Below are 144,179 nucleotides of genomic sequence, written 5' to 3'. Positions count from 1 at the left end.
ATATGACCTAATCAAAGCAGACAATAGCAGGATTATTGTTGTTTCTCCATTCTAGAAAAGGAATGGTGATGTCAGGAGAGTGATGTCTTGACCTAAATTAGATTTGACTGAGGCAGAGCTGTGCAAATGTAGAGGGGTCCAGCCCTTCGAGTCTTCAACTCAGTGTTGGCTCCTTACTTGAGCAGCATACTGCAGATAAGATATTTGTCTTTGGCAACACTCACTGTGCTAGTCATCAGAATCTAGTAACCAGATGTAGGTCTGGACAACTGTCAATGGCCCCATTTACAGTGGGAGTCCTTGGCCTTTTTAAGTTACATCTTTTCCAGGTCTAATTTTGTCTGAGGCAACAACCATTCAGCACTTTTTTTTAATTTTATTTTAACTATTCAGAACTTAAAGGCTAGATGAAGGATAGAGGCAAAAGATGGCCAAGTTTGCCTTCAGAAAACAATCAGTTTGATAGAGGAAGAACTCAGATTTTCTGGGTATAACAGAAACAACTTTCCATTGATGAATTTCCAAAGGAAGAAAGGAATGATGGAGAATTCCAAAAAATCCAAAACAGTATAGCCTGTGGGTAATAGAAATATATATGAAATGCTTTACAAATCTTAAAGAGCAATATAAATGATAGCTGTTATTTTCATTATCATTATGTGGGTATATTATGTGGGTATATATGTGGGTATATAAAAAATACTCAAGGATAATTTGATTTTACTGATATAAAAGAAAAAAAGGGGGGTGTGGTAAAGGGAAGGAGGTCGGTTCAGAAAAAGGGGAAGGAGTGATAAAAAGAGGGAAACTACATCCCAGGAAGAGACATAGAAAATACACCATATCTGAGGGAACTTAGTGAGGGGGAGAATCATTGTGTGAATCTTACTCTCATCAGAAGAGGCTCAAAGAGTAAATAATTAACATATTTGTTTTTCAGAGAATTTTCTCTCACCTCATTAAAAGGGGGGAGAGGAAAAGGGGAAAGGAAAAGGAGAATAAGTGAAGGGACTTGGAGGGAGGGGGGAGGGATCCTAAAAAAAAAAAAAAAAAAAAAAAAGAGGGAGGGTTGCGCGTCACAAGGGGGGTCTGTAAATCAAATATCGGGGAGGGGGATCAGGGGGGTCAAGGGAAAAAAGTATAATCTGGGGATAATACGATGGCAGGAAATACAGAATTAGTAATTTTAACTGTAAATGTAAATGGGATGAACGATCCCATCAAACGGAGACGGATAGCAGATTGGATCAAAAAGCAGAACCCTACAATATGTTGTCTACAGGAAACACACTTAAAGCAGGGAGATACATACAGAGTAAAGGTAAAAGGTTGGAACAGAGCTTATTATGCTTCAGGTAAAGCCAAAAAAGCAGGGGTAGCTATCCTTATCTCAGATCAAGCAAAAGCAGAAGTAGATCTCGTTAAAAAAGATAAGGAAGGAAACTATATCCTGCTGAAAGGTAGCATAAATAATGAAGCCATATCAATACTAAACATATATGCACCAAGTGGTATAGCATCTAACTTTCTAAAGGAAAAGTTAAGAGAACTGCAAGAAGAAATAGACAGTAAAACTATAATAGTGGGAGATCTCAACCTAGCACTCTCAGATTTAGACAAATCAAACCACAAAACAAACAAGAAAGAAATTAAAAAAGTAAATAGAACATTAGAAAAACTAGGTATGATAGACCTTTGGAGAAAACTGAATGGCAATAGGAAGGAATATACTTTCTTCTCAGCAGTTCATGGATCCTATACAAAAATTGACCATATATTAGGACATAAAGATCTCAAAATTAAATGTAGGAAGGCAGAAATAATAAATGCCTTCTTCTCAGATCACAATGCAATAAAAGCTACATTCAGTAAAAAGTTAGGGGTAAATAGACCAAAAAGTAATTGGAAACTGAATAATCTCATCTTAAAGAATGACTGGGTGAAAGAGCAAATTATAGAAACAATTAACAATTTCACCCAAGATAATGATAATGATGAGACATCATATCAAAATCTTTGGGATGCAGCTAAAGCAGTAATAAGGGGAAATTTTATATCTTTAGAGGCTTATTTGAAGAAAATTGAGAAAGAGAAGATTAACGAATTGGGCTTACAACTTAAAAGGCTAGAAAAAGACCAAATTATAAACCCCCAACCAAAAATTAAACTCGAAATACAAAAATTAAAAGGAGAAATCAATAAAATTGAAAGTAAAAAAACTATTGAATTAATAAATAAAACCAAGAGTTGGTTTTATGAAAAAGCCAATAAAATAGATAAACCTTTGGTAAATTTGATCAAAAAAAAGAAAGAGGAAAATCAAATTGATAGTCTTACAAATGAAAAGGGGGATCTTTCCACCAATGAAGAGGAAATTAGAGAAATAATAAGGAGTTACTTTGCCCAACTTTATGCCAATAAATTTGATAACTTAAGTGAAATGGATAACTTTCTCCAAAAATATAGGCTCCCTAGATTAACAGAGGAGGAGATAAATTGCTTAAATAGTCCCATTTCAGAAAAAGAAATAGAACAAGCTATTAATCAACTCCCCAGGAAAAAATCCCCAGGGCCAGATGGATTCACATGTGAATTCTACCAAACATTTAAAGAACAATTAGCCCCAATGTTATATAAATTATTTGAAAAAATAGGGGATGAAGGAGTCCTACCAAACTCCTTTTATGACACAGACATGGTACTGATACCTAAACCTGGTAGATCGAAAACTGAGAAAGAAAATTATAGACCAATCTCCTTAATGAATATTGATGCTAAAATCTTAAATAAGATATTAGCAAAAAGACTTCAGAAAATCATCTCCAAGATAATACACTATGATCAAGTAGGATTTATTCCAGGAATGCAGGGCTGGTTTAATATTAGGAAAACTATTAATATAATTGACCATATTAATAATCAAATTAATAAGAACCATATGATCATCTCAATAGATGCAGAAAAAGCATTTGACAAAATCCAACATCCATTCCTACTAAAAACTCTTGAGAGTATAGGAATAAATGGATTATTCCTTAGAATAATCAGGAGTATATATTTAAGACCGTCAGTAAGCATAATATGCAATAGAAATAAACTGCAACCTTTCCCAGTAAGATCAGGAGTGAAACAAGGTTGCCCACTATCACCATTACTATTCAATATAGTACTAGAAACGCTAGCCTCGGCAATAAGAGCCGAGAAAGAGATTCAAGGAATTAGAGTAGGAAATGAGGAAATCAAACTATCACTTTTTGCAGATGACATGATGGTATACTTAGAGAACCCCAAAGACTCTACTAAAAAACTACTAGAAATAATTCAAAATTTCAGCAAAGTGGCAGGATACAAAATAAATCCACATAAATCCTCGGCATTTTTATATATCACTAACAAAATGCAACAGCAAGAGATACAAAGAGAAATTCCATTCCAAACAAATGTTGAGAGTATAAAATATTTGGGAATCCATCTACCAAAGAAAAGTCAGGAATTATATGAGAAAAATTACAAAACACTTGCCACAAAAATAAAGTCAGATTTAAATAATTGGAAAGACATTCAGTGCTCTTGGATAGGCCGAGCGAATATAATAAAGATGACAATACTCCCCAAACTAATCTATTTATTTAGTGCTATACCAATCAGACTCCCAAGAAACTATTTTAATGACCTAGAAAAAATAACAACAAAATTCATATGGAAGAATAAAAGGTCAAGAATTGCAAGGGAACTAATGAAAAAAAACTCAGAGGAAGGTGGTCTAAGTGTACCTGATCTAAAGCTATATTATATAGCAGCAGTCACCAAAACCATTTGGTATTGGCTACGAAATAGACCGGTAGATCAGTGGAACAGATTAGATACAAAGGACAAAAAAGGGTACATCTATAGCAATCTAATCTTTGACAAACCCAAAGATTCCAACATTAGGGATAAAAATTCATTATTCGGAAAAAACTGTTGGGAAAACTGGAAATTAGTATGGCAGAAATTAGATATGGATCCACACTTAACACCATATACCAAGATAAGATCAAAATGGGTCCATGATTTAGGCATAAAGAGGGAGATAATAAATAGATTAGAGGAACAGAGGATAATCTACCTCTCAGACTTGTGGAGGAGGAAGGAATTTATGACCAGAGGAGAACTAGAGATCATTATTGATCACAAAATAGAAGATTTTGATTACATCAAACTAAAAAGTTTCTGTACAAATAATACTAATGCAAACAAGATTAGAAGGGAAGTAACAAATTGGGAAAATATTTTTAAAAACAAAGGTTCTGACAAAGGTCTCATTTCCAAAATATATAGAGAACTGACCCAAATTTATAAGAAACCGAACCATTCTCCAATTGATAAATGGTCAAAGGATATGAACAGACAATTCTCAGAGGAAGAAATTGAAACTATATCCACTCACATGAAAGAGTGTTCCAAATCACTACTGATCAGAGAAATGCAAATTAAGACCACTCTGAGATACCACTACACACCTGTCAGATTGGCTAAGATGACAGGAACAAATAATGACAAATGTTGGAGGGGATGTGGGGAAACTGGGACACTAATACATTGCTGGTGGAGTTGTGAAAGAATCCAGCCATTCTGGAGAGCAATCTGGAATTATGCCCAAAAAGTTATCAAACTGTGCATACCCTTTGACCCAGCAGCGCTACTACTGGGATTATATCCCAAAGAAATACTAAAGAGCAGAAAGAGACATATATGTGCCAAAATGTTTGTGGCAGCTCTTTTTGTTGTAGCTAGAAACTGGAGGATGAATGGATGTCCATCAGTTGGAGAATGGTTGGGTAAATTGTGGTATATGAAGGTTATGGAATATTATTGCTCGGTAAGAAATGACCAGCAGGAGGAATATAGAGAGGCCTGGAGAGACTTAAATCAACTGATGCTGAGTGAAATGAGCAGAACCAGAAGATCACTGTACACTTCAACAACAATGCTGTATGAGGATGTATTCTGATGGAAGTGGAAATCTTCAACATAAAGAAGATCCAACTCACTTCCAGTTGATCAATGATGGACAGAGGTAGATACACCCAGAGAAGAAACACTGGGAGGGGAATGTAAATTGTTAGCACTAATATCTGTCTGCCCAGGTTGCATGTACCTTCGGATTCTAATGTTTATTGTGCAACAAGAAAGTGATATTCGCACACATGTATTGTACCTAGACTATATTGTAACACATGTAAAATGTATGGTATTGCCTGTCGTCGGGGGGAGGGAATAGAGGGAGGGGGGGTAAATTGGAAAAATGAATACAAGGGATAATATTATAAAATATATATATATATATATATATATATAATAATAAAATAAAAAAAATGTGAAAAAAAAAAAAAAAAAAAAAACAAATGAAAAACTCTTATCTCTTTTTAAAAAAAAAAAAAAAAAAAAAAAAAAAAAAAAAAGAATAAGTCCCCATCTGCGGTTTATCCACACATTTCCAGATGTTGGAACCATAGGCTCTCAAAAATCTTTTCTTTTCTTTTCTTTTCTTTTCTTTTCTTTTCTTTTCTTTTCTTTTCTTTTTACTTTTCTTTTCTTTTCTTTTCTTTTCTTTTCTTTTCTTTTCTTTTCTTTTCTTTTCTTTTCTTTTCTTTTCTTTTCTTTTCTTTTCTTTTCTTTTCTTTTTTTCCCCCACAGATTCCAGTTACAGTTCACTTGTAAGAATCCTTTGATTTCTCTGAGTTTTCTTACTTAGTCTACAATCCTTAGCACTTTCACAACTTAACATGCCAATTTTTGCTGGTCTCTGTCAGTACATGGAAGAAATAACTGGGTGCACTCTCTAATTCCCCATTTCTAGTTTTCTTCTCTATAGTCAAAAGCAGAAGCAAGAAAAAAAAATACAGCTAGCTAGGAATTCCCTGACCTGAGACTCTCCACACTTCCTTTCCAATTCTTTAAGATTTATATCAACCTGAACATCTTTCCAAGGAAGACACAATGATGACAAATAAATCAGAAGTATACCAGTACTTAAAGCTGTTCATGACATTTGGTACCTATAGAATAACTAGAATAGGAAGACTGGATTTTGTAGATGAGGAAGATTGACAATATTGAGTACAGATCAACCAAGTCAGAGGGAAGAGTTTGTGTAACCAAGTTTTGGATTAAATAGATAAAGCATGAAATTATATTTTCTCACTCAATAGTAGATTATTTTTCCAAATACATGTAAAAATAGTTTTTAAGATTTTTTTCTTTCAAATGTTTCTCTTTCCTTCCTTTATCTTTCCTCTCCCCAAGACAGCAAACAATGTGTTATAGGTTAAATATGTACAATCTTTTTATTATTATTATTATAGCTTTTTATTTACAAGATATATGCATGGGTAATTTTACAGCACTGACAATTGCCAAGTCTTTTGTTCCAATTTTTCCCCTCCCTCTCCCCACCCCCCTTCCCCAGATGGCAGGTTGACCAATACATGTTGCATATGTTAAATTATAAATTAAATACAATATATGCATACATGTCCAAATAGTTATTTTGCTTGTACAATCTTTTAAAACATATTTCCGTGTTTGTCATATTGTGCAAGAAAATTCAAATTAAATGGGGGGAAAACCATGAGAAAAAAAAACAGACAAATGAAAAATGGTGAAAATGTTATAGTTTTATCCACATTCAGTTTCCATATCTCTCTGGATACAGATGGCATTTTTCCATCTCAATTCTATTGGAGTTGTCTTGAATCATTGCATTGCTGAGAAAAGCCAAGTCCATCACAACTGATCATCACATAATCTTGTTTTAACTGTGTACAATGCTTTCCTGGCTCTACTCACTTAACTCACAATCAATTTATGTAAGGGTTTCCAGATTTTTCTAAAATCAGCCTGCTCATCATTTCTTACAGAACAATAACATTCTATTACTTTATATATCATTACTTGTTCAACCATTCCCCGATTGATAGGCATTCACTCAATTTCCAATTCCTATAGCACGAAATTCCTAATCAAACACTAAGGCTGGAGTAAACAGAAGATAGCAAATAATATGAAGAAATATTATGCTTCATTATGCATAAAGGCAAGTGCAGAATATATATGCACCAAATGACCTTGTATCTAACTGACCAATCAGTATTTTTATTAAGTGTGCAATATTTGCCAGGTATTAGATTAAGGAACTAAGTATAAAGTTAATTGAAATATAAGGAGAAATGCAAAGCCAAAGTATAGTAGTTACGGATGTGAATGTATCCTTTTCATATCTAGCAAATCTAACAAAATCTAACAAAAATAAATAGTAATAATAGTAAGTTCCTAAATAAAATTTTAGAAAGGTCAGGCATTATAGATATCAACTGATTATAATGTGAATATCAAAGAGTACATATATTATTTTCAGTTGACATCTTTATAAAATTGACAGTATATTTGCTAGGATCTTTAAAAATATCACAAATGGGGGCAGCTAGGTAGTGCAGTGGATAGAGCACCAGCCCTGAAGTCAGGAAGACCTGAGGTCAAATCTGGTCTCAGACACTTAACACTTCCTAGCTGTGCGATTCTGGACAAGTCACTTAATCCCAATTGCTTCAGCAAAAATAAATAAACAAAATATTATAAATGAATGAAGGAAAGCAGAAAAACACATTTTACTTCTGGACAATAAAAATAATATATAGAAAACCATTAAAAAGAAATCAAACTTAAATGAAGGCTAAATAAAAGGGCATAACAAAGAACATATCAAAGAAATGGAGATGGTTTCATCAAAGAAAAAGCAATGAAATACCATATAAAAATCTTGTTATTTTTATGTCACATCAAATTCTTGATGATCCCACTTGAGATTCTCTTGGCAAAGATACTAGCATGCTTTGCTGTTTCATTCAACTCATTTTATAGATGAAGAACTAAGGCAAATAAGGTTAAATGACTTACCCTCATAGCATGAGTCACATAGAATGTAAGTCTCTGAAGCCTGATTTGAACACTACAACATGATTCTTCCTCATTTCAACCCCAGTGCTCTATCCACTGTGCTACCTAGCTGAATTTTGGATTTCAGCCAAAACAATCTTTAAGGAAAGCTCAATACTCACATCAGCATCAACAATCACAAAAAGAACAAATCAGTGAAGTGGTCATATAACAACAACTTCCTCCCTCAAAAATAGAAGATTGCCAAACAAAAAATCAAATACAAAATAAGATCAAAGAGGAGGATAACAAAATTAAATGTTAAAGACTAAATTGAGGAGGAACAGAAAAGCTGTTTCAGTGTCTTTTCATAGAATGTTAAGGTAAGGAAGTATTTTGAAAAGGCTTCTGGTTCAAGTACCTGCTCTACAGCAGAAGTTCTACCTCACTGATATAGATTATTCATTCTGGTGTTGGATTAAAATAACTTCCTTCTACAATAAACTTTTAAAGATTATCATCAAACCATCCCCCAAGCTTCTTTACTCTATATTTACACTGCTAACTCCTTTACTTTGAACTATATTTTCATTTTCCATTTTTGAAAGATATGTTGCTAATTAAAAGGGGTAAAAAGTTCGTTACTTTTTTAAACGTCAGACCCATAACTTTAGTAGTTTAAGGAATTCTTGGAGAGAAGGAAACTCCCTTTATCAATTACTCTACCAGCACAATGTGTGAGATTTATAATTTAGATAATTTCCTAGAACAATGAGGGATTAAGTAGAAGTTGAATATGTCTTATAGCCAAATTCCCCCATTCTTTCTATAAGACTCTAGGTAAAGCCCTTTTTGTAATGAATGACAAGGCAACAGAAATTGAATTGATACCCAACAGTTGAAAAATGGTTAAATTATAAGATGTGAATGTAAAGGAATATTACTGTTCTATAAGAAATGATGAGCAGGCTGATTTCAGAAAAGCCTAGAAATACTTACATGAAATGATGCTCAGTGAACAGAGCCAAGAGAACATTGTATACAGTAACAAGATTATATGATGATCAGCTATGATCTTTTTAGTTATGAGGTGATTCAAGACAATTCCAATAGACTTGTAATGGAAAATACTATTTGCATCCAAAGGGATAACTATGGAGACTGAATATGGATCAAAACATAGTATTTTTACTTTTTTGTTGTTTTGTTGTTTGTTTGCCTGTTTTTTTTTTTTCTTTCTCCTGGTTTTTTTTTTTCCTTTCGATGTGATTGTTGTGCAACATGATGAATATGGATATGTTTAAAAGAACTGTACATGAGAGGGGAGAGAGAAAAATTTGGTTTTATAATAATGAACTTTGAACACTGTCTTTGTATTTTTTTTAAAAAATAAAATGGTATTTAAAATTTTATAAAGATGTTAGCTGAGATTATTTTTATTTGTTTTGGTTTTTATTAATCTGAAAATCATTTATGTGGATTATACAAAAGAGAAAAATGTCCACCTGGCCCACTTGCCTTAGTTTTCAGATCTCTTCATTAAAGCAATGAATCAAAAGGCATATTTTAAATTTTAGTAGGTATCAAGTACAATGCGAAAATAAAAGTAAAACAACCCCTGCCTTAAGGAAATGTGCCTAGGGAAAACAACATGTATTACTGAAAATAGTTGTAAGGAAATTGGAGAGGCATGATGAGAAAATAACATTTGGGGGAATCAGAAACAATCCTTAAGAAGAATTTTGAAAGAAAGTAAAAGGCAGAATTGAAGAACATGATGTAGGGGAGCAATATGTAGATAAGGCACAATACAAAATATTATCACATTTGTGAAATTATAAAAAAAGGATAGTTTGGTTGGACTGATATATTCATTGTCAGAAGAATGTATTACAAACCTAACTTTTGTAGCCACATTATCAGCTTATGTCAGAGGCAGGACTTAAACCCAATTTTTCTGGACTCCAAGACTGACTCTTTACTATATAACACTGTTTCTTCATGTTCTTCTCCAAACTAAATCTAAATCTTTAATGAAGTACTGATATACTTACATATTAAAGAGAGAAAAAAGAACTATAATAGGTTGAGGAGGGTAGAGTTAGATGAGAAAAGGCTTTATTTACATAGGAGGTGGCACCTCAAATGAGTAGTGAATGAGGATAAAGAGTCAAACTGGCAGAGAGATAATGACAATAGGCATTCTGAACAGAGAAGATAGTTTGTGGTCATGCACAGAATTTGGAATTATAAATTTACATAGATAGATGCAAGGATGCATATACACATATATGTATATATGTATACATATCTATCAATCTATATCTATATGTCTTAAGAACAAGAGAAGTAAAGGGGGGAACCCACTGGTGAATTTGCATATTTAATCATGTTAATTCTTCAACTTAATACAATAACAATATATTCAAAGAGATGATGCATCTATGCATATATGTATGAGCTTGCATTTGGGTTATTTATGAACTGCCATAAAAAAAAAACATGGCATATTGCTTATGCTCAAACATGCAAAGAGGGTCATTTCAAGTCCTTCTGAATAAAATATTATTTTCTAGTGGCATCATGGGTAGTTTCAAAAGAAGCAATCATTTTCAATGATGTTTCCGCCTTCAGCCTTAAGCAAATTCCATCTTCAATTTGCAAGCTTCAATCAGACTTAACTTATAATCTGTCCAGGAGGATGAATGGAGTGGTTTGGGGAGCATAAATATTTGCCTACATGGATTTTAGCTGGTGTGAGAACATCTTTCCAAAAGTAACCAGGTTGATGGTGGGATTAGGAAATGGTGGCAGGATATAGAGAGATAAAGCACTGAACCATAAACTGTATCACCGAGTTGCTTGATTTAGGGAAATTTCCTCTCCTATTAATGAAACCAATTGCTTTATCCACTATGCTACTCACATTGGCACTTCATGTCCCTCTCAACATAGAATCTAGAACTCTAAGAAAGAATTGATAAGTGAACAAAATAAGATTGGAGAAGACCCTAATAACTGAAATGAGAGAAGGCAAAAATATTTCAGAAACAACTTCACAGAGGAAGTACAGACTATAATTTATGGGAAAGGTGCCAATCTGCATTAGTACAAAGAGTTTCTTTACCTGGAAGTTTCCTAAACTAATGGAATATTAGATCCAGTCTCCTATTATCATAAATGAAGGTACTTGATTAAGTCAATGGTTCTAAATCAGGGAGAGGCGCAAAGTGTTTACGGTTTTTTTTTTAATATTTTAATAACAGTATTTTGATAAAATTATTTTCCTTTGTAATCTTATTTTATTTTCACATTTAAGAATCCTTCTGGGAAGAGATCCATAGGATTCATTACAGATTGAAGCCAAAGGGATCCATGACACAGAAAAGTTAATTAAAAGTTGTTCTTTCTCAGTTCTGGAATTCTATGTTGAGAGATTTATGATCCTATCATTCATTGTATATAAAACTAGTTGTCCCCAGAATGACAACATTCTACCCTACCAATCTTTCCCCTGTATTAATTAGCTTTATGTGAGGACAGGTAGCAAGATCATTCTCAGAGATAGAAATCTTAGAAGCAATCTGGTTGAAGTTCTTCATTTTACAGATGAGGAAACTGAGGTCCAGAGTGGTTAAGTCACTTGGCCAAGGTCATATAGGTGGTTAAATATGAAAGATGGAATTTTAATCCAGGTCCTTTAATTCAAGTCAGTATTTTTTTTCTCTCTCTCTACAATTTATTTTTTAAAAGAATCTTTCTTATCTATAAATAACATGATAGAAGAGTGTCTTCAAAAGAACCCTATCTAAATATATGTGGATAAAGTGGCTATTGAACCTCTAAACCTCTCAGTGTGAACCTATGACACTATGCCATTCAATCTTCACCCATGGGTAGACTCATTCAATAGAAATGGCCTTTCTTGGTTCTACATGAGTTTAAATGCACTACAGCAGGGATAACAAGCCAAAATGAGGCAAGAGACAACATACAGGGACTATTCAGCAGGCAAAATATTTTCCTGATGTTCCAGATCAATGACATTACCAGGCTCCTGCTAAGTACTTTTCTAAGTTTGACATCTTTGATCCTTCACTTTCATACAGAATATCTATTTGGTTCTTCTCTCTTTCCTTTTTTCCTCTGTCTCATCATTTTTGATAATTCTCAGGGATACTAGGATATCTTCCACTAGCCTTAATTTAATTAAGTTATTTAGTGTTTTAAGATTCTCTGTAGGTCTCACCTCCTCTCCTTCCTCTTTCTTTGAAAAAAATTATAAATGTCAGTTCTACAGCAATTTGTACAAGGGAAAAAACCCAAGTAAAACTGCTAGAAACCAGAAAAATAGCATTGTCTCTTGGTGTAGAGCCATATCCAGCTTATTATTTTATTTTTTTAATTAAAGCTTTTTATTTTCAAAATATATATGATTTTCAACATTCACCCTACAAAAACCCTATGTTCTAATTTTTCCCTCTCTTCCCCAGATCCCCTCCCCCAGTCAGCAAGTGATCCAATATATATTAAACATGTGCAATTCCTCTATATTTCCACAAATATCATGTTGCACAAGAAAACTCAAATCAAAAAGGAAAAAAAATGAGAAAGAAAACAAAATGTAAGCCAACAACAACAAAAAGAGTGAAAATGCTCTGTTGTGGTCCACATTCAATTCCCACTGTTCTCTCTCTGGGTGCAGATGTATTTTTCATCACAAGACCATTGGAACTGGTCTGAATCACCTCATTGTTGACAAGAGCCATATCCATTAGAATTGATCATTATATAATCTTACTGTTGCTGTATATAATGATCTCCTGGTTCTTCTGCTCATTTCACTCAATATCAATTCATGTAAGTCTCTCCAGGCCTCTCTGAAATCTTCCTCCTGATCATTTCTTATTGAACAATAATATTCCATAAAATTCATATACCATAACTTGTTCAGCCATTCTCCAACTGATGAGAATGCACTCAAGTTTCCAGTCTCTTGTCAATACTAAAAAGGACTGGCACATTTTCAGCTTAGTATCTTAAAGGTGACATTTGCTCATGTTAACAATTTGAGAGAAGTCACAAAGGAAGTTCTTCACCCTGAAAAATATTTGGTCACATTGAAAAGAAGTTATCATAACAATCTACCAATACCATCTAGAGGAATCATTAAAAATCATGTTTTAATGATGAAACATAAGTTCCATGTTACTTCTAGAAGAAGTAATGAATCTGATCTTTTCCACTTAATCCAACAAAAAAAATTTTAAAGACCTGGTGTGTGCAAGATAAAAAATAAGTAATGCCTGCCTTAAAATAGCATAGTTTTATCTGGGGATGAGATGGAAAGATATTATATGTACATAGATAAATAAATACAAAATAACTTAAGAAAGGAGAAAGTGTCTTCTCCCTTTGGGCTAACTCCTCTAAGCTGCAAGTCATCTACTTATAGTCTTGGATAAAAATCATTGTTGATAGAAATATTCTTTAATATCATAGAATCAACAGGATCAAAATAAGATAGAATATGATAGGATAGGATAGGTTACAATACAGCTTGCAGCTGGCAAGGGAAATGTCCTGTGTCTCCTCACCCTATTTTATTCTCCTCCCTTTGTTCAGGAATCAGAAATGGAAGGAAAAGGGGTTGAACCATAACTTCTCCATAAAGTAATGAAGGAACTCAAGTAGGAAGAAAAAAACATGGATTGGAATTAATTCTCATCAATTACTAACATCTGCTGGTTCCACCACTTTTTTTTACTGTTCTGGTCTGGTTATTGTTGATACTCTTCATCTTTCATAATATGATCAGCATCCCACATTTTCTCCAGTCTATCTTTGACTGTTTCCCAGTTTTGGCAACAAGAAGGCCAGCATTCATAGGCATTGCAGGAAAAGCATGGACCAAGCCATAATCACACTACCACTCTTCCTAAGTCTCCTTATGGCTTTCTCCTTTCTCCTAAAAAAACATTCTTTCAAAGTCAAAAAATCCTGGAACTTGAACGTACATGTACGTATTGCCACTTCCCTCAGTAGTCTATATGGCAACATCTGAGGAAGAACCAACTTCCTATAGAAATCTGGATTACTATACAATTAAAATCTGTAGAATTACAACTAATCCCCTTCCTTTGGCTCTATTCATTGTAAGGATTGTGTTTCTATTTTAGCTCCTTAGTACATCCTTTAGTTAAATAATGTTCTTTTTCTTTGGCTCTTTCTAAAGGGTGAAATTAAGCATGACAGTGACTAAATGTGAAGCTGGTTGGACTGGAGTAATTCTCAATCAAGCAGTTTTCCTAGATCTATTCAGAATACCAAAGTGTCAGAGAGAATTATTAATACATAAAAAACTAGATTATGATAAAAATATTTTTCATTTCCACAGAAAGTACTGGTGACATTTTAATTCAATTTGAAACATACTTATAAAAAAACCTTTCTCATTTTTGTCTTTTTTCCTATCTTTTCTTTTGCAATATGACTAATATGGAAATGTTTTGTATGGGTACACATGCATGATCTATATGAAAATGATGGTCTTTCCAAAAGGGGAGAAAAGAGAAAAAGAATTTGGAATTCAAAAAACTTTTAATTGAATATTAAAAAAATTTTTTTCATTATATGTTAATTGCAAAAAATAAATAAATAAATAAACAGATGCTGCCTGAGAGAAAATATAGCCCTAGGAAAGGCCATAGGGTTTAGAGCTGAATGGACTCTAGAAGTGCTCAGTGTTGTAGTGACACTGGCCTTCTAGTTGTTCTTTGAATATTATTCCATCTCCTGACTCCAAGTATTCTTACTGGTTGTACCTCATAGTTGGAATACTCTTCCACCTACTCTCTTCTTGGCTTCCCTGCCTTTCTTCAAAACTCAATTAAAATTACACTTTCTATATGAATTGTTTTCTATTCTTTCTAAATTCTATTGCTTTTCAACTGTTGATACTTTCCAACTTATTACATATATAGCTTGTTTGCACATAATTGTTTACATGTTGTCTCCCAATTAAATAATGAGCTTCTTGAGAGCAAGCTCTGTGTTTGCATTTCTTTGTATCTTCAGCACTTAGAGAAATGTTTAACAGATAGCAGATATTTAACATTGATTGAATGATTTAGTTTATTCTTATTTTATAAATTAGATAAAAGAATCCTAGAAAAGTAAAATTACTTTACAGAGAGAAATTTCAGTAAAAATCATTAGAGAAAAACCCTTATATTCTAGAAGGATTTGAGGAATAACAATAAGTTAAGTCAGACTAACCTTATTTTTTTTCTAATGGTGGTGAAATTGGGAGAAATTGAAAAATGTTTCAAATATAATTGATCTAGATTTCATCCAACCAATTAATAAAGTATGCCATGTTGTTTTTATGGGAAAAATGTAAAGATCTGCACTGTGACAATACAAATTGGTGAGTATGGAATTGATTGAGTGGCCAGACCTAAAGAGTAGTCATGAATGGTCCCATGTCAATTTGGATGTGGCATTCCAGAAATGGTGCTGAAGACATTCAACATTTGTGTCAATAAGTCGTGTAAAGGAATAGATAATATGTGAATCAAATTTGCAGATGACAGAAAACTAGTAGATATAATTAATTCAGTAAATGAAGATTAAGGATTCCAAAAGGTTAGAACCTTTGAGATTTTCATTTTGGGTTACATCACATGAAAATAAATTAGTAGACATAAGTTTAAAATGTTATGTTTGCATTAAAAATACACTTCGGAAGGACAAGATGGAGGCTGTTTTGCTAGACAATAGTAGTTCATTTGGAAAATTCTTGGGCAGTTTTAGTGGAATTAAAATACAATGCAAAATAACAATGCAATAGGGCAGTTAATAATGTGGATGCAATGAATGTCAGGTTGCATTGAGAAATGCATATGGATTGTGAATAAATGCAGATGGTGAAGATAATCTTTTCTTTCTAGAAGATTAGAGGAAAGAAAGAACTATGGGAAAATAGCTTGAAAGAAGAGAAGGAAGAATTGTTTTTTTAAGTTAGTGGATTTCCGATAATTTTTTTTTTTTTTATAAAAAATAGAAGATGTCAGCAGAGAAGGAGAGATCACAGATTAAAAAGAAAATGAGAATCATCAGGGAAGCAAAGTCCAGGACAAGAAAGAGGTTTAAATAAAAGGTACAAAAAATTAGGTAGTCTTGACAACGTTGGAACGAAAATAAAAAAAATATGGGTGAAAACACTTAACCATTAACCACTCCTACAAAATACAACTTTAGTTGAAACAATTTTCTATGAGGTATCGAAATATGAAGCAAAGCTCAGCACAGAAAAGTGAACTCTTGGGACTCATCTATGACTGGGGGCAATTTAACATGATAGCCAAGCAATATGGCCAGCAAGATGATATATAAAAGATCACATTGTTCTGTTTGTTTGTTTTTGTTTTTAATTTTAAGGCTTCACCACCACTTTGAATCTTACTGATTTAGAGATGGAAGAGACCTTCGACCTTATTTAGTACAACCATATTTTACAAATGGGGAAAATGACACACAGAAAAGAAGCAATTTCTATTTCTCTTTTCTGTTTATCAATCCTTCCATTACATTAAATCAGTTCTTCATCAACTTTTGCTTGGAATATTAACTATATTAGTAGTCTTTATTTATCAAACTTCTTCTCTCTCTAATCCATCTTTTATGGAGCTGCAAATGTAATTTTTAAATTCTCTCTTTATATATATAATTTTTTAAGAAATTTTTATTTTTAGTAAGAACATCTATGCTTCCAAAGTTGGTGACTACTACAAATCAGGGTTCTTGTTTATCTAAACCAAAAAAATTGTTAACAATGCAGATTAAACTTGAAAGTGAATGCATACATGCTTCCCCACTCTCCTTAAATATTTACCAGCATATTCCCATATTCCTGCTTTCCCTCAGCAGGAGGAAAGTAGAAGGCTCAGTATCAGACTGGAGTTATGATAGGCTAATAAGAACAACAACAGGTAAAAGTTTGCAAAGTGCTTTGCATATATTATTTAATTTAACTCTCATAATACCTCTGTCCTTTACAGTGTGGCCCAAAATTAATCTTTCAGTAATTTCATATTTCTCTCCTTCTTCTACTTTATATTCTATCCAAAGAGAATCAGTACCTTCTCCCCAAACAAGACATATCATTCCTGCCTCCAACTCTTTGTGCAATTGCAGACTGATCACCATTCTTGGTAAGTATGCCTTCCCCATCTTTACTTGTAAAACTCCTACTCTTTCTTTCCTAAGCTTTGTCTCTTAGTGGTCAACGCAATGCTTTGAGTACAAGGAGGAACTTAATATGGGTATGCACACATCCAAGGCAGCATAGTGACACAGACAGGCTTAGAACCCCAAATTCCTGCCTTCTGTTTCATAAATCTTTCATGACTCTGATCATTGCCCAGGGTCACACAGCTAGAAAGTGTTAAATGTCTGAAACTAGATTTGAACTCAGGTCTTCCTGACTTCAGGGCTGGTGCTCTACCCACTGTGTCACTTAGCTGCCCACATATAGTGTTTCTTGATGGACACAGTCTCACATTTTATACATTTGTGATTCACTCCAAGTAATAAAAAAAAAAATAAATCTCTCTCAAAAAATAAAAATAAAAAATCTTGAAATTTGAGAAGTGATTTACAGGATATCATAGGATAGATTCTATTTGGCTAGTAATATAATCCACATTCTCCTGAAATAAAATGAGCTAGGGAAAAGAAAGTAATAATTATTTTGCCTGAAGGAGCTCCTGCTTGCTCATAATAGAAATAAAGTGCCATAATTTTATATGGTTGTTGATGTTCTCCATAATCAAGGACATAATATGGTACTTTACCTATTAGCAGTAAACATTACTTTAATTTTAATGTCAAGATATTCATATACAAATAATATTGTTGGGCTGTTAAGAAACATCTGGACAAGAAAAAGCCAACTAAACTTGACTTTCCAGATGAGACAATATTCCTAGTAATCTGCAAATAGAACTACAATTCATTATATATTGGGAGGGGACTATAAGCTGGATATGCAAATTCTATCTTTTATGGACATGACCAAATGCCAATTCTAACAATGGATAAAAAGGATGTGCACAAAACAGCTTAAATCAGGAATGAGTGGGACAGGTGGTAAAGAGCAAAATTGCACATACATACATACACACACACGCCCCTTTTCCTTATGCTTCACTTAAAATCTAAAAAGCAGTAAGGTGTTAGCTAGCTTTATGAGTGGCAGTTACAAATTAGGAGAGAAGGCTTAAATTACACCAAAGAAGAAACTAAAGGAATCTGGATCCTTTCTCAAGATACAGAAAAGACAAATGTTACCCCTATCACTTATTACCTATATGACCTTTAGCAAATGTGTTCAGTTCTCTGGCCCTTACCTACTTATCCAGAAAATAAAAGGTATCCTAGATTAGCCCTAACTCAGGACAATACAATGATTCATCCTTGGGCTTAGAATAAAACGAAATCATAACATGCCATAAAATTTATATATACTGAAATTCTCATAACAGGGTTTTATTGAGAAAATTTTCCATGTGACATTTCATAGTCTGGACAAGGCTCTTCCAGGTAGTCTCCCAATTAGTAGGTCTCTTTAGCAAACATTCAGTCAAGATAAATTTCCAATTGTGCCTAATTGCAAATGTCAAAGGAATAACAAAGAAAAAGGGGCAAAACAGAATATTTCTCAATGTTCCTAGGACTAATAACTTTAGTGAACAATTTTGGAGCATTACTTAAATTTATATCTTCCTCATATTATAGAATTATTATATACCAAATATTATTCTTAAGTTACAAACATCCCTTAAACAAAGACAGGAGTGCTCCACAAAGCAGGATAAATGCAGTATATAGAGAAGCTCCTCTTCTCAGTTGATACCATTTTGGATTTATTATGAACTGGATAAGGCTGCACTTCTTTGGAATTTTTTCTGATATTGTTCTATTTTGCTTTAATTTGCAATTCTGTTCAAATTAAATAGTTTACCATTTCCCATCAATTTAAATGATTCTAAGAAATTCCTATGAAGTTAGTTTTGGTCAGATGAAATAAATGGCCATTCTTTTCTGAAGTAGCCTCATTGAACCTTTAATTCATTTAAACACAGAGTTGAGTGAAAAATGAATTACAAAGGCTTGAAATCAAAAGACCTTTATATCAAGCATATAAGGAACACAGTCTGGCATAAATAGACCACAACCCATCAGTTTCTTCTAGTCCAATATTGCATTGGAGTACAATATTCCCGCAGTTTCTGAAGGTAACTGTCCTTGAATTTTTCCAAGGTACAAGAGCTGTGTTAGTTCAAACTCTAAAGAATGCTAACCAATAACATGATATCCTAAGATCAAAGCCCAACCTCTTTGAAGATTTTAATTCACCTCTGTATCAAGAAGGTCCAGCAACACAGAGAAGCTAAAGGTCTTTTCTTTTCCAAGGTCATACAGTGGATAAAGAATCCATTACAAAGAGAGCATCCACAGCAAAATGACATTTAGGAATCCCTTTTCCAAAATCCCTAAATAAAGTCTAATGGGAATTACTGCAGAAAATAGTTTCAGCATCAAACCAGACACCTGTCAGAGAAGAAATTAGATTTCCCAGTCATCTTTACCAATGGCTTCTGAAGTATAAAAATCATTGATCTATCTGTGGATTCCATTTAAAAAGTGAAAATATGGCATAAGTATGAAAATCAATGCAGTTGAGGGAAAAGGGACTAAAAGAGACTGAGGAATTGCAGACATATCTCAAATAGGGAGAGAACAGTGAAGATTGATCTATGGAAAAATACAGGTAAGATGAGAAATAAAAAAATGTGCTGTCTCTGCGACAGAGGAGAAGAAATTTATTTAATTTGTATAGGGAAGGACTGGAGGGAAAAGCTTGTGTAATTTCTATTCTAATCCTGAACCAGAGTGCTATTCAGTTATAAGATGGAAAAAACCCTACTCTATAAATAAATAAAAAGTTCATGTATTTTAACTCATATTATAATAAACACATTTTCTCCTTCCTGAGTCTGACCTATTTTCATGCAAAACAATTCACTGTCTCCCCAAGAAGATCCTATTGAAAAAGGATAATTAATGTCCCTTTAAGCAATAGAAGAAAAATGATTGCCTTTTTCACATTGGATTCTTTAATACATTTGTATATGGTAGAACTTATAATCCATGTTTCCTAATGATTTAGAAGCAAAGGACTTAGTTCTACTTATGTCCATAGTTTCAAAAACTCAACAATATTGTGGCAACAACTAGAAACAGGCTACATAAATACAACAACATCCCATTACCTGGGAGATCATTCTTTTAGGAGCATTAATCATCAAAATACAGAAATAAATCTACAAGTAAATAAAATATTTCTGTGTAGGTTGGAAAGTCATTGTCATTAAGCACATATGCACTACCTTCAGGCTTTCACTGTGATAATTATGGATAAAAAGTTATGAGTTGGAAATTGGTCATAGTTTACAGGGTGTTAGGATACCCTGAATAGTGTTAGCTGATACTTGCTGTGGTCCTACCACTGGTGTGAGTGTAACCAAAAGGAGTAGTAACTAAAGAAATGACACCTATGAATAAGAATTGCCCTTGGACCACAGAACCTAGGAAATTCAATCTTAATTCACCAGCACTGAAAAAAATCCAAAACCTGATTCCACTGTTACTGAGTTTTCTATATTTTGACTTTTTAGTGTTAATTCCTAATCTTATTATTTGAAGATATTTTCTAAGAATTTCCCCACTTGTAATGTAGGTAAAATTTCAGCACAATCCATTGCTTTGGAGCTGTGAATCAATGAAAACATTTTAGAAAGCAATTTGAAATTTTGCCCAAAAGTGGCCAAAATATCCTTATTCAGAGTTCTCCTTGTCAGGCATATATGCCAAGGAGCTCATAGTTTTAAAAATAATGTTCTATATAAAGCAAAAGAAATATTTACAGAATAATTTTTATTATATGAAAAAAACAAAATAAAACTACAAACAACAAAATGAAACTAAGCATTGTACAAAGTTTATTAATAATCAGATCAGATGTAGTCTAATAAAAAAGATAAGAAGATAATAAAAAGGGGAAGGTGAGGAAAGAAGAAGGCTAGAGATGTGGAGCAATGCATAAGCTATCAGATTAAATTAATGTCTTAGTTGATTATACTAAAATTTTCTTTTTTCCCTCTTATTTTTTATTATTATAAGGGATGGCTCTCAGAATAGATAGAGGGATTTTGCATTTTGAAATAAAGTTAATGAAAAATAAGACCTATATATATATATATATAGATAGATAGATAGATAGATAGATAGATAGATAGATAGATATAGTGATAGTTTATATATATATATATGCATATTTTATCTATATATTTGCATGTATGCAAATATCTAAAGAAGACACACCTCTAAACCTCTAATATGACACTGATGCTTCCCTTCCAGATGTATCTATCAGGTTCTAATTATGGCTTCTACTACAACAGGGCCCTAAATGTGAAATAATGTCCCCTCTAAGATCTCTAAAATTCATTTCAAATCAATCATAGTTCTGCAGGTCTTCAACACCCAAACACAAGTCTGCAAATAAAAATTAAATAATTTGTGTATGTATGTGCTCTTTATTAAAGCAGATACAATGCTTAGATTATATGCCTGTAATGCCAGCTACATGGGCATCTAGGTAACCCAATACTTAGGGCATGGAGTCTGGAGGCAATAAAACTCATCTTCATTAGTGCAAATCTGGCCTCACATACTACTTGAATGATCCTGAGTAAGTCACTTTACCCTATTTGCCTCAGCTTCTTTATTTCTATAATCAGCTGGAGAAGATAATGACCATCCACTCCAGTATTTTTGTCAAAAAAATACCAGATCTCTTGAGTTCAAGAGTTCTGATCCATAATTGGCAAAACCTATCATGTGTCCACACTGGAATTCATTATCAATACAGAAAGACCCCAGTAGTGGGAGAAAGGATAGAGATGGAGGAACTATGTTATCTAACCTGGTACAAACTAACCCAGGTCAAAAATGGAACATTTCACTGAAGCAAAGTAAGACCAGACCTATGAGCAATCACTCAACTGCTAGCTTGAGCATTAATGAACATGAAGTCTTTAAGACAGTAAAAAAAAAATTCTGCACAACCTATAACTATAAGTTATGACAATATTTTGCCGAAAGGAAATCCATGGATCAAGACTGTGAAATGGAAGAAAGGAGACTAGAAAAAGTAATGTAATAGAAACAACAAAAGTTAGATTCAGAAAAACAGAGTTAAAATCCTGGCCCTTCTATTTCTTTTCTATGTGACCTTTAACAAATCACCTTTCCTCACTTATCACCTGGGATAAGTAACGTGGTGATTTTTAATGTCCTTTCCAAGTCCAAAGCCTCCGACTCTCTAGGAGGCAAAGCAACTAAGATTAGATAATAAAAGGAATTTAAAAGTTGTCTTTGTTCCTTCTGGGGATGAGAAAAAGGCATGTCAAAGCCTGAAATCAGCAGGTATTTCTTACACACACATTCCACTTATTTGCTTTCAGTGCTTCTTCTAATATTTTGCCTCTGTGACATTTGTAGATCCCATGTCACAACAGATTAAAGAGGCAGAGATCATGTTTTCAAATAAAATAGAAATCAGTGGCACCTATGAATAAGAACTGCTTCCTCTCTGGAGCCAATTAATATTAACAAAAACAGCCCTATATAGAATAATAGCAGTGATTCATGCTTATATCACTGACTGGGGATTCACCAGATAAACACTCAATTAGCTACCTGAATAAAACAGAGAACGAGGAGAACAGTGGATTGGTCATTGAAGTTAAAAAAAAAAAAGCTAGAAAAAGAAGAAATTAAAAACTCCCAATTAAATACCAAATTAGAAATTCTGAAATTCAAAGGAGAGATTAATAAAATTGAAACAAAGAAAACTATAAAACTAATAAACGAAACTAAGAGCTGGTTTTATGAAAACAACAACAACAACAACAACAACAACAACAACAAAATAGATAAACTTTTAGATAATTTGATTAGAAGAAAAGCCAAATTACCAGCATCAAAAATAAAAAGGGTGAACCTACCACCAATGAAAAAGAAATTAAAGCAATAATTAGGAGCTATTTTGCCCAACTTTATAGCAGTAAGTCTGATAATCTAATAAAAAATGGATGAATATTTACAAAAATATAAGCTGGCCAGATTAACAGAAGAGTAAATAGTCTCATTTTAGAAAAAGAAATTGAACAAGACATTAATGAACTGTCAAAAAAAATCTCCAGGTGAAACAAATTCTACCAAACATTTAAAGATCAAATTGGTGTAAAATATTTGGAAAAATAGGTAAAAAAGGAGTACTGCCAAATTCCTTCTATGACATAAATATGGCATTGACACCTAAATCAGCAAGAGCCAAAACAAAGAAAGAAAATTAAAGATTAAAATTACAGATTACAAATTTTAAATAAGATATTAACAAAGAGATTACAGTAACATCTAAGCATGATAATGTATGGGATTTATACCAGGAATGCTGGGCTGGTTCAATATCAGGAAAACTATTACCATAAGCAACCATATCAATAACAGAACCAACAGAAATCATATAATAATCTCAAGAGATGCAAAAAAAGCTTTTTAACAAAATACATCACCCATTCCTATTAAAATTAGAGAATAGAGGGGAAAAGGGAGCTTTCCTTAAAATAAAAAGCAGTTTTAACTATCTAAAACCAACAACAAGCACTATGTGTAAGGGAGAAAAGCTGGATGCAATCACCATAAGATCAGGGATGAAAAAAGGTGCCAATTATTATAATTATTATTTAACATCATAGCTTTCGCAATAAGAAAAGAAAAATAAATTATCCTACACAAATAATCACCTATTTATATATTACTGAAAAAGCCCATCAACAAGAAATAGAAAGATTCCATTTTAAATGACTGTTGATAAAATAAAATACTTAGGTGTCTATTGTTCATATAATATAATTACAAAATATTTGTCACACAAATCAGTCAGATCTAAACAATTAGAAACATATCAATTCTTCATAGCTAGGCCAAGCTAATATAATAAAAATGATAATTTTGCCTAAATTGCTCTACTTGTTCAGTGCCATACCAATCAAACTGCTAAAACATTATTTTATAGAACTAGAAAAAGTAATAACAAAATTCATCTGGAAGAACAAAAGATTAAAAATATCAAGGGAATTAATGAAAAAAAAATACAAAGTATGGTTGTTTAATAATACCAACCCTAAAACTATATTATAAAATAAAGTCATCAAAACCATTTGGTACTGGCTAAGAAACAGTAGTAGATCAGTGGAATAGATTAGATTCACATGACAAAATAAACAAAGTCTATCTAATCTACTATTTGATAAGCCCCCAAACTCCAATTTTTGGAATAAAAGCTCACTTTTTGACAAAAATTGCTGAGAAAATTGGAAAAAATATATCAGGAATTTGGCATAGACTTACATCTCATATTCCATACCAAAATATGGTCAAGAGTTCCAAGGGTAGAACCAAGATAACAGAGTAAAGTCAGAAAGATGTTTGAGTCTGTTTCCTTTGAAAATCACATGGAAGCAAGCCTCTGAACATTCTGATGGATTGAAATCACTCTCCATATAGACTGAAAAAAACTTCAAGAAAGGTCAGTCTGTCTCACTGGGGTGAAAAGAGTTTTCAGCCTAGGTCAGAGAGACACTGAGAAAGGCAGTGTGAGGGTCTTAATTAGAGCAAGTCAGCAAGTAAGACCCTCAGTGCTGGCTCAGTAGAGGAGCACGTCAGTGGGGCAGTTTCAAGTCCCAGTTCAGGCAATCTCTGGGAAACCAGGCTATTTCCTGTCAAAGCAAAGCAACTCCTGCATATACAAAGGGTCCCTGTGCTCAAAGCCAAGGCTCAGCTGCAAAGGAAGATTGGGGCAGCTCTATTTTTACCCCAGGAGCAGAGCTCCACCTTAGAAATAAAAAGATGAAACACCAAAAGAAAAGTAATGGAAATGAGTAAGAAACAGAAAAGAACCTTTACCAAAAAAATTATTATGGTGAGAGTACAGACCAACACAAACTCAGAAGAAGACAGAATATGCACAGAAAAAAAAAATCTCAAAGATTAAGATAAATTGGTCTCAAGCCCAAAGAGGCTTCATGGAAATGCTCATAAAAGACTTGAAAAGGCAAATAAAGAGGTTCAAGAAAAAATGAGAAAGGAAATGAGAAGTATGCAAGAGAGAGTCAACAACCTGGAAAAGAAAGGAAAAAATTATTTGAAGAAAACAAAATGAGATCAAAATGGATATATGATTTGGGCATAAAGGATTACACCATAAACAAATTAGGAGAAAAGAGGGTAATATACCTAATATATCTTTAGAGAAGAGAGAAATATATGACCTAAGAAGAACTAGAGAATATTATGAAAGGTAAAATGGACAACATTAATTCCATTAAACTAAAAATGTTTTTTTGCATAAACAAAACCAACAGAAACAAGATTAAAAGGGAAGAACAAAGCTGGGAAAAATCTTTATGGACAGTATTTCTGATAAAGGACTAATTTCTAAAATATATAACAAACTGTGTTAAATTTATAAGAATACAAATCATTCTAGAGAACAATTTGAAACTATAGCCAAAGGACTATGAAACTGTGCATACTCTTTGACCCAACAGTGCCATTGCTGGGTCTGTATCCTGAGAAAATTTTAAAGAAGGGGAAAGGATCCACATGTGCAAAAAATGTTTGTAGCAGCTTGTTTACTGGTAGCAAAGAATTGGAAACTAAGTAGGGGAATGGGTGAACAAGTTGTAATAGAGGGTAATGGAATATTATTGTTCTATAAAAATGATTAACAATCTGATTTTAGAAAGGCCTAGAAAGATTTATATGAAGTGATGCTGAGCAAAAGAAGTAGAACCAGGAATACATTGTATACAATAACAACAAGAATGTGTGATCAACTATGAAAGATTTGGTTCTTCTCAGTGGTTCAGTGATCCAAAGCAATCCCAATAGACTTTGAACAGAAAATGCCATCTGCATCCAGAAAAAAGTACTATGAAGACTGAATGTAAATCAATATATGCTATGTTCACGTCTTTTTTTCTGTTTTGTTTTTAATTTCTCCCATGCTTTTCCCTTTTGCTCTGATTTTTTTCTCTCAACATGATACACAAAGTAATGTTTATTAAAAATAAGTAAATTTACAAGGAAAGAGAAATAGTAAAAATTCATTAAGCACCCACTATAGGCCAGGCACTCTACAAAGAGCTGAGGATACAAAAAGATTCCAAAGACAGTATCTGTGGTAAATGAGCTTAGTACCTAATGGATGACACAGTTGCAATCAAAACAACAAAAAACCCAAACATACATATACACATATACACATACATACACGTGTGTGTGTGTGTGTGTGTGTGTGTGTGTGTGTGACAAATAGGAAGTAATTAATAGGGGGAATACCTTGGGATTAAGAGGATTTAATTATGTTTCAAAGACTTTGCTTAATAAGACTTTTGCTAAATAAGGGAAATTTATGTTTTAGACATAGTCCACCAAAAACTTAAATGTTTAAAAGACAGTAGCTAAATTATTAAGCTTCAGTTACCTGGAAAATAAAATGGAGTCCCAATCTTTCATCAGTCTCTGTCAGATGGCTTCATTTTTTTGTCTTCACACTCATTACAAATACAATTATTTTCTACTTTCACCATCAACCAATCAATCAATAAACATTCATTAAGTCTTCATTGGTTCCAAGGCATTATAAGTCTAAATCTATATTCAACTTGAACTTGCTTTGAATTGATTGATTCTTACCAAAGACAGGTGGAAGAGTAAAATTAAGTAGAAATAGGTTAGAAAATAATCTCCATCATCAAAGTATTTTCTTTGCTACTGTTACCCTATATGTTTTCTGCCTGCCTTGATAACAAGGCAACTGATGGAATCAGAAAAGTCTATGAAATAAAGTGACCCTGGTTTGTGAATAATTGAGTCACTATTTTCAACATTTGGAGTGTCATTTTAAAGACAGAAAAGCAGCAGCACATAGGCTAGAGTACTGGTTTTGAAGTCAGGGATCTCCGGATTCAAGTAATTCTTACATATAGGTATGTGACTATTAGCAAGTCTCAATCTCTCAGAGACTATGGCAAATCTCTAAGATTATGAATGATCTATATCTGTGGAAAGAGCTTATAAAATGTGAAATGAGAAGAGAATTATTCCCCTCAGTAAATATAACAAAGTTACTTCCTATTAATAGCCTTTGGGGAGATTTCAAATACTTGCAAGAGTAACTTAGTCAATAACTATCAGTTTATTTTTCTCATTAAAATAGTTTTTCATTTTTCAAAATACATGCAAAGATAGTTTTCAACATTCATCCTTGCAAAACCTTGTGTTTGAATTTTTTCTCCCTCTATTTCCACCTCCCTTCTCCCCTAGAAAACAAGTAATCCAATATTTTAGAAAATGTTTTTGACAGAAAGCACTAATTCCTATTAAAAATACTAGAGAATTAGAGAAAATGAAATATTCCTTCAAATGATCAGTAATATCTAGCTAAAATCATTAACAAGCATTATCTGAAATAGTGATAAGATAGAAGCTTTCCCAATAAGATCAAGGTTAAAAATGTATTCCCAATATCACCACTAACATTCAATGTATTATTAGAAATGCTAGCTTTAGCAATAATAGAAAAATAACAAATTGAAGGAATTAGAATAGGCAGCAAGAAAACAAAAGTCTTACTCTTTTTAGATGTTATTTGTGGTATTCTTAGGGATCCCAGAGAACCAACTAAAACTACTTGAAAAAATCAACAATTTCAGCAAAGTTGTAAGATATAAAATAAACTCACATTAATTATCAACATTTTTATATAATATCAAGAAGGCTAACCAGCAAGATTGTATACTACATAAAATATTTAGGAGTCTCCCTGCCAAGACAAAATCAAGACATGAACACAATTACAAAACTCTTCTCATTAAATCAGACCTGAAAAATTAAAAAAAAAATCAATTGCTCATAGACAGGCTAAGCTAATATAATAAAATGACAGTTCTGCCTAAATTAATTTACTAATTCCATTCCATTCCAATGAAACTACAAAAAATATATATTTTATAGAACTAGAAAAAATACCAAAATTCGCCTGGGAAAACATGTTCAAGAATATCAAGGGGATGAAGGATTAAAAAAAAAAAAGCAGTGTGAAGGAAGGTGACCAAGCTGTACCAGACCTAAAATTATATTATAAAACTGAAAGTATATTTGGTATTGGCTAAGAAATAGAACAGTAAATCTATGGAATAGGTTGGGTACATAAGACATAGTAATAAATGACTATAGTAATTGACTGATAAACCCAAAGACTCCAGCTTCTGGCATAAGAATGCTCTATCTGATAAATTTTTGGGGGGAAAACCGGAAAATAATATGATAGGAATTAGACACAGACCAACATCTTATACCATATAGTAGGATAAGACCAAAAGGAGTTTGTGGTTTAAACGCATAAAGAATGTATAAGCAAATTAGGAGATCAAGGAACAGTTTGCCTATGAGATCTATGGAAAAGGGAAGAATTTGTAACCAGACAAGAATATTATGAAATGCAAAATGGATAATTTAGATTACATTAAATTAAAAAGATTTAAAAGAAACAAACCAATGCAACCAAAATTAAGAGCAAAGTAGAAAGCTAGGAAACAAATTTTATATCCCACATTATTTCTAAGAAAAGCTCATTTCTAAAATATAGAGAGAATGGAAAACAATTTACAAAAAAAAATACAAGCCACTTTATAAATTGTGAAAGAACACAAATAATTAGTTTTCAGATGAAGAAATTGAAGCTAAGATTATATGAAATAATGCTCCAAATCACTATTGATTAGAGAAATGTAAATTAAAACAACTCTGAGGTATCAATTCAGACTAGCTAATATGATAGAAAAGGACAATGATAAATATAGGAGAAGATTGTGAAAATTGGAGCATTAATATATTGTTGGTGGAGTTGTGAACTGACTCAAATAGCACAAGGACCCTGGTTCAGCACTAGGTAAGCTTGCAGACCCTTATATCCTCCAGCAATGCAGTCAGCCCCATGCTACTCCCTCAGACAGAGGGTCCCAGTATTTTTTTTTTTAACTTTCAGGGTGTTTCTCTGGTTATAGTTTTTTTTTGTTTTTGGTTTTGTTTTGTTTTGTTTTGGTAAACAATATATTATAGGATTCTGGTTTTTTTGCTGGTGTCTACCATCTCCCCAACCTGTCCTACCTTTATTCAATGTCTCAATCCTCACCCCACTCCTGCCCTTTACTTAATTTCCTCCCCTCTCACTTTTTGGTCAGGAAATACAGATTTCTACATTCAATTTATTTTTTTATATTATCCTCCCTTTGAGCAAACACTGATAAGAATAAGGTTCAAAGAATATCCATTGCCCACCCTCTTATCTTCTCCTCCAATGAAATAGAAATTTCACACCTCTTCATGTGAAATTATTTACTCCATTATACTTCTCCCTTCCTTCTTTATCCAATATAATCATCTTTCTCATCCCTTAATTATTTTTATGTCATTAACTTAAATTCATCATATCCTCCCTATGTATGTATATTTCTTTTAGCTGTAGTATTAGTGAAATAAAACAGAATTTTCAAAGACCATATACAAATGGTATACAACTGAATTGCTTTTTAAATGCTATGTAATATCATAAAATAATAATATACATATCAAAGAAAATCTTATATTTTAAAAAGAGTGTTTAGAAAGGTGATTTGATTAGGTTGAATCAACTTGTTGAATAAACAATATTATTGCTGGGTATGGTGGTATGCATTTATAATCCCTGTTACAAGGGAGGCTAAAGTTAGTAGAATTCAGAATTTCTAAGGTATAAATAGAGCTAAAACTCACCCATTCCAAAGTTTGTATCAAGTCTGGTTTAATATAGTAAGCCCCTGGGAGCTAGGAATACCAGGATTTAAAATGAGGATTGAACTGGATCAGAGAGAAAAAAAAAAAAAAAACACAAAACAAAGCATGTTAAAACTCTCATGCTTATCAGCAATGGGGTCAGGCTCATGAGGAACTACTACACTTCCATCCTGGGCAAAATAAGATGATGCACCTACTCTAAGAAATAAAAAAGGAAAAGGAAAGAAAGAAGCAAGGGAGGGAGGGAAGAAGGAAGAAAGAAAGAAGGAAGGGAGGAAGGAAGGGAGGGAAGGAAGGAGGGAAGGAGAAAAAAAGAAATGAAGGAAGAAAGGGAAATAGGAAGAAAGGAAGGGAGGGAGGGAGGGAGGAGAAATAATATTTTAATGACTGATATGATTAATGGAAATTTTTAGAGTAAGAGATTTTTATTACAGATTAAGTATATTTTTATATAATGCCCATTTGAAGTAAAACATTCCATTTCTACTCTTACCACACAAGTTTTATTAAAAGTACACATTTGCATACACTGGGAAAACATTTTATATCCAAAAGTTCTGATAAAGGCCTCATTTCTAAAATATGTAGAGAATTGACTCAAATTTATAAGAAATCAAGCCATTCTCCAATTGATAAATGGTCAAAGGATATGAACAACTTTCAGATGAAGAAATTGAAACTATTTATAGTCATATGAAAGAGTGCTCCAAATAACTATTGATCAGAGAAATGCAAGTTAAGACAACTATGAGATACCATTACAAACTTCTCAGATTGGCTAAGATGGCAGGAAAAGACAAGGAGGAATGTTGGAGCAGATGTGGAAAAGCTGGGACACTGATACATTGTTGAGTGAACTGTGAACGGATCCAATCATTCTGAAAAGCAATTTGGAACTATACTCAAAAAGTTATCAAACTGTGCATACCATTTGATCCAGCAGTGTTTCTACTGGGCTTGTATCCCAAAGAAATCTTACAGGAGGGAAAGACCAGGATATCATAATACACAGCAACAACAAGACTATAAAACAATCAATTCTGATGGACTTGGTTCTCTTCAAGAATGAGATGATTCAAACCAGTTCTACTTGTTCTGTGATGAAGAATACCATCTACACCCAGAGAAAGAACCTTGGGAATAGAGTGTGGACTACAAGATAGCATTCTCACTCTCTCTGTTGTTATTTGCTTGCATTTTGTTTCTTTCTCAATGTTTCTTTTTCTTCCTTCTTGATATGATTTTCTTGTGCAGCAAGATAACTGTATAAATATGTATGCTTTATAAAAAATAATAAAATGTTTTGATACCCCCCAAAATAAAGTGCAATTATACATTTCTGAAATATAAATTAATGCTTCAATATGCTTAAACACAGTGTTGTTGGATTAAATAAGGACATATAAGACTAAAATAGATTAATTGTAATAAATAAGATTACGAATAAGATAAAGGGAAATATTAGAGTTATGAATCACATCCTATTAAGGGAATGAGACTAAAGTTCTGATGGTATGAAGGGACCTGTAGAGTTCATAGAATTATAGATATTAAGAAGTAGAATGAATTATGTGTATTTTTCTAACCCAATTTTCTTATTTCATAGGAAATTTTAGTCTCAAAAGGGAAAATAATTTCAGTTAGGTCACATTAGGAACTATCAGAAAAACCAGAATGATAGGGCAAGTCCTTTGCTCCCCAGTCCAGCTCTTTTCTTCAAGTAGAAACTAAATGAAAAATTGAAGAAAGTATCTACCATATATATATATATATATATATATATATATATATATATATATATATATATACATATATACATATATATATATATATATTTTAGAAAAATACAGTCATCTCTCAATTATCCACAGAAGAGGTTTAATTATGGCATAGATATTGAAAAAGTAGCAGATAATAAAAAAGCTATTGCTTCTTGCTTTGGCATTGATAAGAGAGAAACCAGACAGCTCAGTAATCACCAACAAAAACGTCATACAAATATAAACACTTACATCCTCTGGAGAAGAACTCCTTTGTTATACAAACTTAAATGGACTTACAATTCTCTGAAAATAGGAAGACCTTTTCAGATACAAATTTAAGTAGTCTTGCCTATTTTATTCTATTATTCTGTTTCTGTATAAAGTTTTCAGATTATGTTTCTTTGCAATATTACTTCTCTCTTGAAGCTAATATTTCTTGCAAAGATATCATGGCATCTTTTCCTAACCAATAAAGCCTTCCTTGTCCCAGATTTGAATAGGCGAATTTCTTTTGCTATGGACTAGCCCATAGAACTTTCCAGAGAGAGGACCTCAGATCCATCCCTGCCCTAGATCACACCTTCATCAGCATTGCATTCATATTTTTCTTAGAAGTTGGATATCTACAAATTATTGTGTGTTCATAACCATTTAAGCAAACTACTAAAGTCATATTATAATATTTTGGTGCAAACATATATAATTCTGGTTTTCATTGCTTTCTCCTTGGCTCAATGACATTTTTCTTAGCTTCACACCAAAGACATTTTTTTTTTCAGATTGGTCTGAAAAATTCTTTCTTTCAACAAAGGTGACCTTTTTGATTACTTGATAACCTTCTATATCATCCCCCCCCTGAGGCAGGGGTTAAGTGATTTGCCAAGGATCATACACCTAGGAAGTGTTAAGTGTCTGAGACAGGGTCCTCCTGAATTCAAGGCTGGTGCTCTATTCACTTAGCCACCTAGCTGCCCCCTTTTATTATCATTCTAATAAACACCTTGAACTACAGAGAAGTAATTAATGTTTTGATGTAAATGTTCTTTCTCATAACAAAAAGCCAATACCAAAATATATATCCAAAGATCTTGTAATAGCTACAGATGGTATGACATATGATTGCAATGGACAAGGAAAAATTATAAAGATAGTTTTGGAAGAAAGAACACTAACAACAGTTAAGGCAAGATAAGGAAATACCTCCTGGATCAAGTGATATCTGAGCTAGAATTTGAAGAAAAGATGAGATTCCAAGAGACAGAAGTAAGGGAGGAATGCATTCTCTGTATGGAATACCACTGCAAAAGTGTGGCTATGGATAACAGAATAATATTTGCATTTCAAGAAGCAAACCAATAGAGATTTAACATCAAATGTGTGGAGTGGAGTAACAGGTAAGATTACTGGAAAGATAGAGAAAGAGAACTTTTAAAGAACTTAAAAAATTCCAAACAAAGGAGTTTATATTTGATTCTAGAAGCAATAAGAGACTACTAGCATTCATTGAATAATAACTAGACATTAGTGATATCAGTTTGGCAGCTGTGTGGAGGGTAATTTGAGTGGTCTGCAGCAGGGAAACTATATCAGAGGCTATTAAAATAGTATACATGAAAGGACATAAGGGCATGAATTAAGGTAATAACTGGCTGAGAAGAGAAAAAGTAATGTGTGTGAGATACACAGAGATTAAAAAAACAGGATTTTTGATAACTGATTTAATATAGGGGATGAATGAAAGTGAAAAGTCAAAGTTGATGCTAAGATGGAAAACCTGTGTAACTGGAAGGATGGTGGTGCTCTAAGCAGTAAATTCACATCCATGTCATGGCATCACTTCCCTGATGTATGATCCTCTTCAAGAACAAAGGGCAAACATCTGTGAGTAGTTTTAGAAGCTGCCAACTGGAGACTGAAGTGGCCAGTTGGGCAAAATAGCTCTTTCTTCTTTTCTTTTCTCTTGTATTCTTTTCTTTTTATGTCCCTTCTCTTCCTTCTGTCATCAGTTTCCTGTAGGTGCTCTGTCCAAAGGAATACACATTTTGATCATAAAACCTTCCAAGATATCTTTCAGGTTACAGGGTAAATTTCTTTCTTAAGGACAACACCTTAAATCCAAACCACTTTAGCTTTTTTTGATTGACCAACAATAGATTACAGGACAATCCCCAATTGTCTTTGTGTGGGATATAGCTCAGAATGAATGTAAATAGCAATTGTTTCTTGCTATTGTTTTGGCCAATTGTTTTGGCCAAGGGTCTTCCTCTCCCAGACTGAATTTTTAACTAGGTAAAAGGAGTCATTATCTGCCTCATTTCTTACTTAGGTTTAATTATTAATTGGCTATTACCTCCTCACTCAAACTGAAAACTTAAAAATCTTAGCTTAAAAAGGCAGATTATCCCAGTGTATCTAAGGCCATATACAGTCATCATGATTTACATCTTTCCACTAGACCCAGATAGCTCCAAAAGCTAAAGTCTAGAGAGTTTTGCACAGCCCTCCTTCACTTAAATCCAAATCACTTACATGTCATGGTATCACTTCTTATGAACAGAGAGCAAAGAACAATAATAAATAAGAATTCCAAGTTTTTGGCAAAAGACAATGAATTCAATATTTTAGTACTAGTTAAATAAAAGCAAGGCTTTTATTTAATGAACTAATCTAGTAGCTAAATAAATAAGACACAAAATTATTCAAATTATCAAAATGATCAAGGACATAAACCTCAAGAATAAAGACTTCATATTTGAAAGGATTATGGGGTGGGAGAATTGGGAACAGTTTAGTAGAAATTATATTTTCCCTCACTCTTAGCAATTTGATGAACATTATAAAAGAGGAAAACAGTGACTATTGGAAGCAACCTGTGAAAACAAAGATGGTAATGTACTGTTGATAGAGCTGTAAAATGATCCAACTTTCTCGATGACATTTTTTTAAAATTAACAACTGTTCAAATTATTTGACCAAAAAAAATTACCATTGAAAAAAATATCTTCCAAGGATTAAAAAAAAAAAAGACTAATATGTAGCAAAATATACATAGTAGTCCATTCTGTTAGCAAAAGCTGGAAATAAATTAAGTATCCATTAACAGAGAAATATTTCACCAGTTTGGTATATGAATGCAATAAAATATTATTATGCCACAAAAGATAACAAATATCTAGGCTTCAGAGAAGCTCTGGAATATTTGAACTAATAAAGAAAAAACACCACCACCACCACCATCACCACCACCACCATCATCATCCTCCTCCTCCTCCTCCTCCTCCTCCTCCTCCTCCTCCTCAACCCATTTATATAGTACCTGAAGCATATAAATAAGCAAAGTACTTTATAAATATTCATTCAACTGATCCTCACAACAATACTGATACTATTATTATCTTCATTTTATAAATAAGGAAGATAAGGAAACTGAGGAAAATGAAAGTTAAGTGTTTTACATTGTCACACAGCTAATATGAATCCAAGAATAGATTTGATAACAGATCTAGCACTTCTTCCATTGCAGCTCATAAGTAAGAGAAAACATACAGAAAATGATATTGAAAATACAGCTGAATTTAGATCATTGTAATAATCACACTCAACTTCAGAGTGCTGATGATGAAAGGTATGTGCTTTAGAAGCAACTAGTTGTTACAGTGGATTAGCAGTAAATCTGAAATCATGAAGACCTAACTTCAAATCCAACCCTCAGACATTTGCTAGCTAGCTCTACTTGGAGAAATCACTTAATCTTTTTTTTTTTTTTTTTTTTTTTTTTTTGCCTTGCTTTCCTTAACTCTAAAATAAGAATAATATAGTATCTACTGTTGCTGTAAAGGGTTGCTGTAACATGCAAATAAAATAATATTTGAATATTTGTAAAGTGCTTTGTATATAAGAATAATTGAACTAACAGAAAGCCATGACCAAAAAAAAAAATCTTGATACAATAATAGAAGAAATATTTAAAGAAAATTGTCTTTAAGTGAAGGATGAAAATATAAATAGAAAAAAAATTCACCAATCTCTATCTGAAAGACATCCTACAAAGAAAACATACAGAAACATCATAGAAAATTCTGAAATCCCTGAACAAAGATAAAAATTATGTTCAGGAAGAAAAAATCATATATGCTCAAACCAAAATTAGAATTATACAAAATCTAGTAGTGGCTACATTAAAAGACAGCAAGTCTTGGAACACTACTGAAGAGCAAAAGAACTAGGTTGTGGCTGAAAATATCATATCCAACAAAGTTAAAGAAAGTCCTGAATATACTAAAATGAATATTTAATGAATTTTCAGACTTATAGGATTTTGTTACAAAACAATGCCTAAATTTAATAGATAGTTTGACACACAAGATTTAGGAGAAATATAATATTTTCCTTGGATTAGTAAAAATGCTGATAATTAAGATTCTGATGTAATTTAATCCATGTTTTGAATGTAGAAAATGAATTCTCCATCAAAACAATTGCAAATATCACTTCAGATGCCTGACCCTCATGTTGAAAATCATATGTTTATTTGCATTTTATTGTAATTTCTAAGACAGATATGTTCTTGCATCACTTTGTGGATTTAGTCAGGAAAGAGTCAGAATTTTTTTAATAAGGGTAAGAGGTTTAGTGATAAGATGCTGCATTTTCATTTGAATTTGATATTACTGATCTAGAACATATAAACTAGTATTTTAATAGCAAAAATAATTATTTTAATATATTGTAAGGTTGCCAAAGATCTATTGTTATTTATTCATGAAAGAACAGATGATCACCAATAAGTAGGTTGTAGACATTTACTTCACTGAAAGTAGTAAGCAGAATTTAATAAACTTTTTGAGATTTCTCCAAACTGGGATTTTTTTTAAGTTTTCAATAATTGGTAATAATTGAGAAATACAAAGAAAAATACTTCAGCAATATTCCCAGATTTACCTCATTATCTGGAAGAGAAATGTAGGTAGATATTTTTCTCTAATGGGCTACACAAATTATCACAGGACTAGAGTATATATGTAAGAGGTTAGTATTTTTTCTTCATAGCTAACTCTTAAATCTGTATGTCTGTCTCTATACTGTTTCCTAAGCTCTAGCCACATATCTCCAACTGTCTGGTGTATATTCAAAAGTAGATATTTCTAGGCATCTCAAACTTAACATGTCTAAAAGTGAATTCACTATCTCTCTGCCAAAACCCACTACTTTTCTGAAACTGTCCTATTTCTGCCAAAAATAATCATTAATCTAATCATCCACATTTATAACAAGAAGACAGATCAGCTTAGTGAAAAAGACTGTGAAATCATTAATACTTTGATATTAATTAAAACTAAACCAGTTGAATGAAAAAATAATAATCAAATGAAGGTGGCCTAGCTATACCAGATCTAAAACTATACTATAACTATACTATAAAGCAGAAGTCATCAAAACCATTTGGTATTTCTATACACAAGTTGATCAGTAGAATACAATAGGTTCACAGGACAGAATAGTCAACAACTATAGCAATCTAATGTTTGACAAACCCAAATACCTCAGCTTTCAAGATAAGAATTCACTATTTGGCAAAAACTACTGGGAAAATTGGAAACTAGGCATTGACCCACACTTAACACTGTATACCAAGATAAGGTCAACATGGGTTCATGATCTAGGCATAAAGAATGAGATTTTAATAAATTAGGAGAACATAGGATAGGTTACCTCTCAGACCTGTGGAGGAGGAAGGAATTTGTGATGAAAGAAGAACTAGATAGCATTGCTGATCACGAAATAGAAATTTTTGATTATATTAAGTTAAATAATGTTTGTACAAACAAAATTAATGCAGACAAGATTAGAAGGGAAGCAATAAACTGGGAAAAATTTTATATTCAAAGGTTCTGATAAAGGCCTAATCCCTAAAATATATAGATAATTGACTCAAATTTATAAGAAATCAAGTCATTCTCCAATTGATAAATGGTCAAAGGATATGAATTTTCAGATGAAGAAATTGAAACTATTTCTAGTCATATGAAAAAGTGCTCCAAATCATTATTAATCAAAGAAATGCAAATCAAGACAACTCTGAGATACGATTACATACCTCCCAGATTGCCTAAAATGACAGGAAAAGATAATGATGAATGTTGGAGGGAATGTGGGAAAACCAGGACACTGATAACATTGTTGGTGGAATTGTGAACAAATCCAAACATTCTGGAGAGCGATTTGGAACTATGCTCAAAAAGTTATCGAATTATGCATACCCTTTGATCCAGCAGTATTACTACTGGGATTATATCCCAAAGTGATCTTAAAGAAGGGAAGGCTCCCACCTATGCAAAAATGTTTGTGGCAGCTCTTCTTTGTAGTGTCTAGAAACTGGAAATTGAATGTATGTCCATCAATTGAAGAATGGCTGAATAAATTGTGGTATGTTATGGAATATTATTGTTCTGTAAGAAATGACCAGCAGGATGATTTCAGGAAAACCTATAGAGAATTACATGAATTGATGCTAAGTGAAATAAGCAGAACCAGGAGATCATTATATATGGCAAGAACAAGATTATATGAAGATCAACTCTGATAGATGTGGCTCTCTTCAACAAGGAGATAATTCAAACCAGTTCCAACTGTTCAGTAAAGAAGAGAATCAGCTACCCCCAGCAAGAGAATTATGGGAAATGAGTGTGGACCACAACATAACATTTCTATTCTTTCTGTTAATGTTTGCTTACATTTTTCTTTTCCTTCTCAGGTTTTTTTTTCTTCTAGATCCAATTTTCCATATGCAGCAAGATAACTATATAAATATGTATACATATTTGGATTTAACATATACCTTAACATATTTAACACATATTGGACTACCTTCTATCTGGGGGAGGGGGCAGGGGAAAGGAGGGGAAAAGTTGGAACAGAAGATTTTGCAAGGGTCAATGTTGAAAAATTACCCATGTATATGTTTTGTAAATAAAAAGCTACAATAATTCAAAGAAAAATAAACCAGTTGAACCTGACTCTGTCACGCATCACATCCCTGGCAAATCATATTGTTTCTATATCCATGATCTCTCTACTATCTCACCCCTATTCTCTATAAATATATCTATCATTCTATCCACCCTTACTCTCTTCTAAACTAATTCAATAGCTTATCAATTGGTCTCTTTCTTTCTTGTCCCTTTCCTTTCAGATATTTTCTCCTCACAGCTGTCAAATGAATTTCCTTTAGTATTGGTCAGACCATGTTATTGACCTATTTAATTAACTCATCTTCCTCCTTCCTTCCTCTGTGATCCACCCAAAGTTGTTGTAAGTCTTTTTTGTTTCTAACTATAGTTTTGTTTTTTTTTGTTTTTGTTTTAACTTTATGATCTCACCTACTCCCATGGGTTAAATTATCACTTTTGTATACTTGCTATTAAGTCTATATCTCTAATCCTTTTCTCTCACCTGAATTCATCATTGATTTCTATATACTTGCTAGAAAACTCTAACTAGGATTTTCATGTCTCCTCAAATTCAATAAGCTCCAAAATAAACTAATCACCTTTCTCCAAAAGTCTGACATCCCTCTTAATTTTATTATTTATGTCTTTAAGACCACCATTCAATAATTTACTTGGAATTGAAAACTTTTGCTTTTCTCCTTTTTTATTCCCTGCATCTAATCATTGCCTCATTCCTCTTTATTTTACTTAAAAAATAGTTCTCATAATTATCATTTCTCATAGCCATTATCTTATTTCAGATATACTTACCACTTTTCTTGTGTATTATAATATTCTGCAAATTTGACTCTAATATATCTTCCTTCTTGATCCAATCTTCACCACTGCTAAATCAATTTTTTGCTACAAACAGAAGGACATGACGATTGATCTTCAGTGACAGAAAGAAATAGGAGCTGTTTAGAGCTCTAATAAGGATATTGTGCTATCCATCTCTTTAAGTGAGACAACCTATAGAATTACATAAAAGTAGGAAAGCTAGGAGTTGTATTTTTGACTAATTCATTATGTTATAATTAGAAATGCCTCCTGTTAGAAGTAGAAAGAATGGGTGATAGAAGAGACTTCTTCCTATCAAAGTGATGTGGCTGAGGGAATATGGTATTCCTAACTGACTTACTATTTTTTTTTTGTTTACATTCACTTGCAGGATATGCATTCTTGGGGGGGGGGGGGAAGGCTTCTTTATAAAAAAGTGTTGTGAAGGTCCAGGCTAGCTCTTCTGAAGGGCTCAGAATAAGTCCTTGCCCCAAATTGGGCACCAAAATGTAAAGGTCCTGTCATCTCTCAGTTATAATCCTTCTGTGGGAGGAGATCTCTATTCTGTAAAATCTTTTCTTCTGTGAACAGGTTTCTTGGGAAGCTTCTGGAGCCTCCAGCCGGAGTGAAGGTAGAATATTGAATCCTCTTCTTCCTGAATCCTGGCTCTGAATCTTCTCGAGCTTCCCTGAAGTTCTCCCGGGAAGTCTTGTTCTTCTCCCAGTCTAGACTCTCCTTCCAGACTGCCGTCTAAACTCAATCTCCCAGTCTAGACTCACTCCTTGCCTGACTGCCCTCCTCTTTTATCCTAGCAGAGAATGGGCTAGTGAGAACTCCCAGGCGCTTGTGGGAACTGCTTCAACCAATGAACTTGCTCCTTTTAAAGGTTGTGTAAACTCCTTTTCTGAACTCCTTTTAAAGGTATAAATCCTTTAAATGTGTAAACTCTTTTTCAGAAGTCTAAAAATGTAAACTCCTAAAGATGTGAACTCTGAGCTAGAGAATTGTTTATACAACCTGATTTATTACCTTGTAATCCTAACAAAGTGCTAAAAACAAAAACAAAAACAAAAACCGTGGGACAGTTAAGTGGCACAGTGGATAGAGCACCATCCCTGAAGTCAGGACAATCTGAGTTTAAATGTGGTCTCAGACACTTAATACTTGCTAGTTGTGTGACACTGGGCAAGTCACTTAACCCCAAATGCATCAGAAAAAAAAGAAAGAAAGAAAGAAAGAAAGAAAGAAAGAAAGAAAGAAAGAAAGAAAGAAAGAAAGAAAGAAAGAAAGAAAGAAAGAAAGAAAGAAAGAAAGAAAGAAAGAAAAGAAAGAAAGAAAGAAAGAAAGAAAGAAAGGAAGGAAGGAAGGAAGGAAGGAAGGAAGGAAGGAAGGAAGGAAGGAAGGAAGGAAGGAAGGAAGGAAGGAAGGAAGGAAGGAAGGAAGGAAGGAAGAAAGAAAGAAAGAAAGAAAGAAAGAAAGAAAGAAAGAAAGAAAGAAAGAAAGAAAGAAAGAAAGAAAGAAAGAAAGAAAGAAAGAAAGAAAGAAAGAAAGAAAGAAAGATAGGGAGGGAGGGAGGGAGGAAGGAAGGGAGGAAGGAAGAAAGAAAGATAGGGAGAGAGAAAGGGAGGGAGGGAGGGAGGAAGGAAGGAAGGAAGGAAGGAAGGAAGAAAGAGAAAGAAAAAGAAAGAAAGAAAGAAAAAAGAAAACCTTAGAATTCATAAACATTGGAAACATTGAAGGATAGTGCAGGGCAACATGAGCTACTTCATTAAACTACCTTCTAAGATTTTCTTCCTATTCTCCTGGGTTTGTCTATGACAAAGACTACTAGATCTTATGAGGCAACAGTTTTACTGAATTCTTCCTAATCTATAAGTCCACATTGAAAAGATTGACAAATATATTGAAAAATAGAAATAAAATATAGTATGAAATTATGAAATATAGTGTAATAAAAAATTGCACTCATACACACATACACACACAGCCTGACAATACAAAATGTAAACTCTTTGTTCCATGCCCTCCACAATCTAACTGGAACCTACCTTTCCAATTTCATTCCATGATTTTAACTTTTGACTTTTCCCAATTTTTTTTCATCTTACCTCTCCACCTCTCTGAATACACAGATGTGATTTTTTGATGTACTTTTTATTAAAGCTTTTTTATTTTCAAAATATATCCATGGGTAATTTTTCAACACTGACCCTTGCAAAACCTTGTGTTCCAAATTCCCCCTCCCCTTTCTCCTACCCCTTCCCTAGGTGGCAAGTAATACAATATATGTTAAACATGGTAAATATATACATATATATATATATATATGTTAAATCCAATATATGAATACATATTTATACAATTATCTAGCTACACAAGAAGAATCATAAATCATAAAAGGATCATAAAAGGAAAAAAATGAGAAAAATAAAATACAAGCAAACAGCAAAAAAGAGTGAAAATGCTATGTTGTGATCCACATTCAGTTCCCACATTCTTCTCTCTGGGTATAGATGGCTTTATTCATCACAAGGTCATTGGGACTGGCCTGAATTATCTCATTGTTGAATAGAGCCACCTCCATCAGAATTGGTCATCATATAGTATTGTTGTTGAAGTGTATAATGATTACCTAGTTCTGCTCTTCTCACTTAATAATTAGTTCGTGTAAGTCTCTCCAGGCCTCTCTAAACTCATTCTGCTGATTGTTTCTTACAGAATAATAATATTCCTAAATATTCATATACCATAACTTATTCAGCCATTCTCCAACTTATGGGCATCCACTCAGTTTCTAGTTCCTTGCCACTACAAAAAGGGTTGCCACAAACACTTTTGCACATGTAGGTCCCTTTCCCTCATTAAATATATCTTTGACATATAGGCCCAGTAGAAACACTGCTGGATTAAAGGGTGTGCACAGTTTGATAGCCCTTTAGGTAAAGTTCCAAATTGCTCACCAGAATGACTGGATCACTTCACAACTCCATCAATAATGTATTAGTGTCACAGTTTTCCCCCATGCTTTCCAGCATTCGTCATTATCTTTTCCTGTCATCTTGGCCAATCTGAGAAATGTATCGTGGTATCTCAGAGTTCTCTTAATTTTCATTTCTCTGAACAATAGTGATTTGGAGCATCTTTTCATATGACTAGAAATAGCTTCAATTTCTTCAACTGATATCTGTTGATATCCTTTGACCACTTATCAATTGGAGAATGCCTTGAATTCTCATAAATTTGAATCAATTGTTTATATATTTATCAGAATCTTTGAATCTAAAAATGTTTTTCCAGTTTATTGCTTCCCTTCTAACCTTTTCTGCATTAGTTTTGTTTGTACAAAAACTTTTTAACTTAACATAATCAAAAATTTCTATTTTGTGGTCAATAATGAACTCCAATTCCTCTTAGGCTACAAATTTCTTCATTCAAAAACCTGAGAGAGAAACTATCCTTTGTTCTTCTAATTTTGTTATAATATCACTCTTTATGTCTAAATTATGAAGCTATTTCAACCTTATCTTAGTATACGGTGTTAGGTATAGGTTAATAGCAAGTTTCTGCCATACTAGTTTCCAATTTTCCCAGAAATTTTTGTCAAATAGTGAGTTCTTCAGATATAATTTTCCTAACCTAGATTGTTCTCCTGAACCATGTCATTTTATTGGTATCCTCTTTCAGACTTAACTTTCTCAAGAGATATTTGCTTATCATTGGGCCTTACCAATATAATTAAAATAATAATATTAATTACTTAAATAAGTTTTTCAGCTTGATGTCATAGCAATCAAACTTCTAAGTTTTTATTTTATAGATATATATAAAATAAAACAAGTTATCTGGAAGAATAAAAGTTCAAGAATTCTAAGAGAATTCATAAAAAAGTAACAATTAGTAGAGTCTGGCAGTATCAAATTTCAAACTTTAAATTAATACTCATCAAAACAATGTAGTACTGGATCTGAAAAAAAATGTGAATTGATGAATGTAAAAGATTAGATAAAATAACCAGAACCAACTATCAATAAATCCAAGACTCCTAGTATAAGAACCTGCTATTTGATTATATATTTCTGGGAAAACTGGAAGATACTTAGGTACAAATTGGGTTTAAATCAGTACTTGCCACCATATATTACAAGTTCCCTATTTTGTTCTGCTTATAAAAATCTATTTAACATTATAAAATCATGACACATGATTATATATATAAATACATACATATATATATATATATATATGTAAAATCATTTGCTAGCTAATAATTTTTCATCTAGTTTGAACATAGAGGATTGTATTTTATTGGATCAGATAAGTTTTCGTGCTTCCTTCTAAAATGGAAATCCTTTGAAAGTAATATTCTGGCCACAAATCCTCTATAGTTGCATACAGTTGGCATTTAATAAATATCTATTGAAATCATAACACATAATTTTTATCACCCATCAGCATGGAAAGAATATGGAGTAAAAAGTATCATTGCACTCATCTCCTTTATCTTAATTCTATTCACATCATTTTTCCTTTAAATGCTTCTCATTGCTCCTTGAGTAGGCAGTGGAATATATTAAGAACTTTGATTCAGTAGTTGAACATGTAATATCCTGTTAAATAATCTCTTGGTCAGTAACTTAATTGAAGAAGGAACTACCAGAGTATTGTTATTGCTAAAGTTGGTAACCCAATGATGTAGAAAGCAAAGTCATATTTACAGAGACATGGATTTGGGTAATTGTCTCTTACATGAATTAGAGATATAAAGGACTTCCTTTATCTTGTAGCTGTGTTATTCACCCTAAAGCAGCTTTTCCTTTTGTTCCCTATAACCATTGTCTTACCTTCTGCCCTTATTCTCATTCCTCCTTCCCCCACTGAAAAAAGTGGAAAAGAGAATACCCTTCTCTCAATCAGAAGATATTTTTAATGCTAAATCAGCAGCATGTCAGTATGGATTAATTAACCTCCATGTTGCTGTAGAAGAAACCATGAACCAAGACCTGATGCACTGTCACACACACACACACACACACACACACACACACACACACACACACACACACGCACACATGCCTTCATTAAGTTACAAACCATCAATTTCTTTTCCTCATTTTTCCAAATATCTCTTGTCTAAGAAAAGAAAGGAAATAAGAGATGCTATAATAAACATCTGTAATAAGCATTCTCCGATTGTTCATGGACAACACTCTGTAGGACAATTTAATTTCAATCTCTTTAATACCTACATTTAAAAAGAGATCATAAGATTATTGAGCTACATCAGAGGCACCCATCTTTTAAGCTGAAAAATGTTTCCAACATCAGTCCTTTCTCTAATTCCTAGGCTTAATCATTACTGTAGCTTCTGTAATTTTGTTTTCCTCAGAAGAAGAGTCCATTAAACAATCTCCATTTGTTGTTGGAATTTATTTTGATAGATTATTAACCTGAGCTCAAAACAAGTCCTTAGGGGAACGAAATAGAACATTCTGGTAAATTTCTAAAAATGGGAGGAAGAGCAATTATTAATGATACACTTTTGAGTTTAATCTGAATTATTAACATTGTTTCCATGACTTTCTAAAGTCAACAATCAACAAAACAATAAGTCAAGTCCTACAATTTTGGGGGTGTAAGAGCACATATTAAAATATTTAACAATCATTTCTCATTCTCCCAATCAAGCTGATTTCAGAATACCCTGTAGGTCAAGTAAACTATTATGAGTAGATGAGAATGACAGGGAGGAAAGAGTGGAAGGTCAAAATGATGATATGATGCATCTTAAGAAGTTGGAAATTTAGTTAAGAGCCTTGAGCAGACTGGGTGCATACTTGAGGGGGAAAAAGAAAGACACTAAAGATTCCTAAGAAACATCAGAAAATGATGGAGAGGGATTAAGGACAAACATTTCCTCCCTCATAATTTTTAACAGGGTTAACTAATGCAGATGGAATAATTATCAAGACACGATTATTCTATGAGCCCAATGATTTATTAGGCTCCATAGCCAGCACTGAATCAACCTGTCTCAGTAGCTCTAAGTCTGTATAAAGTTTTAATTATGAACATCATAAGGTGGTCAGAGCATATGGAGAAAAATGGATCATAAATTTATGGTGCAATGAATTTTTCTGCTGAGTTGCTCTTCCTGACCAAGGGCTGGTGACAATATGACAAAATTCATGTCCAAACCACTAGATGCTTGTCAAGTTCCAGATTCATTTTAAAAGTTAGACTGGGACCATGTGTTATGAGCAAGGAAGAGAGGTAATCTGAAACAATATCAAACCCCTTCCTCAGAGCCCAGAAAATCTGCTTCTTATTTTAAGCTAGCAGCAGTTAGGACACTTGTTACTACTGTCCCTACTATTAAAACTACAACCACCACTATTCTTATTCTTCCTCCTCCCTCTCCTCCTTCACTTCCTCTTCTTCTTTCCCTTCCTCTTCTTCCTCCCTCTTCTTCTTTTTCCTCTGCCTCCTACTAATACCACCATTACTATTACTACTACTATTATATATTGCTGCTGCTGTTACTGCTACTGCTAGTAGCACCAGCACCTACACTGCTTATACTAGGGGTTCTCAAACTATGACCCTCGGGCCAGATGTGGCCACTGAGGACATTTATGTAGCCTGCCTGGTTATGGCAAATGGGCTGAGGGGCAGAGACAGAGTGTGAGTTTTTGTTTTTACTATAGACTGGCCCTCCCACAGTCTGAGGGACAGTGAACTGGCCCCCTATTTAAAAAGTTTGAGGACCACTGGCTTATACTTATAATAATGATGATAATAGCAGTAATAAATAAGAATGATGATGGTGATCATAACTTATGTATATGTTCTATAAATTTTGCAAAGTTAATTATATCTTTTATTCTATTTATTTTATTTTATGAATTTTGGATCCCAACATAATATATCATCTTTTATGTTGTTAGTGTTGTTTGAGTGCTTTTTTTCTTTCTTATTTTTTCCATTTTGATCTGAGTTTTCTTGTACAGTATGACAGATGTGGAAATATATCTAGAATTATACATGTTTAACTTGGATTACTTGCTGTCTGAGGAAGGGGAAAGGAGAGGAAGGGAGAAAAATTTGAATTATGAGATTTTCTAAGGGTAAATGTTGAAAACTATGTTTGCATATATTTTCAAAACAAAACTATTATTTTAAAAAATGAATACAAAAAACTTTCAAATGGGACAGAATCCCTAAATTTTGGGATTAGCTTCCAAAGCCAAAACCAATTTGTTTATTGAACTTTAAAATTGATTTTAGTTAATTGCATGTTATGCAAAATTATACTTAAGGGCAAAAGTGAAAAAGGAAAGAAATGTATCTCATCCCATACTAATTGGTTTTGCTGATTTTTTTTCTTTTTTTTTTAATTGTAGGTTATAATAGATGTGTCTTTGTGGAATGGAGTTGAGAAAGCTAAATTTAAAAATGAGAGTGATACAAAAACAAAAGATATCTTTTTAAAAATAATTAAATAAACATTTTTAGATATCAGGAAGTATTCATAAGTGTGATCCTTATGTTCTGGAACTTAAATAGACAACATGTGAAAATAACTAAAATATAGGGTAACTCCATTAGAAGATTCTTTAAAATTTGATCAGCATAGGGTATTAGATCACCTTATAGGTAAAAACAGAGTGCTATGTGAAGTCTGAGAAGTAAAGGTTATTTTCATTGAAGAAAATTAGGAAAGGGCAGAAAAGGCTAGAAGCATAATTTGATTTAGACTTCAAATGATTTGGGGTTTGAGTGAAATTCCAAGCATAAGAAGAAAAATGTAAATAAAAACTTTCAAGCAAGAGTATACATGTGAATTACAGAAGAAAACATACAGTACAATTTGGTTAATACCTACAGTACATGGATGGAAACAAAATGAGATAAAGCTAGAAAAATAGATGAGCACAAATTGTAGAGAACTTTAATGCCAGTTAAGATATTTAAACTTTATACACAAGGAGACACTGACTACTTTTGAGTAAGAGTGGAATTATTATTTATTCAAATCTCTACATAAGGAAGACAAATCTAATAATAGTGTGTTTGGGATTAGCTAATTTATAGAAAAAAATTGATAAAATAGAATGGAAACCAGAATAAAAAAAAAAATCCTGTACAAGAGACACACTCTGGGCAAAAAGACACACACAGAGTTTAAATGAAGCATTATACTTTAGCTAAAAAGAAGAGGTCAGGGATAGAAATAGTGAACTAGGATGACACAAAAGCAAAATTAGGTCTAATTGAAAGAGATAATCATAAAAGCTCCATTTTGCTAAATGGTATCATAGTGTAGTAATGTTAAAAATTTTGCAATTAATTTCTCTGATAATGGCCCCATTTCTCAAATATGTAGAGAATTGAGTAAAATTTATAAGAATACAAAACAAGGGGGGGCGGAGCCAAGATGGCGGAGAAGAAACACACGACTCAGTGAACGTCCTCACTCCCTCACAACCAATTAGATAAATTAAGTCTCAAAATTAGCTCAGGACTGATAGATACCACAAGGACTGGAAGCACGACTTACCAGCTGAAGAGAATCTGGAGTTTCAACAGGAAAGGTCAGTTCTCAGGGGAGGAATAAGAAAGACCAGCACAGACGGTGGGGTAGGGGCACACTGCGCCCATTGCGCTGGGAAGGGCTCTGGGATCAGAGAAGCCACTGAGGTAAAGGAATCTGGCACAGGCTGTTAGCTCTTCTCTGCTAATTATTTAGCAGTTCAGAAGAGAAAGCCAAAATATTTTAAAACTCAGATTAGATTTTCCCCAGACCCTGGGGGTGACTCAGCAGACTCGGCACCAGGGGGTGTGGCCTCAGCTACCACCTGAGAATAGTTAAGAGACTGACAAGTGGGTGGATACGGCCCAAGGCAACACACACTGCCTAGCTTAGCTGGAGGGAGTGGAACTCAGCTCCAGGAAGTCCCAGAGAAGCGGAACCTTTGAACTAGGGACCGCGGTTTCTGGCAGACACTTCCAGTTTGAGCGCAGGGGCTTCTCACGTCACCTGCTGCAGACATCCACTCCCCACCCGGACACATAGACTGGGCTTCCTGCTGTCTTCACTATTCTACGCCCTCGAAGCACAGCAGTGCTAATCACCTCTGGGGCACTTCCAGGGAGGGGGTGTGGAACTCTCTCCCAGAGCTCTATCTTAGCTCGGGCGCAGGGGCCGCTGCATCCATCCCGTCTGGGAGGAAGCTGGTAAAGAAGTAAATAATTTCCTACCCCAGGGACAGACCCCAAAAGATTTTTTTAAGTATGAGCAAAAAAGCTAGAAAAACTATAGATTCCTTCTATACAGAGAAAGAGCGGGTATCCAACCCCGAGGAAGTTAACAGCAAAGATTCAGAAGATAACAACCTAAAGGGGAACGATTCCTGCCCCCCATCACATAACTCTCTCCTAGAAGAAGCTCTTAAAAAATTGAGGGAGATCGAAGAAAAATGGGGAAAGGAAAGAGAAGTTATGATAGAGAATAACAATGTCCTGAAATTGGAGTTGGAAAAAATAAAGAATTCACAGGAGATGCAGGGAAACAAAATTGGTGAATTAGAAAAGGTTAAAAAAACACAGGAAAGTAGGATTTCTGAATTGGAAAAGATAAAAAAGTCTCAAGAAAATAGAATTTCTGAATTGGAAAAAGAAAATAATTCTCAAAAAAAAAAAATTAGGGAAATGGAAAAAAATTCAATAGAGCAAAATAACTCATTTAAAAACGAAATTGGGCATTTACAAAAAGAACTAAAAATTGTGAAAGAAGAAAATAACTCCTTAAAAGTCAGGATGGAACAAATAGAAATGAATGATTCACAGAGAACCCAAGAATCAGTCAAACAAAACAAAAAAAATGAGAAGCTGGAGAACAACGTCAAATACTTACTGGGAAAATCTATAGACCTGGAAAATAGATCTAGGAGAGATAATCTGCGGATTATTGGACTTCCCGAAAACTATGACCAAAAAAAGAGCCTAGATTCTATTTTACAGGAAATTATCAAAGAGAACTGTCCAGAGCTAATAGAAACAGAAGGGAAAGTAGATGTGGAAAGAATTCATCGAACTCCTTCTGAAATAGACCCTAAAAAAAGAACACCACGGAATATTGTGGCTAAGCTGCAGAATTACCACACAAAGGAGAAAATCCTGCAAGCAGCTAGAAAAAAACAATTTAAATACCAAGGTGCCACAATAAGGGTCACCCAAGATCTGGCTGCCTCCACATTAAAAGATAGAAGGGCCTGGAACCTGATATTCCGAAAGGCAAAAGATCAAGGACTGCAACCAAGAATGAACTACCCAGCTAAGTTTAGCATCTTTTTCCATGGAAGAAGATGGTCATTCAATGAAACAGAGGAATTCTATATGTTTCTAAGAAAAAAACCAGACTTAAACAAAAAATTTGATCTACATCCACAAGACTGAAGAGAAACAGAAAAAGGTACACAGAACCCTTGAGAACTGTAACTCTGTTGTGGGTATATAAAAAATACTCAAGGATAATTTGATTTTACTGATATAAAAGAAAAAAAGGGGGGTGTAGTAAAGGGAAGGAGGTCGGTTCAGAAAAAGGGGAAGGAGTGATAAAAAGAGGGAAACTACATCCCAGGAAGAGACATAGAAAATACACCATATCTGAGGGAACTTAGTGAGGGGGAGAATCACTGTGTGAATCTTACTCTCATCAGAAGAGGCTCAAAGAGTAAATAATTAACATATTTGTTTTTCAGAGAATTTTCTCTCACCTCATTAAAAGGGGGGAGAGGAAAAGGGAAAAGGAAAAGGAGAATAAGTGAAGGGACTTGGAGGGAGGGGGGAGGGATCCAAAAAAAAAAGAGGGAGGGTTGTGCGGCACAAGGGGGGTCTGTAAATTCAATATCGGGGAGGGGGATCAGGGGGGTCAAGGGAAAAAAGCATAAGCTGGGGATAATACGATAGCAGGAAATACAGAATTAGTAATTTTAACTGTAAATGTAAATGGGATGAACGATCCCATCAAACGGAGACGGATAGTAGATTGGATCAAAAAGCAGAACCCTACAATATGTTGCCTACAGGAAACACACTTAAAGCAGGGAGATACATACAGAGTAAAGGTAAAAGGTTGGAACAGAGCCTATTATGCTTCAGGTAAAGCCAAAAAAGCAGGGGTAGCTATCCTTATCTCAGATCAAGCAAAAGCAGAAGTAGATCTTGTTAAAAAAGATAAGGAAGGAAACTATATCCTGCTGAAAGGTAGCATAAATAATGAAGCCATATCAATACTAAACATATATGCACCAAGTGGTATAGCATCTAACTTTCTAAAGGAAAAGTTAGGAGAACTGCAAGAAGAAATAGACAGTAAAACTATAATAGTGGGAGATCTCAACCTTGCACTCTCAGATTTAGACAAATCAAACCACAAAACAAACAAGAAAGAAATTAAAAAAGTAAATAGAACATTAGAAAAACTAGGTATGATAGACCTTTGGAGAAAACTGAATGGCAATAGGAAGGAATATACTTTCTTCTCAGCAGTTCATGGATCCTATACAAAAATTGACTATATACTAGGACATAAAGATCTCAAAATTAAATGTAGGAAGGCAGAAATAATAAATGCCTTCTTCTCAGATCACAATGCAATAAAAGCTACATTCAGTAAAAAGTTAGGGGTAAATAGACCAAAAAGTAATTGGAAACTGAATAATCTCATCTTAAAGAATGACTGGGTGAAAGAGCAAATTATAGAAACAATTAATAATTTCACCCAAGATAATGATAATGATGAGACATCATATCAAAATCTTTGGGATGCAGCTAAAGCAGTAATAAGGGGAAATTTTATATCTTTAGAGGCTTATTTGAAGAAAATTGAGAAAGAGAAGATTAACGAATTGGGCTTACAACTTAAAAGGCTAGAAAAAGACCAAATTGTAAACCCCCAACCAAAAATTAAACTCGAAATACAAAAATTAAAAGGAGAAATCAATAAAATTGAAAGTAAAAAAACTATTGAATTAATAAATAAAACCAAGAGTTGGTTTTATGAAAAAGCCAATAAAATAGATAAACCTTTGGTAAATTTGATCAAAAAAAAGAAAGAGGAAAATCAAATTGATAGTCTTACAAATGAAAAGGGGGATCTTTCCACCAATGAAGAGGAAATTAGAGAAATAATAAGGAGTTACTTTGCCCAACTTTATGCCAATAAATTTGATAACTTAAGTGAAATGGATGACTTCCTCCAAAAATATAGGCTCCCTAGATTAACAGAGGAGGAGATAAATTGCTTAAATAGTCCCATTTCAGAAAAAGAAATAGAACAAGCTATTAATCAACTCCCCAGGAAAAAATCCCCAGGGCCAGATGGATTCACATGTGAATTCTACCAAACATTTAAAGAACAATTAGCCCCAATGTTATATAAATTATTTGAAAAAATAGGGGATGAAGGAGTCCTACCAAATTCCTTTTATGACACAGACATGGTACTGATACCTAAACCTGGTAGATCGAAAACTGAGAAAGAAAATTATAGACCAATCTCCTTAATGAATATTGATGCTAAAATCTTAAATAAGATATTAGCAAAAAGACTTCAGAAAATTATCTCCAAGATAATACACTATGATCAAGTAGGATTTATTCCAGGAATGCAGGGCTGGTTTAATATTAGGAAAACTATTAATATAATTGACCATATTAATAATCAAATTAATAAGAACCATATGATCATCTCAATAGATGCAGAAAAAGCATTTGACAAAATCCAACATCCATTCCTACTAAAAACTCTTGAGAGTATAGGAATAAATGGATTATTCCTTAGAATAATCAGGAGTATATATTTAAGACCGTCAGTAAGCATAATATGCAATAGAAATAAACTGCAACCTTTCCCAGTAAGATCAGGAGTGAAACAAGGTTGCCCACTATCACCATTACTATTCAATATAGTACTAGAAACGCTAGCCTCGGCAATAAGAGCTGAGAAAGAGATTCAAGGAATTAGAGTAGGAAATGAGGAAATTAAACTATCACTTTTTGCAGATGACATGATGGTATACTTAGAGAACCCCAAAGACTCTGCTAAAAAGCTACTAGAAATAATTCAAAATTTCAGCAAAGAGGCAGGATACAAAATAAATCCACATAAATCCTCGGCATTTTTATATATCACTAACAAAATGCAACAGCAAGAGATACAAAGAGAAATTCCATTCCAAACAAATGTTGAGAGTATAAAATATTTGGGAATCCATCTACCAAAGAAAAGTCAGGAATTATATGAGAAAAATTACAAAACACTTGCCACAAAAATAAAATCAGATTTAAATAATTGGAAAGACATTCAGTGCTCTTGGATAGGCCGAGCGAATATAATAAAGATGACAATACTCCCCAAACTAATCTATTTATTTAGTGCTATACCAATCAGACTCCCAAGAAACTATTTTAATGACCTAGAAAAAATAACAACAAAATTCATATGGAAGAATAAAAGGTCAAGAATTGCAAGGGAACTAATGAAAAAAAACTCAGAGGAAGGTGGTCTAAGTGTACCTGATCTAAAGCTATATTATATAGCAGCAGTCACCAAAACCATTTGGTATTGGCTAAGAAATAGACCGGTCGATCAGTGGAACAGATTAGATACAAAGGACAAAAAAGGGTACATCTATAGCAATCTAATCTTTGACAAACCCAAAGATTCCAACATTAGGGATAAAAATTCATTATTCGGAAAAAACTGTTGGGAAAACTGGAAATTAGTATGGCAGAAATTAGATATGGATCCACACTTAACACCATATACCAAGATAAGATCAAAATGGGTCCATGATTTAGGCATAAAGAGGGAGATAATAAATAGATTAGAGGAACAGAGGATAATCTACCTCTCAGACTTGTGGAGGAGGAAGGAATTTATGACCAGAGGAGAACTAGAGATCATTATTGATCACAAAATAGAAGATTTTGATTACATCAAACTAAAAAGTTTCTGTACAAATAATACTAATGCAAACAAGATTAGAAGGGAAGTAACAAATTGGGAAAATATTTTTAAAAACAAAGGTTCTGACAAAGGTCTCATTTCCAAAATATATAGAGAACTGACCCTAATTTATAAGAAACCGAACCATTCTCCAATTGATAAATGGTCAAAGGATATGAACAGACAATATTCAGAGGAAGAAATTGAAACTATATCCACTCACATGAAAGAGTGTTCCAAATCACTACTGATCAGAGAAATGCAAATTAAGACCACTCTGAGATACCACTACACACCTGTCAGATTGGCTAAGATGACAGGAACAAATAATGATGAATGTTGGAGGGGATGTGGGGAAACTGGGACACTAATACATTGCTGGTGGAGTTGCGAAAGAATCCAGCCATTCTGGAGAGCAATCTGGAACTATGTCCAAAAAGTTATCAAACTGTGCATACCCTTTGACCCAGCAGCACTACTACTGGGCTTATATCCCAAAGAAATACTAAAGAACGGAAAGAGACATATATGTGCCAAAATGTTTGTGGCAGCTCTTTTTGTAGTAGCTAGAAACTGGAAGATGAATGGATGTCCATCAGTTGGAGAATGGTTGGGTAAATTATGGTATATGAAGGTTATGGAATATTATTGCTCTGTAAGAAATGACCAGCAGGAGGAATACAGAGAGGCCTGGAAAGACTTAAATCAACTGATGCTGAGTGAAATGAGCAGAACCAGAAGATCACTGTACACTTCAACAACAATACTGTATGAGGATGTATTCTGATGGAAGTGGAAATCTTCAACATAAAGAAGATCCAACTCACTTCCAGTTGATCAATGATGGACAGAAATAACTATACCCAGAGAAGGAACACTGGGAAGCGAATGTAAATTGTTAGCACTAATATCTGTCTGCCCAGGTTGCATGTACCTTCGGATTCTAATGTTTATTGTGCAACAAGAAAATGATATTCACACACATGTATTGTACCTAGACTATATTGTAACACATGTAAAATGTATGGTATTGCCTGTCGTCGGGGGGAGGGAATAGAGGGAGGGGGGCAATTTGGAAAAATGAATACAAGGGATAATATTATAAAATATATATATAATAATAAAAAAAAAAAAAGAATACAAAACAATTCCAAATTGATAAATGGTCAAAGGATATGAGCAGGCATTATTCAGATGAAGAAATAAAAACTACAATCATATGAAAATATTTATAAAATTGCTACTGATTAGAAAAAATTAAATTAAAACAACTGAGGTACCATCTCACAGCTATCAAAACTGACAAATGCTGGAGAGTGTTAGGGGAAAATATATACACTAATAATCTACTAATACAATAGTAAAGTAGTCCAAACATTCTAGAGAACAATTTTGAATTATTCCCAAAGGGCTATAAAACTATTCATACCTTGTACACTAGCAATACCACAACTAGTTATATATACCAAAGAGATGAAAGGAAATAACTTATATGTACAAAAACATTTATAGCAGCTCTTTTGTGGTGGCAAAGAACAGGAAATCAAGGAGATGATCATCAGTTGGGAAATGGCTGAACAACTTATGATATATGATTGTGATGGAGTGCTATTTTGCTATAAGAAATGATGAAGGGTGTGACTTCAGAAAAACATGGCAATGTAAAATGTATGTAAAGTGAGAAGAATTTAGAGATAGTTGTGCATAGTAACATCAATATTGAAATGATGGTCAACTGTGATGAATACACTAATCCAAGATAAGTCTAAAAGATAGAATTCTGACAAAATACGAATAAAAACAAGTATAATTTTTCAACTTATTTTTTTTTGCTTTTTTAATGATATGGCTAATATAGAAACATATTTTGCATGATTTCACATGTATAATTGATGTATTATTTGCTTCTTAATGAGTAACAGAATGGTAAGGAGAGAGGGACAGAACCTGGAATTCACCATTAGAGTAAAAAACAATACTTAAAAATAAATATTTAAAAGATAAAAGTGAAACTACTTAAAATATTTATACCTAAACTTTAAGCACCTGATTAAGACTTTTTATAACCAATTGTTAATTTTTTTTTAAATTTTAACATTTTGTCACCTTTTTGTCCAACTCATCAATCCATTTCATTCATTTATTTAGCACACTATTTGTCCCATTTATCTTTTCTTGCATGCCTTGGTGACTGCCAACCCCTTATCCTTTTTTAGTCTTCCTCTTTAGTTTCTACCACTCCCATTTTTATTTTTCTCCTTTAACTTAAATGTCGCTGTTTTTTTCTTTGCTTACAACTCAGAAGTAGAATATATACTAATACCTGGGCCTGAAGAGTGTTCTTTCCATTTTCTTCAGTGTTCCCAATTGTCAAGTTTTTTCTTTCCAGTTTCAGTCTCTAAATTATTTTATGATTCTAACCTCAATCATGTCATATACATGATGTTTTTTTTTTTTCCTTGTGGGGCTCAAGTCCTTTCTCTTCTCCTGTCTCTCACAACCTTTTCCAATGAAAGTCAGAAGTAGATCCTCACACAACATTTCATCCTTTGTCTTTGTGCTTTGTCTCTACATAAACTGCATCTATGTATTCTCTCTTTAAAATCATGTCTTAGAATTCTTAGTCCCCTTCACTTCATATGTCACTTCTACAAGAGACTTTTGCTTATTTCCCATATGAAATAACATTCTACCCATGGAAATGTTCATGAAAAAAAATGCAAACTTCCTGAGGGCAAGAACTATTTGATTTTGTTTTTACTTTTTATCCGTAACACATAATGTAACTTTGGGAACCTAATAAGTTATTTGATAGAAATTGGGTAGCTAAATATTTTGAGTGAAATAAGCTATGATATGTTGTGAACCTTGATAAATTACATGCATGAACATCAGGAAAAGAAATGATCAAAAAGATGCATAAATGGGTAAAGAATTATGTTAGTCTTGTACCAAAAATGAGTAATAGATATAAAAGAATGAGAGATCTGTATGTATCTCCAAATAATTTCAAGAGATCAAAAGAAGACCATATTGCATGAACTTCTTCTCTAGGATTTTTGGGAGAGAAGGAATGTATTTCTACTCTTGGAACTTAGCAAAGTATCTGACACTAAATAAAGGCTTAATAAATGCTTTTTGATTTGCTTTGCTTTGAACATATGGATAAGAATCTCACAACATGAAAAGGTATGAATGAATAACAATTTACACTGTCAGGATAAGAGTCCTCATAAGCAGGATCATGGAACCTTTGGAATGGTACACATTTTAGACAATACCTTGCCAAAGTTGATTGGAATGATTTCCAAATGACATGATAGGTCACTAAAAAATCAATGAAGAAACTAATTAAGATAATTGTTAATTTGAATACAGTCATGTTAAAAGAAATCTTGATTCAGGCCTTCTCCTGATCAATGAAGTAAACTCAGGAAAAGAAAAGGCAAAAATATTTTATTAGCACACCAGGGCATTTGGAGTTTGGGTGCAAAGTGGATTTCAAATCACAACTTTTACAGAAAAGAGTAAACAATTTCCTTATAAAGGCAAAAAGTATGATGATTTGTACATGTATTTTGAAAAGATGAATTTTGTGTCACCTCATCTTTTACTCTATGTCTCAGAACATAAGTGATGGTATTTCCAGAACAACATCTCTTACAGGATATTTGTGCACATACCCAAACTTTAAGCAAGGTTTAAATATGTTACAGCTAACTCTGTAGAAGTAGAAAACTTTGCACACCAGCAAGATTAAAAAAAAAAAAGCTTGCCCAAGTCAACAGAATTCTGTGCAATACTGAAATTCTAATGTAGAAGACAAAACAAGGTGGAACTTGCATAGTAGAATGATTTAGAAATGAACCAAAATGATATGGAGCACCCCTTATACCCTAGATTTCCAGGGGCAGGTTCTAGTCTCCATGGGGAAGAAGATAGATAGATTGTGGCCTGAAGAGGGATAAGAATTGATGTGAAGGCCTGGTTGTAGGCCATATATAAGTAAACGCGCATCTACCAGAGGCTAGTACCTTAAGGGCAAAGTCTAAAGTTCTGGTGGAAGAAAAAGAAGATGATGGGCATGAGGTATCCAGCCTGATAGGAAGATGGACAAGACAATGCCATGACATAATATAATAAAGAAAATTTTAAATATGTTAAATATAAAAATTTGAGTAATTCTTAACTATGTTGGAATTCTATATGTAAATAAGTGGTTTGCTTTAGAGAAATAATCTCAATAAATGATATATTTCTTTTTGGGGGGATATGAATATCTGAACTCAATTAGTATATTTTGATACATTTCTTTCTGGATACTCACTTATTACACACTTCAAATAAATTTGTCTTCTTAATGAAATAATAATCACAACAATAATTGACATTTTTCCAGTAACTGGAGTTCACAACATACTTGATCCTCATGAAAAATATTTATGATGCTACTTCCAACTGGTATTATGACCCTCATTTTAGTTATGAAGAAGTTTAAGCTAATAGAGGTAAGAGTTACCCATAATCCCACATAGAAGGAAAAAACCAAAGCATTAAAACTGGGACACTAAGTCCTAATTCTTTTGTTATATTTTAAGTATAAATTCTTCCAAGATAAATGTAATATCTTTTTATACTATTATAAGTATTATTTCATTTCATTTCATCAAAGCTAATGCAGACTTTAGGAGGAAGAGAACTAAAAAAAAGAATCAGGAGACATGGATTCAATCTTGGGCACTGTCAATTATCAGTTATAAAACTTCATGTAGGACATATCTCAAAGATTGTTGTTAGCTGTAAAATAGATGTAATAATAGCTGTCTTGCTAGTAAACAATCACTAATTGCCTATCCCAAAGAAGTTTGTCTTCCCCAAAATATAGTATTTTAAATAGTAATAATAACTTCATTATATTATGCAAGTTGTTCCAAGTTTTTTTTTTAAATCATTGAGTTCATCATTTCTTTTAGCACAGTAGCATTCCATCACAATCATATACCACAAATTGTTCAGCCATTCCTCAATTGATGGGCATACCTGATGTTGCCAGTCCTTTGCCATAAGAAGAGAACTACAATAAACATTTAGAACATACAGGTTATTTTCCTTTTTCCCCAATCATCTTTGAAAAAAGGCCAAGTAGTAGCATTGTTGAGTCAAAGGATATAAGTAGTTTAATAAACCATAATCCATAACACATAATTCTAGATTGCTCTCCAAAATGGTTGAATCATTTCATAACACTACTAACAGTGAATTAGTATTTCAGTTTTTCTATATTCTTTCCAACATTTGTCATTAGGTTTTCTTCCTCTACTATCACCAAAAATAAAACAAATAATGGAAGTTATATAGAAAGAATGACAAATATGCATTTATGAAAATGAATTTCATAATCACAGACTTGGCAAGAAAAATAAGACCATATATTTGAAAATAAATAAAAATATAAATGCTTTACATTCATATGGGACTTTGTAGTATACAGAAAATGTTATAATCCACCCTTCAATGGGGACCTCATAAGTGACACAGTAAATGGCATTCTGTCTGGTTTCAGGAAAACTTCATTTCAAATCTGGCCCCAAATATGTACTATTTATCTGACCCAGGCCATTTTAATCACTAAACTCTGTCTGCCTAAGTTTCCTCGACTGTTAAGTAAAGAGAAAAATATCATTTACATTTAAGGGTTGTTGTGAAGATCAAATGAGATATTTGTAAAGAGTTCAGTAGCTATGTAATAAATGCTTGCTCCCTTCTCTACTTCTTCTAAGAGGATCCAGATTAGACTGAACATATTTTTTCTTCAAAATGTGCAAAAAAAGTAAACATGCTTTTTAATTTTAAGCTGTATATTGACCTCAATCTAAATAATTTATAATTTATTCCTGTAAATATTTTAATTGACAAGGATCTAGGGGGAGAAATCCTCTCTCTAAATTAGCAAAATATTTTCTTTTTTATTAAAATAGCACCTGTTTAAGTTGACAAGACCTTATGTTCTAGACTGGTCTTAAGTCATCAATCCCTCCTTTGAAACTTCAGTTGTTGTTGTTGTTGTTGTTGTTGTTGTTGTTGTTGTTTTCTGTCTGCACCTCTAATTTTTCTGGCACTGTTGTTTCTATGCAGCTCCTGTTATAACAGTGGCTTTTATTGCCATTCAATTTGACTTTCAAAGTGTTTATGTCTTTGGGAAGTCTTCCTTTACCATTTGCTATTTTAGAAATTTGAAGTGAATAAGGCATTTTTTTTTTTGCTTCTTAAGAATCTTACCCCTACTTGATGAGAGAAAGCCTGAGGTATGGATAAATTGACTTTTATTAGGGAATATCTTCTCAGCTCCTTTCCTTGTGTTTCAATTGGTAATTGACATCCTCTGCTTCTTTAATTTGGTAGGATATACTATAAGACACTAGTTAATTCATAATTAGAGGAACACAGTTTTTGAGTCTCTCCTTCTGGAACTAGAATAGGCAGAATTCCATTTATCTTCTATTTATCAGTGCATTTTAATACATTGCTTTGGAAATAATCATTAGTTTAGAAAGATACCAGTTTGTTTCCTGTTTCTGATATATATTTTGTCAGACAGCTTCTCAGTGACCCAAAAAACCTTTGAGAATGTTAAGTTACAAAGTAATTATACAATTGCATTGAGAAAGGAGATTCTTTCTTCATCCCTACAATGATGAAATCACAACTCCAGTTTATAGACAGATAAAGAGGTATATGTACATGCATATGTGTATGACAATATATGCATGCATGTATATGGATATGTTCATAATGAAGATGCATGTGTATTACTTTTTTATAAATACATAATGATCTATGGAGATATATATGCATATATATATGTATAATTATTATCTTACATAAAAGTCCTATTTTGATTCTGTATAATAGCATGACAATGACCTTTGTTAGAAATATATAACAACTATAATTTAACTAACCTACTTAATAAAGCTACAGAGAAGATGGTAAACATTATGAATGTATAAAAGAAAATTTCCTGTACATATTTTAACTGACAAGGATCTAGGGGGAGAAATCCTCTCTCTAAATTAGTCATCTAAAGATGGCATAATAGATAAAGAGTTATGCCTGAAGTCTAGAAAACTTCTCTTCTTGAATTCAAATCCAGCCTCAGATATTTCCTATTTGTGTGGACCTAGAGTAATTCATTTCCCTCTATTTGCCTTGGTTTCCTCATCTGTAAAATAATCTGTAGAAGGAAATGACAAACTACTCCAGTAGCTTTGCCAAGAAATCCCCAAATGGGATCATGAAGAGTTGGATACCACTAAAAGGCTGAATAATAACAAAACAAGAAAAAATTATTCTAATTATCCCCTTCCCCACAGACATTTAATCAGACTAACTCAGAGACCACAATAGAAATCCCAGATGAGCACAGAAACCACTTCAGTCACCAAACTTGTTTTCTTTTATAGCTAAGAAATGAGAAAGCTTAGGGAAAATTTTAATTTTATTATATAAACTAATTTGAAAAGCATATCAAAGGATAGTAGTTAATGGTTATAAGTAATATCTCCTGACAAACAACTGAGAACAGAATGAAAAAAAATGACAGAAAGTTAAGCTTTAGATCTAAATAACCTAGATCAAATGAAAAAGCATTTATAAATAAAATTGGAAGAACAAATAGAAAAATAGAATGAATTGTCCTTTTATCACTGAAGATAGTAGAAACATTAATATTTTGACTCTATTATCTAACTACTTGATGAACCATACAAAGGAATGAAAAGTGAATTAAATAAAATGAAGTTAGGAAGATAAACAGAATCTGTTCAACTTCACAGAGAAAAAACAAAGCAAATTAATGTGTTGAAGGTATCCTAATTCTGGAAATAATGATGCATCAATTCTTTAGATATTTAAAAGGAGAAGAGATACCAAATGATTGAAGATAGATAGATAGAGATCGAGATAGAGATATAGAGATATACTATTTATCTTAAGTGATCAGAAAAATATTCCAAATTACCAGTATATTTGTCTGCTTTTGAGAGGGATGCAGATATAACAAAGGTATTAGGCAATATGATAACAATATTAAAACATTAAAGATGGAGTTATGGAAATAATTATTTACATAATTGACTAAAAAAGTATAAAGAATACAAGATCTTCATGAGCTTATTTTTCATTGATTACATGCATGATGTGTGTATAAGAGAGAAAGACAGACAGAGAGAGAGAATGAGAGAGACAGAGAGACATAGAGCCCCTTGATGGCTAAAAGATTCTATCATTTCTAAATATAACCATAGTGGGAACTTTTTAAGTAACCTTTTTATTATCTAAAACAAGTGATAGCATAAAATAAAACATGGGCTCACATATTTGCCACTGTCATGGAGGATACATTCTTCCAATTCTTGAGAGTAGAGGAATTTTCAAAGGATTCTAAAGTTCTCCAGGCAGTAGAACAGAGAAAACCAATGAATGAAGAATCAAGTAGGTTTGAAATACTAATGAGTTAGTGCTTTAATACATAAAGCTTAGGAAGCCACTGACCCCAAATTAAACAGGAAAAGATCAGGCTTGGAGTATATTTAAGAAATTATATAGAACTTTTAACATTATAAGATGGTCCATAAAACAAAATTTTGCCAAATAATATCAATATTCTTCAATTCAATATGGCTATGAGTAATGGAAAACTACAAGCTCCAAAGAATTAAATTGCAGATGACCCAGATGACAATGAGGATACAGATCCTGGTGAAGGAAAATACATAACACTGCCTATTGTCAACAATGATTAAGAGGATCAAGGCAGTAATCCAAGAAGGGTATGATTGGAAAATGAATTGGATTGGCCATTTAACAAAAGCAGATAGATAACAATATGTGATGCCAGTTAGCATGGAATGTTAAAAGATTTAGAAGAGAGTTTCCAGTGAGTCCAGCTGATTTGCCAAGGTGTAGAAGTGCAGAAGGACTGGGACAAGAATCACACAAAATTAGAAATTATTGATGGGTTTCATTCTGAAACAATCAAGTACTGTCCACATTGTTATAATTACAGATTCAATGGAATATTATGATATCTATTTTGCCACATATACCAATATATTTATATATTTGGAGAAGAAATATTTTCTTTTTTTCTGAGAGAGCAGGAATTAAAAATTATTTTTATGAAATGTGTTTAGTTTTATTATTATCTCTTTTAAGTATAAAATCCTTAAGAGAAGAAACTCCCAAGAAATTTATATAGAGACTTTAGCATGCTTTAGGCTTCATAATAAATGATCATTACAGCTAATAGTGTAAATTACATATTAGTAAAGAGGCTTAGCTATGCTGTATAAATTAAAATACCACGTTAGTTCTGTAATTTAATTTGAGAGAATGATTACAAGGCTTTCTGAAGTAATCGGGCTCATTTTGGTAAAATTCAGGGCAATTTACAACATTACTGAAGATGAGAAAAGTCCTTTTCTCCCTCTGAGCTCATGGAAAGCTAATTCATTTAAAGGTACAAGAATACATACGTATTTAATAGTAGTCATAAGTTATTCTCTTCTTCAATTAAAAGGGGGAAGGGAAAAAGAGAAGGGAAAATAATCCATACAGTATATACTAGGTAATGACAATGTACTAAGAGTTTGTTTCAAATATTATCTGGGGGGGGGGGGTAACCCAAGATGGCAGAGAATAGACAGGTCTTTGTCTTAGCTCTTCCTCCCTTCTCTCAAATTAGCACCAAATAAAACCTTTGAACTGGTTTTAGAGTGACAAAACCCACAAATATTTGGAGTGTAAAAAATTTCTAGCAGAATATATTTTGGAAGAACTTCAGGAAAGATCGGTCTCAATCAAGCATGGGGAGGGAGCAGTTTAGACAGCTCAATATAAACACAGTGAAGTGACAGAGTCGTCTGGGGAGTAACCCCAGCATAAATGTGGGACTTGGCAATGCCCAACCCAGCACTAAAAGAAATCCAGCTGTTGTCTCCTGTTGAGGAAGCTTGGGACAACCTCTCCTTTTCCCGAAAAGCAGATCTAAACCTTTAAAAAGAATTAAAAAAGGCAAAATGAGCTCTGACCATACATAGCATTTTTATGGAGACAAGGAAGAACAAATCTAAAACTCTGAGGACACTAAGACAAAACAGTTCCAGATGAAGCCTCAAAGGTGGTATAAGTTGGTTTCTCTCTCACAAGACTCTCTTGGAAGAATTCAAAAAGGAACATAAAATAAAGTTAGAAGAAAAATTGGGAATAGAAAATAAGATCTTTGCTGGAGAATTTGAATAGAAAATACAGCAGTTATCTGAAGAAAACTCCTTAAAAATATCTGTGAATTTGAAAAAATTGGCAAAATGGAAAAAGAAAACTTGAAAAACAGAATTTATTAAATAGAAAAAATCAAATGAATGAAACAATTAATTTAAAAGTTCAATTGGCCAAATGCAAAATGAGATAAAAAAAAAAATGCTAACTGAAGAAAATAATTCACTAAAAATTAGAATTGAGCAAATGGGAGTGACTCAATGAGACATTAAGTCAAATAAAAACAAAAAATGAAAAAATAGAAGAAAATATAAAATATGTCATCAGAAATACAACTGCCCTGAAAAATACATGCAAGAGAGGTAATCTAAGAATTATTGTACTACATGAAAACTATGATGAAAAAAGGAGATAGACAATATCTTTCCAGAAATCATAAAGGAAAATTGCCCTGATGTCCTAGAACCAAAGGATAACATAGTCATTGAAAAAAATCCACCAAAACCTCCTGAAAGAGACTGCAAAATAAGAACTCTAAGGAATATTATAGATAAATTACAGAATTACCAGATCAAGGAGAAAATACTGCAAACAACTAGAAAGAAAAATATTGAATAATGAAGAGCCACAATTAGGATCCCCCAGGAATTAGCAGCTTCTACTTTAAAGGATCAAAGGCTCTGGAATACGATATTCTGGAGTGCAAAGGAGCTTAAACTGCAGCCAATAATCAACTTTCCAGCAAAATTAAGCATTCTCTTTCAGGGAAAAAGATGGACATTCAATAAAAAGGGAAATTGTATTTATTTATTTTTGATGAAAAGACCAGAGCTGAAGAGAAAAGTTGATTTTTATGGAAAGAATTAAAGGAAAGGAAAAAGTATGTTTTGTAAAAGTTAAAAAGTTTACATCCTTATATGGGAAGATGATATGTTTAACTCTGAAGAACTATATCTTTATTAGAAGTGTACTTAGTGAGTATAGGTATAATATGATATAACTGTGATGATATAAAAAGAAACTATGGGTGGAAAGGGGAATTGTATTAGAAAAAGAGGAAAGGGGAGGTAAAATGGGGTAAATTTCATCATATTAAGAGTCAAAAGCCCTATTATAATTAAGGGAAAGAAGGGAGGAGGGTGAGCATTGCTTGAACCTTAATCTCATTGGATTTGACTCAGAGAGACTATCAGACAAGTTTTTTTTTGATAGAGAGACTTGTCTCACTCTATAGGGAAATAAGAAGAGAAAGAAAGGTAAGGGGATGCTAATAGAATGGAGAAGAGAAGTAGAAGAGGAAAGGAAAAATAAAGGGGGAAGGGCTGTAAAGGAGGAGCTATGATTGAGGGAGGTGGTGATCAGAAGCAAAACACTGGGGAGGAGGAAAAGGAGGAAAGGCAGGAGAATAGTAAAACTTGGGGAAAATGAAATGGTAGTCTTTTTAACTAAGAATGTGAATGGAATGAATAATCTTATAAAACGGAAGCAGATAGCAGACTGGATTAAAAGTCTGAATTCTACAATATGTTGTTTAGAAGAAACACATTTAAAGCAGAGCCACACATACAGAGTAAAAGTCTGGAGCAGAATCTCTTATGCTTCAAATAAAGTAAGAAAAATCAGGAGTAATGATTCTGATCTCATCAAGCAAAAGCAAAAATATATCTAATTAAATAAGGCAGGAAACTATATTTTGCTAAAGGGTACCATGCCAAGTACTAAGTATATGTAAACTAGAGATAATGAAGTTATATCAATACTAAATATATATGAACCAAGTAGTATAGCATCCAAATTCCTATAGTAGTTAAGAGAGCTGAAAAAAGAAGTAGAAAACCACTATACTAGTGGGTGATCTCAATCTTGCTCTAACAGAACTAGATAAATCAATCCACAAAATAAATAAGAAAAAAGTTAAGGAGGTAAATAGAATCTTATAAACGTTAGATATCATAGACCTTTGGAGAAAATTTAATGAGAACAGAAAAAAATATACTTTTTCTCAGTGGTACATGGAACCTACACAAAAATTGGCCACATATCAGATCATAAAAACCTCAAAATCAAATGCAGAAAAGCAGAAATAATAAATGGATTTTTTTTCAAATCATGATGCAATAAAAATTACATGTAATAAAGGGCCAGCAGAAAATAGACCAAAAAATTAATTGAAAAGTAAATAATAAAATCCTAAAGAATGATTGGGTGCAACAATAAATTATAGACAAAATTGTTAATTTCATTCAAGAGAATGACAATAATGAGCCAACATACCAAAATGTATGAAACTGAACCACAGCCATTCTTAGGGGACATTTTTTTTTTTATCTCTAGATGCTTACTTGCATAAAATTAAAAAAAAATAAGAAAAAAGCTAGAAAAAGAACAAATTGAAAACCCTCAATCACATAACAAATTTGAAATCATGAAAATAAAATGGGAGATTAATAAAGTTGAAAATAAGAAAAGTATTGGACTAATGAACAAAACTAAGTGTCTCTACTGGGCCTGTATCCCAAAGATATAATAAAAAACAGAAAAGGACCCCCTTGTGCAAAAATGTTTTTTACAGCTTTTTTGTGGTGGCAAGATACTAGAAACTGAGTGGATGCCCATCAGTTCAGTAATGATTGAATAAATTATGTTATATGAATGTAATGGAATATTATTGTTCTACAAGAAACAATAAACAGGATGATTTCAGAGCGGCCTAGAGAGAACACGAACTGATACTAAGTAAAGTGAGTAGAACCAAGAGAAAACTGTAAACAACCACAACAAGATTATGTGATGATCAATTAGATTGGACATAACTCTTTCCAAAAGTGAAGTGATTGAGGCCAATTCCAATGGATGTGTGATAGAGGAATGATATCTATCCAGAGAGAGAGATGTATCTCCAGAGAGAGAACTGGGGTACTGAGTATGGATCACACCATTGTATTTTCACTTTTTTGTTGTTTGCTTGCTTTTTATTTTCTTTTTCATTTTTTCCCTTTTAATCAGATTTTTTTTTTTTTATGCAGCATGACAATTGTGGAAATACATATAGAAGAAATGCACATGTTTAACACATATTGGATTATTTTCCCCTAAGAGAGGGAATGGTGGAAAAGAAGGGAGAAAAAAAAATTAGAACACAAGGTTTTGCAATATATTGCATATATTTTGAAAATTAAAGGCTTTAAAAATAAAAAATAAATATTATTGCATTTTATCCTCATAACAACCCCAAGAAATAGGAACTATTGTGATCCCAGTTTTTGCTTGTTCAGGTGTTTCAGTTATGTCCAACTCTTCGTTACCCATTTGGGATTTTTGTGGCACAGATATATGAGTGGTTTGCCATTTCCTTTTGCAGATAATTTTTACAGATGAGGGACATAGGTAAACAGGGTTAAGTGACGTCACCACAGTCACATAGCTAATAAATATTTGAGGCTAGATTTGAAGTCAGGAAAATAAGTCTTCCTGGTTCCAACTTCAATTCTCTATCACTGAGTTACCTATGTACCCAGTTTTACAACTGAGAAACCTGACTTCAACAGAAGTCAAGTGATTTACATTGTACATGTCTGACATTGCCTTTGAATTCAAGTCTTTTTGACTTCAGGCTGAGAACTGTACCAGCAGCTACTTCTACTATTCAAAGAATAGCATTAGGAAACATTCAGAATTGTGGTCAGTCACTCATCAATTGTGCAGAGAAAAAACCTGGATTCCCTAATAATTAACTTATAAAATTAGTGGGACCTAATTTTTAGAATTTTTGTCTAAAATTGTTTCCTTTTAAAGATTTTTTTTCCTCATAGTATCCATATACCAAAGTGATGAAACAGTTCAAGAGAGGCAGCATGTCATGTTGAATATAGAGCAGATCTTGGAGGCTATAAGACTAGTTCTTTTTTTTTTTTTTTTTTTTTTTTTTAAATTATACACATTAGTTGTGTGACCCTGGGGAAGTCAGTCAATTTCTCAGTACTCTAAGAAATATTCTGAGACTATAAGCAGAGAAAGGGCTGATTTGCCTTGGTAGAGAGTGAAGGAACAACTTGGAATCCCCAACACCACTTAAAAATAAGCTCCACTGCCTATCTCTTTATTATGTGGAAGATCTAAGAGGTTGCAGTCAAGAGAGCAAGGTGGGGATGGGGTGGAGCAGTTAGATTAGTGAATTCTTTTATGATATCAAGATAATCTCCAATTGGATCATGTCCCCAAAATGCAGTCATTAACCTTGTTCCATCACTAAGAGAACATTAGAGTTTTCCACTTCAAAAAGGAAAACTTTTCCTTTTTGAAGTGTGTTTTGCCTCAGGATCATGGTCTCTTTTCAATGGTACATAGTTTTTATCGGGTAATTAGCCAATTTTGGTTTACTCTTTGGCTTTGATCAACTGCTTCTCTGCATATTCCTTATGTTTAAACTGTTCCTTTAAAAAAAAAAAAAATTGAAGCAGCTAGTTGGTGCAATGGATAGAGAACCAGCCATGAAGTCAGGAGGACCTGAGTTCAAATCTAGCCTCAAACACTTAACATTTCCTAGTTGTGTGACCTTGGGCAAGTCACTTAACCCCAATTGACTCAGCAAGATAATAACAACAACAACAACAACAATAATAATAATAATAATAATAAAAATGAATTTTCCTTTGGATCTTGGCTGACAGCCTAATTTCCCTAATCTAGGGATTACACAGTGCAGCATTCTGTTTCCAGTTTCTGGAGGGATTCATATACAGTCTAGGATCAGGAACAGAATCACCTTTGGAAGGTAGGTGACACAGTGAATAAATCACTGGACCTGGAATCAGGAAGGTAGAGGTTATAGATATAGGTATGGATAGATAAATGTGTGTATGCATGTATAAATATATTTGTGTAGAAATGCATGTAAGTATATAAATAGATATATGAGCACATATATATTCATGCATATGTACTTGTATGTACCTATGTGTGTATTCATATGGCCTCACTGAGTGATCTTGGGCAAGTGATTTAACATCTGTCGACTTTTGTTTTCTTAATTGTATAATGAAGACAATAATATGTGTTTCAAAAGATCATTGTGAAGATAAAATAATGTAATATTTAAAAAGGAGTTAACATGTAGTGCTAGAACATAGTAGGTATTTAATCAATAGTGCTAGCACATAGTAGGGTATTTAGTAAATGCATGCTTCCTTTTTTGTTACACTTTCTGTAAAGTGGAAATGATATTACCAGAATGTTTTATGTATATGTCTATGTCATAGTGACATTTAGAATGGCAAAATTCTAGCTATGGAACTACATTTTGCTATTCTAGTCCCCCTGCTAAAATCACTTCTGATCTTTGCTTCTCTCAATTGTTGCCAAGATAGATTCAACAGGGCTCGTAGGAAGGGGAAGTATACTTCCAGGAAAACTTGCATCAATTCTGGGCCTCCTAATTTGCTTGGTTTTCTTCAGACATGTTTCTAACCTTCCCAATTCACTATTGGCATGGTCATAGAATTTTGCTTTGAAAATAATAATAAATATTAAGTTCTATAAAATATTCATACTCTTTCTCCCTCTTTATTCTCACTCCAAAAGAAAAGCTATTTTCCAATCTCTATGGGGAGATGAACAGCCTCTTGTAGAACTTTGGATGCAGGGAAAATGTTGATCTGGCAGATCAAGCTTACTAATTAATCTCATATTTCCCAAAGTGGCTTAAACACAGAACAGCTGTCTCCAAATAACCATGGCTTAGGGGAGTTCACAGAGGATCCAAGTGGGTGACCAGTGCAAACCAAGTTCAGTGTATGAAAATGAAACAATCAATAACCTGTTTCTATGGCCATGCCAACAGTGAATTAGGAAGATAAGAACCATGTCTGAGGAAAATCAAGATGATCAGCAGTATTTGAAATGAGTAGTCCAAGGACTCTGACCAAAATTAAACTTATCCATAAACAAAGGAATCTACCAACCACACAATGTAATGTGTTTAAGTCACTTTGGGGAAATGTCAGATTTTAATTAGTAAGCTATTAAAGGATAATGAGATAGCTTCCAGCTTATTATTAATTTAAAAAATATTATCTAATTCACAAAATGGGCCAGCAAATCTCCCCAACATTAGGAAAGCAAAGTTAGTAGGATAAACCATCCTTGTTAGAAACCCATCATTCAAGCTTTATGTTTTCATTTCAAAATGTATTTAGAGCTTCCCTTGATTTAAGTTTATGTAGTGCTTTCTTTCATTCTTTTTTTCTTTTTTTCTGAGGCAATTGGGGTTAAGTGACTTGCCCAGGATCACACAACCAGGAACTATTAAGTGTCTGAGACCAGATTTGAACTCAGGTCCTCTTGACTTCAGGGCTGGTTTCTATCCATTTCACCAACTAGCTATCCCATATGTAGTACTTTCTTTAAGGTGATGTGTTGTGGGTTTTTTTTTTTTTTTTTTGGCTTAATGTGACCTTACTTTTATAAATATATTTGTAGGAAAGAAATAGGATAAGGGAATAAGATGTAATTTGCCTTAAAGTCATATCTTCTAAAAGTACTCCTGAATATTTGAGTGTACTTTGCTCACACATAAGCAATATATCTTTTCACTTTATTCAACATCGAGTAAAAAATGCAAATGGATGCTTTCAAAATTGCTTTCTGATAATATTCCATCTCTATTACAATTTTTTGACCATTAATCTACAAATTGTATTATAAGACAATACATTTTACTAATATATACAAGGTTGATTATAAAAGGTACTTAGTACATAAACATTTTTTGTCATCATGCTTTTAGAGAAAGACTAGACAGACCAACATCCCTCAAAATTAGTCAGGTTGGGTGTTATGGCCACAAAAATGTTAATGCCATTTTGTTTAAGTAAGAGAGGCATCAGGTTACATGTACCTTCGGAATCTAATGCTTATTGTGCAACAAGAAAATGGTATTTACACACATGTATTGTATCTAGGTTATATTGTAACACATGTAAAATGTATGGGATTGCCTGTCATTGAGGGGAGGGAGTGGAGGGAGGGAGGGGATAATTTGGAAAAAATGAATACAAGGGATAATGTCAAAAAAAATATATATATATATATATAAAATAAAAAAAAAGTAAGAGAGGCATGGCATTTAGGAATAAGAATAGTTAGCTAAATAGAAAAATAATTTATTAAGTGCTTACAGTGTGTCAGGCACTCCACTAAATACTGATGATACAAATAGCAAAAAAAAAAAAAAAAAAAAATAGTCCCTGTCCTAGAGAAATTTACTTTCTAAAAGAGGTGGATAAGGTGATAAATAGCAAGTCATGGCATAAGAAGTGACAGATGGTCTGGGCATTGGCAAGGTAAGACAAAAGCTAATCTATTATAGTCAAAGGACCCAGAATGGAATTCTATGTTACAAGAAGGGAGATGGTATTGGCTTTTCAGTTGATTTATCAAGCATGTATGAAATGTCTACTGTGTAACATTCACTGCATCATATTCTAGAGATACAAAGAAAAGCAAAAATAGTCCTTCTTTGAAAGAGTTCGTGGTCTAATGAGAAGACAAAAGTAAAGTGCTAGAATAGGATCCCATCTGTTATGAGAGAGTCCTCGTGTGTGGCCAGAGCAATCCCCATCACTTCTTTTTTTTTTTCAAAGTCTAAGCTTTTTACAATTCTTTTTTATTTATTTATTTTTTATTTTATTTTATAATTATAACTTTTTTTTTGACAGTACATATGCATGGGTAATTTTTTACAACATTATCCCTTGCACTTACTTCTATTCAGATTTTTTCCCTTCCTCCCCCAACCCCCTCCCCCAGATGGCAGGCAGTCTTATACATGTTAAATATATTACAGTATATTCTAGGTACAATATATGTGTGTAGAACAAAATTTCTTGTTGCACAGGAAGAATTGGATTCAGAAGGTAAAAATAACAGTTTACACTCATTCCCCGTGTTCCTTTTCTGGATGTAGCTGATTCTGTCCATCATTAATCAAATGAAATTGGATTAGCTCTTCTCTATGTTGAAGATATCCACTTCCATCAGCATACATCCTCGAAAAGTATCATTGTTGAAGTGTATAGTGATCTTCTGGTTCTGCTCATTTCACTTAGCATCAGTTGATGTAAGTCTCTCCAAGCCTCTCTGTATTTCTCCTGTTGGTCATTTCTTACAGAACAATAATATTCCATAACATTCATATACCATAATTTACCCAACCATTCTCCAATTGAAGGACATCCATTCATCTTCCAGCTTCTAGCCACTATGAAAAGGGCTGCCACAAACATTTTGGCACATACAGGTCCCTTTTCCTTCTTTAGTATTTCCTTGGGATATAAGCCCAGTAGTAGTATGGCTGGGTCAAAAGGTATGCACATTTTGATAACTTTTTGGGCATAATTCCAGATTGCTAACCAGAATGGTTGGATTCTTTCACAACTCCACCAACAGTGTCCCAGTTTTCCCACAGCTCCTCCAACATTCATCATTATCTGTTCCTGTCATCTTAGCCAATCTGAAAGGTGTGTAATGATATCTCAGAGTTGTCTTAATTTGCATTTCTCTAATCAATAGTGATTTAGAACACTCTTTCATATGAGCGGAAATAGTTTTAATTTCATCATCTGAAAATTGTCTGTTCATATCCTTTGACCATTTATCAATTGGAGAATGGCTTGATTTCTTATAAATTAAAGTCAGTTCTCTGTATATTTTGGAGATGAGGTCTTTATCAGAACCTTTAACTGTAAAAATGTTTTCCCAATTTGTTACTTCCCTTCTACTCTTGTTTGCATTAGTTTTGTTTATGCAGAAATTTTTTAATTTGGTGTAATCAAAATTTTCTATTTTGTGATCAATAATGGTCTCTAGTTCTCCCTTGGAAACAAACTCCTTCATCCTCCACAAGTCTGAGAGGTAAACCATCCCATGTTCCTCCAATTTATTTATGATTTCGTTCTTTATGCCTAAATCTTGGACCCAATTTTGATCTAATCTTAGTATGTGGTGTTAAATGTGGGTTCATGCCTAGTTTCTGCCATACTAATTTCCAGTTTTCCCAGCAGTTTTTTGTCAAATAATGAATTCTTATCCCAAAATTTGGGATCTTTGGGTTTGTCAAAAACTAGATTGCTATTTTTATTCACTATGTTGCCCTGTGAATCTAACCTATGCCACTGATCAACTAGTCTATTTCTTAGGCAATACCAAATGGTTTTGGTGACTGTTGCTTTATCATACAGTTCTAGATCAGGTACAGCTAGACCACCTTCACTTAATTTTTTTTTCATTACTTCCCTTGAAATTCTCCATCTTTTGTTGTTCCATATGAATTCTGTTGTTATTTTTTCTAGGTCATTAAAATAGTTTCTTGGGAGTCTGATTGGTATAGCACTAAATAAATAGATTACTTTAGGGAGTATTGTCATCTTTATTATATTCGCTCGGCCTATCCAAGAGCACTGAATGTCTTTCCAATTATTTAAATCTGACTTTATTTTTGTGGCAAGTGTTTTGTAATTTTGCTCATATAATTCCTGACTCTCCTTTGGTAGATATATTCCCAAATATTTTATACTATCGACCGTTATTTTGAATGGAATTTCTCTTTGTATCTCTTGCTCTTGGATTGTGTTGGTAGTGTATAAAAATGCTGAGGATTCATGTGGATTTATTTTGTATCCTGTAACTTTGCTAAAATTCTGAATTATTTCTAATAGCTTTTTAGCAGAGTCTTTGGGGTTCTCTAAGTATACCATCATGTCATCTGCAAAAAGTGATAATTTGATTTCCTCACTTCCTACTCTAATTCCTTGAATCTCTTTCTCGGCTCTTATTGCCGAGGCTAGAGTTTCTAGTACTATATTGAAAAGTAATGGTGATAATGGGCAACCTTGTTTCACTCCTGATCTTACAGGGAAAGGTTCTAGTTTATCGCCATTACATATGATGTTTACTGAAGGTTTTAAATATATGCTCCTTATTATTTTAAGGAATAATCCATTTATTCCTATACACTCAAGCGTTTTTAGTAGGAATGGATGTTGGATTTTATCAAATGCTTTTTCTGCATCTATTGAGATGATCATATGGTTTTTATTAATTTGATTATTAATATGGTCAATTATACTAATAGTTTTCCTAATATTAAACCAGCCCTGCATTCCTGGTATAAATCCCACTTGGTCATAGTGTATTATCCTGGGGATGATTTTCTGAAGTCTATTTGCTAATATCTTATTTAAGATTTTAGCATCAATATTCATTAAGGAAATTGGTCTATAGTTTTCTTTCTCAGTTTTCAATCTATCTGGTTTAGGTATTAGTACCATGTCTGTGTCATAGAAGGAATTTGGTAGGACTCCTTCAATCCCTATTTTTTCAAATAGTTTACATAGCATTGGAGTTAGTTGTTCTTTAAATGTTAGAATTCACATGTAAATCCATCTGGTCCTGGGGACTTTTTCTTAGGAAGTTGGTTAATAGCCTGGTCTATTTCTTTTTCTGAGATGGGACTATTTAGACTACTTACTTCTTCCTCTGTTAATCTGGGCAAGCTATATTTTTGAAGGTATTCTTCCATTTCATTTAAGTTATCGAATTTATCGATATAAAGTTGAGCAAAATAGCTCCTAACTATTGTTCTAATTTCCTCTTCATTAGTGGTGAGTTCACCCTTTTCATTTTCAAGACTAACAATTTGCTTTTTCTCTTTCCTTTTTTAAATCAGGTTTACTAAGGGTTTGTCTATTTTGTTGTTTTTTTCATAGAACCAACTCTTAGTTTTATTAATTAATTTAATAGTTTTTTTACTTTCAATTTTATTAATCTCACCTTTTATTTTTTGAATTTCAAGTTTTGTGTTTGTCTGAGGTTTTTTAATTTGTTCCTTTTCTAGAAATTTTAGTTGTAAGCCCAATTTGTTGGCCCTCTCTTTCTCTATTTTATGCAAGTAGGCCTGTAGAGATATAAAACTTCCCCTTATTACTGCTCTGGCTGTATCCCACACATTTTGGTATGATGTCTCATTATTGTCATTTTCTTGGGTGAAGTTATTAATTATGTCTATGATTTGCTGTTTTACCCAATCATTCTTTAGTATAAGATTATTTAGTTTCCAATTATTTTTGGTCTATTTTCCCCTGGCTTTTTATTAAATATAATTTTCATTGCATTATGGTCTGAAAAGGATGCATTTACCATTTCTGCCTTACTGTATTTGATTTTGAGGTTTTTATGCCCTAGTGTATGATCAATTTTTGTATAGGTTCCATGAACTGCTAAGAAGAAAGTATATCCTTTCTGTCTCCATTTAGCTTTCGCCAAAGATCTATCATATCAAACTTTTCTAGTATTCTATTTAGCTCTTTGACTTCTTTCTTATTTATTTTGTGGTTTGATTTATCTAATTCTGAGAGTGCAAGGTTGAGATCTCCCACTATTATAGTTTTGCTATCTATTTCCTCTTGCAGCTCTCTTAATTTCTCTTTTAAGAATTTAGATGCTGCACTACTTGGTGCATATATGTTTAATATTGATACTGCTTCATTATTGATGCTGCCCTTTAGCAGGATATAATGCCCTTCCTTATCTCTTCTAATTAGATCAATCCCACCACTTCTAACATCAGAATATTTTGTGTGAATGAAAGGGAAGCAAAATAGGCTTCTCCAGCCTCTTACTTCACCTCTTCTGGGAAGACTTTATTCATATTAGGAGGGGAGGCTTCTCTGCTCTCCTCAGAAAGAGGGGATTAGAAAGCTATTCAAGAGGGAATTAGAAGGCTATCTATCAGTTCCCTTAATATTGTTAACCTGAGGAATATGATCAAGTTCCTTCTAGCTTTTCATTATTCTATTCTTAGTTTTGGATGCAAAGAAGTTTCTAAGCTCTACATCAAAGGTTTCACTTTTTCCCACAAAAACAAAAACAAAAACAAACAAACAAACAAAAAAAACCAAACAAACAAACAAACAAAACTAGTTCTATGATGAGAATACATAGTAAATAATAAATAAACTAATTTCCAAATCATAGTGAAATGGAAATCAGAGTATTATAAACAATAGAAAAAATAACAGAAAATATGGGATGGAGCTTTTCCATTGGATTTTTTGTCATTCAACTAAATAAGAGTACTGGATCTCATACAATAAAATCTCCCTAAATTCTCTAGTGTGACAAACTAGGACAAGAGACATGAAAACCATTGATCTCATATACCCTAAGTGTTTTACTTCAGCATACTAAAGGAGGGTTGACCTCTTCCATTCTCCCTCTCAAAATTAGAAGCAAGTATCCTAAGTGACTCAAAACTCAAAGAAGACTTCAAGTTGGAAGTTCCAAAGAAGATGGAAGAAGGCTGAATCTCTCCAGCTCTTGTCAACTTTGCACCCCATACCAATAAGCTATTGTACAAAAGTTACCTACACAACCATGCATAATCAAGATATCAAAATAACAGGTAATATCTGAAGGAAGCACTAACATTAAGGGTAAATAGTAAAAGGTTCCTGGAAAACATAGTTTTAGCTGAACCTTGAAAAAAAGCTAAGGAAGCCAGAGATGAGGAGGCAGAGTTGCAGGCATGAGGCACAGCCAGTGAAGATAAACCAAGTCAAAAGGTGAAGTGTCTTGTGTGATGAGAAGCAAGGAAATCAATATCACTAGATGTATGGAGTAGCTTAAATGGGCAAAAAGACTGGAAAAATGGAATGTGGCCAGGTTATGAAGGCTTGAATGTGCAAAGGTCCAGGATGTGATAATCCTGCTATAGTCTGTAAAGACCAGACAGCACTTAACATATTTTGTTCAGTTCTAATCACCACGTTATAGGAAGGATATTGATTAATTGGAAGGTTTCCAAAGAAGGAAAATCAGAATGTTATAAATTACTGGCAGATCACTCAGTCTCACCCATTGAGCAATTGCAGTGCTACCAGTGAATCACCCTCCAGTTATTCCTTCATACACTTGCCTAATTAATCTTCCCAATTTGATGCTTTTATTATATCACTCCTCTACCCAGAAATCTTCAGTGGTTTCCCACTACTTACCCAAGGAATATATAGATCTCTTCAATCTGATCCCCTTCATACCTAAGAAAGTATAAACTCCTGATTTTGTCATGCAAAGCAGATAACAATATGGCTTCCATTTAAGTTTCAGCCTAATGTCACATTATTTCCTTTCTTAAATTCCACATTAATATACTTCACATAATCTACATTTCAACCAATATATATATATATATATATGTATATATATATATATATATATATACATATATATATATATATATATACATCCTCTTTTTTATCTTGTCACATTCTAACTTATCTTTTTTTTTTTTTAATTGAAGCTTTTTATTTTCAAAACCTATGCAAGGATAATTTTTCCACACTGACTCTTGCAAAACCTTGTGTTCCAATTTTTTTTTCTTTCCCCCCAGTCCCCTCCTCTACATGGTAAGTAATCCAATATATGTTAAACAGGGTAGAATATATGTAAATTGAAAATAGGCATACACATTTATACAATTATCTTTATGCACAAGAAAATTGATCAAAAAGGAAGAAATATGAGAAAAAATAAAATCCAAGCAAACAACAACAAAAGAAGTGAAAATGCTATATGGGAACTACACTCAGTTCCCATAATCCTCTCTCTCTGGGTGTAGATGGCTTTCATCATCACAAGGTTATTGGAATTGTCCTGAACCATCACATTGTTGGGAAGAATCATGTCTATCAAAATTGATCATATATACAATCTTGCTGCTGCTATGAGTAATAATCTCCTGGTTCTGCTCATTTCACTTGAATCAGTTCCTGTAAATTTCTCCAGGCTTCTCCCAAGTCACCCTGCTGATTGTTTCTTATACAAAAATAATATTTCATAACATACATTTCCCATGATTTATCCAGCCATTCTCCAACTGATGGGCATCCACTCAGTTTCCAGTTTCTTGCTACTGAAAAAAGGGCTCCCACAAACATTTTTTGCACATGTAGGTCCTTTTCCCTTCTTTACGATCTCTTTGAGATACAAGCCCAATAGAAATACTGCTGGATCAAAGGGTATGTATAGTTTGATAGCCCTTTGAGAATAGTTCTAAATTGCTCTCCAGAATAGTTGGATTTGTTCACAACTCCACCAACAATGTGTTAGTGTCCCAGTTTTCTCACATCCACTCCAAAAATTTATCATTATCTTTTCCTATCATCTTAGCCAATCTGAGAGATGTTCAGTGGTACCTCAGAATTGTCTTAGTCTGCATTTCTCTGATCTGTGAAACTAAATATGTCAAATATTCTGTCTTTGAGCCAAGTCTTATGAGAGTAAGGTTCACACAATGTTCATTCCCCTCCCTTCTTTCCCTCAATGCTTCTTCATGAGATATCATTTCCCTCATTTTACCTCCATTTTTTTTTTCTTTTTCCGTACAATTTCCTTTCCACCTCTAGTTTCTTTTTTATATTATAATATTTTATATTATATATAATTACATACTTATATTTTATATTATTTATATTATATACTATATATATATATATAATATAATATTATATTATATTTTCATATTATCTAAAATCAAATTATTCTTGCACTAAGTATACACATAACAGAGATATAGTTCTCAAGAATTCTTTCCTTTTTATGCTTCTCTTGAGTTTTGTATTTGGAGATCAAATTTTTTATTCAGCAAACAGAAATAAATGAAATTCACCTGTATCATTGAATGTCCATTTTTTTCCCTAAAAGATAATGCTCGATTTAGCTGGATAGTTGATTCTGGGTTGCAATCCAAATTCCTTTGCCTTTCAAAATATCAGATTCCAGGTCCCTTGATCCCTTAAGGTGGAAGCTGCTAGATCTTGGGTAATACTGATTGAGGCTCCTCAATATTTGAATTGTTTCTTTTTTCCTATTTGTAATATTTTTCTTTGGTTTGATAATTCTGAAATTTAGCTATGATATTCCTTGGAGTTTTCATTTTGAGGGTCTCTTTCAGGAGGTGATTAGTGAATTCTTTAAATGGCTATTTTGCCTTCTGATTCTAGGACAGCAGGGCACTTTTCCTTGATAATTTCTTGAACGATAATGTCTAGACTCTTTTGTTCAGCATGGTTTTTAGGAAGCCCAATAATTCTTATATTGTCTCTCTTAGATCTCTTTTCCGAGTCAATTGTCCCAAGTCAATGAGATATTTTATATTTTTTCTTTTTTTTCATTTTCTTTTGTTTTGCTTGGTTGATTCTTGATTTTCATTGAGTCATTCATTTCCAATTGTTAAATTCTAATTTTCAGCAAATTATTTTCTTAGTTATCTTTTTTAGCTACTTTTATATTTGGTTAATGGAATATTTAAATGCGTTCTTTTGTTCCATGGATTTTTTTTCCAGTTCACAAATTCTGTTTTACAAGGAGTTGTTTTCTTTTCCCATTTCACAAATTCTGCTCTTAAAGGAGTTTTTCATTTTTCATTTTGTAAAATCTATTTTGTAAGGAGTTATATGGTTTTTCCATTTCACTAAATCTATTTAATAAGGAGTTTTCTTCATATAATCTCTGTGTTTCCTTTTACAAATCCTCTTGCAAAGTTCTCATTTACTTTCCCTATTTTTTCTTCTAATTCTCCTTTAATATCCTTTTAAAAATGTTTTTCCAAGAGAGCGTTGTGAGATAGAGACCCATTCATATTACCCTTTGGGGCTTCATCTGAAAATATACTGCTTTTGATATCTTTAGGATTTATCTTCTCTTTCTATTCTCTATTCTCGCTTTCTAATCCCAATTCTTCTCTTTCTCCATAAAAACTACCTGTGGTCAGAGTTCTTTTTGCTATTTTGCTCATTTTTTTTCAAAAGGTTGAGGTCTGGTTTTAGGGATAAGGGAACATTGTCCAAGCTCCCAGTACAAGCCATTGTGTTTGCACTGGGCCAGTGCTGACAAACTTCTGATGCTGAGTGGACATGGCCAGGTCAAAATCTTATGGGGTTTAGAGGCTCACTATTTATGTTTTATATTTATGTTGGATGTCTTACAGCTAATCTACTCATCTATTGACTTGCAACCAGGATAGAGTAGCCAACACTGCTATAGATTCTCCTCACAGTAGATTTCTTGGTGGTCAGAGCCCACCCCATCCTGGGTCTCTGCACTACCTGCAGATGGGGGATGAGGAGCAAACTGTACTTAGCTGCCTGTACTCTGCCTGCCTCCCTCCATGCCCAATTGAAACATACCATTTCTGAAGATCTTCTAAATTATCTTATGCTATAAATTTGTTACACTTCAAATATTTCAGGATTCTGTCACTCCAAAACAAGTTCAGAGGCTTAATTTTCAGTTAATTTGAGGGATGTGGGGGGAGCTCAGAAAAGGACATATCTCCTCCCTGCTATCTTGGCCCAATTCCCTATTTCTATCTTTACTAAGATAATCCCTCATGCCTAAAATGGACTCTCCCTACCCCCTCACCATCAGCAACTGGTGAAGTTCCTCCCTTTCTTCAATTTAGTTGCTACTTTCTCAATGATCCAATTAAAACAAATTCATTTTTCTTTTCTCCTGCTTTTAGAACATTTTTCTTAGATCATTCATTTGCAGTCATCTTACATTCCCTTTGAACATAATGACTGGTGTGCATACATCCATTAGCTATCCCTATTTCACTTCACTTTTCTTGCTTTATATCCCTACCACAAAGCACACAGTAGATGCTATTTGTTGAAATGGTTTACAGATAAATATTTGCTGAACCAAATAAAGTAGAATCTTTCCAAGTTACTAAAATAACAGTGGAGGATGGAGGATAGGAGATGTGTTTGCTTACATAAATTTGAGCAATTCTTATTAAGCAAGTAGAATGGATCATCAAAGAGTATGGGTGTCTCAGTTTTGTTAGTTCAAGAAAACATAATGGAATTTATTAAATGTGATTCATCAGAATTGGTAATTCTTTAAAGTCATCCTACTGAAAGTTTTTTTTTTATCTTATTAGTAGGAGAAGAAATGTTTTAAAGGAATAATAATATTTTATATATTAGTTAAAGGATGTATAATTTGTTTTTGTATTTCTAAGAGATTGGGTATATCATGACTCATTTTTAATACTCAGTTATCTTATAATTTAGCCCAAAAAAATCCTAAGAACCACCCACCAACTTTCTCCCCCATTTAGCTCCTTACCACTAAAGTATTTCTTATCATTAACTTTGATGAATGACCTTATACAGGGATGAAAATGACGCAACATAGAATGCCAAACTCCACAGATAAAAATCTAGCATTACAAAACAATTTTGAGGTCACCTAGTTCAATGCAAACATCTAAATACTTACATAATAAAGTAAAGCCCAGAGAAGTTGTGAGTTGGCCAAAGATACACAGGTGGTAAGTAGCAAAGCCCACATTTTGTAATTTTGAATCCAGTGATTTTGTTATGATACCATCATACTTTGAAAGTTACAATTTTTATAACCTCTCTCCCTACAGGATTAGAAAAATCTATTTTTAATAATATTATCCCTTGTATTCATTTTTCCAAATTATCCCCCCTCCCTCCACTCCCTCCCCTCGATGACAGGCAATCCCATACATTTTACATGTGTTGCAATATAACCTAGATACATTATATGTGTGTAAATACCACTTTCTTGTTGCATATTAAGTATTAGATTCCGAAGGTATAAGTAACCTGGGTAGATAGACAGTAGTGCTAACAGTTTACATTCACTTCCCAGTGTTCCTTCTCTGGGTGTAGTTATTTCTGTCCATCATTGATCAACTGGATGTGAGTTGGATCTTCTTTATGTTGAAGATATCCACTTCCATCAGAATACCTCTTCATACAGCATTGAAGTGTACAGCGATCTTCTGGTTCTATTCATTTCACTCAGCATCAGTTGATCAGTCTCTCCAAGACTCTCTGTATTCCTCCTGCTGGTCATTTCTTACAGAGCAATAATATTCCATAACCTTCATATACCATAATTTACCCAACTATTCTCCAATTGATGGGCATCCATTCAACTTCCAGTTTCTAGCTACAACAAAAAGAGCTGCCACAAACATTTTGGCACATACAGATCCCTTTCCGCTCTTTAGTATTTCTTTGGGATATAAGCCTAATAGCAGCAATGCTGGGTCAAAGGGTATGCACAGTTTGATAACTTTTTGGGCATAGTTTCAAATTGCTCTCCAGAATGGCTGGATTCTTTCACAACTCCACCAACAATGTATCAGTGTTCCAGTTTTCCCACATCCCCTCCAACATTCATCATTATTTGTTCCTGTCATCTTAGCCAAGGATTAGAAAAATCTAAAAGAGAAGTTTGTTTGGGTAGGTAGGGTAGGGTTTTTAAAATTGGAGTCCCTGACATTGTGGGCTTTAAAACTACATAATTTGCTAATTATATTTCCCCTTATTTAATTTTATTTTTAATTTATGGAATAAAACAAGCATTTCCATAATATAGTAAAATAAAAAGATGATTGTCTATGAAACTTCATATCCACTATGTAAAACTTGCTATTATTTTCAAATATACAACAAAATTATCATATTATTTTTCTTTTTTCCCTCCCCAATGCCCTAGAGATGGTTGCTATTAGAATAAAATGTGTATGTGTATATATAATGATTCTATGCATACTTCTATTTATTAATTCTTTATCTGGATGCAGATAGCATTTTTTCTTTGTCCTTAATAATTAATTCCTATATTTATAATAGATAAAATAGCTTTATTTCTCAAAATTCTTTTAACAAATTTCCATTTCTACATACAGTGTTCTCTTGATTGTGCTGATTTTGTTCTTCATTATTTCATGCAATGCTTTCCATGTTTTTCTAAAATCAACTTTACTTATCATTTTAATAGCCCAGTAATATTTCATCACAATCATGTACTATAACTTTTTCAGTCATTCTCCAAATAATGGGTATCTTTGCAATTTCCAGTTCTTTGCTATCACAAAGAAAGATGTTACAAGCATTCTCAAATATATTATTTTTTTTTTCCTTTTTCCTAATCAAGTTTGGAAATAGACCAAATAGTGGTGTTGCTAGATTGAAGCATACAGAAGGTTAATGAAATGTGGGCAAAATTCCAGGTTGTTGCCAAAATGTCTGGATTATTTCACATTTCCACCAACAATAAATAAGTGTCCCAATTTTTCAATATCCTCTCCAAGATATTGTCATTTTCCCCTTCTATTATTTTACTTAATTTTGAAATATGAAAAGCTGTTTAAGTATGCATTTCACTAACCAACGATGATTTAAAACGTTTCTATATGACTAAAATTTGTTTTAATTTCTTCATTGCAAAATTGGCCATTCATATCGTTTGACCATTTAATTGGAGAATGACTCATATTCCTATATATTTGAAATGAATGCATGGATGCATATATGTGTGTGTGTAAACTTCACTATCTGTGGTACCTTTATCAACATATAGTTATTGTTTTATTATATGTTTTAGCTATAATGGTGCCTAATCTATTCCTCTTTTTGTGCATAAATTCTACCCCAAACCTCCATTTCAACTCTCGTCATATCTCATTTTAAAATATTTTCTTGTAAATAATACATTATTGAATTCTATTTTTTAATCTATTCTACTATTCATTTCTCTTTTGTGATTAAGTTCATCCAATTCACATTCAGTTATAATCTCTGTTTGTGAATTTTCTTCCATCTTATTTCTACTATTATTTTTCTTAGCCTTTCTTTTTTACCATATTCTAATTACATTATCTTCTCTCCTTACCTTCTCATTCCTTATTTTGATCTCACTGTCCTAATTTTGATCAATATACTATTCTAAAAGTCCCTCTCATACTCTATCCCTCAGTTTTCTCCACTTGAGAAGTTGAGAAGATTTCTAAACCTCTTCTTCAGATATATTCATTGTTTACTCTTCCACCCAGATGAGAATAAGATCCAATCTTATCTGCTTTCCATTCTAACTTGTTCCTTTTGTGTTAGTTCTTCCTTTGATATCCTGTTTTCATCAAATTTCTCCTTACACAATTCTAGTTTTCAAGGAGCTATTTCCTTTCTTAAGATTTTAATTATATTTTTTAGTTGGTTAACTTTATGTATTTTCTTGGATTATTTTATTTCTTTTCCATTTTTTCCTCATTCTTTCTTATTTGATTTTTAAATTCCCTTTTTAAGTTCTTCCAAGATTTATTTTGGGATTTGTGATGATTTGATCTCACTCTTCAGTGTAGAAATGGCTTTGTTTAACCTAACTATCTTCCTCTGAATAAGAACCCAGATCTTCTTTTAAACCAAATTAGCTTTTAATGGTTGGGTTGTGTGTGTGTGTGTGTGTTTTTTCCTTTTGCTTACTCATTTTTACTTTTAATTTGTCTTATTTTATTTTTAACAATTTAATATTATTATCAAATTTTAATCCTAAATTTTAGTTGATGTTGCCCTAGGCCTTAAATCCTTCTTGGTATTGTTTTCTGAATTCTGTCAGGGACTCCTCTTTTTTCACCCTAAAACTTATAAAAGTTCTTTCTCTCTGCAGTACCACCCTCACTCCTGCCAAGGCTTAAGCTCACTTCATCTTGTTAGCACTTCAAAGCCTAACTTCCAGAAATAGCAGGAGGTCCATCAATTTTTCTGAGCTTTTCTCATACCCTCACTACTAATTATTAAATTTAGCCTCAAAAAAAGCACTTGACTGGTAAAATTAATGAAGATTGGAAGTGCAACAACTAACTAGCCAAAGATAATCTGGAAGATTGCCAGAAAAGATTTGTCCTGAGCTGCAGGAACAGACCAGCCCAAGCAGAGATAGAACCAGAAGCTAGCATATTGAGTAGAATGGGTGGGGTGGCCTCTGTGGTTAGAAAATTTACAGAGAGGACTCTACCATAGATTGACTGCTTTGCTTTGGTTGCAAAGCAGTAGACCAGCAGAGAAATGAAAACCAAAGGTAGAGGGTACTCTAAAAAACACCAGAACCTAACAGGATCTGGCTACATCCACACAGTACAAGAAGTGAGTGACTCAGCATAGACTACAGCACATTCTGCAATAAGGGGCTTTCCCTTGGGCCAGTCACACTTTTGCACAGCAGGGGTTGCAGCCCTGAGCAGCCTGTAATCTGCACAGTGAGGGGCTCGGCCTGGGGCAATAGAACTTCCACAGCAGCACAAAGGTGCTCCCCTGTGCAGAGACACAGTGGGCTTCTGCCTGGGATAGTGACACTTTCACTGCTCAGTCTCTAGCCCCAGGGCAGTTGCTAATCCATACAGCAGCGATTTTAGCAGAGTACTTCCACAGATTGGTCCATGATACCCAGGCCTAAGTCACTTCTGGTGTGGAGCTTTTCTGAGAGCACTCCTGCAGTTCAGCAGCCATTTGCAGCCCATTGGGAGGATAGCCCAGATACCTATCCCTGCTCTGCAGAAGAACTCTTATCCTCCTTGTCCTGAAGGCAGACCCTAAAAGCTTTTAAAAAATGATTTAAAAAGTGAAAAGGACAGTCAATAGATCTATACAAAAAGAGAGCAGGTTTTCAACCCCGAGAAGACTAATAGCAGACAGTATCCAGACAAAATCCCCTGCAAATGGGGATGTAAGCTCCTCCCCATCATACAAGGCTCTCCTAGAAGAAACTATAAAAAATCTTAAAAGAGAGCTAGAAGAAAAATGGGGAAAGGAAAGAGAAGCTCTTCAAGAGAGTATCAACTTCATGAAATATAAATTGGAAAAGGTAAAGAACTCCCAGGAAGTGTAGGGAAACAGAATTTATGAATTGGAAAAGGTAAATAACTCCCAAGAAAGTAGGATTTGTGAATTGGAAAATGTTAGGTTTTTACTAAGTGCTAAGTCGGTACTTAACAATTCTCTAGTTCACACCTTTGGTTCTGGACTTTAAGGGGAGTTTACCCCTTTGAACTTCTGAGGAGCAGTTTACATATGAAAAGGAGTTTACACAACCTTTAAAAGAAGCAGGTTCATTCGTTGAAGTAATTTTCCCACAAGTCCTTGAGTTCTCACACGCCCATTCTCTGGGAGGATAAACGAAGACAACATTAAGCAAGGAGTGAGTCTACTCTAGGACAGAGTTGGGATGGCTCTCTGGAGGAAGAAGATATTGGGATTGAGTTGAGACAGCAGATCTCCTCCCAGAGAGCAATTGGCAGTTTCTGGAGACAACAGAACATTACACTTAAAGATAAGAGAACCTGAACCTCAACCTTGCCCCCTCAGAATTAGATAAATCAAACCACAAAACAAATATGAAAGAAATTAAACAGGTAAATAGAATATTAGAAAAATTATGTATGATAGATCTTTGGAGAAAACTGAAGGGTCACAGAAAGGAGTATACTTTCTTTTCAGTAGTTCATGAAACCTATAAAAAATGACCATATATTAGGATATAAAGACCTCAAAATTAAATACAGAAAGGCAGAAATAGTAAAGCCTTTCTTTTCAGATCACGTTGCACTAAAAATTACATTCAACAAAAAGTTAGGGGTAAATGGATCAAGAAGTAATTGGAAACTAAATAATCTCATCTTAAAAGAATGATTGGGTGAAACAGTAAATTATAGACACAATTAATGATATTACTCAAGATAATGACAATGATAAGACATCATACCAAAATTTATGGGATGCAGCCAAAATAGTAATAAGGATAAGCATAGAGCAGAGGCTCTATGTTTAGAGGCTTACTTGAATAAAATAGAGAAAGAGAAGATCAATGAATTGGTCTTGCAATGTAAAAAGCTAGAAAAAGATCAAATTAAAATACTAATCAAATACTAAACTTGAAATTCTAAAATTAAAAAGAAATTAATAATATTGAAAGTAAAAATTATTGAATTAATAAATAAAACTAAGAGTTGGTTTTATGAAAAAAAAACAAAAAAAAATAGATAAACCTTTGGTAAATCTTATTAGAAAAAGGAAAGAGGAAAATAAAATTGTTAGTCTTAAAACTGAAAAGGGAGAACGTTCCACAAATGAAGAGAAATTACACCTTACTACTTTGCCCAACTTTATGCCAATAAATTTGATAACCTAAGTGAAATGGAGGCTTCCCAGATTAACAGAGGAGGAAGTAAATTGCTTAAATAGTCCTATTTCAGAAAAAAAGACATAGAACAAGCTATTAATCAATTACCTAAGGGGGAAAAAAAACCAGGACTAGATGGATTTACATGGGAATTCTACCAAACATTTAAAGAACAATTAGCCCCAATATAATATAAATTATTTGAAAAAATAGGGAATGAAGGAGTCTTACCCAATTCCTTTTAGGATACAGACAGACTGACACCCAAACTAGGTAGGTTGAAAATGGAGAAAGAAAACTATAGACCAGTCTCTCTAATGAATATTGATGCTAAAATCTTAACTAAGATATAAAAAGACTACAGAAAATCATCCTCAGGATAACACACCATGATCAAGTAAGATTAATAGCAGGAATGCAGGGCTGGTTCAATATTAGGAAAACTATTAGTATAATTGACCATGTCAATAGCCAAATTAACAAAAAAAAATATGATCATCTTAATAGATGCAGAAAAAGCATTTGATAAAATCCAACATCCATTCCTATTAAAAACACTTGGGAGTATAGGAATAAATGGACTTTTCCTTAAAATAATCAGTAGCATCTATTTAAAACCATCAGTAAGCATCATATATGATGAATGGGCATAAACTGGAACCATTCCCAATAAGATCAGGAGTAAAACAAGGTTACCCACTATCACCATTACTATTCAATATTGTATTAAAAATGCTAGCTTTGGCAATAAGAGTTGAGAAAGAGAGTAAAGGAAATAGAGTAAGTAATGAGGAAGCCAAATTATCACTCTTTGCTGATGATATGATGATATACTTAGACAACCCCAGAGATTCTAATAAAAAAGCCATTAGAAATAATCCACACCCTTAGCAAAGTTGCAGGATACAAAATAAACGCACATATCATATATATCAGTATACAATATCAGTATCAAATATCAGTATATTATATATTATATATCAGTATATATATATATATATATATATATATATATATATATATATATATATATATATATATATCAGTAACAAAATCCAACAGAGTTACAAAGAGAAATTCTATTTAAAGTAACTACTGATAGTATAAAACATTTAGAAATCTATCTGACAAGGGAAAATCAGAAATTATATGAGCAAAACTACAAAACAACACAAATGAAATCATATCTAACCAATTGGAAAAATATTAAATGCTTTTGGATAGGTCGAGCAAATATAATAAAGGTGACAATACTACCTAAATTAATCTATTTATTTAGTGCTATACCAATCAGACTCCCAAAAATTATTTTAATGACCTAGAAAAAATAAAAACAAAGTTCATATGGAAAAACAAAAGGTCAAGAATTTCAAGGGAACTGATGAAAAAAAATCAAATGAAAGTGTCCTAGGTGCACCGGATCTAAAATTATATTATAAAGCAGCAGTTACCAAAACCATTTGGTACTGACTAAGAAATAATCTAATTGATCAGTGGAATAGGTTAGGTTCAAAGGACAAAATAGTCAATAACTTTAATAATCTAATGTTTGACAAATCCAAACACCCCAGCTTTTGAGATAACAACTAACTGACGAAAACTGCTAGGAAAATTAGAAATTAGTATGGCAGAAACTCAGCATTGACCCACACTTAACACTATACACCAAGATAAGGTCAAAATAGGTTCATAAATTAAGTATAGAGAATGAGATTATAAATAAATTAGAAGAACATAAGATAGTTTTCCTCTCAGATCTGTGGAAGAGGAAGGAATTTATGATCATAGAGATCATTATTAATCACAACATAGAAAAATTTGATTATATCAAATTAAAAAGTTTTTGTACAAACAATAATAATGCTGACAAGATTAGAAGAGAAGCAATAAACTGGGAAAACATTTTCACAGTCAAAACTTGTGATAAAGGTTTTATTTCCAAAATATATCGAGAATTGACTCTAATTTATATGAAATCAAGCCATTCTCCAATTGATAAATGGTCAAAGGATATGAACAGACAATTCTCAGATGAAGAAATTGAAACTATTTCTAGCCATATGAAAAGATATTCCAAGTTATTATTAATCAGATAAATGTAAATTAAGACAATTCTGAAATACCACTACACACCTGTCAGATTGGTGAGAATGACAGGGAAAAACAATGTGGAATGTTGGAGGGGATGTGAGAAATCTGGGATACTGATACATTGTTGGTGCAATTGTGACTACATCCAACCATTCTGGAGAGGATTTGGAACTATGCTCAAAAAGTTATCAGACAGTGCATACTCTTTCATCGAGAGGTGTTAGTACTGGGTATCCCAAAGAGATCTTAAAGCAGGGAAAGGGACCTATATGTGCAAGAATGTTTGTGGTAACCCTCTTTGTAGTAGGCAGATATTGGAATCTTAGGGGATGCCCAACAATTGGAGAATTGCTGAATAAGCTATGGTATATGAATGTTATGGAATATTATTGTTCTGTAGGAAATAACCAGCAGGATGTTTTCAGAAATATAAACTGATGCTGAGTAAAATGAGCAGGACCAGGAGATCATTATATGCTTTAACAACAATACTATATGATGATCAATTCTGATGGACGTGGCTCTCTTCAAAAATGAGATGAACCAAATTAGTTCCAATAGACCAGTAATGAACTGAACCAGCTACACCCAGTGAAAGACCTCTGGGAGATGACTATGAACCACTATATAGAATTCCCAATCCCTCTATTTTTGTCTGTCTGTATTTTTTATTTCTTTCACAGGTTAATTGTACACTATTTCAAAGTTTTATTCTTTTTGTAGAACAAAATAATTGTGTGGACATGTATGCACATATTGTATTTATACTTTTACATATTTAACATGTATTGGTCAACCTGCCATCTGGAGGAGGGAGTGGGGGAAAGAAGGGGAAAAATTGGAACAAAAGGTTTTGCAATTGCCAATGCTGAAAAATTACCCATGCATATATCCTGTAAATAAAAAAGCTATAATAAAAAAAAATTTACCCTACTCAATCATCTGCAATTCTTTAGTTGAAAATTTCCCTTCTTCCTTCCTCTTTCCTTTTTCCTTTTCTCCCTTCCTTCCTTCTTCCTTTACTTCCTCCCTCCCATCATTCTTTCCTCCCTCCTTCCCTCTTTCCTTCCTTCCTTTCTTTTTTTCCTTCCTTCCTTCCTTCCTTTTTTCCTGCCTCTCTCCCTTTCTCCTTCCCTCGCTCCCTTCCTTCCTTCCTCCCTCCCTTCTTCTCTTCCTTCCTTCCTCCTGTCTCCTCTTCCTTATTCCTTCCCTGCTTCCTCCCTCCCTCTCTTCCTTCCTTCCTTCTTTCTTTCCTTCCTTCCTTCTTTTTTTTTTCTTTCCTCCTTCCCTCCTTCCTTCCATCCTTCTTTCATTCTTTCCTTACTACCTTCCTTCCTTCCTTCCTTCCTCCCTTCCTTCCTTCATTTTAATATTATTTAGAATACTTAATGTCACTTTCTTTTTGTTCTCTTCTTCCTCATTTTGATTTCTGGTGTTGGAACTCTAAGACAGCTTTAGGGATCAGGCATGGCCTAATTTGGAATCATTTGCTATCATCTACATGCAATTTGATCATTGCTGTCATCTATATACATCATCTTTTTCTATGTACAACTGAAATCTTTAGCCCTATATTGTCAATTGTGTAAAAATTTGTATCTTGATGCTATTCTCCCACCTTGCACCTCAAACTCAGCATATCCAACCTCTTCTATTTCCTACTTTCTCTACTACTCTTGACAGCATCATCTTTTATCCCATCACAGCCAAGGCAAACACTCTAGTGATTTTTTGACTCTTCCTTCTCTCTCACTCTACAAATCAAATCTGCTGGCAGGCCCTATCAATTCAATTATCAGGTTGTCTTCTTTTTAGTTCCACTGAAACTAGTTTAGTTCAAGCCCTCATTTATTTTAATCTATATTGTTAGCATTTTAACTGTTTTTTTGGCCTCTGTCTTCCTCAGCCTTGAATCCTTCTCATACAATAATTCATATAATGCACTTAATGTACAGTTATATTATTTAATTTTCAAATTTCAGTTGTTCTTCATTGACTATGAACTAAAAATAAATTTCTAATCCTTATAGTCACAAACCTTTATAATTTGACTCCAACCTAATTTGCAATCTTACTTCATACTACACTTTTGCCCATATCTTTCACATTCTGTAAAACCTATCTTAATTTTATCTTGCTGTCTCATGTTTTATGACAATTTTTTCATGTCATTGTATCCACCATCTTCTTTCCAGACATCTTACATTCATCATTAAGTCCAACTTATTTTCCACTTTGGAAAAATCATGGTTTTGGAATCATATGATCTGGATTCCAATCCTGATGTGCTGTTTATTAGTTGTATGACCCTCAGCAACACTTAACTTCTCTAGAATCCAATTCCATATGAGGTTCCTTTTAGCTCTAAAGATCTGATCCTTGAGACAGCTAGATGGTATAGTGAATCAAGTGTTGAGCCTTTAATTGGGAAGACAAGTTTAAATGTAGCCTCAAATACTTAGTAGCTGTGTAATTCTAAACAAGTCACTTAACATCTCTTGGCTTCAATTTCCACAACAATCTTTCAGGGTTTTTAATTTTTGTAAAGCAATTAAATATCTGGTACATAGTAGGTGTGATAGACGTGCTTATTTCCTTCTCTTTCCAATGCAACCCCTCCACCAGACAAAAGCTTTTTCTGTTGTCTTAAATTTTCCTAAGGGATTTTTATCTAGATATTATACTTATCACATTCCTAGTTATATGTGCTTTTTCTGCATTTTTTAAAATTTCAAGGTCCTTTAGCATAATACCCTTATTAATTCTACTCAGCATCTATCATAATGCCTTGAATCTTGTTTAAAAAAAAACCTATATTCACAGAATCTCAGTTATAAGGATTATTAAAAGCAACCAAATCCAATATGACCTTGTACAAATATCCACTCTATATCATACCCAAGTAGCAGTCATCCTGTCTTTTCTAGAAGATTTCTAATGAGGAAACCCCATTCCCTCAATCTCAATGAAGCCCATTTCACTTTTGGATAGATCATGTTAGAAGTAATTTTTAAGTTGAATTTTGAACCCAAGATAATACCCATTAATACCTATTCAATTCTATCTTGGAAAGCAATGTAGCATAATGGAAAGGGGAATCTGTTTTAGAAGCAAGAAGACCTATATTAAAAAAGCAAATGATCACAGTAACCTAAGATTTGATAAATCTAAAAATGCAGAGATTGCAAGGACTCAGTATCTTTTCAAAATTTTCTTTATTTTGTTCAATATTTCCTAGTAATGTGTAAAAACAAACTTTTAAACATCATTATCCTAAAAAATTGAGTTCTAAATTCTCAGCATCCTTCTAGAACTGTCTCCCCTGAAGAAAGCATGTACTTTAATTTCTTTTCCACATTTGAGGTCATATAAAAGATATCTCCATACATGATAACAGCAATATTGTAAAGATAATCTATCGTAAAAGACTTAAACCTTCTGATTAATGCAATAATCGAACAATATTCCAAAGGATTCATGATGTAAAATATGATCTACCTCAAAATACAGAAATGTTGGACTCACAGTGCAGATTAAAACATTTTTTCCCTTAATTTTGTTTTTGCTTTTTTTTTTCCCAGAATACAACCAATGCAGAAATATGTTTTGTATGACTTGATATGAATAATAGGTATTACATTTTCAGTGAGGAGAAGGAACAGCGAATAGATGGAAAGAATTTGGAATTGAAAACACTTTAAAAAAAAAAAAAGAAAAGGAAAATAAGATTTGGCTTCAAACCCCTCCTCTGATATATACTGTTTGTATAACTCTGCATGAGTTAATATATCTTTCAGTGTTACTAGGCAATTTCTAAAAGTTCAAGTTTCAGAGAAACTGTAGATGAACTTCCTGTACCAGTGAAATCACAAATAAGAGAGAGAGAGAGAGAGAGAGAGAGAGAGAGAGAGAGAGAGAGAGAGAGAGAGAATATCATAAAATATTCATATATGTGAATGTGTATATCTGTATACTTATGAGGTGGGTGCGTATATAATATAAGCATACATGTATATATCTTAATAAATTTGATCTCAGACTTCCAATAGCAGATCCAGATTCTTTCAGTTCAGATGTAAGCTATTCCTCAGAGTCTCATACTACCTGAAATAGCGATAAACATTCAATCTGTTCCTTAATTTGTTGAATCACAATCAGTTAACCCTCCCCAGAATTCATTTTAGAGAGTTCTGCCTGAGATAACTCACTACAAATTAAAGAAAATTTTAGCTTTTCCATTTGTGACTAACATTGGTATTCTGAATTATTTCTTATCATGCTGAGGTTATGTGGACCTTTCTACTTGGAATGATACCAAACAAGACAGGTTTCCTCTCTTGACTTAATCAACCAGAAAAAAAGAAAGGATGTAGCATTTCTGTCTTCATTCCAAGTACTTGTTTCATAATATAAAGCATCTCTTATTAATCACTTAGCAATATAATCCTTCTCATTCTTGGGTACTATAGAACTTAATGTCAATTCCATACATTTGGAGTACTTGTTTTTACTCTCTAAGTAAACAAAATAAAATTTAAAAAAAAATAGGTGACAGATACACATATGCACAGGATGACTTTAGTAATGAAAATGATAAAAATACTAAAATAAAGCTGATCATTCTGTAAATGTAAAGAACAGCTATTAGATAGTCAGTATATAGACATAGTTCTTTCCTTTTCCTTGGAAAGATAGGGAATCATGGACTATTTGACATAATTAATGTATTGGGTTTATTCATTTATTTTCTTTACCAAAGAACACCAAGTGGTAGCAGATGGGGAATGGGGAGAGTCAATGTATAAATAATTATGATGTAAAAAGAAAAACCTATAAATAAAGCTTTTATTTATATGTTTTATATGTATGTGAGGGGGTAGGGATGTGGGTATACTATTTTACTATAATCAATTAGTGTATAAATTTTACTTCTGCCTTGAATTTTTGTATTTCTACATTTCCATACCACCCTAAAATTTAAAATATGTACACATGCACATATATCTATATATGGAATTTGTACATTAAATATAATATGTAAATATATAGATATTTGCATGTACTATGCATATATGACATATGACTTAAATTTAGATTTTCATATATGAATGTATATACATACATATTTATACATGCATATTTATGTATCATTTTATTTATGCTTTTTTCCTTTTTTTGAAAAGTCTGGAATTTTATTTTAAATATTTTTAATTATAAGCATTTCTTTTATCTCCTATTAAAGAAAAAAAATAAAAATTTTCCCAACAAATTGCATAAAAAGTGAAACAAATTCCCACACTGGCCATGACACATGAATATATGTATGTGTGTGTATATATATATATATATATATATATATATATATATATATATATATATATATATATATATATATATATATATATATATATATACACACACACACATGTACATCTATATATACATACACATTTAGTTTTTTTTCTTTACCCTGAGGGTCCATTACATCTCTGTCAGGAGATGTTTCATCATCAGTACTCTGGACACCTTTGCTTTTGTTGTTTTTCCCCAAACAGCCCCTGCAAGTAGACTCTTAGTAAACTGAGGCCCTTAAGTGATTGTTTAAGATTCCTTAGAAGAATGACAAAACTGGAATTTGAAAGCAGGTTTTCTGTCTTGAAATTCAATACTTTCCACTCAGAAATTATTAGACACAAATAGACTTGTCTTAATGTTCAGAATTTCCTTGAATTTCCATAAGTCAAAATAGTAACTCATTTATTCATGCCTGTAGGCAGAGGGAGAGAGCAGGGATAAATTAAATACATAGATAATCCCTCAACCTCATTTTAATGATTATTTTCAACTCCCTCCTCTGTACCATTTACTGTCTGTACCATTCATTTGACCCTTAGTGTTCACTGCTTTGTATTGTTAGTTTTATGTATAGCATCTGTCCCCACTAATGCATAAGGCTGTTGACAACTGGGATTGTCTCCTGTACTTGTTTTTTTCTCCTCAGTGCCTAGGACACCCTCCTGAACATACTGAATTAGGCATTCAATAAATGCTTGATGATGATAATAATACAATTTGATAGCCTTGGTAGAGCTTATATGTGTAATCAATTCACTATTATACAGCAGCTGATGATACATTTTATGGATTATCTAGGCTCCTTGCTTCCCCTTCTGTGCTATAATCAGTCACTTTTTGCCCATTCTGTCCTGAAACCTTTCCAATCCAAGATAGTTGGTAAAGAAGGGTAGAGAGAGAGAGTAAAACTCCAGCCAATCAAGGTTTCCCTGATTTAGGATCTTGGGCAGCAGTTTTATTGGAGGAAGGAAGTAAAAGTAATCATGAAAATGGGGTTTAGGGATTATCTTTGGATTACATTTATCCCTACTCTCATCTTTCCCTACAGACACCAATAATGAGTTTGCAGTGTCTTGATTTATGGAAATTCGATGAAATTCTGAGGTTTAAGACAATTATAGCCCTTCAGAATTAGAACAAAATATTGGTGGACTGCTCAAAGAGGAGTCTGTGCATATTTGATTTATGCTACAAATGTGTTTTATTCTGGTGCAGTGAAATAAAAACATCACATGAGAAAATCAGATGATTAAGAAGAAAAACAGTCACCTTGGAATTAGATATTCTCTAACTCGGTAGGAAAAGGGTTGAGCAAATGCACACTTGAAAACAGAAAAAGCATAGAAATCCATGAAAAAAAAATAAATAAATGAAAGTCTCAGTGTTTTCCAAAGTAAGTCATTTTCCATTGTTTACATTTTCCTACAAAAGAGATCTCTGACTATGGGTACAGAGGCATTCTATCAAGGCCCAATGACCAACAAGAGGAAAAATTCAATCAAGGACCATGGAGATATATAAAAAAAAAACAAACAATGAAACATTTTTTTAAATATATAAGAAACTATTTGTTAGAATTATAAATTAAAATCAGGAAATATAAATATTATTTAATAAACATTCTCCATTTCATTTTCTGGTGATGGAAATCATTAGAATCATTCTGGTTCTTTCAGTATTGGAATTATTTATTTCTCTTCTGGTTTGCTGTTGCTACTGCTGCAGCAATCTTACTCAAAGCAGAGACTCTAAACTTACAGCTGAAAAGCAATTAAAAGTGCTATGAATAATGGTTAATTTGCTCTAGTCAGCTTTAAAGGGCAATGTTAAGAAGTGAAAACATCCTGAAGTCCCACTGAACAAGTTTGTGAGACAAAAATAGGTTAGCTATTGAACTTTTTTCCCCTTATCTCCTATGGTGACTGATTAAATATTGTCTGACTGTTTTTCTGTCTCTGACTCTATTTGTCTTCTACCTCTATATGTATGCTTCCCTGTATCTCTCTCTTTATGCCTCTCTCTGTGTCTCTCTTTCTAATTCTATCTCAGACATTCTGGTTTCCTTTTCTTCAAATCAATCTTTTCATCTCTATCCTTTCTTTTTTCATTTTCTTTTCTGTCCGAAAGCCACAGACTATTTAACCCTAATTCTGACTGATTCAGTGGTCAAGAGTACTGACTACTATATAGCACCACTTATATGAGCTTTTTTGCATGAGGAAATGGCAAAGAATAAGGAGGTCCCAAATATAAGAAAAAATAAATATAAAAACACGTAAGTAGAATCACTTCCATAAAAGTGTATTGTCATTTATTTTCTTTTTTATTACTTTTTATTTAATTGAAATTAATAATTATTTGAGCAAACTCTTCAATATTTAAAGACCAAGAAAAATGTCTAAAATTTTTAATTTCTTTTCTAAGTTACAAATATATACACATTTGTACGTATGTACATGTGTATACATTCATATACACATATGTGTGTAAACATTACTAAGATAACAACATTTCTCTCTGCTGTCTTATTCAGTTTTTTTGGTTTTCTTATGTTCAAACTTTAGATTTTTAATTTTTTATTGATGCTCCTTTTTCCATATCTATCATTACCCATTTACCTACTTTTTTCCCTTCTTCCTATCAAATAGAAGACCTCTCTTGTAACAAGTATCAGGTAGGCACTTAAAATTATGTTTTCTTTCATATAGTGAATTTCTGGCTAGAAAATTTGTTCAGCCATTCTTTAAAAATAATTCAGAGTGCTATTCAAAAAGTTATTAAATTGTGTATAGCATTGGTTCAGTGACATTACTATTAGATATATATCCCAAGGAATTCAAAGAAAAAAAGAGAGGTTCTGCATGTATAAAAATATTTTTGTACCACTTTTTCATGGTTGTTGCAGTAAAGGAGTAGAAACAAAATATATACTATCAATTGAGAAATGACTGAAAAGGTGTCATTCTTTGTTTAATGTTCATTTTAATTACCAGAGTATGAAATTTAATGTGTTTATTAAATGATGCTTCATATTTTCTATTAAACTTGTAATTCAGGTAAATTTTAGTCTGTTATGTTCTTTCTTAAAAATAAATGATATTAAATTGTTAGTTCCCTATGGCTATCAATATTTTTTCTATTGGGCAGTAGTTATTGAAAGAATGTCTCTTTTCCAAATTTAGAGATCACTTTTGTGGGAGAAAATGTGAGCATTTCAAAGTTACCTTCTGTATTTGTATAGTTTTCTATGCATTTTAAATCTTTAATATTTAAAATTTAATATGACAAAAACAGGTTAAGTATGGGTTACTCTTTCCACTTTAAAGATCAATAAACTTGGGTCCAAAGATACTATTAATTTCTTAGGGTCACATACTAACTGGTGAGATTTAATTTCCAGATACCCAATCTAGAGATAAAAGCAAAGCATATTACTTCTTATTACTTCATAAAACTACATTTTTATAGCTCTAATTATAGACAAGGGGATAAGCATTTCTTAAAAAACTTACTACATGCCAAACACTGTTTGAACGCTCTGGGGAATACAAAGACAAAATTTTGCAGGACCCCAATCTAAGCTGTCCTAGAAATCTTGGAAATAATACATAGAAATGCAGAAGGACCAGTCCAGACTTTCCCTTAGCAAAATGCAAAGAACTTGACTCTAACAAAATGCCTAGAATTAGGAAGACGTCTGGAATAATGAGCAAAGAAAATGACCAGAGAGAGCAGAGACAGAGACAGAGAGAGAGAGAGAGAGAGAGAGAGAGAGAGAGAGAGAGAGAGAGAGAGAATATCCCCCTTATAATGACCGGCAAATTCAAGACACAAAAAAAAAATATGAATGATAAAAAAAATCTACATGTCATGTCTCAAAAACATAGCATAAGCAAAATTCTTGAAAGATATGAAGCAAGCATTGGAAAATGAGCTTTAAAATGCTTTTTGTTTTTTTCTCTTTTAATCAATAAAAGAGCACTAGAGAGGAAAATGTGGAGAAAATGAGAGGCATAGAAGAAAGAATTAGAAAGGGAATTTATAGATTGATATAAGAGGTATAAAATCTTGTCCAAGCAACAAAGTTCTTGTCAATTATAATGGGCCAAATAGAAACCAATTACTCCATGAGAATAGAAAGTATTAAAATAAAGTGAAAAGTCTAGAGAAAATGGAAGAAAATCTCAGAGTATAAACAATTGATCTGAAAAATAAAGTAGAAAAAGTTAAGAATCATTGGACTATGTGAACACTATGACCAAAGATGTATTTTAGACATTATCTTTCAAGAAATCTTACAAGAAAACTAGCCAGTCCTCTTAGAACCAGAGAACAAAATGAAAAGACAAAGAGACTAAATAAGTCCCTCTAAGCCTGCAGAACACAAACAACAACCACAGGAACCATGACTGCTGAAGAGGTTCAGGCCTCTTTACCTCTAAGTGCCATATGGTATGTGTCCTCCCTGAGCCTAGGTGCCTCAGGATATAGATATATAATGTTGTGAAGACAAAGGACTTTAAGGTATTTCTTGATTACATTTCCATTATTTTTTTTTTCTTGACAAACTAGTAGAAAAATAAAAGTCGGGATCTCCTGATTAGTCTAAGTAAAGTAATCTAGGTCAGATATCTCTCCAGTAACCTAGAGAGTCTGCACATGTGAGACTTTCTCAAGCTTCTTCCTTGAAACTCAGTTATTCGTTTAAAAAAAAAGGCTCAATCCTTTGACCTTACCCACTTATTGTCTCATCTTGAATCATAGAATAAGTTTCTGAGTGTTTCAACAGAAGTATGGCACTATATCAAGTGGGCAGATTTATGATTCCATTCAGGATGTTTAATATTGCAAGAAAATTTATTTGAAGCTTATTTTGAGAATGAAGCAATTGAAGAAGTAGGAATGATGCCTTAATTTGTTAGGATTACTAAGTGAGAACTCAGGTTGTCTGGACAGTGACAAGGTGAGAATTCAGGTTTTCTGGACAATTGCAAGGTGAGAACTCAGGTTGACTTGATAGAGGGGGCAAGCTCATTGGCTGGGGTGGTTCTTCCCAGAAGCCCTTGCATTATTCCACGCCCATTCTCTGGGAGGATAAAGGAGACAGCATTGGGCCCAGAGAGCAGATCGGCCTGGAGAAGGATAAGAGCTGGAGGAGATTCAGAGCCAGGATTCAAGAAGAGGGTCACTGCATTACATCAGGCCTGACGGGGCTCTCTGCAGGAAGGGAAGTCACTTCTAAGGACAAGAGTTAACAGCAACTGCCTGGAGACAACGGTTCACTACAGGAAGAAGAATCTGTCTGAAAGATTTGAGTAGACACAGCAGATCTCTTCCCAGAGAGCGATCCGGCAGCTTCTGGAGACGACAGCTCGCTACATTAATTGAACATAGTTCCAGAACATATGAACTTTACCATAAGATTTCTCAGTATAAGGCTAGAAGACTTGTCTGCACAACTCTGGGATGTGAGCACAGGACAGTGCATACATAGCATCCAGATCTATATTTGTACTACTATGAAGTTTGATGAACATATAGTTGTATGTAGATAACAATTTAAAAATCACTTTTCATGCTAAGGCTTTTGGTTTCAATGCAGCCTCTATGAAAACCAATTTTTCATGAACCAAAGATCATACCTACTAGTATCACCATGCAGTAAATAATCATTTTATCAACATATTACAAAGCTGCATACTAACAGTTTATATCAATGAAACTCATTTGTGCTTAGTTATATTCATCATAATAAAAGAATAAATTTGGTGCCTAAAAATATGAAGACTCTACTGGTTACACTGAAAGAAACCTCCAAATGAAAAGTCCCAGTAACAACATATCAAATTCTAGATAAGTATCAAATCAAAGAAAAATATTGTAAGCAGTCAGAAAGAAAGAATTCAGGTACTAAGAATCATAATTTACCGTCATACCATCATACATGATTTAGTAACCACAGTAATGAAGTAGTTGAAAGCCTTGAATATATAATTCCAGAAGATAAGGATTTAGGTTTACAAGCAAAATTAACTTGTTCAGCAAAATTTCATATAATTTTACATGGGAAACAATGGATCTTAAATGAAAAAGAAAGAAGGTGATGTAGTAGATAGAGCATGGTCAGGAAGACTCATTTTCCTAAATTCAAACCCAACTTCAAATGCTTTCTATTTGTGTAACTCTGGGCAAGTTACATAACCTATTTATCATAATTTGTTATCTATAAAATGTTATGTAAATTTGTTATCTATAAAATAAGTTAGGGAAGGAAATGGCACTCTACTGCAGTATCTTTGACAAGGGGTTACAAAATGTTATATATATATTTTAAAAAAAAGACAGCAAAAATTAAAAGGATTTCTAAACATAACTGATGAAAAGGTTATACATAGGAACTTTGAAATTCAAACACAAAAATTAATAGAAACATTAAAAAATATTTATTTTAAATAAATAAATAATGAACAATCAAAAAGTATTAAATAAGAATAACCTGCTTATATTCAATGGGGAGATAATGCATGTCATCTTTCAGAACCATGTGGGTCAAGTTGGGAATCTAAATAGACAAAATTTAGGAATATTTTTATTAATGGAAAGAGAGGGGGAAGTTAAAATACAAAGAGGGGAAAGGAAAAGAAGATGGATGGAAGTTATCTCAAAAAATTACAGTGTGTAAATAAAATATTTATATGAAGGAAGAGAGGATAGTGGAGAGTGGCTGACACTAACCTCAGTCTCATTTGAACTGGTCAAAGGAAGGAAAAAGACACATGCCGAATTTGAGTAAAGAAAAATATTTTAGAGAGAAATAAGATGGAAAACAGAAGTGGAAATATGAGGGACAGTATATTAATTCTAAGCAAAACAAAATTTAGCCAAGTATGCACAAAAATATTCATAACTCTCTTTAAGATATCAAAGAATTGGAAATTTAAGGAGTGCCCAACCACTGATGAATGACTGAAAAAGTTATGAGATGTAAATGTGATAGAATATTGTGTTGTAAGAAATTATGAAGAGAGCAGTTGTCAGAGAAACTCAGGAAGATGAATATGAACTAATTCAGAGTTATGTAAACAGAATCAGAGAACAATTTATACAATGACACAATATGGCAAAGACTAACAAACTTGAAAGAATTAGGAACTCTAACCTGTGTAATAACTAATCACCATTGCAGAATATTTTATGAAACTTGTTAACTAGTTCCTGATACTGATATGAAGAATTCAGTATCAAATGAGACAAACAGAATGAGAGATAAAGACAGACAAAAAGACAGTGACAGAGAGAGAGAGACAGAGAGACAGAGACTGAGAAAGAGAGCATACAGAAATTTTGTTTTATGTGAAAGCAACAAAGATTTTATTTTTCATTCATGTAGGTAACCAACATATTGAAAAAAGTATAGGTGAGGTCATTAGGACCTACACCATTTTGGTGGCAGCATCAGAAAAGAAAAAGAGGCATTTGTAAGATATACTACAAATGTAGAATTCAGAGATCTTGGCAACAGATTGGTAGACATGAGGTTGTGGTGAGTAGAGTATGAAGTAGAGAATAGATTGAGATCAATAATAAGGAAATTAGGAAGAAAAGAGAAATTGGAGTAGGAGAAATCATTAGTTTGGTTTTAGACATTTGAATTTGAGATGTCTATCTATTCATTTCAAGATGAACAATAAATATGTAGAAATCTTAGAACTCTAAAACTAGATTTCAGAAAGAAATTAAGACTAGATAAATCTGAGGAAAAACTCTGCAAAGGGGAATGATAATAGAATAATGGGGTACAAATAAGGGAGTCTATGATGAAATCACCATTCAAAATGATATACAGAGAAAAGAGAATTAAGGACAGAGATGTGGGGGGAAAGATAGTTAGCAAGCACAACCAGAATGAAGTGAATTGTAGGTGTTACAGCTAATACGAACCAGAACTGAAACCCAGATCTTTTCTTTGATCTTTTCCCATTTTATTTTATAGGTTCCTTTCCTTCTTTACTGAGGGAAAAGAAAAAAATCAACTTTCTTTTTCCTTCTTTCTTTCTTCTTAATCATCAGCAATCTCTCAGCTGCTATCCTTCCCTTTCCATAATAGGTTCATATTTCAGATTTTCTCTGTTTTTCTTCTTCAGATTTTTTGTTTATAGTTAATGACTGATATTAACTATGCTCTTAGATAGAGTTAGGTCTTAAAAAAAATTCAACACAGCCAAATGCCCATAGCTTTTGCTCTTCCTCCAGCTGTTCGTCCTGCAATTTTTTTTCCTCAACCAAGATTTGCAGACTTTGTGCTCAGATCCCATTTCCATTGACATCACTGCCCTTGCCTATCAACATATTTGTTTAAAATGTATCAACATTTCCTGCAGGATTTTTCTTTCCTCCTCATTTCTCTGAGCATATTGACCATAGCTCAACAGGCAACATGTTCACAAGAAATGTTCATTTATTACTGATAGCAACCTTGTAAGATGGGTTCAGCAAACAAGATTACCTCTATTTTTATAGCTGTGGAAATTGAGAAATAAAGAAGTTATGCTGAAGACAAGTTGGTGATAATCTCTAAATTAAATATTCATCAGTATATATAGTCACTGTTGAAGGATCTAAGAACTGAAGGTATAAAGATAAAGACTATAGCTGGCATTTCATTGGGACAGGAAACTCCTGGATGACTAAAACCTCTAACAATGCAGGTTGACATTTATTATTTTGAAGAATTGCCTACAGCACTGAAAGGCTAAGAGATGCAGGGTCACAGAACCATTATGTATTAGAAGCAATATATGAACCCAGATCTTTCTGGTACCAAGGTCAGCTTTTCTATTCATTATTTATGTTGCCTTTCAGATAGCACTTATCATATGCTACCTCATATGTCTCTCCTACAAGACTTTAAACTGAGAGTCAGGGATGATATTTAACTATTTTTATATCTTCCAAAATCTTATTTTTTCTGTCTTCAAATAGTTTCCAATCTAAAGAAGCATAATTGGCATATGCCCAGTACGTTTCTTCTCTTCTTGTTTTCAAATTCAGTATATTTGTCTTTAAAGAAACCCTAGTTCACTGGCAAATGCCTCCTGTTAACAAATAGGGACTGTCCCTTTTTCATTTATACATTTCCAAGGCCAAAGAATCAATTATATTACAAATCAGAGTACTGAACATCATATCAACTTATCAGTTTTATATTTCTTCTTCCATCATCCCAGTAGTCAGTTTGGGGATTATATAATTTCTTAATGGTCTCTTTCTTTGGTAAACTCATAAGAGGCAAGAGATTTTTTAAGAACAGTTTCTTCATCCTATAAAAACTTATATTCTGAAAAACTGCTCTAGTCTGTTATGATTTGTCCTTTATTCTGCCCTTGCTAACTATGGCAAAATGATGATGGGGGAAGGCAATAGGCTCCTATGGAGATCACCACGACTTTTGAAGCAAGCCTAGTTTGAAAAGTCTCTTGAACCAAGATGCACTTCAACCCACCCACTCCTGGGAACATGCTGACATGATAATGAAGGAACTTGACTGCCCCAAAGTTGAAGTGAAACCTCTCATATATTTTTTCATAAAAGCCTGGTATATGAAAGATTGAACAAAACTTTCCCTTTGGGAGTGAGCTCTGCATAGATCAGAAAAACTAAAGAAAAAAAATGGCTTTTAAAAGCCTTTTTTTTTTTTTTTTTTTACCAAAAATGGAACTTATTTTTTTTTTTAGCTTTCCAGGGTGGATATGTTATCAAATGATTGTTCATCTACAGTTTTATCTTTCAGGCCCATGTCATTTCATCTCAAAGACTGACTTATTTTTTCATGTTCCACTATCATTAACCCAATAAAGTTACAGGAACCACTCTGAGATCTTCATTTACATGAAAACAAAATAAACTAAAGACATGTTAGAGAATATTTTAAATGGAATTACATTAATATGTTGTTTCAGTGTTCACACAGTAGATATGTGTATAATACATATATTATATACACATCTCCTCTTTGTGTAGAGATGTATAAATTTATATACATCTATACACACAATATGTATATATGTGTATATAGAAGCCTATTCTATTATGTCATTCTGACCACCTTTGCAGCCATAGGCAAATATCATATCTTGTCACTGCCAGCTACTAATTTGTCCAGCAGCATTTCCCAGAAAACATGAAGACATTCATTTTTCTTTCATTTTGCAATCTATTTAAAAGTGATTTCATGTTTTGTTTAAGAGGAAAAATAAGTAGTCAGCTGACAGAAAAATGGCCATCATTAGGAGAGCTTACTAGAGATTCTTTTCTGAGGTATAGCTATCATTTAGGATTTATAGATAATTAATATGTGGTATCCTAAATTGAAAGTTCAGGTGTCTTACTATTGCCCCCAGCAATATGTTTGTGATGCCTCTTGGTTAGACAGAAAGAAGAGTGTGACCTTTTTAGAATCCATAGAAATACAGGAGCTGCTTAAACAATACTTTTCTTTGAATAAAGAAATTTAAAACAACCAAACTTAGAATTTTTCAAATCCATCAATGTCACTGGGTACAGAAAATAAAATAATGGGAGTAAAGAGAACTACTGATGGGGGTTGAGGTCCCTTTAAGATTCCTTTCTGATTCCCCAAACCCCATGGCTGGCCTTTGATTCACAAATCCTGGTCAAAAAGCACACTTTTGAATTCCAATGATATCAGGGCTTTCCCTAGCCCCCACCAGACCTAAGCTGGCTTGGGTTTTCCCAGCCCCCCACTATCTGCTCAGGTTCCCCAACCCCCACAAACAGTTTCTTCCTTATCTAAGGACTCATTGAATTCTATTCAATGCTGACCCTGGCTGAAAACCAGCCAGGAGCCTGGGACTCCGCCCACCTTCAAGATTATAAAAAGGGAGCTCTGGGGCCCAGTCTCCTTGCAGGAGCCCTCCCAAACATGATATCCTTTCGGCCATGTAAGGGTTCCTATCTCCCCAGCAACGACCACCTCTGGCCCTGGCATCTTTCTACCTTTACCTTTACTTCCAAACCCCAAATAAACCTTTTTTATCAATTTAGGTTTTCAGGCCTGTAAATTCCTTTAGAGGGTACTCTGTGCCATCACTGGACTATCCTTGCACTGATCCAAAAGGAGTTCCCCCTTTCCTAACTCTCATCACTACCACTAAATGGTAATATGACTTTAAGCAAATTGTCTGGCCTCTCTCTGCAGAAGATTTTCTAAATCCCTATTCCAATTGAAATAGATCACATATGCTTATGCACACTACATTTCCACCTTTGGCTTCATTTTCCCACTACCAATACCCTTCCTTCCCCAAATTTGCTTCTCCCTTTCTTATATATTCCTTGCCTATTCCTTTAATTCTCCACTAGAATTTGTTTGCTTTCTTTTCTGTCTTAACAACAAAACAAAACAAACAAACAAAAAAAAAAACTGTTCTTGTGGAAAATTATTAAAGTCATTCACATTGAGGAATTGATTGGAGACTGAGGTTGGAGAGTGTTACCATATGCCAAAGAATATGCTAAGTTAATAATAATGGTTCTGTATGATGCTTTTGAATCAGATACAGGTGGACAATTGGGATCAGTGAATGAGAAGAACTGATGATTAAAGTAGGAATACTCCTTAGTTAGATTCATTGGTCAAAACAAGGATATTTTACATGTATTGTCAAATCTTATCCCAACTTTAAAAAGGACTACAGAAAGCTAGACTCAGAAAAACTACTCAAAATCAGTTGGCAACGTCCAGATCAAAAACTTGGCAAAGCATAATCTACTCCAGGCTGTGACAAGAGTCCCCTCAAGACTGAGAAAAAAAAAAAAAAAAAGAACAAAAGCCCTCTTCCCATCTTCCACAATAAATGAAAATGGTCCTTGAAGAGGTTTAAGTGCTTTACAATAATCTTTTGTTTAGTTTTCTAACTTGTGCATGTTTTCAAGGCAAAACTTAAATGAAAAGGTGTGTCCTGGAACAAAGAACTCTTATGCATTCTTAGCATCATAATATAAGAGCTATCAATGGTCCCATAAATTTTTCAGCCTAAACAAAGTATAAATATAGTGAAAAGAATATTTAGAATTCAAAAATGGAGGAAAACATTCTTAGAAGGCATTAGGCTCCTATTTTCTATTGTAGTTGTGCCTTGTTTTGAAGAGAAGTCATTTTTTATGTTTTGATTTTTGTTTTTCTCTAACTTGGAGAGGAACTCAGAAGACAGTGTCTTCTGTGTCTTTTTCAGGGACTTAAGAGGCTAACACGTTTTCTTCTTTTTCTCTATGTGATCCAGTGCAGTGGTCTGATGTAATCTAGAGCACAGTTTCTCTATTACCTTGTCCAATCTTCCCTGAAGTCTTAGCAATATCAGTACTACAAGTTGCAGCCCCACTATTGTTGTCCCAAGTACTGTAGCTCTTTGTGTACCTGTCTTCTCCCTTTCATGAATTGTAGCCTTCTTCATCTCTTTTCTGTGTATATGCCTTTTTCTATCTCTAACACAATGTGGCTTAATGAATAATGGCCCAGATCACTGGATCTTGGGTTCAGAACTTGCCTGCAATGTATATCAATTGTGCGTTAATTGCAAGTAACTTGAGTTCTTTGATTTTCAAATTCATTATTTCTAACATGAAGAAATAAAACTGAAGTGTCTCTACTGTCTCCCGATAGTAAATCAATGAGCTTGGTACTATGGTGTATGATCTTTCTACCATAATTTGTTGAAGATCTCTTTTTAATAAAAAGAAGCTATTTTATAGAACTAATTGTCATATAGATGAACAATTATCTATAATGTATAATTTCTCCATTCTGATCAATAAACATTTTAATTGTATGCTTAATCATTTATACTCCTGTTTTCAAGGTAAGGATTGGGAAAGTGTGAGTTATTAGATACATACTACCAAGACACATTATTGCCAAAATTAAAAGATTCCAAGTTCACAAAACAAAACAAAAAATATGCTAAAGAAGCATATGCCTATAAGAAGAGTTTTAACAATTAAGCCTTTGATATTTAATAAGTTATAAGAAACCTTATAGAGTCTATGGATATAGAGTTGGCCTCCAACTCAGGAACAAACTAGATTCAAGTCCTGCCATGGAAGTATATTGGCGGGGTGGTACTGGTCAACTCATTTAACTTCTTAATGTCCCCAGGGAATTATCTGATTTCTTAATTGTAGAAAAGATACTGATAAATGTTGATAGTTTCCTATGCCAATGAAATCACAAGTTTATTCCAAAATCAGAATAAGAACAAGAAGATCTTAAGCCAAAGGAATAAATGTCAAGCAATAACAAGTATTATCTTATAGGAAGGGGAGAGATTTTTATTAAGAGAAGCAAAGACATTTCCAAAATTGTACCTTCATTTGACTGCAGTTCTATTCAGATCATATTATCTTATTTTTAAGCATTCTGGGTTATGATGCTTCAGAAAGTCAGAAACATAATTGATTGAGAAGTAGGACAAAATATCAAAATAGCAGCTCATGAGCATCCAGAATTTCGGAAGTAGGGCAAAACTGAAAAGGGACAATTTCTTGAACACTTAAGTCCCCTTTTAATCCAAAATGAAATATTTTGGCTGAACCATGATTCAGTAAGCATTTGTATCCATAGGTATTATCACTGAATCCAGTCTTTGGAAAAAAATCACTGACACTGTGCACTCTGAATGACTTAAAAGGCTATGACAGTAACATGCTCAAACCAATTTGTGTTATTCTTTTGTTGTTGTTGTTGTTGTTCAGACCCGCCATCTTAAGATCCTGCATTTCCCTGGTGGGAAATTCTAGAGAAGTACCCTTTTTCATTGTTAGGTTAAATAGACTTAATCCTTCAATTTGAGAGAAGAAAGAGAAGACAGAATGACCAATGGTTAATAAATTTCAGAAGGTACATTTAATTAAACCTTTGAAGTAGCAAACCTACAAATCAAGGTTTGAATTATATTTTGGTGATTATTTAGACTTAAGATAGTAATGGAGGAAAAGTTGAAAAGGGAGATCAAACTTTAAAGTGTATCATGTATTTTCAGAGAGCTGAGTATAAAACAATCATTAACATGTTCCTGGCTATGTGGTCTCTAGCAAATAGGATATGATTTATTAATTATATTTCTAGTAGAGGGGACAAGTTACTTTGAAAATATGTCCTTTATTATCCAGTCCTTTCTCATAATCAAAGGAACACATTGGTCAAAGGGCAGTAGCAGCAACCTGATGTAAACAAAAGATTTATCTGGCCAAAAGATCTATTCCAACTCATAGCCATAGTGCAAATGGTGAAATGATTGCCAGTTTGAATAAGAAGTCTTTTGGATTTTTTAAAGAAATAGTATCATTCTACAATTCCTCTCACTTTTCATTGACTCTTTGACCAAAATTCAGTGAGATATTTTAATAAGCTAATTAATTAAATTTTTAATGGAATGATGGGCAACTCTCCATGGAACTTAATAGGGGCTGGTTTCTTTATTTTTTTTTAAAGATTTGTAGGCAATGTTACCAACATGCTTTAGTAAATGTAACTCTCCCATGTAGAAAGATGGTATAGGATTTTTACATTTAAAATAAAGGACATGATTCATAGTATTTAAATGAACTCTCTTGTCACAAAATAGTTCTCATTTACATAATACTTTAAGACTTTCCATAAAATTTATAAATATTATCTTGTTTGATTTTTAGTAAACTGTAAGAGGCATATTGTTATTATTTTCATTTTACAGAAAGGGAAATAGAGGTTTAGAGAAGTCAAGTAACTTGTCCATTCACCACCAATCGGAAGAAAAGATTGATTCAAAATCAGATATTCTTTTGCTCAAGTATGGCCTTATTTCTGTTATATTACACCGCCATGTGTCTGCTGATTTACCTATGACATTGTTCTGGGATCTCAAGAGAAGAGGAAGAAAGAGTCAAAATTGTTTGGGGCACTTCTCTAGGTAGTGATTTCAAAAGTAGATTTTTTAATGGCTCTTACATGAAAATCTTCATTTTAAATTATTAACCACGGTCATTCTGTCTTCTCTTTCTTCTCTCAAATTGAAGGATTAAGCCTATTTAACCCAACAATGAAAAAGGGTACTTCTCTAGAATTTCCCACCAAGGAAATGAAGGATCTTAAGATGGTGGGTCTGACAACAACAACAACAACAATAACAACAACAACAAAAAATAACACAAGGATAACTCCTCTGTGGTTCTCATATCTACCACATAATCCCAAGAAAGTTGGATGTCATAATGTATAAGAGAACACAGCAGAACAATATCAAAGTATCATTTTGTGATTTTAGATAAAGACTAAGAACCTTTTCAGGTCTGAAATTCCATGACACTGGGCACTACTGCAATTCTTTTTTTTTTTTTTTTTTTTTTTTTTTTTTAATACCTGAATGAGAAAGAAACATGCATTGCCTGTCCCTCTTGGGAAGATGTGGCAGAAGAATGTTTAAAGAAGTGCATAGATGGGGATGGGGAGGGAGAATTTTGAATTCTTCTATATTGAGTAAATGTAAATTTTTTTTTCTGGAAGCCTTAATAACCCCCCAAATAGCTTCAAATTCTATAATTAACACCAGGAGTATGCTATTCATTTGTTCATATGGATGATGAGGTAGTGCCCAACAAAGAGCCCAATGGGGAAGGCAAATAGAGTCCTCTATTTTATCATAACTTTCTGACAGGATGGCTTCAAGGCATTGGAAAAGGCATAGAGGAGCTCTCTAAGTGTTGGCCATGGTGAGGGGGAAAGTATCTACTAGCTGGCTAAACTACTTTCCCTGGATCCCAATACCTTCAGATAAAAGGTATGCTGAAAGCCAATTATCACAACAACTACAACTCTTTTTTAGCACTGCAATCAATGAGAGTTACAGGGACAGGGATGACTGGACAATCAAGCCAATAGTACAGTGGGGTACACATTCACACTTAAAATAATCATTGGGAAAGGATGAGGTGGTTGGTGGACCACATGGGAAGACAGAGGGTATCCATTCCCACTGAGGCACAAAGAGCTTTTTCCCCATTTATCTTCAGCATTGAGGCTGTCTCTGGGTAAAGAGCATTCTTGTACTCTTGGTGGATGGGCAGTTTATTTTCTTATGAGGGTTTATAAAAAAGGGCATAGCCCCAGAGCTCTCACAGGAGGATGTTTTAGATGATGTTTCCACTGGCAAGTTCTTTGAAATGGTGATGAGGATCCAGCTATTAGACCCAATTTTGCTGTCCAATCAATGACTTCTTATTTTGAATTATTTTTATTTCTGCTTTTTCTTTCTTCTTCTCCTCTAAATAAGGGGAAGGAGCAAAAGAAAACATATCATGAACATATATAATTAAGGAAAACACATTTTCATGTTGGCCATGTGGGGAACAAAAACTCAAATATATCCAAATGCAGTCCTTCATCTCTTTTATCAGAGCTCCTGATTCTTTGGATTTATATGTCCTTTGTGGGATTTATATCATGGGATAAAATGTATTGATTTGTTCACTTCACTCAACTTTCTACAAATCTCCTTTGGTTTCTATGAAACTATCTCCTTCATTATTTCTTATAATCACCTAATCTATTTGGGCCTCCATTTTTACTACTACAGCATAAATACATATAATAGCAGAGTCATTATAAAAATCAGTTAGGATAATAGATGCAAAAATATGTGAAAGGTCAGTAATTTTGGCATATTAAAAGTGAGATAGATTAACACATTTTAAAAACAGATTTGACAACTGTAGATACTTATCCATTTAAATCCATCTCAGTAGAAAATATAGAATTGCTATAGCAAAATAACAGCAATGGCCAACTTATCATATAGCGACCAACCATCTGATGATTAACAGTCCAAGTTAAGGTAGACCAGCCTTTAGTTGGGAGAGACAGAAGACACAGAAGTAGGTCTCATTTAGTGAGAGTTATGAATCCTATGAAGTGGTCACATAATTTAAATTCATACTGTATATTTCCACTAGATTAGAGTCAATTGCTATATCTTACATATAGTTTTGATATAAATTCAAATAATGAGAATACTACATGAAATGCATTATTTATATTTATTAGAATGAAGTTGTAGTTCATCACTGGGCCTATATCCCAAAGTTTTCCTATTAGATATGAGCTTCCAGATTATTCTCTACCCAAAAATCCTTTTGCAGCCCAGGTTCATCTTCTTGCCAAGATAAGACACTGGACAATTCTGATGTGCAAAGATTATATATAAGAAGTATTATTGTCTCATATACCAGAGAGAGTCCATAGGATCAGAGATTTAAAGTTGGAAGGTATCTCAGATTTCATCTAATCCAATCCTCTTACTTTAAATACATACAAACTGAGGAAGATCATCTCCTTGAGGAAAGGAGTTGCCTTTTTTTGGGGGGGTGTCCTTTGCTTTTCCTGATAAGGAACAAGCATTTAATAAATTATTTTTCATTTATTCTGACTCCAAATTCAAAATACATTCCACTGAAACATTGCCTCCACAACTGATCATATCTGACAAGATTGCCCTGAATCTTCAGGCTCCAGAAAGTTCAGATGTCCATCAATAGCCCCCAACCTTGGGTCCTACATTTAGATTCTTTTTTATCTGTGGATTCTCTAGAAAATGAACCTTTGACTTTTGATAGTTGAAATACATTGTTGAAGGAATTCACCAAGAATAGTTTGGAGGCTTAGGAGTTTTGTAAAACCTGAATTTAAAGATTAATATGAAAGATGGCAATTGTCCCCTAAGGATAGCAGAACTATAATATGAACCACAAAGCTTCACATCAGTTGACCAAGAGAAGAAAAATAATTCACTTCTTAATATCTTTTTTCATGCAGTGTATAAAACACTGTTCTGTGGTACAATTTTTAAAATAGAAACTGCTCAAAAATTACTAGCATTTTACTAAAAGCTATTCTTTCTTATAATGGATGCTTAGGAATTCCAAATATACAATTAAGACTAATCTAAATCACTAAAATGTAAAGATTTGAATGTGTATATATACCTGCTTACATATGTGTATATGTTTGCCTATGTATAATTAGGATGTCTGTATTCTACTGATGCTTGGTTCCCCATTGATTTCAGAGCTTTCAATTTTATAGGCGTCATGTTTTAATAGCTTGGGAACAGTTATTGTTCCATGTAGAATGTCTAATGCTTTACTGAAAGAAGCAATTGCCAGGTAAAGTTGTGCAAATCTATGCACTGTAGCTTCTCCCTAATGAGCAGCAATTTTGAATTCTTGTTTCCCCCTTGCTTACATTGTGAATGGAATGGAGAAGCTAGGCTGGAAGGTACCTGTGATTGGAATTTGCTAAAAATGGCCAGAAGGACAGAATCATATTATCATAGATGGAGAAGTTAACCAACCTCTGAATTGGTATGCTGGGACTCCAAACTCGAAATGACAGTTCTATATAGGTTTCAATATTCGTTTACACCAGGGTGGCTATTTCTACACATTGCTAATATTTGCAATAGGAATCTACTCTTATTTTTTGTTTTATTTTTGTCAGACAGAAACATTGATTGAACACCCTATTTTATCCAGAGCCCAGGGCTAGGCACTGTGTACGTGCTAGGGATGAGGGTGGAGAACAATTCCTGAGACACTAAAAACTTTGTTTTTATTCCTCCCTAAGACCCCTAAGGGACTAAAATACTGGGTACTCATAAAAATATAAAGAATTTTTTTTATGTTTCATTGTTACTTTTTAAATTTCTTCAACTTATGGTAATTCTGTCTATACATCCAAAAGGACCTTTATTTTTTAACACAGTATGCTTTAATTAGAACAAATTAATCTGTTAGCCAAATCTAACAATGCATGCATCATTCTGAAACTATCTCATGTCACCTCTATAAGGAGAAAGTTTCCTGCAGGAGTTAAAGTTGGAAAATTTTGAAACATTAATTTAAAAAGGGGTTTGAGAAGTAAAATGAATGGCCAAAAATATTAATAATATTCCCAAAAAAATCAATGGCAAAAATAATAGGTTAAATTTCATTGCAAGTTCATATTTTGCTCCATTCTAGCCTTCTGACATCATAGAATTATATAATTGAGAACTAGTAGGGACCTTGAAGTTCAATTATAGTTCATGCAGTTTAATTCTCTCCTTCCATTTTATAGATGAGTACACTAAGGACCAGAGATAGTAAGTGACTTGCTCAAAATAATGCAATTAGTAAATAGCAAAGTTAGAATTCAAATCCAGTACATCTCATTTTCATTCCCATGCTTTTTCCTTTCTACTACCATGACTCCCTACTATCATAATCCCATTTTATATGTCTCTTGCTCCCTGAAAGTCTTGCTCTTCTATCCTACTCTCTTCACACTCGTCCAAAATCTTATCACCCCCAAATCTCTATTCAAATTACTTTAATACAGTATAATGGAAAGAAACTTTGGAGTCACAAGATATCAATTCAAATCTTGCATCTATCATTACCACAGATGTGACCTTGGAGAAATCAAGATTCATACTGACATAGAATTTATTCTGTACTTAATTGATTAGGGAGGACATTAAAAGAGAGGCAAAGGGAGTTAAGAGAAGGAAAGGGGAGTAAAAAAGAGGGAAAGAATGGAAGAAGAAAGTGAAAAGAAAAATAACAGAGAAGGAGGAATATTTCTTTCTTGTAAAAAGAAACAGGGGGCAATGCCTCTCCAAACTGTTGTTCATCTGTTAGAAATAATCATCTTAACTCCATGATATTACATATGTCCTTTTCTCTTGGGGCAGTATAAATGAAAAATAAAACAAAAACTCTAGAACTATTAACCCGCAAAGGGTAGAATGCAAAGTATATGTCAGATTAGATCATTGAATCAGTTATTTTATTTCCTTAATTGTGTTTTTTTTTATTATATGTGAGCATTCAGTTTGAGAGAGAGCATTAGAGACCAAGTACCTCAAACAAAAAAAAAGACACCAATAAAACTTTTTTTTTTTTTAAACAACCCTCTAATTAAAAAGAAGGATGAAAACATTTTGAATACCATTTTCTTTCATGTGCACCTTGAATGCCCTTTTACATTTTATATTTAGACCTCAAATGCAATAAGAGAAACTTTATATGCAATAACTGCAAGCATCTTTTATTGTCTGTGAGAGTAAAGCAGAGTAATTGAAATTCAGATTAGCCAATGTATATCGAGTTCCCCCATCTTTTCCCTTGGTTTTCTATGGTCCAATAGCATGGCATCTTTCTTTCAATATCAAAATGATTTGGGGTAATGCTTTTAGAAAGCATGCATGGACTTCTGAATAGAAAAACTACAAGTTATATCACTAAAATGTCAAATGAAAATCCATCATAACAGAAATAAAAAAGGATTTCTCAGGAAAGAGATGAATGTTCTCCAGTATCCAGGGACATAATCTATTCTTGTACTAATTTTGAAAAGGGATTGTGGAATATTCTTCTGGAAAGGAGAAGGAAGTGGCCTGAATGTTTATCCCAACAGCAGATAGATTTTTGTTTCTCTAGTGTTGAATATATTTTGTTTGTCACATATGTTCTCTGCATGTAAAATTACTCAAATATGAAATTGAGATAGACTGCCATGGCTCATTCATTAATTTTCACAGCATTGGATGCCCTACTGGCATTTTAAATTAACTTAAGGAAAAGTTCAAGGAATGTAACTTCATTTCAAATCTTGTCTACCACTATGATTTTCTAGAAATGTGGCAAACTGATTAAATTGCATTAGTGCGAGCTAATTGCACAGCAAAAGAGGAGAATATTAAATGCTAACTACCATAGCTAATTTCCAAGGCCCACAATTTTAAAGTTGAATGTTGTATTGCATGAAAGGTGACACTCTAATTAATGCCCAGCAATGATAAATAAACAGAACTGCAAATAATGTGATCTCTAAAAGAGGCATCTTCCAACATTTTAAATAAAATGTTTTTAAAAAAAATCTTAAAACCATAGGCTCATTGAATCTAAGAAGGAATCTTGGAGATCATTTAAGCAAACTTCTTCATTTTACAAATGAACAAAATAAGATACTGAAGCATTGTTACTTAGGCAAATTCACATATCAAGCTAGACTCCAGAATTATTTATTCCCAATCCAATTTATTTTCCTCACTTCACTGTTTTAGTGCTTTCGGATCATCTCGAAAGAATCAGTAGTTCTAGGTCTTGCTCAAATGTACTTTACTGCTCTTCTCTTCTGCAAAACACACATCTTCCACATTCTGCTATCAAATTAATCTTCCTAGGGCACGGATCTTGGAACGTCCTGTTGTCTCTCAGTTGTAATCCTTCTCTGGGAGGCAGTTTCTTTTCTGTATAATCTTTTCTTCTGTGAGCAGGTTTCTTGGGAGGCTTCTGGAGCCTCCAGCCAGAGTGAAGGTAGAATCTCGAATCCTCTTCTTCCTGAATCCTGGTTTAGAATCAACTCGAGCTTCCCTGAAGTTCTCCAGGGAAGTCTTATTCTTAACCCAATCCAGACTACTCTCCAGGCTCAATGTTGCCTCTTTTTATTCTCCCAGAGAATGGGCTTGTGGGAACTCCCAGAGGCTTGTAGGAACTCCTTACTGACCAGTGAACTTGCTCCTTTTTAAAGGTATGTAAATTCCTTTTTAGAAGTTTAAAAGTGTAAAGGTTTGAACTAAAGGTGTGAACTCTGAGCTAGAGAATTGCCAAGTACCAGCTTACCACTTAGTAAGAACCTAACAAGATCTGACCATGTCACTCCTTTTTTTCAAAGTTTCCTTCTCTGTGCCTGTAGGGTAGAACACAAACTCCACAGGCTGACATTTGAAGTCCTTCATAATGCAGCTCAAATAAATTTTCAAGAAGTTTCATTTTGCCCACAATTCTGAAATAAGTAGTGTTATTCAGCTTGTTGGAGAGAACTACCTGATAGATAATTCCTGAAGTTCTTTATTTTCAAATAGTAACATGAACCACAGTGGGGACACTAGTTGTATGAAAAAGAAAAATAGGTGGACTAGGAATGGTATGAAAGGGAAAGGGAAGGAGGGCCTCCTATGTTCCAGGCACTGTGTTAATGTTTTTTTTGTTTGTTTGTTTGTTTGTTTGTTTGCTTTTTAATATATTATCTCATCTGATCCTTACAAAAATCCATGTGAGGTAAGTGCTATTATTATCTATATTCCAAAGCAGAAGAAATTGAGAAAAATAGAGGATAAATGACTTATCCAAGGTTATACAGCTAGTAAGATTCCATTGGAACTAAGGTCTTCCTGGCTGCAAGTCTAGGGCTTTATATATTATACTATCTACCAAGAATCCCTAAGGAGAAAACAGCTTCATAGCAGAAGAGAAAACTCAATGGAAATCTGAAAGAAAGATTGAACAACTGCTTGAAATAATGCTTTGAAAATGAGATTCATGAATTTGGAAGAAGAAAGCATAGTGCTTGAGAGAAGATGAGAGAACCAGAGCAGCAGTGAGAGCTTTCAGTGATCCTAAGGTGCCAGCCTATTCCACGGGAAATGGAGGCTAAAAAGCACAAGAGATAACCAGCCAGCTTTGGATCCATTGCTGTTGTTAGTCTGAACTACTCAAGTACTGCTATTTGTGCTGCAGGAAGCAGTTAAAAAGAAGAATTTGATATTATTTCTCTAGAGACATGGAAGTTGGCAACTTTTTGTGCATGGATACAAAGATTTTTTTTTACTTTAATCCATTTCTTAATCATTTGCCATGCTAATCTTTTTTTAATTAAACATTCTCTTTGCTTATAAGGTATGTGTATGTGCCACTTGTATGATCTGGCATCACTGGTGGGGGATCAAGACAAGTTTTTATGAAACTCTATAAGGTGTTTTCTCAATAAGTTCAACTGGTCCTTATCTTGTCACTAAGAGCAGAAATGTAGGTAGGTGAGCAGACCAGGACTACAAATTTTCGTATACAAGGATGAAATAGCTTTTCAGATTATAATCTGTACACACACCACCAGTTACTAATGGATTCTACTTCACCTCATTGAATCTAAGATTGAAAATGAGAGGAAATATCATAATTTTTCCATAACTCAGTTCCTAAGCCATTGATATTTTAATTTGTTTCTAAATTCCTGTAACCCAATAGATTAAAAAACAAAATAAACTTAAGAAGTTAAAGGATACAAGAGAAAAATAACAGATGACAATCCATTGGCCTAAGTTTTCAACTTTGTTGTTCCAAGGGAAAAAATATGTTCAGAGACCATTTATAAAAGAGAGGCTTATCAAGAATTTCCCCATTATTGTAGTTACAAAGAAGAGAATGAAACAGAATGTGACAAGAATGAGTCTTAATTTCTGACTAGTGTTAAGAGAGATGCCATTTTCTGACTAATTATTGGAGACTCATTGGAGGACCTTACCATAGTTTCTTCATCCATAAAATGAGCAGAAGAAGGAAATGTCAAACATCTCCAGTGTATTTATCAAAAAAAACCCAAATAGAGTCACAAAGAGTTAGACAAGATTGATGTGACTGAAAAACAGCAGTCTAAAGTTTGACCCCTGCTCTAAATTTGATTACATTTGATAAATCCCCAAAGTAAAAAGAAGAAGAAGAAACAACAAAAGAAAAGGAAAGAAAATGAGCAAGAAACAGAAAAGAACCTTGATCATAGAAAGCTACTATGATGACAGGGGAGCACCAAAACACAAACTCAGACCAGGAAAGAATGTATACAGAAGAAATCTCAGTGAGTGAGATAAATTAGTCTCAAGCCCAAAGAGACTTCTTGGAAGTGCTCATAAAAGACTTCAAAAGGAATATGAGAGAGTTAGAAGAAAAAGTGAGAAAAAAATGAGAGGTATGCATGAGAGAGTCATAATTTTGGAAAAGGAAGGAGAAAAATTATCTGAAGAAAACAATTACTTAAGTAATAGAATAAGCCAAATGGAAAAAGAGACTCAAAAGATAACTGAAGAAAATCACACATTAAAAACTAGAACAGGGCAAGTGGAAGCTAATGACTTTGTGAGACAGCAAGAATAAAACAACTAAAAAGAATGAAAATTGGAAGAAAATGTGAAATACAGCATTGGAAAAACAGCTGACCTGGAAAATAGATCCAGAGGTGGCAATTTAAAAATTATTGGCCTACCTGAAGCCATGACCAAAAGAAGTGCCTGGACAGCATTCTACAACATGTTACTAAGGAAAAACTGCCCTAATATTCTAGAAATAAAAGGGGAAATACTCACTGAAAAAATCTACTAATTACCTCTGGAAAGAGATTTCATAAGGAAAATCCCAAGGAACATTGTTTTTTGTTTTTTGTTTTTTTGTTTTTCTTTTTTAATTAATTTTATAATTATAACATTTTTTGACAGTACATATGCATAGGTAATTTCTTTTACAACATTATCCCTTATACTGCCTTCTGTTCTGAGTTTTTCCTCTCCTGCCTTGCATCCCCTCCCCTAGATGGCATGCATTCCCATACATATTAAATATCTTATAGTATATCCTAGGTACAATATACATGTGCAGAACCGAATTTTGTTGTTATTGTTGTTGCAAAAGAAGAATTGTATTCGGAAGGTAAAAATAATCTGGGAAGAAAAACAAACAAAAAAAAATGCTCACAGTTTACACTCATTTCCCAGTGTTCCTTTTCTGGGTGTAGCTGATTCTGTCCATCATTGATCAATTGGAATTGGATTAGCTCTTCTCTATGTTGAAGATATTCACTTCCATTAGAATACATCCTCATATAGTATCATTGTTGAAGTGTATAATGACCTTCTGGTTCTGCTCATTTCACTCACTATCAGTTCATGTAAGTCTCTCCAAACCTCTCTTTATTCATCCTTCTGGTCATTTCTTACAGAACAATAATATTCCATAACATTCATATACCATAATTTATCCAACCATTCTCCAATTGATGGACATCCATTCATTTCCCAGTTTCTAGCCACTACAAAAAGGGCTGCCACAAACATTTTGGGACATACAGGTCCCTTTCCCTTCTTTAGTAGTTCCTTGGGATATAAACCCAGTAGTAGTACGGCTGGGTAAAAGGGTATGCACATTTTGATAACTTTTTGGGCATAATTCCAGGTTATTCTCCAGAATGGTTGGATTCTTTCACAACTCCACCAACAATGCATCAGTGTCCCAGTTTTCCCACAGCCCCTCCAACATTCATCATTATTTATTCCTGTCATCTTAGTCAATCTGACAGGTGTGTAATGATATCTCAGAGTTATCTTAATTTGCATTTCTCTGATCAATAGCGATTTAGAACACTCTTTCATATGAGCGGAAATAGTTTCAATTTCATCATCTGAGAATTGTCTGTTCATATCCTTTGACCATTTTTCAATTGGAGAATGGCTTGATTTCTTATAAAGTGAATTCTCTGTATATTTTGGAGATGAGGCCTTTATCAGAACCTTTAACTATAAAAATGTTTTCCTAATTTACTTCCCTTCTAATCTTGTTTACATTAGTTTTGTTTGTGCAAAAACTTTTTAATTTGATATAATCAAAATTTTCTATTTTGTGATCAATAACGGTCTCTAGTTCTCCCTTGGACACAAACTCCTTCCTCCTCCACAAGCCCGAGAGGTAAACCATCCCATGTTCCTCCAATTTATTTATGATCTCGTTCTTTATGCCTAAATTTTGGACCCATTTTGATCTTATCTTAGTATGTGGTGTTAAATGTGGGTCCATGCCTAGTTTCTGCCAAACTAATTTCCAGTTTTCCCAGTAGTTTTTGTCAAATAATGAATTCTTATCCCAAAAGTTGGGATCTTTGGGTTTGTCAAACACTAGATTGCTATTTTTATTCACTATCTTGTCCTGTGAACCTAACCTATGCCACTGATCAACTAGTCTATTCCATAGCCAATACCAAATAGTTTTGGTGACTGTTGCTTTATAATATAGTTCTAGAGCAGGTATAGCTAGACCACTTTCATTTAATTTTTTTCATTACTTCCCTTAAAATTCTTGACCTTTTGTTGTTTCATATGAATTCTGTTGTTATTTTTTCTAGGTCATTAAAATAGTTTCTTGGGAGTTTGATTGATATAGCACTGAATAAATAGATTAGTTTAGGGAGTATTGTCATAATTACATTCTCTCGGTCTATCCAAGAGCACTGAATATCTTTCCAATTATTTAAATCTGACTTTATTTTTGTGGAAAGTGTTTTGTAATTTTCCTTATATAATTCCTGACTTTCCTTTGGTATATAGATTCTCAAATATTTTACATTATCAACAGTTATTTTGAATGAAATTTCTTTTTGTATCACTTGCTATTGGATTTTGTTGGTGATGTATAAAAATGCTGAGGATTTATGTGGATTTATTTTGTATCCTGCAACTTTGCTAAAGTTGTGAATTATTTCTAATAGCTTTTCAATAGAATCTCTGGGGTTCTCTAACTATACCATCATAATATCTGTAAAGAGTGATAGTTTTGTTTCCTCATTACCTACTCTAATTTCTTTTTTTTCCTTTTTTAAAAATTGTTTTATTAATTTTATAATCATAACATTTTTGACAGTACATATGCATAGGTAATTTTTTACAACATTATCCCTTGTACTTCCTTCTGTTCTGAAGTTTAAAGATCAATATCTTAGCAGCTGATCAATTTTGAGTGATGTCAAGGTCTATAGTGTAACTTTATTTGTGGCAATGGCATATGCAAAGTCAATATGAAAGTGATAGGAATTAATGAGAGAAAGTTAAAGGTCAGAAAGTTAGATAACATCAATGTGATGGCTTCTATTGCTTTCAAGGAAAATAGAAGAGATGAGAAGAGAAAGACAGTCTTTAATCCTGGTGATATGTCCTGGATTTAGGTTAATAAGCATCTAAAGAAGATACTATAATTGAAAATCTCAAAAGTTCAGAGGATACAATGTTAAGTGATAGTTACAGAGAAAGTCCATTTTTGAAGCTACTGATTGTTTGACTCTGAGCAAGTCATTTAACCTCTCAATCCCCTAAGCAACTTTTTAAAACTGTATAAAGAAGGTGCAAACTTGCAAGAGTAGAAGGGTTTTTCTGACCTAGGATTTTCCTATACCTATGAAATAACAGATTCATTCCTTACCTTTAACTTCAAATAAATTAAGTCTTATGGAAACATACATCATTCTTTTTAAGAATCAGGAAAAATCTTAGAAATTATTTAAGCCAATGATGTCAAATTCAAATGGAGGGGGGAACTAAAACAATAATAATCTCACAGGAATACTTATTATTTTATCTATGTTTTATTATATTTTATTCATTTTGTCATATATGTATCAAATACATTTTTTTCAGATCTAAGCCAGACTTGAGAATATTGCAGCCATAATGGCCTTAGAACATCAAGTTTGATATAGAACAAACTCCTAATTTTTTAAGTAATGACCAGAGAGTGAAGTGATTTTTCTAAGGTCAAGAGTTGAAGGAAAGAAAGGAAGCAGGATCTGTGGACTCCTCCCCTATACTAGATTTGTGGAGCAGAATTCAGGAATCAAATGTGAAAGTGAGGATAGAATCTAAGAATGAGACAGGCACTGGTGGCAATGACTTTGTTGTGGTTCAGAAGGAATTTCAAAAGGTTGCGGGTGTCTCAAAAGAATTTGTAGGCTTAAACCCATCTGCAAGTCAAGGGGCAAGGTTTATTGTACTTGTAACACCAATTGAAGTGGGCTAAGTTCCAAAAAAGATTTAGCAAAGAACTAGGAGCAAGGCTACAAATTTATTCAGTTCTTCATTTCTCTGATATGCTGATTTTCTGGCCTAGAGGTGGAATTGAGGAGTAATCTATTCACTATTGTCTCAGGAATTTGAGACACTGACCAGCAGATTAACAGTTTAACAGTCAACAATGTTTGTAGCACTAGCCTAAGGCCAGAAGATTTTAGAATAAAATAGATTATTAGAATGAAAGCACCCCAAGTTCAGGGGACCCCACCATTGCTATGTTTTTCACTACTCCATCATTTTCCCTTTCAGACAGTTTGAATCTCAAATCATTTGGGATAAAGGGATGGAGGTTTCATCTTCTGAAGCTGTTTCATTTTGATAAAGGGGTGTAGAGTTGTCCCTGACTAGTGGAATCCAGATTGAAGAGGGGAGGTACGTGACTTGAAGATGGCAGGAGCAGCATTTAGGGAGTGCTGTGTGTCAGAATCAGTTAGCCAATGGTATTCAGGTTGAACAAGTAATTGGAAGTTCATAGCTTGGAGTCTGGAGGAAACAAATCTCTCAAGTATATTAAGCATAAAAGAATAAACAAAAGTGTACTTAAGTATAGGGATTACTAAGGACCCCATTTGGAGGAAGATTTTGGAGGAAAGCAAGGCTATCATGAATATCTCACATCCATACAGCTTTTCCTAAAGTAAATACCAAAGAATATTTTCCCCAAAATCCCTGTTTTTGTTTCCTCAAAGGAGTTGGGGAAATGTATAAAACAGTGCCATTATACACAGTAAAAGGACTGCTCAGGTGACTTAAGGTGTAAGCATCATAATGTTTAAAAGGCATTAAACATTGGGTAGAGAGGATGATATGCAGAATGGATATAATAATTTTAAATAAATTTGATCTCCTTTAGCAAAAACCTCTGAGCCTTTTCACTCTTACAAGGGAAGGCTTTTACCCAATTAGTAAAGTAGCAAAGGTGTCAACAACAACAATAACAACAACAACAACAACAACAACAACAACAAAAAAGCAACTTGAAGCCCTTGAGAGGGGGCATGAGTAAAATCTTATCTTCCAGTCCTCCCCTGGGTATGTTCTCCTCCTTTTGATCAGCTTCAGGAGAGGGAGTTTTAAAAGTTCTTCCAGGATTTGCTTCAGCACAAATGAGGCAGGCTGGACAAGCCTGTTTAATTGCTTTACTTAGCTTATGACCAATGAAAATAGGTTTCACAAGAGATTGGAGAGAATTTTTCCCAAATGAATAGCTTGGTATAGGCTAAAGAGAAGTTTGCAAGCCTTCCAGACTGTTTCCTTTGTCCTGAAGTGAATTCCCCTTCTGGTGTTTTTTACAAAACGTAACCAAAACCTCTTTTAGGTCCATGAACAACTTGTTATAATTTTTAAATTTCCCCTGCATAATTAATGTGGAGATTATTTATTTGTTTTTGTTAGCAAGAGTCTCCTCTCTTTTTATATAGCACCATAGGTGTGTAAAACATGGAAGGCATATTTGGAGTCAATATAGAGGTTCCCTCTCATTTGTTTCCCCAATTCTAAAACTCTGCTTCTGAACCAAATGAGAAGTTAGAATCTTCAGTGGTTGGTCTAGGATGAGCTTAGAGAGTTCTTCCATTAGAACGGCTGTGGCTGCTACTGCTCTAAGGCAGAAGGGTCATCCTAAAGACACAAGTTTCTTTGAGGAGTAGGCAAGGGGTCTAGGATAAGGTTCCAGAGACTGAGTCAAGACCTTTAGGACATGGCCCTGACTTTCATAAATATATTGCATAAATGACTTTAGGTAGATTTAAGGCTAAGGCAAGATATTAATTTAGCTTCCAAGGTATTAAAGCTGGGGCCCCATTTAAGGGGAATTGTGCCAGAGTCTTAAAGAGCATCAAAAAGAGGCTTGGCAATAACCAAAGTTAGGGATCCAGATTCTACAAAATCCAGCCATGTTCAGGAAAGTAAACAGCTATTTCTTTGAAGAAGGTTCAGGGAGTAATAAGATGTTTTCTCTCTGCAGTGAGCAAAAGGGAGGTGGGAGGTAAAGGTCCTTTAGGAAAAAAAAAAAAAAAAAAAAAAATATATATATATATATATATATATATATATATATATATATATATATATATATATATATATATCACCCCAGGAAGCCAGAAAGTTTAGAGTTTTTATGGCTACAGCTAAAGAAGCCTCTCAGATTGGGTGGCAGATCAAGATATATATATATATATATATATATATATATATATATATATATATATATATATATATATATGATAGCCAGTGCCTATCCAAATATGTAGGGTCTGTCACAGACACCCTGAGCTACCTCCATGTTATAGAAATGACTGCCCATGTTAATTAGTGGAAATTATGCTACCCTGGTTTGCCCTTTCTAAGGCAATAAGAAATTGTGAGTCTTTTTTTATAATGGTATACAAAAGAAAGCATTATTAAGATCTAAGGTAGAAAACAATTGTGTCTTCTAGGATATAATGTTCATGGCTTCTACTGACCATTTGCTCTGATTATAGAAATTTTCTATAAGATGTAAAAAAAGATTCACGATTATAATAGCATCAAAACAGGACCTTCAGGCTTCAGCCTGAGAGCACATACATGGCAAAATAAAACTTCCTCAGCTCTGTTTGACACCCAATCATGCAGTAACAATTACACCTCATAGCCAGACTCAGGAATAATCAGGTGGGAAACAAAAGAACATAATGGGGAAACTGAGTCAGAAGGATCTGACCTTGACCAGAGGCTATAGTAGTCCAGCTCTTGCCCATGTACGATGTCCTCCTATAATAATTCAGGAAGGAATCCCTCTGAGTAACTTATGGCATTTCTCTCTTAATTATGGCATCAAATTACTGATTTAATGATCAGGCAAGTAAATTCAAAACTCAAAAGACTATCAGTTACAGCAAGAAATTTTATCTCTAATAGCAAATTCTATTAATCATAGCTTAGGGTTAGATAACATTACTCTTAAAAGTTTACCAGGACTTTTACATATAAGACATTTTATTTAACATGTAGATTCTTAGTAAACACATTCCTTGTTTAGAAACTACACATTCTAAGCAGGCTCATTTCTCAGGGCTGATGACTTGAAACTTTGATGGTTTCAGGAAAACTGGCAAGCCTAAAAATTAAAGGGACTTGACAGATACCTCAGAGAAGGAGCTGAGCTTGGCCCATCTACCTATTCTTAGTTTTTTCATGGGTAGTGCTGTTTGATTCCATCTCCCACTTTGGGAAGGGAGAAAAAGGTTTTGCTGATAGAATTTTTATCTCATTACTATTCTTTCTTAGGTGTAACATGATAAGAATAAGTCCAAATAACTTAGTTAACAATTGAAGAATTTTCCTAAGTAATAGCCAAATAGTCTTAGCTGTAATTTCCTCCTAGTTTTATAGCAAGGTGAAAATACCTAATTCCATATGTTACATATACAAAATATAATAAAACGAGCTTACCAAGGCTAAGTAAACTTTTCACTCTCTTTTAGTTATTCTGGCTTTTCTGTCCCCAAGATGTTAAAGCTTTGGAAATTCTTAGGGAAGATTTCTATTCCCTTTAATATGTTTCCTTTTTGTTTTGGGGAGAAAACAAGACAATTCTTAAAATTGAAATAGAACAGATTTTAAAGTTGACAACTTTAATTATTGAGATTCCCTAAATTCTAATTAAATGTTCCAGACAAACTGAATTGTTATTTGCTTATTTTTCAATTCACACAAATCATTTCTCATTTGTGAGTCAGGAAAGGGTGAAGGTGCCAGTTTTTTACTGATAGGGCCCTCAGAAGTCTGACTCTTAATAACTCAAAAGCAGGCTGTATGTTGCCACAATTCTTAAAGTAGGAGTGAATTGCTTTTCTGTTTTCCTAAACTTCCCAAACTCTTAAATCTTCTTATTGCAACTCAGTGCAAAATAGATTACAATTTGCATATCCCTTTAGAGGGCTTTGATTAAAGCTCATTTAAAACTGCTTTTGCTATCATATCTCAAATAGCAAATTTCATTGAGCTGAATATATTTTCTTTTTTCCCTCTTACTTCTTCCCCCATGTATCTCTGCTGCAGTCAGGGAAGAAGAGAAAAAGAAAGAAAGAAAAAGAGACATTTTTTCCTCTATGCACTATCTTCCTAGTTCTGGGGAAGTCTTAATTTAGTTGAATTTGCTGACAAATTGCTTTATACACACACACATAATTTATCTCAACATTGATACTGTATATTAGTCAATCTAAAAACCCATAAAGTTATCAAATATGAAGAAATTATATCCAATAAAGAGATTAACATTCTTATAGCATTTGTTTTATGCTAAGAACTTTTGCAATCATGTGATCATAACACGAATCATTATTATTTCTCTTTATAAATCAGAAAACTGGACATAAATAAAATAATTTGCTATAAATTATATAGCTAATACATTTCTGCAACTGAAACAAAATGGTGTGCTTACCAATGCAGAAGCTGACTGGCTTTCTCAATTCATACTGCCATGTGAGTGGTGCCAGGGACACCTGAATTCTTCCCAGACAGGTGCTGGATAAAACCTACTGAAGCTGAGGTGACTAATACCAAGATCACCTTGTGATGGTAGCTTCAGATGTCAGGGCTCAGGGAATGCTCCACTCCATCTCCATTCTCCCAAGCTGGGTTGGGGAAGTGTTTGAACAATGTTGTGTGGGGTTCCCATGGCTGTTGCTGCTTCCCCAAGTGAGGCAGAATTTGAGTTTCCTTATAGTTTCTTAACATTCTCTTTTCTCAATCTGATTTGAGATTAGAGGTGTTAGCAAACAGAGGGATTTACATTGATCTTGTTAGCAATCCCCACAACTGAAAGGCACTCAGGACTCCAGACAAGATAGGAGTCAAGGAAGAATTGGCAAAAAGTTTCTATTTACCTACCTTTTGTTTCAGAATAGGATAAATTCCTGGAAGTACCCCCATTGTTTCAGGATTTTTTTCCTGTGATCTTAAAATGACTAGTTGCCAAACTTCTCAATCATTGCTCTCAAAACCTTGCGAATCTGCTAAAATGTTATTTTAATTTTAATTAGCTAACTTTATTTCTGTAGCTCCCAGCTTGGCCAGAAATGACATCTATAGGAAAAAGTTAGTCTTTCTCCCCTTTTAAGGTGAGAATCAAAGATGTTAAAAAAATCTTTCCCAACATTCTAACTACAGTATATATATATATATATATATATATATATATTTTTTTTTTTTTTCCCTTGGTGGTTGCATTTTGCAATATTTCCAGGTGACAAAATCTAGCTCACAGAACAAACAGGACAAACATATTGCATAGAGACCCAGGCACAGACAAAAATGACACAACAGAGAACTGTCCCATCTTTGCCAAAAGCCATAAAATTTCTTTGCCAAAAGCTTTTGTATAGCACTTTGTCTCCTCTGGTGTCCCAGAGAATGTGTAAATGTGGCAAATGCTCCCTAGGAATTTTTCCAAAAATTGAAGAATTGGGCATCCCCAGTCAAGAAAAATTTGCTGAGTGTGGAGCTCACGTTGACCCAGGCAAGTCTTTTCCCAGTTGCTTGGGGTGTCCCAGCCTTAGGATTGAGAGAGAAAAAATAGGGGGCTTACCTTGAAAGTCAGGGAATAAAAGCCAAGGAGACCAGACTTTTCCTTATGCAGGGCCACCAAATGTTGATGTTCAGAAGTGACCCCAAAAGATTGGGGGTCAACTGGTGTCAGTAGATCCTTAAAAGAATTTGCAGGCTTGAACCTATCTCCAAGTCAAGAGGCAAAGTTTATTGTAATTGTAAAGCCAGTTGAAGTAGTCTAAGTTCCAAAAGGTTTTAGCAAATAGCCTAGGAGACAAATTTATCCAATTCTTCAGGTCACTATTATGTTAATTTTTTGGTCTAGAGGCAGAACTGAGAAGTGGTCTATTCACCATTTTCTCAGGAATTTCGTTATCACTGATCAGCAGATTAACTATTTTTACAGTCAGTAATGTTTGTAGGACTAGCGTAAGGCCAGAAACCTTTACAATTAAACAGATTGTTAGAACAAAAACACCCTAATTTCAGAGGACTCCTTTACTGCTATGTTTCCCCTAGGAACTGTATCCCATCAACTTGTGCCTTTCTGCCCCTCTCATTAAGTTTGCCCTGGTCAATTGTTCAGATTTCTAAGGTGGGGGCAAAAAGAACAGGTAACTTCTTTTGGGTTGAAGCAAGCGGCTACAGAAAGTATAGGAAAAGGCCTTTAAAACAAGATGGATTCTTCTGTGCCTGGTTAAAGGTAGGTGAAAAGTCGGAGAGATGTAAATGGTAATTTATTCCAGAGAACCCAGAAGATACAGAAGAGATTAAGTAAACAAAGTATCATAATATGCAGATTTTTACAGGCTTGTAACTTTCTGTGAATGGTCATTAGCTATAGTTTATAGCCATAATTGTTATGTTGCTTAAGCATTTGCTTTTCTTTTTTGCAGATTTTCTACTGCTTATCTAGTTTTTCAGTTTGTTTAGGATTTTAAATAAATGTGTTCCCTTAACTGTATTAAAATAGTAAAGAATATCTCATAGGAAAAGAAAAGAAGAATAGAGGTTTGTGAAGAAGGTAATCCCTATTTTACAGCTACATCAGTGTAGAAATGCATAATTTGTTTTTCAGACTTGAAAATTTCATGTATATTAAGAGAAATCTGAAAATATTCAGTAGCAAGTTATTTGATACCAGCATTATTGTTTGAAGAGTAATAGATAACACTGAAACATTGTGATCTTTTCTGAACATGTGGTTTCATTTTTAGAATTGAGAAGATGGGAAAGCCAGGAAAGGAACAAATAATTTAAAAGGGGTAATTAGAGAAAATTATCATAAGCTTGTGTCATTAATGTTCAATATGACTTGAAAAATGTCCCATGAGCAGAATAAAATTTAAACATGTATCCTCTGATTTAAAATTCTTTTATGTTCAGTCTATGGTTTGAATTAACTCATGGTTAAATGAAAAGATTGCTAGCTCTGAAATCAGAGTGATGAGGAGTAAATGATGAGGAGTAAATTGTGGTCTAAACAAAGATGGGTCAGTTCCTTTTCTCTCTCTCCTTCCTTCCCCAAAGTAACCAAGGCGGGTTTGGCAGCAAAGGGATTTGCTACTTAATGCTGTATGGAAACATAGTCTTTATTAATTAGAATGGAAACACCCGAGAGCCGGTGGGCAAAATGGCTGCATGTTACAAGGCCAGTTTGCAAAGAGAAGATCCCCGAGTTCTCTCTTTTATGCAGACAGAAGTCTCTTCCCAAAAAGGAATTTCCTGATGCCATTTGGTCTATCTGAGCAGATTAGAATGGGGGGCTGTAAAACCCTGGCCAGCTCAGATAGCCCAAACTAGTTTGACCACATCAAAGTCCAAGTCCCAAATGGAGTTGGAGATCAAACAAGGAATATCAAAAGGCTACCGCCCTCAACAAGAGGACATAAATTGACCCACATGTGGAATCATATGAGCAATAACATGCAGAATAGACATATCCTGCAATACTTAAAACTTTTTCAACCTATATAAAAATACAAAAAAACCTCTAATAAATAAATAAATGACTAAATGCAGATAAATTTAAATCCTTACCCCTAAAACTATCATTTAGTACCCTTTATCCCACTTGCTATTATTCTCTGGCAGAAGTACCCAAATTAATCCTCAGACAAGGCAGAAACTTGATACTCTGTACTGTAACAAAGGTCAGCTACAGAATTGAGGAACAAAAATGATTATTACAGGATATGTGTGTATGCATGTTTGGTTCTCCAGTTCATGTTAGGGAAATGATGCTGGTATACATGCGAAGCCAGGGAGTACTTTGAGTTCAGAGATGAATGAAATATGCAGTGCTTAGTGTGGGAAGAAGCTAAGAAAACTTTAAGGTCCAGTTGATGGAATAATTACCATCAAAAGAGAAGTTAGAAGATGAGCAGTGGGGAAATATAAAGAAAAAGAGCTGCAATTACCAAAGATTTGAGTAGAAAGAAAACTCAGCAAAAGAACTTGAGAACAAACAGATAAACTACAAGAAAGGATATAAACAATAGAAATTAACCCGACCCCTTGACTAACTAAAAAAGCTCAAACATATATTAATAAATACTAGATAAAGGACAATAAATCAATCCTGAAGAAGCAGAGGACACCAAGAAAGCATAAAACCACTGCAGGATGTTTCTTAATGTTTAAAAAAAAAATAAGAATTGAAAAGGATAATTTGTAGCCTACAAAGAAAAAAGTGATTGATAGAATAGGGAAAATTCAAACTAATGGAGGCAAACTTCATCAAAAAAATAAAAAAGAACCAATTGGCAGTGCAAATTCACAAAAATAAAGGACAATCTAGAAGAAAAAGGAAAAAAAAAAAGTAATAATGTTAAAAGAAAACATGATCCCTATACAAGCAAAACAAAATTATTTTAGAAAACAATGCACAAAAACAGTTTACTGATTATAGAATTCCCAGAAGAATGTGACAAGTCAAAAAACCTGAACAACATAATAAAGGAAATAATATAAGATGATCAATGAGAACTTTAGAAACAGAGATTTGTCAATTGAAAGAATCCATAATCATGTCTAGGGAAATTTTATTTCAAAAATTTCAATACGCATTGTGATTCAATTTAACAATTGCAATAGCACCAAATTCTGTAACTGAACAGAACAAAGACCTTCAAGTGTAAAGGAAAGGAAATTAAAATGATTCAATATTATTTTGTACCTATAGAAACCACAGGATGAATGTGCTCAAAATATTAAGGAGCTCAGTATTCACCCCAATGTGACATGAACTAAAATCTAATTCTAGTCATTATTTTTTTTTAAAGATGGACATTCTAAAAGATAAATTTATTAAAGACATCTTCATAAAAGTCATATTACAAAAAGGCAACTGAAAAGGAAAGAAAGGCAAAAATTATACTGTTATTTTCATTCAAAAGTTTATTAGTTATTTTTCTGGAGGTAGAGAGCATTTTTCATCATGAGTTTTTTAGAATTGTCCTGGATCAATAAAATGATCAGAGTAGCCAAATCTTTTACAGTTGATTTTTCTTATATTGCTATTACTGTGCACAAGGAGGATCTCTCAGTTCTTTTGACTTCATTTTTCATTTTCTCACATTAATCTTGCCATGCTTTTTGTTTTTGTTTCTGAAATTATAGTCTTCTTCGTTTCTTATTATAACATAATAATTTATCACAATCATGTCACAACTTATTCAATCATTCTTCAGTTGATGAGCATTACCTCCATTTGCAATTTTTTTCCAACACAAAAGAGCTACTATAAATATTTTTGTAATGTTTAATTATAGTTTTGAATGTGAATGGAACAAATTTAATCATAAAACAGAAATGGGGAATTCAACAATATGTTGCCTTCAGGAAACATAAAAATAAAAAAAAATACACACAAAAATAAAATAAAAGAAATGGAATTTAGTATGTCAAAAAGATTAGAGATAATAATCCATGATCTCAGAAAAGGTTAAGATCAAAATAGATTTAATCAAAAGCGGGAAAAAAATCAAGTGTCCTATGTCTCAGCAATATTATTTGATATTATTTTAGACCATTTAAAATATCTAGACCATATAACATGTCTGTGCCTATACTTGCCAAAACATACATTAGACCCATAAAGTACTTTATATAAATAAACTCAGATATAAATAATTGAAATTATATATATATATAATTCATGGATAGACAAAGCCAATGTAATTTAAATGACTTTTTTGTTTTGTTTTGTTTTGCTTTTTGCTGAGGCAATTGGGATTAAGTGATTTGCTCAGGGTTACACAGCTAGGAAGTGTTAAGTGTTAAGTGTCAGAGGTCAGATTTGAACCCAGGTCCTCCTGAGTTTAGGGATGGTGCCCTTTCTACTGTACCACCTAGCTGCCTCTTTAAATGACAATTTCAACTGACAAACCTATATATTCAATATCATTCCAATTAAATTGCTAAAATAATTTATTTTACTGAGTTAGAAAAAATAATAACAAAGTTATGTTCAAAGCTTTGAAAACAATGTGTAGTACTTATAACAGATTTCTTGAAATGCAAGTTTTTATATTAAATCATTTCTTCTGGTCTGCTGTGTATATTTTTTTTTTCTTTTCTCATTTTGTACTTAGTTTTAAATTAAAAATTACCAAAAAAGTAAAATATATAACATAAAATTGTTCATTTTACACATACACACACACACAAAAATTGCAGAATAGAGAAAGCATTTGAAAGAAAAGAGAAAAAGCTAGATGATAATATTCACATATCCAAATCAAGTTAAATAGTAACAATGAAGGGAAAATAACTCCCATAATCTCTTAGAACAGGGTCTACAATAGAACTGGCAAAAAAGCAAGAAGAGGAATTGAAACAGAGGGGAGAAAAGAGGAAATGTTCTTTTGGTGATAAGAAGCAGTCCCAATGAAGAATGCTTCTATAGGGGAGGAAGGAGAAAGAGACAGAGACAGAGACAGAGACAGAGAAATGGATATGGTGAGTTTATGATGGGTACTTTATGCTTAGAATAACAAATTAACTTGACTGAGGAGCAATTGAAGTTTTTGTGAAGCAACTGAAACACTGAAAAGTGGAAAGAAATGGGCTCACAAACAAGAATGCAAGAAAATTCCTACCATGGGGAAAATTTTCTATCTTCCCTATTACCTTCAGAAATTAGAGTGAGATACAATAAGTAAAGGCAGGGCAAGGGGGCAAACATAATAATCCAGAGTAGGTAAGTTCAAAACTTTAAGTCTGTAAGAACTAGAGAGACTAAGAAAATAGTAAATATAAGATTCCTGCCTCAAATAATAAAAGTTCTAAATAGACAGAAATGAAGGAGAAATAATGAAGAAAACAAGGGAAAGAAATCATTTTTAGCAAAGGGTACAGAAAATTAAAATTAAAAACTAACCAACAGAACAAGTTGAGAGAAGAAAGAAGAAGAGTCTGTTTTATATTTAATTAAGAGAAAAAAAGAAAGAAGTGGAATCAGATAACTAAAAAAAAAAAAATAACAAATGGGAAGAAGAGAACATGAAAGGGAAGGAAGAGACACAGTGGTTATGGGGTTACCTCAAAGTAGATTAAATTAATACATCTGAAGAAGCGCTGTCTTCACAGAGAAAGAAAGGAAAATTTTATTTCAGAAATATATATATATATTATATATATATATATACATATATATATAATTAAATGTAAATGGATTAAATAGACCAATAAAATGGTGACAGATTAAATAAGAAAACAAAACCAATAAATTGATGCTTACACTAAATACATTTTTAAACCAGACATGTACAGAATAAAAATGTGTTTGAAAAAACTTACTACACATCAGCATGTATTATATATTCAAAAGAACAAGAGGTGTAATTATGTTATCAGACAAAGTGAAGCTCAAACATTTCAATATAAAAAGAGGTAAACAACTAAACTACATTATGCTGAAAAAGAAAAATAGAAAACAAACAAATGCTCCACATTCCTTAGCATCAAAATTCAAAAGGGAAAAATTAACTGGACTATAAGAAAACACAGACAGCAAAACAAAAATACCAAGAGATTTCACTTTCTCTTTCTCAGTTTTGGGGTAATATTAACAAAGAGGCAAAAAAATTGAAAAATGTAATACTGATCAAGTTGCTGCAGAAACTAGAACTAAAAGTCTTCTGGCATCTTTAAAATAGGATTGCTAAATTACACACATATTCCTCACTACGTCATTGAGCTTTTATAAAAATTTTTATTAAAATTGACCATATATCAGAGCACAAATATATTGCAAATAAATAGCCAATAAAAGTAGTACTCAGTTTGGGGAATATTTAAAAAGACACAATTAAATGAAGATTTAACAATGAAATCTTAAATAATAAATGGGTCAGAGAACAAATCATGAAAATATCTAATAATTATAATGATAAAAAGCAAACTAGAATTTCTTGGACATAGTTAAATCAGTTCTCAGGGGAGAGTTTATATTCCTGCAAAGATATGTTAACAAAATAGGAAAAGAGAATATGATTTTTTAAAATTAGAATGCTAACAAAATTTAAAATAACTACCTTTCATCTATTTTAAAAACAGAATTTAAATAAAACTGTAAACAAAGGAAAACAAAATTTGTAGACATGAAAAATAAAATCAAATGCTATTTCTTTGGAAATAATAAAATTCATAAATCTTTATTCACACTGATAAAATAAAAGGCAGAAAATCAAAACAAGAAAACAACAAATGATATGAAATCACAACAAACAAGAATAAGCAAAAATACTCTTTGGAATCCATTACATATAATTATATGCTATCAAAAGTGAGAACAAAAAGCAATGTAGGGAATCACCTTTTTGTTTTGTTTATTTTACAACATGACTAATATGGAAATATATTTACATGATTGCAAATGTTTCATCTATATCAGATTGTCATCTTGGGAAGGGAGTTGGAAGAAGGGAAAGCAGAAAAAAATTGGAACTCAAAATCTTATAAATATGAAAGTTGAAAACTATCTTTATATGTAATTGGAAAAAAGTAAAATACCATTTACCAAAGGGAAAAAATGAGAGAGAAAGAGAGAGACAGAGAGAGAAAGAGAGAGACAGAGAGAGAAAGAGAGAGACAGAAAAGAGAGAGAGAGATCCTTTCATTTCATGCCCACTATCTCTATACGATGTCCCTAAGCTTTCCTTGTAGGGACAACTTGGAGGCACAGTACCTCCATGACTAGATCTAGAATGATGAAGATCTGAGTTCAAATTTGTCCTCAAAAACTTACTAGTTATGGCTCTCTTGGAAAGTTACTTCACTCCTATTTCCTCATCAGTTTTTCATCTGTAAAATGGAGACACACAGGAGAAGAAATTTTTTTTTAAAAAAAATACAATATATTTGATAAGAAAGTCCCATGAACAACATCTCTGGGGTTATGATATGATTGAATGACTGAGGTACCAATTTAGATTGGCTAAATAAAAGGAGAACATGACATGCTGGAGAGGATGTGGAAAAATTGAGACAATGAAATACTGCTAATGGAAGTATGAATTAGTCCAACCATTTTGAGTATAATTTGAAATTATGCTAAAAAAGTTATAAAACTGTACATATCTTTTGACCCAACAATACCACTAGAAAGTCTGTTTTCCAAGGTGATCAGAAAAAAAGGAAAAGATCCCATATCTTTTAAAGTATTGATAGCAGCTCTCTTTGAGATAGCAAAGAATGAGAAATTGAGATGATAGCAATAAATTGTAGAATTACTAAACAAATTGTGATGTAGGATTGTGATAGAATACCACTGTGCTACTGTGCTATATAAGAAATGCCTAAATTTTTCTCTCCTTAAATTTACAGTTATGTAACACCTCTCTCTCCCTTCAAAGCTCATCTCAAGTTCTGCTTCTATAAGAAGACATTCCTAATTTTCAGGGTGATTAGTGCTCTCCTTTAGTGTGCTTTCTAGAGCCTCTCAGCACAACCAGACCAAAGTCTTATACCTTACTGAGTTCCCCCACTATCTGTGGCCTCTACACTCTCCACTGAAATCACAATACACTGAAATGTGTGTGTGTATGTGTGTGTGCATGCAAGCAGGGGTCATACATGTGCAAAAGCTTGCTCAATGATCAAAGGCAAGAATCTGTTTCTTCTTTTCACTTTATATTATCAGTGCCTAACCAGTGTTTAACATATAATATGCATTTAGTAAATATTTATTATATGCAATTGGATTGATACAATTCTTTTCAGATCTGTCCATAAACAAATGACTATAGTTGACAAAGCTTACACATTTTTAAAACATTCCGCATTTTAGGTATTGATATTAATGTCTGTGTATTATACTTTTTTACTAGAAAAATAATAGGTTGGGTACATAGTAGGCACTCAAATGCATGTTGAATTGGATAAGTTATTTTATAAGTCCTTGAAGTCCTTCAAAAGACAATCTTTCTGGTATTTTATGTCCTATCCACTTCTCTGGTTTCACTTTTAATGACTATGTAGCCTAGAGGGCCAATTAGTTAGAGGCTGCTGAAGTAGACAGGACCCATATGGTGGAAAGAAATAGCTCTATTCTTCTTGCTTTCTTCCTGTCACCAACAATGGATTATGGTTTGTTGGCATGAGTTGCCCATGATCAATGCAGAGAAATTGAAAATAACAGTGCAAAAATTGCTAATTTGACTACTTTTCCTTCACTTTTTTTATTTTGTGTTGAAATGGAGATGAGAAGAAATCCATACTTTCCACCAAGACCTTTCATGTTATCCCTGGTAAAACTCAGGTTCCCCTTATTAACACTAACACTGACAATAACACATAGAAGGAATTAGAAGGATATGCAAAAAATTTACATCTACATTCAAGTCACCAAAGAAAATATTGTACAATGCAGGTCCAGGGATACAATCTTATAGCATACCAAAGAAGACTTTTAGCATAATTATTAATCTAAAAATCATACTTATCTATAGAATGCTTTCTCAGAACTCAAAGCTTGTAGTAAAGAGAAAAAATGCTAATTCCTTCTTCCTAATGCTTAGAAAGAGTAGGTTGTCCAAAATGTAAATTTTAATGATGAGAAAAAAGGTAATAAGAAAAGACTGGATTCATGGAGTGCTAATTGTCAGCCACAAATTGGCCAGAAGAGTCTTCTCACTCACTCACTCACTTCAACAACCAAAAGTGAGCAAATTTAATGACTTTGCCTAAGGACTGATCCTAATTGCCAGGGAACCTCCAGGTATCCCACAGTTGTTGTAGGACAGGACTCTGGGATCTCTACCATGAGCAATACAACATGGTTAAATCGCTCAAGGCATCACCAGTTATTAGAAACATTTAGTACAGATTATATTTCTATGAAAGACCCTATAATTTCCAACTGTTAGGAACCATCAAATTCAGATGATAGCATTAAAAATATGTTAGATGTCCTCTCGGACTTAAATAAACAAGGAAATAGAGACCAAATAGATGAAGTGATTCTATCCAGCTATTTAGTGCCTGAGACTAGACTAGAACCGGTCCTGTGCCCCTCTCCACTACTCCATACTACTTACTCCCATTTATTCTATTACATCTGATTCAATTGTGTTGCATTTTGTATTGTACTATATTGTATTGCATTGTGTTGTTTTATGTTGTAGTGTAGTGTATCCTATTATGTTTTCAATTAGTCACAAACTAATAGACAATAGAGGAAAAAGTTAGGCACAGAATGAGTATATTTCATACAGCATTCCTATTTTGTCTGCTACCTTAGTCAGCTTTGTTTCATAAAATCACTCCTGGGAACAATTTCTTATAAAAGTTTTAATATCTGCAATAAATTGCTCCCTCCCTATCCTTCTCTCTCTCTCTCTCTCTCTCTCTCTCTCTCTCTCTCTTTCTCTCTCTCTCTCTCTCTCTCTAACTCTCTCTCTCAATCTCTCTCTCTCAAACTCTCTCTCTCAAACTCTCTCTCTCAATCTCTCTCAAACTCTCTCTCTCTCTCAATCTCTCTCTCTCAATCTCTCTCTCTCAAACTCTCTCTCAATCTCTCTCTCAAACTCTCTCTCTCTCAATCTCTCTCTCTCTGAAACTCTCTCTCTCTCTGAAACTCTCTCTCTCTCTCTCAATCTCTCTCTCTCTCTCTCTCTCTCTCTCAAACTCTCTCTCTCAATCTCTCTCTCTCTCTCTCTCTCTCTCTCTCTCTCTCTCTCAAACTCTCTCTCTCTCCCTCACTCTCTCTCAAACTCTCTCTCTCAAACTCTCTCTCTCAATCTTTCTCTCTCTCTCTCTCTCTCTCTCTCTCTCTCTCTCTCTCTCTCTCTCTCTCTCTCTTTTTTTTTTTTTTTCTCTCTCTCTCTCCTTTACACACGCACCACACACATATACACACACACAGTCATATATGGATAACAGTAAGAGATCATCAGAGAGTTTATTCCCAACCCTAAAAGGAATTTTTTTTTTCTTTTTCTCTTTCCTTCTCAGTTCATTTTTACTAAAAACAGAGAGGAAAAGTCAACTCGGTCAGCAATCCCAGAAAAAAGCATTTTGATGTGACAGAGAATGAGCACACATTTGCAAAATTCATTTCATACTTTCTTTAAAGTCACACTAAATACAGCTTGCTATAAATTCTCCAAATGTGATAAGAAGTGGTACTTTATAATAGATTTTGCTTAATTCCTTAAAAGGTCCCTGAAATAGCTAACAGTATGGCTGCCCACTGCTGATAAGTATGTCACTCTTAAAATTTTTGATAAATTCAGAAGAGAAGCATTACAACTGATTTTCACAAGCAGAATTTTTAAACAAATATATTAGCAGAATTTGTTGAATATTTGGTAGAGATTTTATATCTGGTAACCAACCATTCTATGTATATTCTATAGGCTAGATGTCAAAAAGCTACTAAGAAATCACTTTGTTTCTTAACATATTGGTCTTCCAACCAATGTGCCCTTTGATTAGTACATAATAACACAGTGAATTTTTTCCTACGTCTTCAGAATATTGATACTGAAATGTATTCTTGAACCTAATATTTTCATCAGGAGTGAAAAGCAACTCTATCCAAAATTATCTAAAGATTTCATGAATCCCAGTTTCTTATTGCCTTGCACCCCAAGAGTATGTTTGAGATCAAGTTGCAAGTTAACACAGTTCTACCAGCCTAAATAACCAGTATATATATATATATATGTGTGTGTGTGTGTGTGTGTGTGTGTGTGTGTGTGTGTGTGTGTTTTTTTCATGTTCCTATGTCTAAACTTAGACACTATACTGTTATGGGCCAGAATTCTGAAACAAGGATTCTTACAAGGTATTAAGTCAGTAGAATTGATGAAACAATGGTTATCTAGTTTAGCATGGTGCTTAATAGTTCTCTAAGTTCAATATGATTGATTTAATCCTACAACAAATAATGGTTTTCTAGTGATATAATGATTGGTTTATACTCAGTGTAGAGCATATAAGCTAGGACTCAGAGAAAAGTCCAGAGAAGACAAGTGGACTGGAGGCAGGAGCTCAAGCTCTCAGAGCCAAGGAGAGACAGATTCATTCCATCTTCATCAGCTTTGTGGTGGCTGGTATGGCCTCCTGCACTTCTCCACTGAAACCAAGATGCTGGAAGGCCTTTAAGAAAGGTAACTTGGCCCCAGGAAAGGAGACAAGACTTTGATAGAGATAATAAAGGATTTGGACTTTAACCCCTGGCTACTCTTGTGGTAATTACTCTCCTGAAATGAAGCTGCTCCAGAGACTTCCCAAAAAACTAAAAAGAACATTATGCTATACTTTGAAGAAGTGCTATAGTGTTTTGTTTTGTTTTGTTTTTTTAACATATCAACATTGCTCATTGTAACAATCACTATCATTCTCATAGCTCTGATTTGTCAAAACTTTTTAATAAAGGATTTTTCCCTACGAATATCATTCACTTCACTTTTCATCATGGAGCTGCCTACTCTAATGGATAACACAAAGAAAATGAAAAACTGGGTCAAGGTAGTCATAGTAATAAATTCATGAAACAATAACTCAAGAGTCAACCCAAGACAGGGGTATGAAAGTAAGATAACTCCACAAGCAGCTCTGAAATTAAGATAGTCCATTCTCTGTTTATCTAAACAAATTACATAGGAATTGGAAATCTGAAATCTTAGAAAGGCAGGAAATTAAGGGAGAGTGACAGGAAGCAGAAGTTAAGAGCTTTATTATTCTTTATTATAAACTTGACATTAGCAGAGTCTGTTGAACACTGGGTAGGAATTGAATTCCTGTTAACCACTCTTTAAACCCAAGTCACTATGATCAATACTATGAAATAAAAATGATCAATAAATATAATCATTTCAATATATAAAGAACACAAAGGTTCATTGTACATGAAACTAAAATTTTTATTAAGTATATCTTATTTTTGGTGAAAGTACATTATAGACATTGCATTCTTATTCTAATACTCTCATCCTTGTATACGTTTTTCCATTGATAATTATTTTCTTATCTTTGTAAATTTGAAGATGTCATTATTGCTACTTCCTGTATAATTCACCATCTAAAAGAAATTCCCAAAGTTTGAAGCCTCATTATCACTTTACACAATAATTAGTATTAGAAGACAACAACAAACCTTATTGGGGAGTAATTTAAGTTGAATAAAATGTTCTTTTGTAGCCTGTGCTTTGTTTTGTGATGTGTGGTAGCATATGGTTTTGCTTGTGTGTATGTGTAGGTATGTGTGCTTATGGGAAAGAAGGAAGGTACAAATAATTCAGGTGACAAAGAAACTAAGTATTATATTCCAAGAAAGAAAAAAAAAAACTTTACTTCTACTAATGGTCAGATAACAGAAGACTCCTATTCTTCAGGTGATCATAAACAATTCTACCAGAGCTAGGCAACTCTAATTTCCTGTAATGTACTAACATTCAAAATACTTAAATTGTAACATCCAACTGGATTTGAGTAATGAAACGGACTAGTCCCCTTAATCATATTTTCTTATTAACTGGAAATGTATTCATAAACCAAAATACACTAGCATTTTTATAAATCTTGATTAGAATACAATAAAGCACACAACACTGAAACTCCATTGACTATAATCTCTCCTTTTTTGAGGATTCAGAAGTTTATCATTATGTTGAATTTTATAACTGTGCTATGGAAGTATGGAATAGCTCCACATAGAGATGTCTAAAAGAATGTTGGTTAGTGTATTCTTTCTTTTATTCTAAAGTTTTATAGATGTCCCATTGGGGACAAAGATTAGATGTTCACATAGTAGGCAAATTACAAGCGTATCTGGAAATGAGATGTTATTGTCAAATAGATACTTGTCAAAAATTTTCCCACAACCCAATTACTAAATTGAAGGAAAATGAGGTTTGTAGTAATATGTAAATGCCCTATTGATCTGTTTTATCTTGAATAAGTTTACTAAACAGCAAAAAACCAACAGAAGGTTGAAAAATCCCCTATGCTTTATATGCTAAGAGGGAATTCTGCACTGCCAAATGTTTAATAATCCAAGGAGCTAGTCAAGGAACCAGGATAAGCTTTACCTATAGAATTGCCTTTTAAATATTAACTGCTACAGGTAAATCATCCATCTTGAGAAACCTTAGAAAACCAATGAGCCCCAGCAGCATACTGAGATTTGGAAAGCTAATAATGAGTTTTCTCATCCTTTCTAAATTTTTAATTCATGCAATCCCATGTCTCCCATGAGATATAATTAAACCTGAAAGGAAAAAAATTAAATTGAGATGTTTCTGTATATATTCATTTTTCCTTGAGAAAAAAAAGAGGAAAAACAACAGAGATATACAAGAGAATGTTCATGAATCACTTGTGAAATATAACTAGAAAAGAAGTTCAAAGTGCTGAAAGGCAGAGGGGTCTAAGATCCTCCTCTGAAAGTCCTTCTATGGTTTTCATTATTCATTTACAATGTCACTCTGTAGTCTCCTCACACTACATACTGTTTATGTGATGCTAGCCAAGTTATTTACTCTGTACTTTCATTTTCTTGTGTCAAGTCAATTCAACAAGCATTTATTAAGTACTAACTCCATGACAAGTACTATGCTAAGTGCTAGGAATACAAGTACAAGCAGAAAGAAAGTCCCTGCCCTCAAGGAGATAATATCCTAATGAGGAAAGACAATTCATAAAAGGAAATTAGAAAGATATGTGTGAGAAGGTGCTGTTACTGGGTGCTAGACAGAGAAAGTCTGGGGAAAGATTCAATAGTACAGCATCAAAAGAAATGAAGACAGGAGTGCCTTAAATGTCCTTAAAATATATGTTCTTGGAAAAAACAGGCAATCAGAGGGAGACCATAGGACTGGACTTCCAGGTTGTCATATATGCAATCATCTAACATATATTAAAAATATATGTTCTTGGAAAAAACAGGCAATCAGAGGGAGACCATAGGACTGGACTTCCAGGTTGTCATATATGCAATCATCTAACATATATTAAGTTGCAGAAGAGATACATAGCACAAAGCATAAGATGCTAGATTTTCTTTGAGTCAGGAAAATTTAACTTTGTATTCTATTTCTGACATTTACTTGCTATATACAAAATATTTAATCTTTCTATACTTCTAGCAACCACCAATTATTTATCTATTGTCATGGCATATTGAAATTTTCTGGAGAAAGTTGATAGGAAGTACTTTGAGGTATTTACATGAGTAATGAGAAATATGTAAGAAGATAACATGAATAAATGATATGGTACATCTTCTGGAGGAACTCCAATCTAATATCCCATAAATAAAGTCCTGTACCCCTGTGATTAGCCTACCTTTCCACATGCCAAAAGAGAATCCTTCTAAGATGTTCTTCACACTGTTGATGAAAAAAGGAGAAATAATTTATATTCCCTTAGAACCTGCTAATGATAGAAGGAGGAGAATGGAATGAGGAGAAATCAATTCTGATACTGTTCTCTTTGAACTAGCTTATATTCTTGCACTCATTTGAAGTCATCATCAAAACTTCTCTCTCTTTATACCTTATATTTTATATGAACATGCTTTATTAGAGTTAGGACAAAATATAAAATAAGAAGAATAATGTTTAGAAAGACACAATTAAACAATAATACCCAAATAGGTTTCATTTTGAGGCATAATAAATCTTTAATGAAAATATTAAGCATTAAACTCATCACTTCTTAGTTCTAAGGCAGAGAAATATGGTATGTTTCAAAATGCCACTTTCTTGCAAATAGTCTTTTGAATGTGAGTTCCCATGTAAAATAAATAGATGGCAATTTTATCTTTATTCAATTATGGTTAATTGTGGATTATTCAAATGTTTATTATATTATTTGGGGATTATCAGTACCCTTTTAATTTCCTTCCTCTTTCTCTTCTGATTTTAAATATTGGGTTTCTATTCAGCAATCATTACCCAGAAAGTAAAAAGAAAAAAAAAAAAAGAGGGGAAAAGGAAGATTCAGATAAATTCAGTTTTGATGATAATTCAAATATTTCCATGGTGGAAAAGGTAGAAAATTGACAGTAGATGATGGGAAATTAGATGGATTTTCAATTTCCCAGTTTCTCCCTGCTCCCCTAGAGCATGGATTTTTAAAATGGATTCCTTTTCCAAAGCCATACTGATAAACCTCCTTTTATGAACCTAGTGACTTAAAAAAATCAATCTCAGGTGCTGTCAGGTGCATTGAAAGATTAGCTGAGAATGGTTGGAAGTTAAAACAACATTCTTCACTTAAGAGGTCATGACAACAGGAAAAAATTAGTCCCATTTGGCCATATCCCTATAGGAAATCAATTCAGCCCTTAGCTCAGTTGTGTAAGGATGCTATGACAAGAGTATAGGTTCCTTACTAGTGAAATCTCACAAAAGAATTATATCTTTTTCCTAAACAATGATAAATAATTTAACTCTCCATATATATAAGTCTATTAACCTCATGGAAAAAATCACCTCATTCTCCCAGAAATCTCTGGTTCTTCTACTCCTATGGTCTTTAATGGATTACCATTTTAAATCATAGCTCACATCAATATAACATTTTAAGATGCAAAGCACTTTATATTAGTGATCATAATTGTTCCTTTGGACAGATGTGGAAGATAAATGCAATTATTGCTCCCATGTAAGAGATGAGAAAACTTAGTTTCAGACAAATGCAGTAAATTACCCAGACTCTCACACTTAAGGAGTCAGGCCTTTCTGATTACAAATTTAATATTCTGTACACACAACCACATTGTCTCTTGTAAATGCTGATCTGAGTATCTCTGCTAAAAGGATATTTCATTCTTTTGAGGTAAAGGGTTATAATCATGCTCCTTATTATGAATCACAATAAGATAAAGCAACTAGCATTCAAATCATATTTTTCCACAGCAAAGTATAATCCTGTACTATTATAGCTTCGGTTTATTCAATTAGTTTAAAATCTCCTGACATGAGAGGAAAAGAAACTTGACAAGTTAAAATGTCCTCAGTTTCTTCTTTTGCAAAATGGTCTAAAGAAGGAAAAGGCAAATGCCCAAGTATCTTCTCCAAGAAACTACAAAATGGAGTCATGAAGAGTTGGACACAATGGAAAGCAACTGAACAACAAGCATTTTTTTCTATCCTATAGC

This window comes from Sminthopsis crassicaudata, chromosome 3, assembly GCF_048593235.1.
Source record: "Sminthopsis crassicaudata isolate SCR6 chromosome 3, ASM4859323v1, whole genome shotgun sequence".
NCBI classification, from domain to species: Eukaryota; Metazoa; Chordata; class Mammalia; order Dasyuromorphia; family Dasyuridae; genus Sminthopsis; species Sminthopsis crassicaudata.
The sequence above is the reverse complement of the archived record's forward strand: the minus strand, read 5'-3'. Positions refer to the sequence as shown.